The sequence below is a fragment of the Kogia breviceps genome, chromosome 9, assembly GCF_026419965.1.
Source record: "Kogia breviceps isolate mKogBre1 chromosome 9, mKogBre1 haplotype 1, whole genome shotgun sequence".
In the NCBI taxonomy this organism is placed as follows: Eukaryota; Metazoa; Chordata; class Mammalia; order Artiodactyla; family Physeteridae; genus Kogia; species Kogia breviceps.
This window is the reverse complement of record NC_081318.1, coordinates 6,741,155-6,877,552: the sequence shown is the minus strand read 5'-3', so window position 1 is coordinate 6,877,552 and position 136,398 is coordinate 6,741,155. Positions and strand designations below refer to the sequence as shown.

Genomic DNA, 136,398 nt, shown 5'->3' with positions numbered 1-136,398 from the left:
GGGTGCGGGGCTCCTGGGGCCCCTGGGAGGACGGCATGTTTCTCCTGTGGAGGAGGGAAGCAGCTGTGCTCCTGGCGCTGCGCCCGGCCGCCCTGCCCCAGGCCCGCCCGCCAGAGCTGCATCCGCTGCACCCAGGTCCGCAGAGGTGAGCCCCAGCCCAGGCTCTGCCCTGGACACTCCGACTGAGCTGATGCCCACTTTGGCCTTTGACCCTGACTCACAGGTGCCTTTTGACCTCTCCCACGCCATCGCCCCAGGCTGCCCCTTACCCAGGCCAGTGACGGGTGAGTGAAGGAGGCAGAGTCGGGCTGTGCCGAGGGGTGGGGAGACCGCAGGAGCGGGCGTGGCAGGGGCCCTGAGGGGCAGGCCCGGGAGGGTGGTTTTGGCCTGTCTGGGGGTGGGCGCCGGGGTGAGTAGAGGCAGGCGGCGGGGTGGGCACGGGAGGCAGCGAGGGCGGCGGGGCCGGAGCTGGGCACTGACGCAGGTGCTGCCTCAGAGGCAGGCTGCCCGGCCGGGCGTCTGTATCGGGAGTGCCAGCGCGGCGAGGGCTGCTCCTGCGCCCACATCGCCCGGCGGGTGGGCTGCTTCTGGCTGGCTGCGAGGAGGGCTGCCGCTGCCCCGAGGGCACCTTCCTGCACCGTTTGGCCCGTGTGCGGGTTAGAAGTCACCCTGCCTGGAACCCACGCCCCTCGCCTTCTCTGTCAGCTCTCACCTCTGCAGACCCTGTGGCCTCTGGCAGCCTCTAAGCCTCCTGACTTAGAGCTGGTGACACTGAAGCCCAGGGAGGGGAAGGGACGCACCGAGTCAGGAGACAGTTACTGGCAGAGCTAGACTCAGACTCAGGTGTCCTGGTTCCTGGCTGAGGCCCTTTCCTCCTCCCTCGCTCCCCGCTCCCTCGTCACACCCCAGAAGGGCCTTGGTTCACCCTGCCGTGTCCTGGCTGAGTGCTCTGTGCAGGAAGGTGCCTGGCGTCTCTGGTCAAGCCCACAGCCTTGCGTCGCTCACGTTCGTACCTCTCACACGGATGAACAGTCTCACTTGCCGCCGGCAATGCTCTCCTAGGGCCCCGGGGCCTCAGCCCTGCCCCCTACCATCCCCCCCACCCTCTTCCTTCCCCCCAGCCGCCCGAGGATGCGCACAGATGCAGAGAGCTGGCACCCGGCAGGTGGCCGCAGCCTGTGCCACTACGCGTCCTCCCGTGCTCCCCGCATGAGCGCTCCTGTGTGCCGACTGCTGCGGGGGCTGGGCACTGCCGGCGCTGACCTGGGGGCTCAGCTGTCCATTCTGGGAGATTGGGGTCAGCCCCTTGGGCCTGGAGATGAGTTGGGCTCAGGTCAGACCCTCCATACAGGCTGCAGCAACCGGTGAGGGGGACGATGAGGGTTGGGGAGATATGGGGGCGAGGGAGGGGGTGAGAGGGTGAGAGGATGTGGGTGGGAGAGCGCTGCCCCCCTCCCGGAACCGGGCTCCCCCTGGCTCCGTCTCCTTGCCCTCTGGGATCGAAATACCTGTCCACGCTCGTTTCTCCCGGGGTCCATGCCGCCGTCCCCTCATCGCCACACCCTCTTGCCAGCTCTTGTGCACACGGGAAGCTGTCCTGCTCCAAGGCTGGGCTTGGCTTCGGCCCCTGGGGCCCGTGGGGCCCCTGCTTCTGCTCCTGTGGCGGGCTGGGCACCCGCACCTGCACCTGCCACTGTGCACGCCCCACACCCACTCCCGGTGGCCAGGACTGCCATGGGCCCCGCCAGGACCTCGAGTACCGTACCGCCTCCGCCCGGACTGCCCAGGTGAGGGGAGAGGGACTGGGTAGGCACAGGCTGGATGGCCGAATCCACTCCACTGGCCCTTTGTCCCTTCCTGTTTCTGTCCATCCCTGGCGCCAGCTCTTGGTCTCTCTTCCTCTTACTGTCTAGCTCTGTGTTTCTCTTCTATTCAGGTACATTCAGCCAAATTTCTGGAGCTCTTGACACGGGCACCACAGTGTGCATGGGGGATGTCTTGGGGGATGGGGGAGTGAGGACCCCAATCTTGGAATCCAGGGGCTCAGATAACCCGTTTCAGCATGTGGTGAGCCCTGTGGGAGGTTGCGTGTGCTGAGGAATATGGGAGAGGTTGAGAATTCTCCTAGAGGGACAACCTAGGAGGGCTTCCTGGAGGAGGCAGCACCTGAGGGGGTCTGAGTGATGGAGAGGACTTTGACAAGCACTGGAGAAGGATGCCAGGAATCAGGAACAAAGGCTTTGCTATGGCAGCAAGGCTACTGTGAGCGAGTGCTGTGCTTGGGGCCTGGGGTGTCTGGACTGAACCAGACAGGTTTGGAACTTGACCACCAGCCTCGGGCTTGGTCCTGGTGCACTGCAGCCTGGGAAACACTTCTGAGCAGGGCTTTCCTTTGGCACAGGGACTGCAGGGTCCACGGCGTACTTTCTTGGTTTTGGTCTATTATGCATAAAGCTGCTATAAACATTCATATACAAGTCTTTGTGTGGTCATGTTTTCGTTTCTCTTGGGTATATACCTAGGAGTGGAAATTGTTAGGTCATATAGTAAATTTATGTTTAACTTTTTAAGAAACTTTCAAACCGTTTCCCCAAGGGGTTGCACCACTTTACATCTTCCTCTTCCCATCCCTGCCCCTGCCCTGAAATGTACCAGGGTTCGTTTCTCTACATCCTCTCCAAGGCTTGTTACTATCTGTCCTTTTCAGTTTTTTTATTAGCCATTCAGTGGGCATGGAGTGGTGTCTCACTGTGGTTTTGATTTGTATTTCTTTAGTGACTAATGACGGCTGAGCGTTCTTTTTCATGTGCTGCTGTGCCATTCAATATTTTCTTTTCAATCTTCTTTGGCTTTCTGCCCCAGGGCTTTTCTGACCACAGAGAGTGTCCACTTGACCTTCGTACAAGCACAGCTAGAAGTACAAGTGTGAGGGTGGAATGCAGTTAATGCCTCTTGAGGCAACCCTCAGCTCCCGGGGGATGGGAGCGGCAGATGAATGCTCAGCTGCCCCCCCCCCCCGGCCACTGTTCAAATGGACTATTATTGGGGGGCATTCTGTATAATTCTTAGAAGTGGAATGAAGTCCCAAAGCCTACTCTAAAATGCACCCTTCCATCGGTTTTTTCTTCCCCCTGCTTCACTCTCCCACGCCCCAAGGTCTGCTCTCTGCAACCACTTTCCAGGACCAAGTCCTTGTCTCCAGCTCTGCTTCCAGGATGGGGTGGAGAGGGAGGAAGCCGTGCTGGATGCTTCGGCTCTAGTGCCCAGTGACTCTGTGTATTATTCTCGGTTCCTTCGTATCCCTCACCCCACCCCCACTCATGAGGGTCCCATCCAGCGACAGTTACTGGTAAAGGGGAGAGGGATATTTAGCTAATAAGGTGGGCCACAGGAAGGGGGACTCTGGCAGGAGCAGTGAGAGCATGAACTGTTCTGGGGGAGGCCCGAAGTGGGACCCCTAGAGCGCCAAGTAAGTGGGATTCCTGAAAGGGGCTGCCGACAAGCAGATGCAGGTTCTGTGTGTTTCCTAGAAACTGTTCCTTCTCCCAAATCCTACTGGTTTACTCTGACTTCCTTCTCCTGCCCTTCCAGCTCTCATGTGTTCACCCACAGCACTCCTGTGCCTCCTCCCCTGCTCCTCCGGGATCTGAGTCCTCCCACTTTCTAAATCTATCAGCCCCTGCTTAGCCCCTCTTTCTTTCTTGAACGGTGTGGATGACTTATCTTCAATTCCTTCATACCTTCTCCCATTCTCTAGAAAAGCTAATTCCTAGGTCAATACTAAAATCTATCTTCTCTCTCCTATACCTGGGTGTAATGCCCTGAAAGAGCGTTACCAGGGAATTCAGTGGTGTATCCCCCAGTGGGCGGGTGGAATGCCAGTGACGAGCCTGGCAGGTATCTGGCTGTGTTAGGGGAACTACTGACCGAAACCACCTGCCCCGGCCAGGCACGATAATAACAATTGGCATGAGTTATCTTACAACAGGAGGTCCCGGTAAGGGACTTGGAACTAACAAGCTACCACCAACCAGAAGAATTCTGGGAAGGTCAGAAAGACAGAGGAGACACCAGTCCATGTGTCCTACCAATCTCCCAGAATCCATCTTGGTTGAACGATGCACATGCCAACAGGAAGGACCCTGAGTCAGAATGATTGTCCAGGGACAACCCAGAAACTAAGCCCGTTACCATCAAACCTGAGACCGCGGGCCATGTGGCAGAGCAGTTCTCCCGGGTTCCCTGACCCTGCTGCTCTCCGCCTGGGCGCCCTTTCCCAATAAAGTCTCCTGCTTTGTCAGACAATTCATTTCTGAGTGTTAGACAAGAGCCCACTCTAGAGCCCTGGAAGGGGTCTCCTTTCCTGCAACAGGTGCACCAGGGATCAACCATGGCAGAAGTGGTGACAGACCCCTAACATGAGACAACAGAGACCCATAATGGGCATGGGCAACCCCATCAAAGCAGCGTCTCTGTTGTTTCAGTTAGCTCTCGCTGTGTAACAAATCACAGACTTAAAACAACCCCTGTTTGTTACCTCACAGTTCTCTGCTTAAGGTCTGACAAGGCCAAAATCAAGGTTTGGGCCAGGCAAAGCTCTAATTTGGAGGCTTTAGGGGAGAATCCACTTCCAAATTCATTCAGGTTGTTGGAAATTTGGTTTCTTGAGGTTGTCGGACTGAGGTCCCCATTGCCTTGCAGGCTGTCAGCTCTCTCTGTTCCTTCCCCTCCATTTTCAAGCCAGCTATAGCACATCAATTCCCCCTGATGCCTCAAATCGTTTTTACTTCTTTTCTGCCCCAAGACAGAGAAAACTCTCTGCTTGTCAAAGAGCTCAGGTGATTATATTGGGCTCACCCAGGTAGTTCAGGATAATCTTCCTATTTTAAGGTCAGTTGTGCTGTATAGTGTAACACAATCAAGGAAGTGATATTTCATCATATCCACAGGTCTGGGGAGTTAGGGTGGAATGTGTTTGCGGGAAGAGCATCTAGAAATCCCTTCTCCCATAGTAGGGCTGCATGGCTAGTCAGGGTCTCAGTTTGGTTTCAGAGGCCGTGGAGGGGGGGTGCAGTCCCTACTTCATACCAAGTGGCAACAGGCAACCAATGATAATCATTCTTTTTTTTTTTAAGATTTATTTATTATTTATTTTTGGCTGTGTCAGGTCTTAGTTGTGGTGCGTGGGCTCTTCCTCGTGGTGCGTGAGTTCCAGAGTGCATGGGCTCTGTAATTTGCAGCGCATGGGCTCTAGCTGAGGCACGCAAGCTCAGTAGTTGTGGCACACAGGCCTACTTGCCCCGTGGCATATGGGATCTTAGTTCCCTGACCAAGGATTGAACCCACATCCCCTGCATCAGAAGGCAGATTCTTTACCACTGAACCACCAGGGGAGTCCCAGTTATTCATTCTGAATCACATATATCCCTCAATGGGGAAGGACTGTCAGAAATATTGAGGAAAGGAAATGTGTAAAAGGATCGAAATGCCTGATAGTAAAGCAGCTATTATAATTTGATTGTCCACATGATTTCTGTCCTCGCAGATAGGTTACACTTGCTACGCACTTGTGCATTCAACTGCTGACTAGAACACCAATTTGCATATCACTTAGATACTTAAAATCATCATGTGCGAAACTGTGCTCATCATCTTCCCACAACTCCCCTCCTTCCAGTTACTCTACTTATGTAATCCCTGTTTTATCCACCCTCAAAGTCTGTGGAGCCAGAGAAAGCAGTTGGCCAGAAGCCACACTGCTGAGCTAAGCATTTGGGACAACACTTTTATTATTATTTTTTAACATCTTTATTGGAGTATAATTGCTTTACAGTGGTGTGTTAGTTTCTGCTGTATAAAAAAAGTGAACCAGCTATATGTATACATATATCCCCATATCCCCTCCCTCCTTCGCTAAACCACCCCTCTAGGTGGTCACAGAGCACCGAGCTGATCTCCTTGTCCTACGTGGCTGCTTCCCACTAGCTATCTATTTTACATTTGGTAGTGTATATATGTCAATGCCACTCTCTCACTTCTTCCCAGCTTCCCCTTCCCCTTCCCCGTGTCCTCAAGTCCATTCTCTAGGTCTGCGTCTTTATTCCTGTCCTGCCCCTAGGTTCTTCAGAACCATTTTTTTTTTTTTTAGATTCCATCTTTATGTTAGCATACGGCATTTGTTTTTCTCTTTCTGACTTACTTCACTCTGTATGGCAGATTCTAGGTCCATCCACCTCACGACAAATAACTCAATTTCGTTTCTTTTTACAGCTGAGTAATATTCCATTGTATATATGTGCCACATCTTCTTTATCCATTCATCTGATGATGGACATTTCGGTTGCTTCCATGTCCTGGCTATTGTAAACAGTGTTGCAATGAACATTGTGGTACATGACTCTTTTTGAGTTCTGGTTTTCTCAGGGTATATACCCAGTAGTGGGATTGCTGGGTCATATGGTAGTTCTAATTTTAGTTTTTTAAGGAACCTCCATACTGTTCTCCATGGTGGCTGTATCAATTTACATTCCCACCAACAGTGCAAGAGGGTTCCCTTTTCTCCACACCCTCTCCAGCATTTATTGTTTGTAGATTTTTTGATGATGGCCATTCTGACCTGTGTGAGGTGATACCTCATTGTAGTTTTGATGTGCATTTCTCTAATAATTAGTGATGTTGAGCATCCTTTCATGTGTTTGTTGGCCATCTGTATATCTTCTTTGGAGAAATGTCTATTTAGGTCTTCTGCCCATTTTTGGATTGGGTTGTTTGTTTTTTTGATATTGAGCTGCATGAGCTTCTTGTATATTTTGGAGATTAATCCTTTGTCAGTTGCTTCATTTGCAAATATTTTCTCCCATTCTGAGGGTTGTCTTTTCGTCTTGTTTATAGTTTCCTTTGCTGTGCAAAAGTGGGACAACACTTTTACGATAGTCATTTCCTTACTTTCTGTAGCTTTACCCCTTTGTATACATAATGGGAGGGCCACAAGGCAACTTTCTGGAGTACTGGGAATTTTTTATATTTGATCTGGGTGTTGACTATATGGTGCACATGTAAAAATACACTGAGCTGTACATTTGAGATTTCTGCACTTTACTGTCCATTATTTGTATTATTATTATACATATTACATCCATATATATTACAAGCGAAACAACACATTGTTACTATTACTTTATATAATTTTACAACTTTTAAAGAAGATGAGAGAAGAATGGAGAGTAAATATATGTATTTAGAGTTTGGTTTTCTCTCTTCTATCTTTTCCCCTTTATATTCACCTTCTACTCTGCAATAACTAAAGTGCAATTTGCCCACACCAGTCACCAGCTAAAAACTTACTTCCAGCCCTTAAAGGCAGCACACATCCATCCCTCGTGTCTGTCCAGCGTCATTTCCCACCACTTCCTGTCTTACATACCTTCCCTACACACACTGTTGCTCACCTCCCTGGCTTTGCTGAGGCTGTTTTTCATGCCCAATTGCTCTTCCTAGCCAACACTCCTCTTCTCCTCCCGACTTAGTTGGCTCAGGTTGCCATAACAAAATACCATAGACCAGGTGACTTAAACAACAGAAATTTATTTTCTCACTGTTCTGGAGGCTGGAAGTCCAAGATCAAGGTGCCAGTACGGTCGGGTTCTGGTGAGAACTTTCTTCCTGGCTTACAGACAGCTGCCTTCTCTCTGTGTCCTTACATGGCAGAGAGAGAGGGCAAGCTCTCCGGTGTCTCGTCTTAAAAGGACACTGATCCCATTATGAGAGCCCCACCCTCATGGTCTCATCTAAACCTAATTACCTCTCAAAGGCTCCACATCTAAACACCATCACATAGGTGTTAACACATGAATTTGGAGGGGACACCATAGCACCTTCTTTACGTGGCTAACTCCTACCTCTTGTTTTAATTCAACTCAGGCAGCACTTCCTCAGGAAATCCTTAACTACCCCATATCGTCCCACCACCTAACTCCAAGGTGACAAAGTGTGCTTTAATAGAGTCTTGTGTTTACCTCTTTCGTTGCACTGTCTCTTCATTTTGTAGTTACGTTTATGGTCTGTTTCCTCAATAGACTATGAATTCCTTGGAGGCAAAGTTTCTGTTTGACTCAACTGCGCATTCCCAAACCTTTGCACAGAGCCTGGCAACATGACAGGCAACCAATGATGTTTTTTGAAGGAATGTTACAAAAAGTATTTACCTCCTTGATTTGATACAGTCTGGAATCTTCAAGGTTGACATTGGCCCTAGAAATGCGAGGGAAGAGACGCAAGCACGAGCAATCTGATAGCCCAATCAGAGTACTTTGCCCTTCCTATAGGGCCTGGGAGAGCGTCGTGGGTACGCTACCTAGTAACCGTCGCCGGGGGAGGGAGGCGGGGAGGGCGGAGAGCTTAGCTGCTTCGTCCAGTCGGGACCCCGTATTCCCGGAGCAATAGCAGCTTTGGGAGGCGCTTACCGAGCCTGGACCGCGCTTCCCATGATGCCCCGCCGCCTCGGGCTAGGCTGCTGCCGTAAAGCGGCTCGCTCGGCGCGACGCAAGTACCAGCTGCGCGCCTCTCCTGGCTCCGCGAGCGCCAGCGCCCCCTCTGACCAGGGACAGCCGGTTCCGGCCGCACTCCCTCCACGCCGCACGCCCTCCCTTCCGGGGGTCCCGGTCCCCAAGGTGTCGCGGCTACGGCATCCTCAGGCCAGGCCGCGGGGGGAGGGGGCGGCCTGGAGGCCGTGGCGGGGTCAGCACGGGCCACCGAAAGCAGGGCCATGGAGCCCAGGGAGTCGGGGAAGGTAGGCCTGGAAGGGCCCTGGGGCCGCCCACTCCCCTGCCGTAGATCCCTGATCTGGGCGAGGCGGGCGGTACGGGCGGAGTCCTCGCGGATGAGCCAGCCTTGCAGGGAAGGACTCGCCCGCTCGCCCGCTGCTTCCTCTGCACTTGGGCGGCCGACTCCGGGCGAGTCCCGCGCAGCCTTCCGCTGCCTCCCCACGCGGCTGGCCTAGCAGCCCTCCGCCGAGCCGCCGCTCGGTTGACGTTGGGTGGGTGACCCGCTCAGTGTAGTAGTGCGAAAGTGCTTCCTGTTTTCCCACCCCACCACTGGCGTTTGGAAGAGGCCCAGCGTGTTTTAAGGCTTTGAGGCTGGATCGGGCCCCGCTGGGAGCCAGGCATAGGGATCACCGAGAGGCAGGATGAGGGCTAGGCCCTGCCTGTATCCCCCTTCCCAAGAAAGAGCTGAGAAGAAAAGGACAAGGCATCTGGCATATTTCTTGCCGATTTCTGTTTCTAGCTTATCTACTTCGTGGAGTTTCTGAGTATTGCTTAGAAGCATATTTCATAAACTTGCTTCAGGCTTTGGGCAAGAGACTGTGAATTGGAAGAAAAGGTGGGGAAAAGTGCTTGAAGGTAGAGTTAAGTGGGTTTGACAGGATTGCTAGAGCTCGGAGTCAGTGTCAGCAAAGACGAGCGTGGTCGCAGGCACTTGATTCGGAGACATTGGCAGCCTCTGGGGACCGAGATCTTTCTGGATATTATTTGATACCAGTTCTTGAGGATTGTTTCTTCTTTGGCACAAAGGGAATCTCCAACAAACGTTTCCGAGTGCATACTGAGTCTCTCCTTTTAAAAAAATTGCTCATGTTATAAACATTTGTGATCCGTGATTTAAGTTGATGGAGATGCTGGAAGTACAAGGATAAATATGAAATGATTACTTTTCTCCAGGAGCTTTCCTGCAGTTTTCACTTCAATAACATGGACAAGCCTGGAAGCGTTGTCCAACAGACAAAAGACAGAAAGGATAGTGAGGTTATTTTGATGCTGTACTTTTTCCTGGAAAGACTGGGAAGGACTCTGAATTACAAAAGAAGTTACTACTTGCTTAATCATCTCTTCCGTACTCCATCCTCTCCACAAGCTACAGTGATGCATTTTCCAGGTGAAACAACCTATAAACAGTCCAAGACAGTAAAGCTCAACAGAACCTAACCAGAGAAAGATTGAAGGTGAACTGGATGCCAGCCTCATGCTAAGCACTTTAGGGGACACCAAAAAAGTAAAGGAAGTGGCTCACACCCTCAGGTAATATCCTGAGGTGTCATTTAGACTGAACCTGAATTTGGACAGAGGGGGAGCAAAATGCAGTAGAAGAAGGGCTATAAACAATTGGCACTGAAAATTGGAATTAGTGATTTGAGGTTGATTTCAAGGTATCTGTTCAGTTGTAGGCTTTCTTAGCCTTTGGTGTGAGAAGAGTGAAATACAAATACTTTGGGAGGTGGAGGAGAAATTTTATGTCCTTTTCAGGCCCAACCACTAATTGAAAACACTGGGGACTGGAAATTTCACCCTTGATTCTAATCGTGATTGTAAGATGTCTCAAAAGGACACCCTTCCCAGGTACATCAGTTTTTTACCCTAGGGAGTGAGAATGTTATCCAAAGATGGAATAAAGTAATTGCAAAACAAACTAGCAGTGTAAGAGGTATTGCAGATGTGACAATAACTAGGGCCTGGGTGGAATGGCTGTGCTATTCTAAAGTTCCTTTCTGAATACCACTTTTTTCTCTCAAGGCTGGAAGACTGGGGGTCACGTGAGGTAGTAGCTTGGTGTATTATTAGAATCTTCCTTTGATGCTATTTTGTTATATTTATTAACTGAAAGCAGTCTTAGCCTATTGGATTAAGTGTGGGGTATCTTGCTTGCCATTGGCAGAATAATGGATAGAGGACAAAGACCTTTCCCCATCACTCTAACCCAGTATCCCGTTTTATTTTCTTCCCAGCCCACTCGCTATATAAAATTCTCACAGTTATTTGTTTGCTGACTCCACTCTGTGCTCTATCCCCAGCTAGACCGGTGGAGCAGTATCTGGCATGTAATAGGTTCTCAGTATTTTCTGAATGAATGACTCAAAATAGCATCTCTACAGGAGCCCTTTTGCTATAGGCGTGAGTGCTGTGAAGAACACTGCAGTCTGACACCTCATGTGCCCTCTGGGAGACTATTGTCCTTGCTGCCAGATAGGAGTGTTTACTGTGTATGTATTTATTGCCTCAACATCTCTGGTTCCTAGCCACCACTGGCACCCCACCCCCCTTAGAAGTGATCGCTCCCTTCTCCTTTGCCTCTTGACCCAGTTTTACTATTGCACTTATATCACAGTTATCTGTCACCTCCTGATGGGTTTTTCTCCTTGACAAATAGAGATAGAGTCTTTTATATCTTAGGAGCTCCAAGCACACAGAAACAAGTAGAATATGTTGAAGGAAAGAATGAATGAAATGCCTATGAAATGTTTTCTGTATAATGTGGTGGTGGGGAAAGGGGTGGTGATGGTGAAGGGGGTTGTAAGGTAAGATGATCAGCATAGCCTTCCTGTGGACCAGGCACCGGGAGGGGTATAAAGCCTTCCTTGCTCAGGGGAAGTAGAAGTGCTTGGGCTAGGTGGGCAGGAAGTCCCTTGCGAGAAAGAGCTGGAATGTGAGTAGGAACTTGATGAGTACATGGGAGGAAGTAGGCAGAGTCAGGGAATGTAAAGATTGGGTGTGAAGAGGGAAGAAAGGTACAAGGTATGTTGAATGGCTGCAATTTATTTTTTTAATTGTATTTTTGGCCGCGCCGGGTGTCAGTTGCAGCGCACGGAGGCTCTTCACTGAGACACGCGGGACCTTTCGTTGCGGTGCACCGGCTTCTCTCTAGTTGTGGCGTGAGGGTTTTCTCTCTCCAGTTGTGGCACGCGGGCTCCAGAGCGTGTGGGCTCTAGTTTTTGGCACACGGGCTCTCTGGTTGAGGCGCGCCAGCTCAGTAGTTGTGGCACGCTATCTTAGTTGCCCCTTGGCATGTGGAATCGTAACGTGCCGACCAGGGATCGAACCCGTGTCCCCTTTATTGGAAAGCGGATTCTTTACCACGGGACCACCAGGGAAGTCCCCGAGTGATTGCAATTATACTAATCTGGCTGTAGTAGAGATTCCAGGTGGGGCAGTACCTAGAGCTGAGGTTAGGAAGGTAAGTTAGCTTCAGATCCAGGGGACTTGGTGCTAGGCTGAGAACTCGGAGCTCTACCTTATAGACAGTGGGAATCAGTAAAATAGAACATCCAGAGATATTCCTTGCTTTCTGTGTAGGTAAGAAATTCCTCTTATTCAAGCAGATTTGTGTTTTCTTTACATTGCAGTCATCTGAAGGCTCTTGCCGTAATACTGGTTAAAAGAGAGGTGCAAGGGTTAGCGTAGTTACTCTTGGGAAGACATTTCTTTATTATGTAAACGTTCGGCGCTGGCCATCCTCTTCATCTTTGGGGCACTCACGAAGGGACGGGTCTGTTGGCTTTCAGTGCGCCCGCCTGTTCCCTCAGGAAGACGGGGTGGGTGGGAATGGATAGGGAACCCTGCTTGCCCCTGGTCACAAGCTCTAACCTGCCCTGATGGGAGCGGCCTGCCCCGTAGTCCTGGTGTACCGTCGTCCTGCTAGGATCTGCCTTCAGTATGACCTCGAGGGTTTTCTTCCCCCTCCCCCACATTGGCTCTCCTTAGGCCGTATGTTGTGTGCACCTCTTTCCTGTCCACCCGCCTGCTCTTAGTGGAGCCCATCCTGCAGCAGGTTTTTGGAATTATAATCACATTTTGCTTTGGAAGACACTCTGAGAGCAAATAGTTATTTAAAATACACATTGGCATACAACTGGCACATACACATTGGCAGTACAATTCCATGTTTGTTTGTAAGACTGTTCATTTATACATGTTCATAGACAAAAGACTGGAAGGTTACATACCAAATGTCAACTTGTTTTTCAGTCAGGAGACTGTGGGTGATCTTAAAACATCTTTTCTGCTTATTGTCTAAATTTTCTGCAGTAAACATATTGACTCATAAGAAAAATACTCAACTTATTTTAAAATATACAAATCGATAGTGACTGATAAGAATTATCTGTATTGTTTTTCTCAAGAAGCTTCTATGTTGAAGTTAAAGTAGATATTTCTTGTGCTTTAAGTTTGAGTATAAAATTACAGGCGATTTTAAACAAATGTACTAGAACTTGTTACAAATGGAAATGACTGTGTCCCCTTCAGAGCTGTCACTTTGGAAGGACTTATACTTACTCCAAGGATGCTATTTCCCAAAATGTTGTTTTTCTTTGGGGTTCAGGGATTTCCTTTTTGTTGATAGTTTTATTTTTTTTATTTCTTTGACTAGCCGATAAATGTTGGTGGTGTGAAATTTAAAAGGGTAAACAGCAACAGATTCTGTTTTCCGATTATTTCTTTCATAACTGCTTTTTTCATGGCTGCAGTATCTTACCCCTCTGAGGCTATTGATGATAGTTTTGTGTTTTAAAGGTTTTTTTCCTCCCTGTCCCACTTCCATTTCCTCAGTGCCTCCTCACCTCCCGTCTGTTTTGATCTCTGTCAGACCTGTTAGAGCCTTTCCTCAGATGTCAGTGGAAAACCAGAATTCTAACCGGAAGCTCTGAGCACGTGGAAGGGAGGGACTTGCCAACTTGGAGCCTGTGCAGGGGATCTGGGCAGGCATTTGTTCCGAACAGCTTCCCCCAGATTCTTATTATTTTAACCTCACTGCGTTCACTCCCAGGCCAGAGGTTCCTGGGGCTGCCAGATCCTGAGCCTTTTGAGGATTTAGCCATGTCAATTGGCTTGTTTCTCCATGTGCCCACTGCTGCGTGAGGGTATGATTTTCTTGGATCTGCTCGGTTATTACTTTTTCATCTGCTTTTCAGTTAACAAAATTGTATTGCTATTGCCCCCTTGTTGTGTTGTCCTTCCTAGAGGGTGTTTTTTTTTAAACAACTTTTAAAAACATTTATTTATTTATTGGCTGCATCGGGTCTTAGTTGCGGCACGCAGGATCTTTCCCTGTGGTGTGTGGGCTCTTCGCTGCGGTGCCCGGTTGTGGCGTGCAGGCCCAGTAGTTGTAGCTCACGGGCTTAGTTGCTGCGCGGCATGTGGGATCTTAGCTCCCCTATCAGGGATCGAACCGACATCCCCTGCATTGCAAGACGGATTCTCAACCAGTGGACCACCAGGGAAGTCCTTAGAGGGTGTTTGGTTTGGAGTTTTTCTCGGGGGAGAGTGTTTTTTTAAACTCACAGGAGGAAGCAAAATTCAGTGTACGTGTTCAATCTGCCGTTTTAATCCAGAACTCCCTGAAACATTTTCCGAATTTCCTCGCCCATTTTTGGTGGAACAGAGCTCCTTTATAAGCCCCATGGAATATAGTTCTCAGCTCTAAAGCTTTGCCCATCTTGATGATTGACCACATTCACAGACATAGTTCTCAGTGACAGTTGACTATTCCCAGAAATCAGATACATCTTCCTAAGTGAAGACTTACCACGTTGAAGATTCTGCAGAGGAAGTGCTGTTGGTTGTTGCTGATGCCCTGGCTGAGAAGTAATGGATCCTGTGGGGAGGCTGGTGGGGAGCATGGAGGGAGGAGTGTGGGAGCCCGGAGCTGGCCTTCATTGTGACACTGTGTCGCAGTGCGTGGCTCTTCCTACAAGAATGGGTCTCACTCCCACTGTGACTTGCTCCCAGGGGGTGAGAGGAACGTGGTGTAGGTCTCGTATGTAGATTGATAATGACCCCTCCCGCAGTCTGATCTGTCCCCAGAGTAGGGCTGTCCTCAGGTGGTTGTGAGCTCAGGTGTGTAAGACTAAGGAGGAAGTTGGTGCTTAGCTGGTGTCATGTTTCCTTGCAGGCTCCTGTGACGTTTGATGACATCACGGTGTACTTGCTTCAGGAGGAGTGGATGCTGTTGAGTCAGCAACAGAAGGAGATCTGCGGCTCTGACGAGCTGGTGGCACCACTGGGTACGGGCTCCTGTTCACTCCCCCACTGCCTGAACCTAGGTCACCATTCCCAACCATGTCTGACTATGTATGACATACTTGGGAATTTTCTGGAATCCGACCATTTTTTTTTCCAGGCCTCTTTATACTGTTTATCCACTCCGTCCCATATCTGACTTAACTGCACACGGATTCACACATCACCCTTTCTCTTTTCCACTTAAACTAGCCAAGAGAAGTGGGGAAGTGGGGCGTGTCAAGGCTAGACCTGGATGCTGTGGACTGTGGCACTGCGGGGTGGATTTCGTCTCAGTGCCCAGGGGACGTTGGAGGTGGTGGGAGGTGGTGGAGCGAGCATCAGACCTGTAGCCTGGAAATCTGGTCTCAGTCCTGGCTCTGCCACGTGGTACTGACCAAGTCCACTCGCCTTTTCAGGCCTCGGTTTCCTTCTTCACAGGCTTGTCATCGAGCTTCGATGAGATAAAACAACTTGACACTTTGTGCGCGTGTGGGTAGTTTTCGTCTTTTCTGTGTTCCGAATGTCCTTTCTCTGCTGCTATGGGTAGACTTCCTAGACCGTGGACAGAGAGGATTGTATTTCATCGTGTGTACACGCATATGTACTCTTCTCTGATTTCAATTTGATGACCATCTGCCATGCCTTTCTTTGCTTCTTTTCCTCTTGACCCCTCAGGGTTCTGGGGGCAACAGTCTCAGCTCTCTGTGGATGGAGGGGTTGTGCTCTTACTGTCGACTAAAAATGGTTTGAAAACCAATGATTCTTATAAACCAGCAGTTGCAGAGTAGCAGCTGTGGGCCAGATTTGGCCTACACCTTTTTTTTTTTTTTCTTTCTTTCTTTCATCTATTTTCTTTGGCTTCTTTAAAATATTCAAATACGTTGTCAGTATTTCGCCATGGGGGGTTTTCACACAGAAATACGATTTCTGACTTCTGTTGGAAACTGGGATGGTCTGGCCATGCTGACCCTGTATTCAGCTGGCGGCCCCTCCTGGAGTTGAGTAGCTACCCCACACCTGGGTTCAAATCCACAGCCTCCCACCCCTGCCTGGTTTCCTCAGATTACTGTCTGGTCCCACTCAGCATTTGAGTTTGAGCCTCTGTTCTGGACCGATAGTTTTCATACTTTTTTAGCCTGTGTGACCTGGATCCGACCTCATAGTGCATCTCTCTGTTCCTGACTCAGGACCAACTGTTGCCAACCCAGAGCTGTTCTATAAATTTGAGCGAGGGCCGGAGCCGTGGCTAGCCAATGTCCAGGGCCAGAGGAAGCTCTTGAGCCTCCACCGAGGTGAGTGCAGACCTGCCCCCCGGGAGGAGGGGTCCTTAGCTGGAGGGAGGGAGCAGGAAGCTGGGTCCCAAGGCTCCAGTCTCATCCTCTGCCTCTCCCTGTTCCCCACCAATTACACACGAATGCTGTTCTTCCCCCAACTGTCACCCCGTCTAAGATATACACACCTCCCCCAGTGTTATTCTCCAAACTCTCATCTCCCTTTATTTTATTTCTACCTGAGAGTAGATGTTTATGTATAATTATCTATTCTAAGTTCCACGAAGGCATGACTTGGTCTTACTTACTACTATAGTCCCAGTACCAAGAACAAAGCCTGGCACGTATTTGTGTAGTAGACGATCATGGAATGAAGGGGTGAACAAACAGATGGCTGCTAAATCCTAGGGATTGATGTTTGCTTTCCTCCTTTGGTAAGCATGTCCTGTTCAGGGATTGGCTAGCCCAGAGCCAGGCCAGATCGCCTCTGTCATCGTGTAAGATGACCGCATTAACCCAGACCCTTCTACAGGAGAAAAGGGAGGTGGAACAAGTTCCGCCGTGAACCGAATTGCGGAAGTTTGCTCTCCCTTGTGATTTATCTCAGATGGACCACAAGGAGCCCTAGACTTCACAGATACTAATTGTTTTCGTTTGCTTTTCCTGTGCTTGGCTCTTAACTTTGAGCCTATTGACTCTTTACTGGTAGCTCTGTGCTTCCGGGGTTGGCTACAGTTTCGTAGACTGACTGGTCCGCTGGCCTGGAGCAAATACTGTTGAGTCTTTGCCCACTGGGCATCTGAACTTGTTGGTGCATAATAAATGGCTCCAGAGGAGTCAGAGTTGTCTAAGCTGCATTTCAACCAAGGAGTGAATAAAGAAACTGCTGGTGTAGCTTAAAGAAGAAAAGTCTTAGTGACATCATGGGATTTTTCACTTCTTGGAAGGGTTGTGGTGTGGGAGAGGGCTGGGGTAGCACTCCTGAGGGGAAGGTACTCAAGGATGGGTTGCAGCTCAAGGAAAACTCCGGGGACCAAACAGTCTGCCCGGAAGGTAGTTTGCTCTCTTGCTCTAAAGGCACGTGAGCAAAGTGCAGATGCCTGTCTGGCAGGGGTGCCAAGGAGGGGGCTTCCTGCCAACTGTGGAGCTGCAGTGTTTGCTTTAACTACCTTCTTAACCCTACCTTCTCTTACTTCCGTGTTCTTATCCATAAATAAGTCTGCTCTCCTGAAGATTGTGCCACTGTTTTAGGTTGCAGAGATCAAATTACAGAGATCTCTCTTTGACCAGGTATATCTGTCCTTTATATTTTTAAAAAAACTGTTTTCTTAAAGCCCATTTAGTTTCTCTTGGGTTAGGCAAGGTGCGCCAGGGGGCTGGGGGCCGGAGAGAAGAGAACACAGGTGCAGACTGGCACTTTGTGGGTGTGGTTCCAGCTTTCATGGTCCATGGATCTAAACACCTCTGTGAGTTGCAGTGACTCGACCTATAGGATTTCAGAGAAAATTCCATTTGTTTCTTTTTTCTAAAGGAGAAAACAAGATGGGCTTCATGGAAGAAATGGACATGCAAAGTCCCGCCAGAGAAGCGGGACTCTACCTGCCTCCTCAGAAGAAAGCCTGTCCTTCCCATTTCAGCTCAGAGGGTGGCAGCATCCAGGGAGACTGCACGGGAAGAAGCAGAACACCGCTGAGACCGCGGTCCATCCAGAAGTCGTGGTTTGCGCAGTTCCCGTGGTTGGTCATGAATGGGGAGCGGACGGCTCTCTTTTGCTCTGCTTGCCGGGAGTACCCGTCCGTCAGAGACAGACGGTCAAGATTAATAGAAGGGTACACAGGACCGTTCAAGGTGGAGACTCTCAAATACCACGCCAAGAGCAAGGCCCACGTGCTCTGTGTCAAGGCCTTGGCGGCTCGGGACCCCAGCTGGGCAGCCCGTTTCCGGAGCATCCGCGATGTGTCTAGAGAGGTCCTGGCCAGTCCGGGGCACCTCTTCACTGCAGATTATCCCATATTTTACCCCCCAGGGCCTCTGGGGGTCTATGATAACATGGCCCAGCTCCTGCCCAGCTCAAGAGCTGCCCTGGAGGACCCTGGACGGAGTGGAGCAGTTCCTGCATTGTACCTAGACTGCATTCCTGATTTCAGGCAGAGAGAAATTGCTGGTGACACCCGCAGCTCCTCAGACGTTAACATTCTGTGTAATGACTCTGCTGAACCCTGTGGCCAGGTAAAATGTTTATAATGATTGCTCAAGGGGGAGGATTCTGTATAGTGTTACCATAGCTGACATGCTTATAATGTGCTAGGCGTTGTTTGAAGTGCTTTACGGGTATTAGCTCCTTTATTTACGGCAACGGCCCCCCTGTCATCGTCTCCTTTTGGCAGATAACAGAACATAATTAGCGGACCAGAATATTCTAACTTCTGATATAAAGAGAACACCTAAATTCAGAACAGTAATCTTTATCCAGAATCCAGGACGGCCACAGAACTCAAGAAATAGTCCACAGCCACGAGAGCTCTTAAATAGTCAACGTAAACAATTTTTTTCAACGTTAACTTCAAAATCATGCAGCACTTTTAAACACTGCGAAGTTTCCTCAGACCTGTTCTTTTATGTAATGTTTTTAATGCTGCAATGAGGTGGGTGGAGCAAACCTAGTTAAACTCATCTTGTTGGGGAACAACTAAGACTTAGGGGGGAGTGACGTAGCCAGAGAACAAAGGCTCTTGTGGCAGTGACCTCCCCCCAGAGCCCTTGACTGCCAGCCCAGTGCTTTCCTTCTACTCCCTGCAGCACTGGTGGATCCTCAAAGACTCTAGTTCTCACCTCAGGTTTATTTTGTAAAATGGGTTTATTTTCTAATTCTTTGGAAAATTGGCCTGCAAGGAAACTGTATTAATTGGAATCTTTGAGTAACCAGATCTGGCCCCTTTTCTCAGCTCTTCCATGAAGGCGGGATTTGGGTACAAGTCATTCTGAGCGACCCCTCTAGTCCGACGAGAAGAGCTCAGAGCTTCCTCGCGCCTAACGTCATATACGTAAAGTTAGTAAGCTCGAATTTTTACGGAATCCAGACAAGTGACAAAGCTCATTTCCCTTCCTGTTCACGTTCCTTCTAGTTTTTAGTATTAGAAGCTAATAAACAGGTCTGACCTTTTATAATCTGAATTCCTTTAGCAGTAAAGTGTGTGTTAACCTAGTCACTGAATATGGGCATCTTTAGTTCTTTTTCACTGCTTCTTGCTTCCCATCCTGGTGGGGAAGCTTAGCAGGGGCTTCTCGAGGCAGCTGGCTACCTTTGCAGTCGTGGATGCGTAGAAGACGCCCTTGGGGCTGTAAAGGTCAAGGTGCAGCCAAGAGGCTCTGCAAGACCCCAGTTCCTCCGTGCGTTTTCCTTTCCTTCCAGCAGAGAAGAGGAAGGATCAGTCCTTCCTTCTAGAGTAACACTGAGGTTCATTTGGTGTCTACCTGCTAATTCTGGGCCACACACATTTGCTTCTTTGGCTTTTGGTGGGTAAATGAGTTCCTCGGAGTGCATCGGGGCCTCTTGGCACGCTTCCCAGGAGAAAAAGGCCTTGAGCAGGACCCCGGGAGGATCGCGCTGGGTGTCTGACGTGAGAGGAGTATCGAGTGACTGCTGCTCTCTGTTGCAGGACCCTTCTGAAGAGGGGCTGTTTGAGGAGGTTCCCGTGGTGTTTGAGGACGTGGCGGTGTATTTCACCCGGGAGGAGTGGGCCGCGCTAGGCAAGCGGCAGAAGGAGCTGTACAGAGACGTGATGCGGACGAATTACGAGCTCTTGGCGTCGCTGGGTGAGGATCGTGTCGGCCGCCGTTGGCCGCCTGGCGTGGGGACCCCCGAGGGCAGCTGTGGCTGGTACTCGCCTCCCCGTTTCTGCCCTCACCGTGCGTAGGCAGAGGGTGCTTACACCTTTGCATCTCAGGACTCTCCCTGCTTTGGGATGCTGTGCTTTGTCTCCTCTACGCCCACCCACCCGTCACCCGTCTTCCACCAGACGTTTCTGAGTACCGACTGCGTGCTGGATGGGTGTGAACGAGTCACGGTCTCTGCTTTCAAGGGGCCGGCAGGTTCCTGGGAGAGACAGACACTTTCATAAGAACCTATGAAATAACACCAGCTCCATTCGAGATTCAGGAAAAGTGTCCTGGGGCTGCTGAAAAGAGTGACTTAACTTGGCCAGGCATCCAGGGGAGGGATAAGGACGGTCTTTAGAGAGTATGAAATACCTTAACTGAGCTGAAACCCAGGTGCACGGGGCCGGGCATCTAGGCGTGTCAGAGACAGGGGCGGCGAGGGCAAAGGCAGGGAGGCGAGACGGGGCCCCCGGGAGGACTCCTGGGTCCTGCCCTCTACTCGGTGCCAGGGCTGCCTCACCAGCGGCCGGCGTGGTGGGCGGCCTTGGCCTGGGAGTCGCTAGGCTGTAGGCACCGGAGAGTGAAGAACGGCATGTGCTGTTCATTTCCTTCCCACAAGAGGCTCCTCTCCTGCGTCTGCTGCCTGTTCCTGCCTTTGCCTCCTTTTTCCATCAGACACCCAGGATTTTCATGGGGCACCAAAAAGACAACTTTTCATCTTACACAGCTGTTATTTATTACTTTTTTACTAGCATATATTGTAACAGAAACCTTGCAGAACAGGCTGCTGTACGCAACTTAGGAATTCCGACGGTGACCTGTATCGTGACGTCTACAGAATAGGAAATTGGGGTATATGTGGCTTACCTGATGTCATATCCCCAGCTTACACGCTGCCCTTTCATGTGCAGCTGAGATATGGATTATCTCCTGAACATACTTGACCTATATACTACTTGTTTTCATCACTGTTCACAGTATTTAAATGGCTCCCCAAACATTCAGAAAGGCTGTGAACAACTGTTTCCTGTATGAGGAGAGAGGTGCTGTAATCGTGTTCTGGGCCAGGGCACCTGTACCAAGCGCACCTTCAAAGAGCATCACTAGCACTGACAGTGTTTAAAAGAGAGAGAGGGACGGCCGTGGTGGCCCAGCGGTTACAACTCCACACCTGCAACACAGGGGGCCCGGCCTTGATCCCTGGCTGGGGAACTAGGATCACACTCGCTCTGTGGCCAAAAATAAATAGATGAATAAAAAGAAACATAGAGAGCGGGAGGGAGATTCGTTTTTGAGAAATACATACCCACTTACAAGAAGCTGGTTTTCCTTTGAAGGAGTGAGCAGCAGTGATGCCCTTTGCCCTTTGGAGCCCTGTGGACAGTCATGGGGACAGTGGCGGGTGACCAGTGGCGTAACGAGTGTGTCTCCCACAACCTGGGCCTGACCTGGGTTGTTCAGCCAGACAGCAGCGTTTTCTTTTTCACTTCTGTATGTTAGGAAGTGGGGAAACCTTAACTAACTGGGGAAATTAAGGCACAGTTCAGCCTCAGTTAAGTGTCGTTTGGATGAACAGTAAGTATTGATCACGGGAGGGGTAATTAATTTTGCTTGAGGCTTGAGGGCAGGAATCGGGGAAGGCTTTATAGAGGTTGGGGCTGTCCTCTTCAGCTGTCTGTGGAATTAAAATGGGTGCAGGGGTCTAGAAACAGAATTGCATGTGTGTGAGTCCTCCTCGCCAGTTTAATTAGGTCTCCAGCTTTTGTCCTTTAACTGTCCTCCAGTTGAGATGATTTTTCATGCTTGAGATATAAAAGCATTTTAAGGAGCCTTGAGGATATAACTGGGGCCAAACGTAAATGATTTGTATGTTTAAAAATAATCTTTTAAAGGGCCTCAAGCTGATAATTGGGATGTAAAACAGTGTTGAAATATAGTGGACCTGTCTAATGATTATTTTTGCTTTGACAAGGCTTTTTTCCTCCAATACTTCATCCTCCTGTGACAAGTATTTTAAAAATTGAAAACCTAATATTATTTGGCATTATCTTTTAATTAATTTTTGTAAATAGAACTTCTCCTTGGAGTGAACTCAATTTTTGAAAAAGAAACCTCATCATAATTCTTGCAGCCAAGGAAAGTTCTATTAGCCTTTTAAAAAAAAAAATCTCCCGGGCTTCCCTGGTGGCGCAGTGGTTGAGAGTCCGCCTGCCGATGCAGGGGACGCGGGTTCGTGCCCCGGTCCGGGAGGATCCCACATGCCGCGGAGCGGCTGGGCCCGTGAGCCATGGCCGCTGAGCCTGCGCGTCCGGAGCCTGCGCTCCGCAATGGGAGAGGCCACAACAGTGAGAGGCCCAATCTCCCATCCATTTTTAAATCTTCTTTTGTTTGTTGGTTTGGTTTGTTTGTTTTTTTTAATTTCCTTCCTATTTATTTATTTATTTATTTTGGCTGCGGCGGGTCTTTGTTGCAGCACATGGGTCTTTCGTTGTGGCAGGCGAGCTCTGCAGCACACAGGCTTCTCTCTAATTGTGGCGGCACAAGCTCAGTAGTTGCAGCGCACAGGCTCTCTAGTTGTGGCGCACGGGCTCCAGAGCGCGCGGGTTCAGTAGTTGCGGTGTGTGGGCCCTCTAGTCGTGGCTGTGGGCTCCAGAGCGCGTGGGCTGTGTAGTTGTGGCACGCAGCTCTCTAGTTGTGGCACGTGGGCTCAGTAGTTGAGGTGCGCAGGCTTAGTTGCCCTGCGGTACGTGGGATCTTAGTTCCCCGACCAGGGATCGAACCTGCATCCCCTGCACTGGAAGGCGGAGTCTTAACCAATGGAACATCAGGGAAGTCTACTCCCATCCATTTTTAACGTTTATTATCTTTTAATTGAAGTACTGTGATCTGCTTATATTGGGTGTTACAGGAAGCCTTTATGTTTTCTTTTATTCTTATGTCTGGAAATAATAATAGGCACTTTTGCTGTTGACTGGACACCTACCAAAGGCTATGTTGAGTGTCTTGGGTATCTGCTCTCTAATCCTTAAACCTAACCTGTAAAGCAGGTAGTAGTAGTATTTTCAGGTGAGAGAACAGCCCAACGGCTTTGAGAATCCAACCCATTTAGCTGGAAACTGGCTAAACTGAAATTCTTACTATTCCACCCATTGCATGGGCATTAGACTTGGCTAAAGTTCCTACTTCATATATGTTTATTGCCAATTGGACTCCAGTTCTTTTAGTTTCCAGATTTGTGCTAATCATGTTGTTAATATTAAAATGACAATAGCACCAAGGATAATATAAGATTATTTTAAAAGTCAAGCAGTATTAGAATTTTTTAGAAGTCTCCCCTCCTCTCCCCAGTCCCCCTAGCAAGAGGGTTAGTAGTTTGGTCTGGCTGCCTCAGACCTTCTCTGTAGGTCACTGTTAAGTGCTCTTGCCTCCGCCTCCATGAGAACTGAGGTGCAGAAAGGGGCTGATGCCCTGGAGTGAGAGGCTGTGGTTGCTTCAGCCCGGCTCAGGTCAGGTCATGGGTCTTTGTGGTCTGGTGGTCATCACGCTACACTGCAGCACATTCATGCCATTGATTTCCTTTTGCTCTTATCATTTGAGGAGACCCCGCTAATTCTTCCATTGCTCTTAATTAGGATTTACAACTAGTAGATTTGTTCTTTTAGGTTTTATAATTATTGTGCCTGTTTTTAAAAAGACAGTCTCAATTTGATGCAGTCACATTTAATATTAATTTGTCGGTTGTGTGGCAGTTAAATTGCATCGACTAAAGCTTTTCAGCTGATGGTAGTTTCCAGGTTAGGTCCACTCACCTGTCAACAGCCTCCTTGGCCTCACCATCTCTCTTATCAACAGGACTGAACTTGCAGAGGACAGTCATTTTGATTATGGAGAAAGGAAGAGGTTTATGTTGTTTTTAATGCTTTCCTGTGTCAACCTCTACTTTTGTGGACTTGCTTTTGCTTAGAACTATTTATCACTCTGTAGAGTTCCAACTGTTCTTTTATTTCTGTACTTTAAATTCTGGTTTCAAACTTTGGCCATATTTGGTGATGTCTCTTGCTTCCCCTGCCAAAAATGAAACCTCAGTTACATTCCACTGTTAACTAATATGTGTCAGTAACAGAAACAGAAAAGCCAACATAGGGACTATGTGGTGACCCTCGTTTTTACTAGGAAAGGTGTCATCATATGCTGAGTGGCAGGTCACCCGCTTCAGGTGGGCAGTGTCTTTTCCCCATGTGAGGTCATCAACTACAGCTAGACCTCACATAGCTGGGGGAAGAAGTCCTGTCACTAAGTGGAAGGCAAAACTAAGGGGGAGAGCCCTCAATGAGATGAGCAGGAGTTAGAATGGCTCATACCATGTCCAGGAGGCCCGCTGCTGTATGGTGGGCCGTATACGGCCTCCAAATGGTGGCGTGCTGAGCTGGAGAGAGAAGAACCAAGGCAAGGTGCCAGAGTGGCCGTCTCCAAACCGACTCGTTGGCAGGCCTGCCAACCGTGGGCTGAAGTTAGCCTGGAAGGATCAGAATCTGTCTTTGTCGGCCACGCCATTTTTATGGGCTTTTATGGAGTGTGTGTGTGTGTGTGTGTGTGTGTGTGTGTGTGTGTGTGTGTGTCCGTACTATAGTTATGTCTTCTTAGTCACTTTTCCATTACGAAGACATAGGAAAATCTGTTTGAAAATTCCCTTGTTTCACTTGTTCTGAAGAGAACAAAAGGAAAAGGTTTCTGGCAACATCCCAGCCGTAGCTTCAGAGCGGCGAGATTGGGTGCAGCGCTTCTGGGGCCAGTGTGGTGGTGCTAGGGGCAGTCAAAGGTGACCCATCCACAGGGTCATATAATTTAGGCAAACATGGCCAGGGATACGCAGGATCATGTATGTTTTCAGTAAATCTGTAAAATATGTCTTCATAATTATGTTTCTTTAATCAAAGTAGTTCTCATAAGACGTATAACAAAAAAATGACAGTTCCCTGTCCTACCATTCTCTGTTGCCAAGTCCTCCTCCCCCCAATTTTTTAGCTGTTTCTTCCAGTAACTTGTTTCATTATTTCTGAGTAACCCATGTAGACCTTATTTTCTAAAAGCATGGACTTCAGTAGGGTGCACTCGTAAAACAGCTTCATTCTTTTCCATCGCCACTTGTTTGGATCAGCTCTTTGGGGCTTTTCTTTCTCACCCTTTGGGTTGCCAAAAGAAAATTCAAAGAGCTTTACTTGATAAGAATATTTTATTGAGCAAGAAACAAACTGTTCATGAACTGGGAGACTTCAAACCCGAAGTGGCTGAAAACTTGGCTCTCGGCAGATAAAGCTCAATGTGTAAAGCATGACTGAAGAAGTACATTGTTTTTTAATTGTGATTATATTCTCTTCAGGGTCGTAGCACTGTGTACCTTTTCTTGTGTGTAGCTGATTGGCTTGGAAGCTGTAAGGTCACACTGACATGAAGGAAACTTAAATTTTGTTTAAGACCAGAGTCAGCATTTTGAGGAAATCAGGACAGCTTAAGATCTGGTTATGTGATTATGAGTGTTTGGTCCAGGGGTCTGTTCAAATTGTGGCCTCCATTTTGGTTTCTCTTTACAGGGTGAAACCTGGGGCAGGGCGCATGACTTGTCACACTCAGGTAAACAGAAAGTCCTCCAGTCACTTTTTAGTCACGTTAATGATCTAATTTCAATTAATAAAATGTCCAGTACAGTTCTCTTCAAAAATTTCCTGATTAGGAGGAGGACTCTGGAAGATGGTGGAGCACCAGGAGCCTGTCTCCTCACATAGACAACGATTGCACTGGTGGAGTCTGTCTGATGTAACTATTTGGGAACTCTGAAGCCTGTCAAAGGCTCACAACTTACAGAAGAAGAGTTGGAAAGTAAATTGTGGTTAAGTTTGGTCAACTTCAGCTCTTAGCACTTTAGCAGCTGCCCATCTCCCACCCCTACCATGGTGCAGGCAGCTGTGCCATGTTCCTGGAGCAGCTTGCACACAGATTGCAGGAATTAGGGTGGGCAAAGGGGATGCTGCCCTCTAAGTATCAGGGATCAGTGCTCTGATCACCGATCGCTGCTTCTCATCACAGAGGTGCAGACAGAGAAGGAAGCGGCCCGTGTTGTTGCACCTCCCCCATTTTTGCAGGTTCCTCCCCCTCCTCTTAATTTTTCTCTTTTCCCTCTTTTGAAAACCAGACATTAAAGACTAGGACATTCAAAAACATATAGGAGGAAAATTAGAAAGTGATTTTGCATACCCAGGGAAAGACTCCAGAAGACCTGAGAAGACTTTAAGTTTACACCTCAGGCTGATCCTTGGCACAGAGATAGCCTATAATGATTAAAAATTTTAAAATAATAACAATAATCGAAAACAATAAAAACAGCAAACCTTGGGGATCGGGGAGAATCTGATTTCCAGAGTTACCACATTATTAGATTCAAATGTCCAGTGTTCAACAAAAAATCACAGGGCACACAAAGAAATAGGAGAGTATGACCCATTCAAAGGAAGATCAACACAGTTGACAAACCGTTAGCTAGATGGCTAAGAGGCACAGGCAAGAAAGGAAAAAATCGACAATTTGGGCTTTATGAAAATTGTAAAATTTTGTGCATCGAAAGACATACGTAGGGCTTCCCTGGTGGCACAGTGGTTGGGAATCTGCGTGCAGATGCAGGGGACACGGGTTCGTGCCCCGGTCCGGGAAGATCCCACATGCCGCGGAGCGGCTGGGCCCGTGAGCCATGGCCGCTGAGCCTGCGCGTCCGGAGCCTGTGCTCCGCGGCGGGAGAGGCCACAGCAGTGAGAGGCCCGCATACCGCAAAAAAAAAAAAAAAAAAAAAAAAAAAAAAAAATGTACAAAGGACTTGAATAGGCATTTCTTCAAAGAAGATGTACAAATGGCCAATAAGCATATGAAAAGATACTCTATCACAGTCATTAGGGAAACGTAAATCAATACTACAATAAGATACCACCTCACACCCATAAGGATGCCTACTAAAATAGAAAACAGCAACTATTGCTGAGGATAGAACCTTTATGCCCTGTTGGTGGGAATATAAAATGGTAAGTCACTGTGGAAAACAGTATGGTGGATTAAATTATAGTGTTATATCAATATTAAATTTTCTGATTTCGATCATTTTACTTTGACTGTATAAGACATATTAGTTTTTAGTTGCCACATAACAAATTATCACAAATTTAGTGGCTAAAAGACACCCATTTATTATCTCACAGTTCTGGAGTTCAGAAGTCCCAGGTGGGCTTAGGTGGGTTCTTTGCTTAGGGTCTAACATGGCTGAAATTAAGTGTGCCAGACTGGCCTCTTATCAGGAGGCTCTGGGAAGAATCACTGGGTTGTTGAGTTGTTGGAAGAATGAAGTTCCTTGTGGTTGTAGGACTGAGGTCCCCGTTTTCTTTCTGGCTGCCGACCATTCTCAGCTCCTAGGGCCTGCTGCCAGGTCCTTTCCACATGGCCTTCTCCATCCTTAGGCCAGCAATAATACATTGAATTTTTTGGGTGTTTTGATTCTCTGACTTCCTGTGCTTTTAAGCGGCTAGTGTGATTACATTGTTACCCAGACAACGTCTCTTTAGCTATGTAACATAATTACGAGTGATATCAGTTCACACATTTAAGTCACATTCCAAGGGGCAGGGATTAGGCAAGGGTTGGGGTCATGGAGCTCATTTTGCAAACCCGATAAGAGAATGTCTTTTTTCTTGAGTAATACACACAGAAGTATTTAGGGATAAAGGGAGGAATGAAAACAATTTAGCCTCAAATGGTCCAGAAAAATATTATATATATATATTACTTACATATTTTAAAGCTTCCCAGGTAACTCTAGTGTGCAGCCTGCACATATACATATATATGTATTTATATATTATACATATAGAGAGAGGAAAAGGAGGGAGGGAGAGAGGGCACATGGGCATGATAAAGCAAATGGAACAAAATGCGAATGATTGGAGTTCCTTGTTTTATTATTAAAACTTTTCTATAGGTTTTAAATGATATAAAAATTGACCCAGGGCTTCCCTGGTGGCGCAGTGGTTGAGAATCCGCCTGCCGATGCAGGAGACACGGGTTTGTGCCCCGGTCCGGGAGGATCCCACGTGCCGCGGAGCAACTAAGCCTGTGAGCCGTGGCCGCTAGGCCTGCGCGTTCGGAGCCTGTGCTCCGCAACGGGACAGGCCACAACAGTGAGAGACCCGCATACCGCAAAAAAAAAAATAATAATAAAATTGACCCCAAAAAATTTAGGAAAGAAAAGTCCAGTCCTTGTGTAATGGTGAAAAATCTGGACTTCATTTAAAGCTGAAGTTTCTTGCCTCTCCCACCTCAACCTGCTTTAGGTCTAGAATCCGGAAGGAATCTTGTGATAGGAAGAAAGAAGTTCTCCCCCTACCCCCCAAGCTTGTTCCAGGATTTCTGCTGCATCCTGGCTGGGAATGGTGGTGTGTAGGTGGGGAGGAGAGGTACAAGAATTACATCCATGTAATCTGATACCAGTTACATGTAACTGGGATAATTGAAAGCTGATTCTCCAAGTGTGTGGGTTCTGCACTCCCCCAAACCCCTGTTTCTGGAGATCTCTCGCTACAGTGGGTAATGTCTGCTTTGGCAGTCTGCCCCATAGGGGCTCCTTAGGGGAGCATCACCAATAGGCAGACAGGGGCAGCCCCTTTAAGTGGCTCTGGGCCTCTTCTCTTTCCCTCTGAGGCCCACAGCTGGACCATGGAAAACACGTATATATCCTTCGCTTTGACAAGCCCTGTGAATGTAGGCTCCTTCCAACGTGGCCACCACCAAGGAACCATTGGTCAGTTTATGCCTTTAGTCTTTTCCAGGCCTGGATTCCTGAGAAGCCCCACAGCTCCAGGAAATACAGGTCAGGATGTCATTCCCATCAGGCTTAAGGTCAGAGGAAAGTAGCCCAGTCCACCCCATCCCTCCCCATGGTAGTGTGGAGGGCTCACAGCACACTTGACAGCTCTTTCCAAAGCATCTCTAATATCCAACTTCCTGACCTCCTCACTCCCAGTGCCTTGACTCCCTCTTAGTGGCAAGTGCTTGGGTTACAGCCCAGTGTTTCAGCCACTCTTTCCAAGTTGGCTTTGGTGGTCTAGCTTTGGAATGGGGGAGAGTTGGCTCCTATTTTGGGGGGGCCTTCAGCCAAAACAGGCAGACAGAATCACACTTTAATATCCTGTTGCATATGTTTATTGCTATTCCTGATTTATTGATTTTAGATATTATCTATTGATTCCTACTGTGGAGGATGAAGATATGGCCCTCTTACATCACCCCAGGCCCCCACTTCTCTTCCCTCCATCCTCTCAGAACAGGTATATCATACTTTTTTGGTTAATTCAATGTAAATTATTTGCCTGATTATGATTATGTATTATTTACTTCTAATCAAAGTGACATATTATGATGATGTTTCCTTTGTTGTAGGATTTTCTTCCCCCTAGGAATTGAATTTTTTTCTTATTTTTTTTACTTTGCTAGTTTTCTGTACTATCACCAATTCTTCTCAAACTCTCCATGGAATTATATAACTCCTTTGAAGAGTCTTTTCCACATGATCAAACATCCTGTGACCTATCGGTTTCACTTTTTTTTCTGGAAACTTCTGTCACTGGGTCTTCCATTCCTCTGCTCTATCTAAACTAGTTATACTTTAGGCCTGCTGCACAGCTGTGGGCTTAGACTTTCCATCGTCTCTCTCCTATTTCCTGGATCTATTGCTTCTTTTAGGTTTATGTCTTCATTTTGTTGGAGCACATCCTTCAGTAACTTCCTAAGAAAGGGTTCATGGGAGGAAATTTTTTAAAGACTCTGTGTATCTGAAAATGCCCTTATTCTGCTCTCACAATTGATAATTTGGTTTGGGTATAGAATTCCAGGTTGGAAATGATTTTCCTCAGCATTTTGAAAGCATTGCTTTTAGGTTTTACAGGTGCTGTTGAGAAGTCTGAATACCTTTTTATTCCTAAATCTTTGAACGCAGCCTGTTTTTCCACTCTGAAAAGTTTTAAGACCTATTCCAGTGTTTTGAAGTATTTAGTGCTTAATGATACGGACGTTTTTTTCATCTTTTGTTCTGGATATCTGGTGCTTCCCTTCCATGTGGAAACTCACAGTTTCCATTTTGGGGAAACATTCTTGTATTATTTCTTCCTTTGTATTTTCTCTTTTCTTTCTCCCCCAAAATCCTATTAGTTAGATATTAGACCTCTTAAATTAAGCCTCTGGTTTTGTTTCATTTTTTTCTTTTTCTCCTATTTCCTGCTTCTGTCTTTTTTGTTCTACTTTTCTGGAGATTTCCTCCATTTTATTTTCTAACAATTCTATTTACTTTAAAACATTTTTTTCTATCATATTTTAAACTAAGAGTCCTTATTGCTCTTTTCATGGATAACTATCGTGACTTTTCTCTGTGGGAATGTTCTAGTTTTGAGGGGAGGGGGTTGAAATTTTGTTTTGCTTCCTGCAGTATCTCTAGTTCCTTCAATCCTTTTTCCTACTTGTTAGCAGTTTGTCTTAAATAAATATCTTTAGGTTCATTCACATTTAAGAGTAAAGCCTTAAAAACTGGCTGGAAGCTCTGTGTGCGTGGCTGGGACTCAAGGGGTAGGTTACATTGTAGGGTGACCAGCTGTGAACCCGGATGTTTCATTGCAGAGCCCAGCAGAGTCTGGATCCGTAGGTCTTTGGGGGAGGAGGGTTGGGGAGGGGCGATTCATTTCTCCAAAGAAAACTTCCAGTCTCCTGCGTGGCTGTACACCAAGCTGGTGTTCTCAGAGCCGGGTAACGCAGCTTCTGGTCTGTAGACTGTCTTCATATGTTTGCATCGCAGCTCTTCTCCTTCATCTTTCACTCACCCCACCATCCCAGGGCCCGGAACCTTTCTGGTTAAGTTTTTCTGTAGACCAACCTCTCTCTCCTCCTTGGGGGAGGGTGGTGGTATTTTCTGGCTTCCTGGAATAGGTGAGCAGACCTGGCCTTGAACCAGTCTCTCCTTAGCCACCACTTCTGCTGCACCTGGTGCCTCCAGGTCCTGGCTTTTTGGGGGATTCTGGGGTCAAGTTCACTTCTTTCTCCTTATTACCCGCCCTGCTGGCATTTGGTGTCTAGCTCTGTTAGTTTTTCTCTTTTATCTCCTTTCCTTCTTCTAAAAATGTATTAACATGTCTAGTACAGTGTTTCTCTTGGGCTTACGCTTCTTTTTATTATTATCCCTTTGCCCTCATTTTACAGACGTTTGAAGATGAATTAGTGTTCAATCTACCACAGATTAATAATGTATTGTATTTTCATTAGTAGTAAACATGTGGATACATACACACACATGAACATATAAATATATTTGAATGATCCAAAGATGAATAGTGAAAATAATCTCCCTTTTACCTTGTCCTTCAGTCCCTCCACAGAAGTACCCGCAGTTACCAGTGGCTTGTACATGTCTTTCCAAAGAAAGGTTATACGCCCAATTCACATAGATACATAAAAAGCATGTAAGTGGAGATGAATGGATTTTCCTTTAAATCAAGAAAGCAATTTCTCTGCATAGCCTCGAAGAATATTCATATTTTCAGTAAAGGGCAGTGCTTAACCCAAAGACACGAGTCTCTTCTAGTTGGATTTCAGGCTCCGCTGCAGGTGGCAGACGGCGTTAGGGGGCTTTTCAGGTGCCCCGTGTACTTAGCTGCCTGCACCAAGGCCAGCTGTGGGTGCTGCTGAGGGGCACACGCATGGGACACTTGTTGATGGCCCTCTCCCACTCCTCGCGTGGCTTTCTTTATCATCCCTGCCCTCTCTCCTTCTATTCTGTCCTCTGTGTTTCCTCCTGTTTTCACCCTTTCCCCTCTAGATTCATCTAGCTGCCTCACGCTCCCATGGAAGAGCCATGGAGCTAAGGGATACACCCTAATTGGGTGCCTCTTTGGGTTTTAAGAATAAATCGGCACCCTAGATGGGTGTGCTTTCCTCGCGCCCCTGGTTGGAAAGATTTTTTTTCGGAAATGCACCCAGAGGCCTCCCTGGATCTTTCAGATGGGCTGCTTGACTTGACAGTCCAGAGCTGTGATGTTGCTATGACTCTTCGTCCCTGCAACAGGGCCTGCTGCCGCCAAACCAGACTTGATCTCAAAACTGGAGCGGAGAGCTGCACCCTGGATCAAGGACCCAGACGGACCAAAGTGGGGGAAAGGCCGTCCTCCAGGTGGGTCTTGGCCTGCTGGGTTCCGAAGGGTGTGTCCAGGGGCCCAGGCAGCTGTGGCAAGTCACACAGTGTTAGTTCCGCCGTCCTCGTGCTGAACCTGTTGTGCACCGGGCCCTGTATTGGTAGAAAAACGTGAATAAGAAACTAACTGTGTGCAGAAGAATCTGAGAAACTGGGACAGTTTGGGAAAAATAAGGAGCTTTGATGAGCAGAAGTGAAACGGGGCGACCGTGGTAGAGCTGACGGGGGAGGCGCGTGCTGGACGCCGGTCACGTGCAGCCACGTGACCCACGGCCGTGGGCCTCTGCTGCCTTCTGCCCCGCCCCCCGGGTGTTCAGTGACAGCACTGCTGGTCTGTGAGAGTGAGCAGTTCGTGCACCTCTGTCAGTAACGTACTGGCTGATAGCCGCTGTGTATACTTCTATGCCTCCCTTGTTTCCAAGGCTCGTAAGAAGACTTTTGGATGTTTAACCTCATTTCTTTGTGGTGCCTCGAAAGAGGATTAAAACCATCCAATAGCATCTGTGGCCAAGGCGCTAGTTAAGCTTATTAGCCTCTGGTGTCACATGATCTCAGGGTAGGTACGTGGGTAGGGAGAGGGAGGCTGGCTAACGAAGCCACAAGGATTAGCAGACAACTCCTGGGGAGACAGACTGGCTTTCAGAGAAAATAATGGGAAAGGGTTTAAATAGAAGCCACTGCTGATTTCTAGAAAGGTGGATCACATTCATCTTCTCTGCTTTGCATAAGGGGTACTTACTGAATTGGGGCGTCTTAGCTGACAGGAGGCTGCAGAGTTCTGGGCAGCAAAACCGAGCACAGTTTGATTTGCTCCAAAGGGAAGAAGACGACGGTGGCCATTAGAGAGGCACACACACAGGCCTCAGCCGTAGACTCTACACTGCTTCCTGCTCCTGCCATGGGGACGTGCACCTCCTACTGCAGTCCCAGCCTTTGTGCAGCAGAAGCAGATGGACGGGGGAAAATCAAGAGGACTTACAGACCCCGCTCGATTCAGAGGTCGTGGTTTGGGCAGTTCCCGTGGCTAGTAATTGACCCCAAAGAGGCCAAACTCTTCTGCTCAGCTTGCAAAGACAGACCTAGTCTTCACGACAGATCATCCCGGTTAGTCCGAGGTTACACGGGTCCTTTTAAAGTGGAGACTTTAAAGTACCATGAAGTCAGCAAAGCACACAAGCTCTGTGTCAACACCCTGGATGTCAAGGAAGACAGCCCGCAGGCCGCCCTCGTCCCCGAGATCTCCAGTGACCTGATGGCCGGCATGGAGCACTTTTTCAATGCCGCCTATTCCATCGCGTACCACTCGAGGCCCCTGAACGACTTTGAGAAGATCCTGCAACTCCTCCAAAGCACCGGGACCGTGATTCTGGGCAAGTACCGCAATCGCACCGCCTGCACTCAGTTCATCAAATACATCGCCGAGACCCTGAGGAAGGAGATCCTCGAGGATGTCCGGAGCTCCCCGTGCGTGGGCGTGTTGCTGGACGGCGCCACGGACACCTCCGGCCAGTCCTGTGTGGGCATTTACATCCGCTACTTTAAGGGGACGGAGGTGAAGGAGTCTTACATCACTCTGGCCCCACTCTACAGCGAGACGGTGGATGGGTACTTTGAGACCATCATCTCTGCCCTGGACGAACTGGACATCCCCTTCCGGAAGCCTGGCTGGGTGGTGGGCCTGGGGATGGACGGCTCCAGCAGGCTGAGCTGCAGAGGGGGTCTGGTGGCGAAGCTCCAGGACATCGTCCCCCGGCTGCTGCCCGTGCATTGTGTGGCCCACCGGCTACACGTGGCCGTGCTTGACGCCTGCGGAGGCATCGACCTGGTCAAGAAGTGTGAGCGGCACGTCCGCACCGTCTTCAAGTTCTACCAGTCCTCCGGCAAAAGGCTGCATGAGCTGCAGGAAGGCGCGGGCCCGCTGGGGCAGGAAATCATCCGCCTGAGGGACCTGCACGCCGTCAGGTGGGTGGCCAGCAAGAGGCGCACGCTGGACGCGCTCATCGTGAGCTGGCCCGCCCTGGCCAGGCACCTCCAGAGCGTGGCGGAAGCAGGTGGCCAGGCCGGGCACAGGGCCAAAGGCGTGCTGAAGCTGATGAAGGGCTTCCATTTCGTCAAGTTCTGCCACTTCCTCTTGGACTTCCTGAGCATCTACAGGCCTGTGTCCGAAGTGTGCCAGAAGGAGATCGTGCCGATTACGGAGGTGAACTCCACGCTCGGACGGGCCTACGTAGCCCTGGAGACCCTCCGCCACCAGGCAGGACCCAAAGAGGAAGAGTTCAATGCTGGCTTCAGGGATGGGCGGCTCCACGGCATCTTCTTGGACAGAATGGAGACGGCAGAACAGCGGTTCCAGGCGGACAGGGAGAGAACGATCCTGACTGGGATCGAATACCTCCAGCAAAGGTTTGACGTGGACCGTCCCCCGCAGCTCAAGAACATGGAGGTGTTTGACGCCATGGCTTGGCCAAGCGGCATGGAACTGGCCGGTTTCGGGAATGATGATATTCTTGCCCTGGCCAGATACTTTGAACGCTCACTGCCCCCAGGATACAGTGAGGAAGCACTGCTGGAGGAGTGGCTGGGCCTGAAAGCCGTCGCCGAGAACCTGCCGTTCTCCACGCTGTGCAGGAGCGCCCTGGCCCAGCACCGCCGCTTCCCCCTGCTCAGCAGGCTCGTGGCGGTGGTGGTCTGTGTGCCCGTCTCCACCTCCTGCTGTGAGCGCGGATTCAGTGCCATGAACCGGATCCGGACCGACGAGAGGACCAAGCTCTCCAGCGAGGTGCTGAACATGCTCCTGATGACAGCGGTGAACGGCGTGGCGGTCACAGAGTACAACCCCCAGCCCGCCATCCAGCACTGGTACCTGACCTCCTCGGGCCGCCGTTTCAGCCACGTCTACACCTGTGCCCGGGTGCCAGCCCGCTCCCACACAAGTAAGTATGCGTGGCAGAGCTCCTGGACGTGGGGAAGCAAAGGGAGAGAATCTCAGCTTCCCAGCCCCGTGCTGAGCTCACGGCCTGGCAGAGTCTGCTCACGTCAGCCGTCACAGTAGGCTTGCTCTAAGGTGTCGCGTGGCCATCCATTTGCCAGACCACTGGGTGCTCAAGACGGGACACCTCCCCTCCGGGAGATTATGATCCAGCTAGAAGGCAGGTCACCCACGCCGCAGGGCACAGGGCACAGAGCCAAGAGCAGGAATTTCCAGAGCAAGGCTGCGCGGGTTCAAATTCTCATCCTGCCGCTGCCTGGCACGTGACCTCTGGCAACTTAATCTCTCTGTGCTGTGGTTTTGCATCTGTGAAGCGAATTAATAGGTGTGAAGGGCTTAGAACAGCATCTGGCGAGTGGTGCCCACGGCGCTCTTTAAAGGATCAGACTCTGCCAGAAATCGCTCGGGCACTGGACCAGCGAGGGCAGAGACACCACATGCCCGTGGGGCTGTGCGGACCCCGCTTGCAGAGGGAAGAGGTCGGTGCAGGTCCCAGGGGCCGTGAGGAGGAGAATGTTGGGGGTTTCAGGCAGGGGAGGGGTCCGTGAGGAAAGCCTCCCACCTAGCCTGGACGGCCAGCTGGGGACTGGGCTTGAGGGGGAAGTGACATGATCCTGGAGGCCAAGTTACCGGAAGTCTTAGGTAAGAAATTTCCCTCGTTTCAAGTAGTCACTGAACGCCAAAGAAAACCAGAGCCTCTCCAGGCTGCTCCCGTGTCACTGAGCAGTGACGGAGCCGAGCTTTTTCTCTCTTGGCGTCTTCCTACAGCGGGTCCCCGTCCTCTTGCTTCTGCTGTCGTCTTACCTCAGGGTCTGTGATCCTCAGCAGTGGGCTGGCCTCGGGGTTGACGGACGCTCTGTAGGAGGCATGGTGGCCCTGGACCTGCAGCTGCGCGGTGGGTGCAGGGCGGGGGCAGCAGAGGTGGAGAGAAGGAAAGAGGGTGACCCCAACACGGGAGCCCTTCTCCCACGCGTTTGGTGAGTGAGGTGCTGTCAGTGCCCGCCCCGTGAGGGTGAAGGAGGAGAAGACGCCATCAGCTGTGCGCTTCTGCAACTTGTAATCGTAGCGCGATGGGACTGGTACGTCTGAAGCAAACAGAGAACACGGCCAGAGTGTATATGATAAAGCCTTCTTTCCCAGGCAGTTTCTCAGCCTCAGCACTGCTGACGTTTGGGGCCAGGTGGTTCTTTGCTGCGGGAGCCTGTCCTGCGCCTGGCCACCCCTGGCCTTTCCCACTACTCGCCCGCTGGCTACCCTCCCGTTGTAGCAATCAGAAAGGTGTCCGGACTCTGCCAAATGTCCCCCGGGAGCAAAGTCGCCGCCCCGCGCCATGAGCTCCGCTGCCCCGGGGTGAAAGCAGCGGAGTGGGGCTCCGGCAGGCTGGCACAGGGCGGTCCTTGTCCGCCTCCAGCCTGTTCTGCTAGGGCTTCTGCACCGAGCATACCTTGGCGCGCGGTCGGTTGTGGGGAGGGGATCGTCATCTGATCTGTTTTCTCTGTCTGACCGTACCCTCCCTTTCCTCCCGCACGAGGGGCGGGGCTCAGGAAGGAGAAGATGGGAGCGCTCCGCCTGGAGGAGGCCGTGACCCGGAAGCCGCCCATCCCGTCCTATGGGGAACCCATGGAGGTCCTGACGGACTGCATCCTAGAGCCGCGCCACGGACTCCTGTGTCCCCACCCCAGCCAAGAGTCCCTGGGCTGTCCTGATAAAGCGCTCCTGTAAGAGCAGGACCCCGAGGGGCTGCCTTGGAGACCCCCTGCTTCCCTGGCCCTCGTGATCCTGGTGACAGGCCGTGGGAGTCTTCGCTTGGTGGGGGCTCTCCACACACTGGGAAGCGGCAGTGACAAGATAGCTAAGCCCACATCCCAGGGAGGCGGGGGGATCAGGAGGCGCACAGCCTGCTTACCAAGGGCCTCCTCTGAGCTGAGCGGCGACCCCACAGCACTTAAACATGCAGGAGGGTTCGTGTCCCAAGCTCATTTTAAGGTGCTTCAGGAGTTAATTCCATCATGAAAGATTTCACCCCATGTTTTGGTGGCAGGAGGACTTTTCTGAAGTGGGAGAGACGGTTGGGGGCAGGGGGCTTAAAGGAGCACTCCAGCGCCTGGGTAGCCGGGGAGCGTCCCAGCGGGCTGCCCACAGCCTGAGTGGCGTGGGCTAGACCCGCGGTAAGGGGCCTGGGATGAGCAGGTCTAGGGACAGCTGGCCTGGCTCTGGGATCTATCCCCCTGGCTCCGTGGCAGAAGCAGGGAAGCCTCAACTTCAAATGGGAGACTCGCATCAGAGACTTTCTCTCTCTCCTCCCAGGGCCTTCCTTTAGGATGAGGCAAGCTGAACCCCTTGGCACAGAGCAATCAAGAAAGGTTATGCTCCTGCAGCTCCCAGACAGGGGAGGAGTGTTTCCCTGGAGGGGGCCTGGCGATTTCCACCAGTCGCAGCCCTTGTGTTGTGCTGAGCCCGGGTTTTCTACGGAGCAGAGCGGACAGGACAAGTTGGCACTCGGGGGGCTCGGGATCCTGTCCCAGCTCTGCTGCAGGCAGTGGTTCGACCATGATTAATCCCTTCCTCTTTTCTGTGCCTTGGTGTCCCTCTCCATGAAGTGGCAGTAGAGAATCCAAGTGCCCGCTGGTGCCCCAGCTGCCACAGGACTGATGGATGACAGCGCCTCCAGCTCTGAAAGGCGGCCCTCAGGCTGCAGAGTGGACTTGGCTGCCTTCAGCCCTCGTCCTTGTCCCTTGCCACCAACGTCCTTATTATGGGAAGAGGTGCTCTCTCAACATGCCCTCGGCATAATGGTCTAGTCCACTCTTCCCAAAGTTGCCCTGGGGACCAGCCTGGGGATCACTAGGGGTGTCTGTTTGAATCTGTTTCACCCCAGACCCACCTGATCAGGTCCCCGGGAGTGTTTCCAGCAAGGCCCCCCGGAACTTCGTGGGCTCACTCAAGTGTGAGAACCACCACCCTGGCGGCGCAGAAGGGTGCCCCACACTCTTTGGTTCCCGTTGTCCTCTCCCCATCACCCCACCTCTTCCACCCTGAAGTAAAGCACTTTTCCTTCCCGGCCAGCGGCTTTGGGCAGAGGCTCCTAGGCTGCTCGTCTGGCTGAGGATGATGTAGTGTCTGGGTCCCGCCTTCCTGACCACAGGTGGGAAACGAGGGCAGGTTAGAGGGAAGGGCTTCTTTGCCGCTGCCTTTCTCTTGTTTCAGACGGGCAGGAAGTAGTGCTCTGTCCTGGCCATGCTGCCTGGCTCTAGGTGGGGTCCCTGCTCTGTGATGCAGGTCCAAGTGGCCTGGCCCTCAAGCAGCCATCTGTCCACTTCCCACTCCTAGAAGGTGCCGAGAGCCCCTGAGATGCTGGTACCGAGTGTCTCACTGTCTGGCAGAACCCCTGGTTCCCAGTGTCTCTGACTCTCCCTTCCCAGCACCCCACCCTTAGCACTTAGCCTTAGCGCCATCGCCTTCCTGTCTTCTTCAGCTTCGAGCCAGGAATTCCGTTTTCGCTTTCTGCCTTTTCACCTGTGGCACCGTCTCCCTGACAGCCCCGTGTTCTGGGGGCTGAGGTGTACCACGGGCCCTTGGAGCTTGAACCCTGGTGGTGTTACTGTCCACGTGGCCAGGATGGAGCCCAGGCCTCCCTCCCTCATTCGCACCGGTCACTGTGGGGAGTTCAGGAATCTGCACCAGGCCAGGCGCTGCGGGTATGAGTTGGGATGGAAGAGAGGAGGGCCCTTTAAAGTGGGGGTTATAGTCCCCCCCCATCCATGGCGATTCAAATTGAGGTGACTTTCTCGCAGGCATCCTCCCCACGGCACCGTCCGTCCTTTAAGAATCCTCAGGGCAAGAGGCTAGTCCTGGGAGCAGCGCCGTGCGTGAGTGCCACACGCACGATTGCCTGTGCGAGGCTAGGCGTGGAGGTGGAGGCCAGCGAGGGACGCCCCTGCCTCTCCACATCTGTGCTCTGAGGGAGCCTCCGACGCCAGCTCGTGAGACATTTGGGCCCCTCGGGGCGGGGGGCGACTGAGAATGCTGCTTGTCACAGGGATTTGCACTGCCCACTTCCTCGAGGGGCGCAGGCATGCCCTGGGTCCCCTCCGTTCGCTAATGGCAGAGAGGACGCTGACCGTTTTGTGCAGGACCCCAGGCTGAGGCGTGGTGAGACCCCTTGCCCAAGCTGACGTCTCATTTTGTTTCAAGAGACTTGCAGCACTTCAGACCCCAGGGCCTGGAGACCCTGTTGTTGGAGAGCCTTCCTATTTTTGCCTCACAAAAAAACAAGCTGAAGGGCATTGGGGATGGAAGGAGCAAGCTCTCTGCCTTTGGCCAGAGCCCTAGCCACGCCTCCACCCTCGTTCCCTACCTGTGATCTCCACAGGCTGATGCCCACAGGGCTGACGTTCTGAGTGACCAGCATTTTAACTGACAGTTTGAGTTCAGTAGCCATGGAGAGCAGGCGGGAAGGAGGGGCCCCGACCCCCTGTTCTAGCCAGACACGTTGGGAGTGTAATCTACTCCAGACCCTTTGCTTCCCTCGAAGCCCAGGTTCAATTCCTAGGGTGCCAGGTATTTAGCAGGACAGTGCGAAGATGGGCCGTTTCCCTCATCCAAGCGTCTGTCAGCCGAGGTCACCTCCTCCTCTGGTTTCAAAGATGTGCAAAACGTGGTTCTAAAAGCCAGGTCTGATTCTCAACCTTTTGCTATTTGAATAAAGCAGAGTTTATTTCGACACATGCCTCTGTCCTGTTAATCCCGTAACCAAAACTAGCAAACTGGAGGAGATGCTCAAAGCTAATTATCTCTGGCTCAGAGCAAAGCCCGCCCCCGCCCCCGCCCCCGCCCCGAGTGACGCGCTGGAGCGCCTGCGCGGGTCGGGCTCGCTGAAGGCTCTCTTAGGCGGCCGGGCCCTGCTGCGCATGCTCGGCGCCCACTGCCCGGGGGGGACCTCCGCGCACCGGAGCATCTGCAATTCTGACTCGCATCCCGGCCTGGGCAACCCGCGCCGGGCCATGACGGCGCACTCCTTCGCCCTCCCGGTCATCATCTTCACCACGTTCTGGGGCCTCATCGGCATCGCCGGGCCCTGGTTCGTGCCGAAAGGACCCAACCGCGGGTAAGGATCGCGCGCGGCCCAGCCTCCCAGTGGACACCTTCGCGGCCGCGCCCACCCCCTCCCCCCGGCGGCTGCGCGGGCGGCGGCGGCGGCGGCCCGTGGTGCAGCGAGCACTGTCCAGGCGCGCGCACGGCGCCCCACTCCTCCTCCCAGATCTGTGCTGGGCCGCGTTCAGCAGGGAACAGGCAGGCGGTCGGGGCCAAAGGGCAGAGACGGTCGTGCTTTAGAAAGGTGGAGACAGTTACGGGTCACCCCCTCCAGCCTGTAAAGGTAAAGGCTATGGCTAGACACTGACTGCAGTTTGTCCCCTCCTGCCCAGCTGTGTCCTTGAGCGTCTGTCACGCCTTCAAGCCTTATATCTTCTTAGGTAATAGGGGGTGATGATGATACCTGCCTTTAAAGGCTGCTGTGAGGATTATATACACGAAATAATGTATATAAGACTCTTAGTGCATGGCACATATTGTATTGAATAATTTTTAGCCACTATCATTATTTTTTGAAGGTCCCCTAGCAGGTTTCTCTACCTCTTGCACCATTTACCAGTTTCTGCTTCATATCATCTTCAGCTGTAAAGCGCTCTCTCCCCTTGATTACAAGTTCCTCGAGGTGGAAGATTGTCTTGTTCACCACTGTAGACCCCATTGCCTAGTACAGGACTGGCCCACGGTACTTGGTAATGTTGAAAGAATGGATAAAATGCTAAATGCTCTGGCACCAACTTCAAGTACTTTAGATCAGAGGTCCTAGGGCCTGGTTTGGGTTAGATTTAGCTTTGGCTGGAGGCTGCATTTGGCTGTTGCCTCTGTTCTTAAAGATCTGCAGGGCTAGGGACTTCCCTGGTGGTCCAGTGGTTAGTACTCCAGGCTTCCATTGCAGGAGGCAAGGGCTCGATCCCTGGTTGGGGGACTAAGATCCTTCATGCTGCACGGAGTGGCAAAAAAAAAAAAAAAAAAAAAAAAAAAGGGACCTGCAGGGCTGAGGTCCCATGGCCTCACTTTGTAAACCATTTTAGCGCCTCTCCTCCCCTGCAAACCTTGGTGAGTTCTTCCTTCTGAAGTTTTCCTCCTGCGTTTAAAGCCTCTGTCTCCAGCGTTTGGGTAGATTCAAGGTGGCCGGTTGCGATTCTCATTATAACTGCTCCTTGTGCCTCAGACGTGGCTCACGGTCTCCTTGCTTCTTGCCCCGTCTCCTGTTCTTCTGTCTTCCTTCCCTTTGCCCAATGAACTTTGGATTCCAGAGGCCACTCCATGGTGGGTGGCTGCAAATGCAGCTCTGTGCAGTGTCTTTTCCCAACATGTTTGCATTAAGATGGAGAAATAGTGGGTGATAGAGAAGGCAGATAGGTGAAGGGAAACATTCATAATGTAACTTGGATGTGATTAAGGTTGGCCTCCCCAAGAGGTGACACTTGGCGTTTTTATTTTCCATCTAGCAATTCTTTTTTTTTTTTTTTTTTGCGGTACGCGGGCCTCTCACTGTTGTGGCCTCTCCCGTTGCGGAGCACAGGCTCCGGACGCGCAGGCGCAGCGGCCATGGCTCACGGGCCCAGCCGCTCCGCGGCACGTGGGATCTTCCCGGACCGGGGCTCGAACCCGCGTCCCCTGCATCGGCAGGCAGGCTCTCAACCACTGCGCCACCAGGGAAGCCCCCCCATCTAGCAATTCTTACCCTGAGTGGAACTCAGCCTCCCTGTGTTCAGGTGGCATCAGGCGGGAAGGGGGCTGGCACCAGGAGCTCTTTCTCTGGCCTCAGCCAGGCCTCCTGAGGACACGCTTCCACCCATCCTGACCTGACGTCCTCTCCCATTGCAGAGTGCTCATCACCATGCTGGTGGCCACCGCCGTCTGCTGTTACCTCTTGTAAGTACTGCTCTCCCAGCCCAAAGTCAGCTGGGGCCTCTGTGCTCCCTTCTTTCCTCCTTCGCCAGCCCTGCTCTCCCCTCCGTCCTGATACTGGCACATTCAGCTCTCGAAAGGCTGAGGCTGTAAAACACAGAAGAGGAGGCAGTTGGAGAGGCAAAGAGAGCGATGGGCTGGAAGTCATGAACTCTGGGTTCTGGTTCTGAATGTAGCACCTGGACAAGCTCTGTCATGTTCATAGGCTACAGTTTTCTCATCTACAAAATGAGTGAGTTGGGCCAGCTCAGTGCCTTTTGTACCTGATGGGACATCAGAATCACTTGGAGAGATTGTAAAAACACAGCTTTTAGGGCTCCACCCTGGACCCACTAAATCACAATTCCCATGATCTGCACTTGGGAATCCATTTTTTAAAAAAATTTTTATTATTATTATTTTTTTGCGGTACGCGGGCCTCTCACCGTTGTGGCCTCTCCCCTTGCGGAGCACAGGCTCAGCGGCCATGGCTCACGGGCCCAGCCGCTCCGCGGCACGTGGGATCCTCCCGGACCGGGGCACGAACCCGCGTCCCCTGCATCGGCAGGCGGACTCTCAAGCACCGCGCCACCAGGGAAGCCCGGGAATCCATATTTTTAATGCATGCCCCTGGGTGATTGTGATGCAGCCAGTTTAGAACCACTGGATGAGCAGTAGTCTTCAAACTTGGAAAAGGTCCCTGGGATATAGAAAACATTCCAAGAGATGCAAGTACCTGGACAGTGTGAGGGAATCAATTGCCTGGTCCTGCATGTCTGGATGTTCTCTTTCTAAAACTGCCATTCATGGTAACCCCTCCCCTTTTACAAGAAAGGCACTCTGCCACGCCTCCCCAATCCGCCTATGTTAGGTTGCTCCATGTTAGATCACCCTGGCTGCCAAACTGAGGGATAAATCCAAGCTCCGGTTTTGAGGGAGGCCTCTGTCATGCTCAGTTAAGCCGGAAGGCCGTCTTACCTCTTTGTGCCCCCGGAGGCCGTCTTACCTCTTCCCTAATCCCAGGGTCCAGCCCCAGTGCAGGGATCTTATAAACCTACAAAACATCAGATCAAACCAAACCTAAACCCAGACCCACGCACCCCAGACTGAGCCCCCGTGCCGGCCGCAGTGTGGATGGCTCCATGAGACCCTTCCCTCCAGAACCCAGACCCTGCTGCTGGGCCGGTCATGTGATCAAAGGCGTGGCGTGAGGTGTGCGGGCAGAGTCCCTTGTGTCTGGGCTCCACCCTCACTGTGCTGTCCCTGGCAGCTGGCTCATCGCCATCCTGGCTCAGCTGAACCCCCTGTTCGGGCCCCAGCTGAAGAATGAGACGATCTGGTATGTGCACTTCCTGTGGGAGTGACCACTGCCGCCGCCTCGGCCCCAGGTACGGCTGGGCAGCGGGCAGGGGTGGGGAAGGGCCCGGGGCGGGGGGGAGGACAAGGTCGGGCAGGGTTGCAAGACTTCGCATGTGGATTCAGGCGTTCGTTTATTGAGAAAAAAAAAATGCTGAGCACCTGCTCCCTTCCCGCCCAGTGCTGCACTGGGCGGCGGGGAGGGACGGAAGACCCAGGGTCCTGGGGGGAGCATGTGGGCCCCGCCTTGTTTGTGGGTTTGCACGCCCCCAGAGGAGGCGGCCGGCTGCAGAATCTGTTCTGAGTGAGGGGAGGGCGGGGGCAGGGGGCTGTCTGCGGTGAGCTGGCTGACGGGCACAGGCTGTCCAGGGCGGGGCTGGGGGAGAAGGGTCTCCACAGCGAGGCCGTGACTTGTTCTGTGATGTGCTTTGCAGGTGCCCCAGCTCTCTGGATGACCTTGGCTCCACTGTCCCCGATGACCCTTTTGTCACCCCTACAACTGTGTCCCAGTCCCTCCAAGTGCTCCCTCCCCCAAGGCCTGCCTGGTTCTGGAAAGTACCGCCCTCCCCAGCCAGTCTGGGCCTCAGGAAGCCCCGAGCTCAGAGCCAGGCTGGAGCAGATGTCCAGCCCCCGGGTTCCCACCGTCCGCTCCCGAGTAGGTCCAGGCCAGGGGCTGACAAGGGTGGGGCTGCGCCTTTTGCTCAAGCCTCGGGTGGGCCAGGCCAGGGAGGAAGCCCTGGGGCAAGAGGCAGGGCCCTGCCACTGTCTGCCCGTGTGGGCCTCCTCGCCTGTGAGATGGAGGGGCTCGGTCAGGTGTGGCAAAGGCCGTTCTTGGAGTTCTCCTTTAATTTTTGACACGTGTCGATGTGAAATTTCTGGACTTGTTGACGAAATGGAAAACAGTCCCACAAAACATTACGAGCCAGAGCATCATCGTAATTTGGATCAGGATTGAAACATGTATGTTTAGCATCCTTTCTAGTCACGAAGTCACTTACACTGGCTTGCTCAGGAAGTGGTATCTCCTCAATATCCTCTTCCCCCGTCCTACCCACCTGGATCACCTCCCTCCCCTCCCGGAGGTTCAGCCTGAGCTCTGCAGGAGCTGAAGAAACTGAAGGCAGCTCCTGCTGAGGCCAGGCCTAGACCCTGGCAGCGGTGAGGGTGGATCTCAGAGCCCCTCACAGCAGCACGTAGGTCGTCTGGAGCGAGGGAGGGCGAAGAGGGACAGGTGTGGGCGAGGTGTGGGCTGGGCTCTGCTGAGATGCTGCAGGGCGGGGGAGCCCCTGGCCCGGTGACGCCTGGAGAGCGTGCGGGCCTCGGAGCAGAGGGAACCCGGGGCCCCAGCCGTGCCTCACTTCTCCTAGGAGAGTTGGGGTGGAGACCTCAGGCACTCGCCCACGGCCCCAGAGCTAATTGGAGTCCCCCCGCTCTGCTGTGCCACGTTGCCTCCCTGGGGAAGAAGCCAGTCTCTTGTGTTTGTTGACTGTTGAGTTGATTGGCATTCTGTTGAGTAGGCATCGTTTTTGGAGTGGTGGTAGAACGCGGTATGTCTCACCCGGATTTCTTGGTTCTGGGCTTGGCCTGTTGCTCAGATCGGGGCCTCCCTTTAACATCCCACGCACCCCCTTTCCAACTCCCTTCCTGTGCTGACCTCTGTGGCCCCCCTGGAGTGGGGCTGTTGAGTCTCGATTGGCGGCTAGAAGCCTGACCCGTGTCTAGTGACTAACGAGTGGTGAGGAAATTCCTGTTTGGTGGCCAAGTCCCGGCCGAGGCCAAGTTTGCTGGCTGCCGCTCCCCTGCCCGTCTGATTCCCATTTCCTCGGTGGGTGGATTTGGGGCACAGGAAAAGGGACGGGCAGCTGCCGGAGCTGCAGCTCTGGGATGTGGACACCGAGACTACATCTGCCTGAGACCTGAGCGAGAATACCGCTGTCCTGGATGTTGCCCAGAGCCAGGCCAGGCAGGAGGAGGAAGACGGAGGACGCGTTCCAGTGCAACTTTGCCCACCACCCATCTGTGCCCCAGATTACAGAGTGCATGGCCCCCGGGGCTCTGCAATAAAGCCGGTCCCCAACATTCCAGAGCGTGGCCTGCATCGTTCCTAATACCCCTACCTAGCCCGCTACATACCCGGGAGCCTGCTGGCTCCGTGCTTGGCCTGGGCGGGCGTGAGCTTCCTGCCTGGGCAGGGGCATGGAGCGAGCTGAGGGAGAGCTCCTGGAGGAGCTGCAGGAAGCTGGCGCTGGAAGGTGCTTGGAGGAGAGACCCGGAGCCCTGAGGAGCGCATCCGGAGAGAATGCGGAGCCACAGAAGGGTTGAAGCAGGGCAGTGATGTGACCCAACCTGGTTTCCGGAATGATCTCTACAGGTGCATGATGGGCCTCGGCTGAGAGTGGTGGTGAGGACAGGACGAGTGGGCGAACGGAAGGTCTAGTTAGGAGCTGAAGGGGACCAGCGCCTTGGCCGTGGGGGGAGAGGGGAGGCGGGGTGGACCCTGTGGTGAGGAGGGGGCAAGTGCGGTGCCCAGTACCTGGCGGCTGGAACCCCTCAGTGACAGGCCCCAGAGGGCACGTGATGACCTGGGGTTTCCTGTGTGTCCTGGTGAGCTGGGTGCGTCCGGGGCATCCCCGTGGAGACGCCCAGCTACTGGTAGGATACGTGGGTTTGGTCTTCAGGAGGAAGATATGGCCTGAAGACATGGGGTGTATATGTCTGTCCCTGAGTTCTCATGGAACCGCTCGGTGGTGGCCTCTGGTCCCCGGGTCCCAGGGTGCAGCCCCTGCTCTCTGGGCCGCTTCTGCAGCTCAGGGCTGGCAGACCCCCTCCCAGCACACTGTCTTCCAACCCTCCCTTTCTGCCTGTGCAGCCGTTCAGGGAGGGGGAGCTCGGGACACCCTCGCAGGATCTGTGCCCGCCCGCTTCGCGTGGAGGGTGAGGGGGCCTGCAGGGTGAGCGGGTTTTGTCCAAAATACACACAACCGGACGTGAGTTACAGTCGGGTTTTATTCCGAAACGCCTGACAGTAGGGAGATGGGAGCTCAGTGGGGTCCGCGCCCCTGCAGGGTGACTGGGCCTTTACCAGGAGAAGGAGAGCGGAGGGGAGGGGTGAGCGGGGCCGAGTAGAGCCAGGAGAGTGAAAAGCCACAAAGGATGGGTTGGCGAAAGTGCGAGTAGGCCACAGAGACTGGGGGACAGAGGCCCAGGCCTTCCTGCTTTCATCTCCGAGGGAGGGTCCCTGGGAGCCACTCCGGGGTTGCAGGAGATACACCTACATCCCAGAGGGACAGAGCAAAGACCCACCGTGGTAAATGCTCTCAGAAAGGGGGGGGGTGGCTAGGCGGCAGAGGCCTATGGCCAGGCATTGACTAGAACAAACAGTAAATTCTTCTGACGGCCCAGAGCTTGGTCAGACAGGAACTCCATGGGGCCAGGTCGTCCCAGGGTTACGGCCTTAGGCGGCCAGAAGCCAGGCCAGGCTGGTCAAGTCTCTTCGTGCCTGGTGGGGACGGACTCGTTGCTTGTTTCAGGCAAGAAGCATCTCCCGCCCTCCTTCCCCTGCCAAGTGGGAGGCGCATCAGTAAATGTCAGCCTCTGACATAGGTGCTCAGGGCAACTACAAGTAGCAAAAGATCCCTGAAGACTGGGCAGTGGCCGGAGCTGGGATACCCCTGCACCAGCCCTCGTGGCGGAGCGGGGAGCGAGCAGCCTGGGGGACGGTCCTGGGACTGACCCCACAAGCCTGTGGAGAAGACAAGGCCGCTGAGCTTAGCTCAGCTGCACGTACAGAAGGTGGCCGACAGAGGGCGGTGCCGCCCAAGGGACGGAGACCTCCGGGCCAGCTTGCGCCGCCCCCGGGGAGTGCAACGCCCTGCGCTGATGTGAGAGGTTGTGGCCTCAGAGCGTGGCCCTTACTGGGAACGGGGATGATTCTCCAGGTGGTACCAGAGCCTGGATGAAACCTCCCTGAAGGATGTGTAATGACAACAGCAAGGTGCCAGGTATTGCTCGGGGAATCCAAAGGGCAAAGAACTAAGGGGCCTTGCCGACTGGATGCTGCTCTGAAGCCAGGCTTCCCAACCATCCTCCGTGACGTTTTCCCACCTCAACATCCTGAGACCTGGTACATTCCAGTCTGTAGTAGGGACACCCATCAGCCCAGATGCTCAATGGAGAGGAAAAGTTACCTACAGAAGATGGCTGTTACTGCAGACCGCGGGGTCACCCCTCCCTGATAAAGCACCTATAGCAAGGCCCTTGATGAGGGCCTCTGGGTTGCTTTGTACAAAAGTCGGTTCGCTTGATAACACTGGAAACGCGAGGAGCAGAGAAATAAAGTGGCGTTGCTTGCTGCTGTTCCTGAGAATCTCCAAGTCCGTGTGCTGGACGCGACGTTTGTTTACAAACCTTGGGGTTTCCAGGAATGAAGTCACTTGGCAGCCACCGCAGTTTTGCTTGACTTGGAACCGGAAGAGTGAGGGCAGGTGACCAAAGTCTATGCTAATTCAGCCCACACTCCATGTAACGAACCTGCGTAAGAACCACTCGGAACCAACCAAACCATGGAATGCTGGGAGCAAAGCCACGTCTGTCAGGACAGGGGCTCCCTACCTCGGCACTGCTGACAGTTGGGGCTGCATAGTTCTCTGCCGGGGACCATTGGGGGCGGGGCTGTCCTGTGCATTGTAGGATGTTGAGCAGCACCCCTGACCTCTGCCCAGTGGGTGCCAGCAGAACCAGTCTCCCTGCCCTTGGCTCTGACAATCACACATCTCCAGCCATTCTGAAATGTTCTCTGGGGGTCCAAGTCCCTCTCCCCCACCCCTACGTTGGGAATCACTACTCTAGAATCTCAACCCCTCAAGTGACTGATAAAAATTTAATCAGTTTATCAACCCAGACAGGAGGTTGGGGAACCTTGAGGGAAGCTGGTATCCTAGCCATTCCCAGCAGGACCTGGAGCTTCTGATCTGGAGACCATGCCCTGGGGAGAAGGAAGCACCGAAGCTTTAGGGGATTATTGGGGCCTGAGCGGACTCTAATCCCAGCGCCATGTGGTCCAGCAGAGGCCAGATGGGGGTGGGGGGCTCGGCGGTGGCGGGGGAGGGGGGGGAGAATCGCGCAAGCCCAGTAGAACTTTGGCTCACCCTGCAGGCATCTGCCCGGAAAAGGGCTGGGACAGATATTCTCAGAAACCAACAGAAGCCCCACCTCAGCTTCTTAACCTCAGGATTAAGGGCCGGGATTGTAGCATGGCTTCCCCCCTGCTGCAAAGGTCAGCCCTTCTTCCCCTGACAAAGCCCAGCAGACGTTAGGGAGATGATTCTCTGCGGCCACCCACTCTCCGTCTCTAAGCAGGAATACGCGAGGCCGGAAGGGTTACTGCAGAGGCTGCAGCCTTGATCCGTCGTGATCCTAGGTGCAACGGCCGTGCCCTTGGTCTGCAGCAATTGATTTGGCAAACATATTTTTCTCTTTTTTCTTTCTGCCCGGCCTTCCAGGGGCTGTCGACTGAACAGCCTCAGCTCAGCTTCGAGGTCGAGATAGAGAATCGAGACCTGGGCTTCCTGGGTTCAAAGTCCAGCTCGTCCCGATTATTAGTTGAGTGAAAGTTAGTCTTTCCGAGCTTCAGTTTTATAATAGCACTAGTGCCTGTTTCGTAGAGGTTTTGACTGTGAGCTGAGAGAATGGATTAAAGTGCCTGCCTTGTCAGAAAATGCCATCAATAAATCGCACCACTTTTACATAGTAACTCTTTACTTCTATGGCACCTTTCATTCTGCCAGGATCTCAGCTTCCTTCACCTTTGCTTGTTCCCACCGTGGACACCACACTGATCCACCCTGTGGGAAAGGAAGTGGCAAAGCCCCCTGAGTACTTTGACGTGTGAGATAGGACCTGGGAAATAAGTGCCATGAAAAATAACCTGGGGCCTGTGTATGCATCTGTATTTCTATGCTTCATGGCAAATGTCCTTAATGCGATCTATAAATGTAGTGTCCTCTCGATGAAAACAATGCTTTGGGGGAGTGAGGGGAGAAGAGAGAAAGGGTACTAGACCAGATCTGCTGAATTCTAAAGTTCTCAGGGAAAATGAACATGGAAGAAATAACCAGGGGGACTTCCCTGGCGGTCCAGTGGTTAGGACTCCAAGCTTTCACTGCCGAGGACCTAGGTTCAAAAAAAGAAGAAGAGGGCTTCCCTGGTGGCGCAGTGGTTGAGAGTCCGCCTGCCGATGCAGGGGACGCGGGTTCGTGCCCCGGTCCGGGAAGATCCCACACGCCGCGGAGCGGCTGGGCCCGTGAGCCGTGGCCGCTGAGCCTGCACGTTGGGAGCCTGTGCTCCGCAATGGGAGAGGCCACAACAGTGAGAGGCCCGCGTACCGCAAAAAAAAAAAAAAAAGAGGAAGAAAAAGAAAGAAAGAAACAGGAAATTTCGGAAAAAAGCAGAGTATTTACAGGGACATTAGCCCTCCCAGATATTTAAAAGTACTATAACGTCACAATAGGAAAGGCGACAGAATAGACACATCAATGGAAGAAAACGAGTCCAGAAGTAAACTCAAATTGATAAACATGGCAAAGCAAATCCACGAGGAAAAGATGAATAAAGGCAATGAACAGTGTCGGGACTCTCCCTCCCGGCAGCAAAATAAATGCCAGCTGGATCAGAGGTTTAACAAGTGTAAATGAAACTATAAATGTACCAGAAGAAAACATGGGGGAATTAAAAAGGAATGCTCTTGGGGCTCGCGCCTGCGCGGTCTGCGCCAACCCGCGGGCTGCTCAGAGGCACGCGCCCCCTGGGAATCCTCGGGACCAGCGTGTGGCGAGGTAACCCCCCCTCCCCGCCCCGCCCAGCAGCGAATGAGGGATTACCATACCCCAAAGCTCATTTTTTTTCTCGAGGTGTTCGGAGTTAGTCCCACACCACAGATTTTTAACTGTTTATTTTTATTTCGAAGCAAGCCTGTCCTCCTGATCAACTGTTAGCATAATTGCTAATAACCCTTATACGCTGCATGATTTATGGTGATGAGGGTGGAGGAAAGGGTGAACATTATGGTGAGAGCAAGGCGACCGCGTACACTAATGTGATTAACAAGTACGTTAAAGTTTGCATTTTGTTTGTTTGTTGTTTGAGTCGAAGATACTGGGACAGATTGGAGCCCTGAATTTTCAATCATCTAAACTGAGTAGGATACATGCGCTTTGGAGTCGGGTAAAATCTTCAATCCACACCCTCCAACTTGCTAACTGTGACTCTGGGTCACAGTTAAATAACTGCTCTGAGCCTGTTCCTCCTTTGCTTAAAAAAAGGAAGAAAAAGAAAAGAAGTTATCTTGTAATGGGGAAGATCTAACTAAGAGGGGGGAAACAAGAAATCCAGCAGTGATGAAGTTTGATACATTTACATTAAAATTTAGATTTCCTGCAAGGCAAAAAGAAAAAAATTAAATAAAAAAGATAAATGACAAACGGGAAACGATTTACAACTCATGACAGACACAGAGGTCATCAACAAGATAAAAAGGACAGAGTAGGTAAATAGAAAAGGAGTCAAGCAGACAGATCACAGAAGAAGTGGTAGAAATGACTTGAGCATGAAAAGATGCTTCCCATCATTTATAATCAAGGAAAGCAAATTGAAACAACAACGTAACCCCACCAGTACCTATTATATTAGCAAAGATCAAAACTGATAATAGACTAGAGTAGACACATCTATTAGTAGCCATAGTCAACGTCCCCTGCATCTCCCCACGCTCCGAATACTCCCATGCATACCAGCCAACTTCCAGCTGCCAGCCCCGTCTTCACGTCCTGTGCCGAAGGCTGGAAGTGCTGTCAGGAAATTACTGCCATCAGCACACTCCTCAGCCAGACTGATGGGACTTGTACGTACATGCTCCCAGGGGTTCTCCAGCTCCAGGCGCCCGCAGAGCAGATGGCTTGCGCTTCTGCCTTCACCATGAGAAATGCATGCCCTGGGCAGCCTACCGACTCCAGAGAAGAAACATGGGAAGCAGACTAATCACACGGTGACCTGGAGCCAAGTCTGGCCAAACCTCAGCAGAAGCAGAGCCAAGTGAGCAACAAGATAAATGCTTGTTGCTCCAAGTCAGGGTTTTCAGGTGTTTATTATGCAGGATTATGGTGACATAGCTGACTGACGCAGTGTTATGACAGATAGATCTAGCCCAGGGTGATACACGTTATGTTTCTACTCCCTTGCTGATGACACTTGCATTACTCTAGGTCCTCCTGGTATAAACAATCAGCATCCCTATATATGTCTGTGCAAATGTGCTGGAACTTCTTTAGGATGTATGTCTCCATGTAAAGAGCGGAGTTCTGGGTGATGTTTACTTTCAACATCACAAGATATGGCCCAATGGCCCTCCAAAGAGATTGTTTACACTCCTACTAACATTATATGAACTCCTGGACTTCATCTGTTATTCAGCCTTTTTTATTTTTTCAATCAGATAATGTGTGTGAAATGGTATCTTGTTTTAACTTGCACTTCCCTAATAATCACTGGTGAGCCTCTCTTTTCATCTGTTTGTTGACCATTTGGGTTTCCAATTGTCTAATTTGCCTGTTCATATTGTTTGATTGCTTTTCTATTAGTTTTTTTGGGGGGTATTTTTCCTATTGGTTTATAGAAGTTCTTTATGTATTTTAGCTACAAGTCCCCCTAATCCTAGAGAATCTAGTGCCAGAAAGAGAGAGGGAAGAGGACGGTGTGTTTGGAGGGGATGGTGGTGAGATCAGACAGCCCCATCTTTTCTACTGCTCTTTGAAACCATCGTTAAAAAAATGAAAAGCTAATCACAAATTAAGAAAAAATATTTGCAACGCACATATTTGTCAAAGGACTTGTATCCTGAATATATAAAGGACTGAACAGAAAATAAGTATATAAAGAATATAGGGCTTCCCTGGTGGCACAGTGGTTGAGAACCCACCTGCCAGTGCAGGGGACACGGGTTCGGGCCCTGGTCTGGGAGGATCCCACATGCCACGGAGCAGCTGGGCCTGTGCACCACAACTACTGAAGCCCGCATACCTAGAGCCCCGTGCTCCACAACAAGAGAAGCCACCACAATGAGAAGCCCATGCACCACAACAAAGACCCAATGGAACCAAAAATAATAAATAAATTTTTTAAAAAAGAATATAAAGAATTCAACAATAAGACAAACCCAGTTTTTAAAAGTGGGCAAATAATTTGAACCCACACTTCACAACAGTTTTTTCAGTTTATTATTTGTATCTCCCAGTTTTACAATCAAGTCATCCTTGCTTCTAGAGCGCCTCTGGGTTAACACTGCAAAGGGACCAGCTGAGCCCATTTTATACGGACCCTCATGCAACAGTACAACTGTGAAATCATCTGTGGCTCCCTCCATCTCTTACTTTACCTCTCCGTGTGACTGAGTCTCGTTTCCTCATCTGTATAATGGAGAAACCAATACCTCTATGTCTGAGGCGTGGAGAGAATCAAATAAGACTAAAAATAACTTTTATAAAGGTCAAAGATATATACCCTCATTGCAGGGGTCCTAGTTTTAGCTCAAGCTGGAGGACTGCACCAGCCTGGAGTTGATGGGCCCAGGGTGGGGGCGCTGGAAGACGGAAAGAACTGAGATCAGCCCTGGGAAGGTGAGCAGGGAGGACTGCCCGAGGCCCGGTGGTGCCCAAGCCTAGGCCCTTGGATTTGTCTGACTCTGGCGGTGGAAGGAAGCTCAAGGTAGCCTATGTAACAAGAGTTGGGTACTTTTGGTGCCCAGGTGGGACCAGGTGAGGAGAGGCATTCTCCGCTCAGCCCAGGAAACGCGGCCTTTTTGGCCCCGGGAAAATTCAGTTTGAGGAGCTGGCAGAGCACCTCAGTGGAGGAGGAAGACTAGGCCAACGTCGGCCCAGAGAGCCTGCAAGTGCTTCCTCCCAGGCCACACAGCTAAACTAGCACTATTAAACACAAACAAAAAAATAAAGTCCCACCCCCACCGCCACTCCCCACAAAAACACAAACAACAAAAAACACAGCGCTGTTAAACGAGTACGAACGAGTCCCGGTCAGGTGAGAAAAGCGCGCGGCTTCCGGCGAAGGAGGCGGTGTAACACGACTGTCTCCGTCCGCTGCGCCTGCGCACTGGGAACTGCGCCTGCGCACTGCGCCTGCGCACTCGGTGCTGGCTGCCTGCTGGAGGAACGTAGCAACCGCTGGAGAGGAGTGGGCACGGAGGGCCCGCCTACTGTCGCTCCCGGAGGTCGCCCCGGAACCTGGACCGCCCACCAAGCTCTGGAGGGCCCTTGGCGCCTCATGGTAGGTCCCGCTGCGGCGCGGGGGTGGGAGCGAGCGGGGCGGCGGATGGCGTGTTCCTACTACCCGCCGCGGGGGCGCGTTCGGCCGCCGTGGGAGCTGCGCCGGCTTCACACCTTCGCCAGCCCCACTAGCCAGCCAGACCTTTGGCCGTAGGTAAGCCGGGGAGAGGGCGTTGTGGTCACAGACGTAGACTTGGGGGCGAGGCGGCTTTCCCTGCCCTGCCCTGCCCATCGGGCGGCCCAGGTGTTCCCCTCCCAGCTTTCCTCCCCTTCCCAGTGCCCCGCACCTGAAACACCCGGTGAGGCCAGAACTGGACAGCGGCTCGTATCTGCCGCCAGCCGCGGCGGGTACTCAAAGTGTAGCAACAATCGACGAGAGGGGGTAGGGAACTGAACGCACCGAGGTATGGGATCAGAAGGGCACAAGCAACTGATGGTTGCAAGGCAAGTTTAATAACAAAGCATAGTCATCTATATCCCCCTAAAGTAGGGAATTTGCTTAGTCATTCCTTATCGGCATCAGCTGGTTGATTGGCTTCTCGGCTTAGTCACGCCTTATCGGCATCAGCTGGTTGATTGGCTTCTCGGCTTCTCCCTCAAAAGCACCAATTTCCCCTCCAGGGTTGCTTTTCCTAGCTTTAGGGAACAACCAGGGACTCCCAGTAACTGAGCAGGTCCCTGGAGCGATTTGGCCAAAGGCCATCTCCTTTTTTACGTTCATACCATAAAGTCCAGGATGCATACCAAGGAGAGTACAATCGGGCCCTGAGGCTTATGAGGGTCTTAATGGCGCCTTCCTCAGAGGGCAATGCTCGCCACATTTCCCCCTCTTTTATTTTTTAAAGCTTGATAATGCAATTTCAACCCATACACCTCCTGACGAAGAGCAGCGAGACGGCCAACAATAAAGCGTAATAAACAAGGTAATGCAATTAACATCAACAATACACATGACCCCACGGTAATCAATCCTGTGAGTCCATTTTGAAACCAATGCATTGGGTTTAACCATTGAAGCTGATCCAAGAGTCCTTGAATTAATTGTTGGGGCCCGTCTTCTTGTAGATGAGCTTCTTGAATTGCTTGTATTTCCGCATTAAGTTTTTGTATGTCCAAACTAATGTGTCCATCAGTCCATACACTTAAAAAGTGCATTTTTACTTTGTTCCAATCTCAGTCAGTTTCTTTATAAGCGTGTTGAGTCACACAAATCCAAGTATATTTAGCACGGCAAATCAAACGCATTTTCAATTTTAAAGCCATAATTTGGTCTCCTAAACCTATGAGAGCATTTTTTAACTCATCAACCTCAGTTTTTAGTTGAGTATCAATATGACTTTGTAATGCTAATGCAATACTGGTATTTTTAGACAATTGATTAACATAATATGCTTGTTGTACAGTTTTACTTAATGCTAAACCGGCGGTAGCGGCTGTGGCTGTTAAAGCGGCTAAGGCTAATATGCTACATGTTAATATTCCAATGAATCATTTAGGTCTTTTTAAAACTTCAGATAATTCTAGCCAAGCTTGCATGCTAGTACTATGATACTATGGTTCAGAAATATTTACAGGCAGCATTACATAGGAAGGTTGTTTTAACATCATAACAGAAAAAGTTCCTTTTATAGGCAGAATGCAAGTCCTAAAAATACAATTCTGACAAGTTATATTATATCCTAAGGAACCAGAAGTAAACTCAATCTGTAAATCTCCTATTAGCAAGGCATATGAGGGTGTAACACAAGTAATAACCGGTTGATAAGAATAAGACAATGCAAACTTCCCAAAATCCCAATGCTTATAAAAACCAAACTATTATTAGTAACAGAAACTGAAGAAATTAAAATGGTACCATTATTATAATTTAAGGTGCACCAGATTTGAGAATTCAAAATCAGATTGGGGAAAATCAGAAGGAAAAAAGGAGGGAAACTTCAAACTTGTAACAGCTTTAACTAGCTTTAAACTATGGCCGGCCAGTAAAGTCCCTTGTCCTCCTACATATACTTCAACACAAAAATAGTATCTTTGACTTTGCAGCTTCTATGAGAGCTCCACTTTCAGCTTTATGATTAGACCCATCTTTGTTGCTGTAATTACCAGTCTCATTCTTTGCATTTTTGTTACTGTTGCCCTGTGAAATCATTTTTTCTAGAAGAGCAAGAAGATGTAAAGCTCTCTCAGCTTGGTAGGTTAATATATACAGGTCTAAGAACAAAATCACACTGCTTGGGCAAATTTTTCTTCAAAAGGTTCTATGAACTGATAAAGTTTTTCACCAACGGATATGGCTTCTGTATACTGTCGGACATGATACAGGATGACTGCTTGATTGTAATACAACATACTGTTTTCAAGATCATCTAGTCCATCCATTTCTTCAACAGCCGAGTGCACCTGATTCTTCAATTGGTTAAGTGTCTGTCTTAAACTATCTGTTGTTGTCTGGTTACTTTTGAAAAACTCAGCTACTGCCGTATTCAAAATTATTTTATAATCGTCTTTGTTTATATCTTGTAGGCAGGCAAGATGTTGCAGACAGACATCATAATTTCCAGCTGTAAAAGCCTGGAAAGCACTGGTGGACAACTCCTTCTCTTGATCAGTGATCTCTGGTCGCTTCTTGGATACTTCTTGTCCCATATTTTTTTACTTCTGACTATTGCCCCGAGTTACTATCAACTTTACTATGTGGCCACACTTTCACTCTTCACTCCGGGGATTCACCTACCGAGATTCAGATGTCCCTCTCGTCCGGTCCAGGGACTCCCAGTAACTGAGCAGGTCCCTGGAGCGATTTGGCCAAAGGCCATCTCCTTTTTTACGTTCATACCATAAAGTCCAGGATGCATACCAAGGAGAGTACAATCGGGCCCTGAGGCTTATGAGGGTCTTAATGGCGCCTTCCTCAGAGGGCAATGCTCGCCACACGTATCCATCACTCACTCTGTGCCAAGAAGTGCCCTTAAACAGTGCCATATGTGTACATTAGCTCCGTTAATCTTTCACAAGCCAGAGAGGTGGATACTGTTATCCCTGTTACGTAGTCTCGGAAACCGAGGCACGTAGCAGCCGAACACAGCTGGTGGGTAGCAGCCAGAATTTAAACCCCCATGGACCGGCTCTGGACTTCATGCTCTCAATCCATTGTGGAGAGCAAACTCGCAGAAAAGAGCAAAGGGTTCTGCTGGTGTGTAGTTTAAAACATCTCATTTTATGTCACTTTTGCGTGTTTTGAAATCTAATGAAGCTTGGTTATTTAAAATCTCTCCCTTAGGGTTTAAAATAAAAATAGCCAAATTTGCATGTGAGACAAAACTCCAAAATGTGTAGTGGTTTGCTCTACTTTTTACCTTCCACGCATTCCTCTGGTCCCATGCTTTTCTTCATCTTGCATCTCCTCATAGGTGAGCGGGTGGTGGGGGGATGAGAAGCCGAGCACTTGTAGGCTCACCAAGTGCTTTGAAGTCTCCTGGGGTCTGGTGGATAGACAGGCACCACCTCCTCCTCCCCCAGTGCAGGGGGTGAGTGAAGAGGGGGCTGGTGGGACTGGGCAGAGTGAAAACTCGGAGAAAGGTCTGGCATAGGTATCGAATGCCCAGGGTGGACTGAGCTCTGCGTGAGGCCCTAGGGTGAGGCAGGCCCAGGAGAAATAGAAAAGTGACCACTGTGCTTCTGGGCATGCGTGTGGGAAAAGGCCTGGTGAGTGTAGTAAGGAGGAAATCTCTAACCCACGGAGCCAGCACACGTGTAAGTGCTGAGGCACTTCCTGTCTCAGGCTCAGCCAGCAGGTTGCTAACCCCTCGGGAATCTATAGGCTCTTGGGCGTAACTGCCTTGGGCCCTCCCCCTGCCCACACTCAAGGACCTGCCTGCCACCACAGTCGTCCTTCTTTGCTGTGTCAGGAAAAAAAAAAAAAAAGCTGCTTTCTCATCTGCAAGGATAAACCCACCCACCTGTGCCTTGAGTCCCTCTCCCTCAGGAACTCCTGCCATCAGTCCTCCCTTTTTTCCCACTGTACCTTTTCTCTCTGTTGAGACAGAGCCAAGCCTTTTCCCTCCCACCCCACGCGTGACTCTTCGACATTGCAAGTGCCTGCGTCCCCTGCTTCTCGTTGCGTAGTCCCGGGGCTCCACCTGCTTCATCCGCTGAAGGGACCCTGTCTGTCCTTTCTGGAAAGTCTTCCCTTGGCTTCCCTAACATCACTTAGGTTTTTCCGTGTCTCTGTCCTCTGCCTGTCAGGCATCTTGGGAGTCTGCTCATCCTCTACCCTCCCCACAGTGTCAGTGTTGCCTGGGCAACCACCCTCCACTCTCTTCTCCCACCGGTGTTTTCCCTCAGTTTCTACGGAGACTTACACGGATCTGTATCTTTAGCTCAGACTTCTATCCCCTGACCCTGTATCTGTCACATCTACTCCTGAAGGTTTTTCCAGAAGAACCTCAAAATCACTATATCTGTAACTGAAGTGTATTTAGCAGGGACTGGGGTGTCCCTCTGTATCCCCTCCTCCTCGACACCACAACCCAAGTATCATCTGCCCCCTGCATGGCTCTCCAGACTGCCCCTTCCCCTCCAGTCCCGCCTCCGTTACCTGCTCCTCCCCTCCTCCCCGTCTGCTTCCCAGGGCTGCACCTGCCGCCTGCCTCTTGTGGTCCCACCAGATGCGGCCCTGGAGTCTCCACCTTGTCGCTGTATCAGGTGCGTGTATCAGTTGTTACGAGAAGTGTCACAAACAACTTCTTACTAATAACGAAAGTCCTGGAGTCTGTGGGTGATTTTCTTTTTAAATGTTACGTTTTAGATTCGTGTAGACTCCAGGCTGGCTCTCCACAGCATCCAGCCCGCTGTCATCCTGGTGTGCTTCAGTGAAGAGAAAGGGGTGCCAGTCATTGCCCAAGATCCTGGAGCTGCCCCGGGGACTGTCAGGCAGTGAGGCTCCTCAAGCAGTAGCCTGAGGTAAGCGACCCTGCCAAGACAGAATCGAAACTCCCGTGCCATAGACTCGGTTTGCCTCTCAGTCGGCCCGTGGCCTGGCTCCACGGCGCTTACACCCTGCTTGCCTTGCCCTGGTGCCGGTAGCCGTTTCCAAGGTGTCTTCTTGTCCTGAGCCCCACGTGCCAGCCGGGCAGTGACTGTCCTGTGTTTGCATGTTTAGGGCACGGTGCTGGCTCGTGGTAGATATTTGACGAATTATTGTGAAATGGTCAAGTGGCTCAAGGGTATCTGCAGAATACAGGTGGACTGGTGGGACCGGGCTGGTCGGGGGACAGAACCGGGTTGGTCCCCTGGGTTCAATTAGCGCGTCTTCAGGCGAAGGCTTTGGGGTGTAGCCCAGGCTGCAGCCTACCTCACAGGAATTTTCTTTTTCTCTGCCCTCACCAGTGAGAGCAGGTGGGACACAGGCCTGGTTTCAGCACCCTGTTCTGTGTTCTTGGGAGCAGCGAAGCCCATGGACTGCTCTGGGCCTCCGCGCTGCCTCTGAGCATCACGCTGCTGCTCTGGGTTTCTGTTTCTTCAGTGAAAATAAGAGCGAAGCTTAGTCCCCTCTGGCTCTGACACCCAGAGCCCTTCCCCTGGGCCACGACAGTGTCTTGTACTTCATTTACACCTTGATTCAGCCCCTCCGCCACGTCACCTCCCGTGAGCTTCAGACCCCTGGTTTGGTGGTGGCTGAGTGGGTCGTTGACTGATGGGCTTGGGTGGTTGCCTCTCGGTTCTTCCAAGGCCCCTGTGGCTGGAAGGGGCTCCTCGGTGTTGCGTCGTCCACCCTGGCTCACGGCCGAGTCTCGCTTGAGCCGCCCAGCGGGCTTGTCCCCAGTAAAGGCCGTCCTGCCATCCCTGGTGATCCTTCAGAATGTTCTGGTTTAAATCTCCTCATTTAACCTGCATCTCGCTCTGCTCTGAAGAGACGCACACTCCTCACTCTCAGCTGTTTGGGGCGGGATCTGCGCCATCTTACTCTGAATCTTCTCTTTCCCAAGGAGACACAGCCTCACTCACTGGGCTTTTCCTTTCCTCTCATTTTCTTTTCTTCTTTCCGCATGTTTCTTCTCTGACTTCTTCATGTATCTTTTCTTTTGAGGGCCCTGAATTTGACCTCATCTGCAGGAAAATGAACGGGGGTGGAAAGGAGTCGAGGATTGTGCTGAGGTTTGCGGTCTGAGCATCTGGGTAAACGGGAGTCCTGTTTACTGAGCTCGAGTTGACTGTGGGCCAAGCAGGTGAGGGGAAGCCTGCGAGGGAGTCGTGAGCCGAGAGGGGCTGGCAGAGCTCAGCCAGTAAAGGTGGCCCTGGTCAGGGAGAGGGTGTGGAAGGAGAGACGAGGAAGCCGGGGAAACACCATTAAGGGGCGGGCAGAGGAAGAGGGACTAGAACAGAGACTGAAAAAGAGTCGCAGGTGACAGGAAAGCCAAGGAGGTGTGCTGTCCCATAGCTGCGGGCAGCAGCGTTCCAGGTGGAGGATGTGGGCAGGTGCTGCTAGTGCGGAGAAGCCCGCTGAGGCGGGGCGCCGTCAGGAAGCAGCAGGGGCTGGAACCAGAGAGGAGTGGGCTTCGAGGGGAGGGGGCACCGGGGGCTGCGTCGCCGGCATCAGGAGCTGCCCCGTACCACGTGCTGTGACAGGCTTGGGGAGCCTCGGGCCGCGTTGCTCCCCAGTACCGAGCGATGTTGCCTGTTAATGAGGCCCTGCGGGTGCCAGGCACGGCCCGGGTGCCCAGGACGCAGAGACCGGCCTCCATACCCCCGTGGCCTGTGCTGACAGCGCCGGCGTCCGCAGCTCTTCCCGGGAAGCCTGCCTGACGTCTCGGTGAGGTCCTTCCCACCGGGGTCCCACAGCCCTGCAGCGCTCCTACACACCCTGCACCTCGGCTCTCGTCTCCCCCGCCGTGTGTGTGGGAGCATTTTATTCTCATCTGCCCCCCGCCAGCCTGGGGGCCACGTGCACACAGGGGCCTGGCCTACCTTATACTGTATCCATCGCACAGGAAGACTGCCGAGTGCCTGCTAGGCTCTGGACAAACATTGAAGGGAAAAAGAGACGTGAGTTAACGTGGCAAAGAAGATAGACACAGAAGCCTCTCCTGTGCAGAGGGCTGGGGGCCGGGAGAGGGACTCTGAGAGGGAAGGGAGGGGTAGAGGCACCAAGGCCTAACTTGCAGGAAGAATTCACCGTAATCCTTTCACTCAGCCTCTGTGAAAACTTTGACATATTTCCTTTTTTACCTTGAGACCATACCCTCTGTGCTAGCTGTAGTTTCACTTCAGCAGTGTAACATGGCATTTTCTTGAATAAGGCGTTACACAGATTGTGTTCCGTGGTTGGAGCACCATGATAGGAAGTGAAGTCTCACCTCCCCACTGCTCAGGTCGAGGCTTCTTCCCCGGCTGCTGGAGGGCATGTCTGCACAGGCTCCCTGTGAGGAGAGGCCAGCGCCCCTGGGGGAGAGGCTGGGACCAGGGCTGCGCTCCCTTAACATCTGGACTCTGCATCCAGTGCATTTGGGTGGTGAGATCAGGGCCCCGCCCTGGACTCCTCCCTGCCTCCCTGCCTCCCTTCCTTAAATTGCACGTGCGTCTCAGACTTCAACGAGAAGCATCTGAGAGCATCTTAAAAGTGAGGTGTCCTGTCCCTCCCTCGCAGATTTGGGTGCAGTCGGTCAGGTGGGGACAGGGATGTCACGTGCCCCAACTGAAGCTGTCCTGGGGGCCGTGTACTGCGGCCTCCCCTCAGCGGCTCTCCTTGTTCTCGGGGAGGGGAGGCCTGGACCGGCGAGGCACCGGGGTGGGGAGTGAGGAAATCGAGGGCAGTGAAAGGGAGGAGATGAGAAGCTGACGGCCCCGAGCTCGGGGGCTCGGGCTCTGGAGCGGTGGTTCTCAGCCGGGGGCACTTTTGTCCCCCGGGGCCATTGGGCAACGCCTGGAGACGTTTTGGTTGTCACAGCTTGTGGGGGGATGGCTAGTGTCCCCTCGTGGGTGGAAGACGGATGCGCAGAGCAGCCTCCGCAGCAGAGACTTACCCCGGCCCCCGATGGCGGCAGTGCCGGGTCCACGAGCCCCGCGCCAGGTCGCGGCCGGGAGGGAATGGGGCGGAGGAAGGGGCCCCGGCTCAGCGAGGCGGCCAGGTGACTGTCCACCTGAGGCTGCTCCGAGCTGAACCATTTACTCCCCAGACTTAGCTCTGCCCCGGCGACTCACAGCGTCGTCCTCTGGCCCGCTCCCCGCGCAGGTAAACTGAGACTCAGAGCGGCCGCCTCGGAGCAAGGCGAGATGGGCCTCTCCCCGGAGCTCCGGAGCCGCCTGTTTCAGTCGTAGCGTTGCCCCTGTGACCGAGGCCTTTTCACAGACGCACGTTGGGCCGGCGGCCTCTGGTCCCTCATTTCCGGAAGAGGACCAGGACGATCCTGGTTTTTTAGAGGAACGTTGATGCTGTTGGATGCGGACGAGCCGTTCTCGCATCGCGCGGAGCCTGCTCTCCGCCGCCGGCCTCTGCGTTGGCTGGGTTTGCACAGGCGTGTGGGCCCCTGCCTGGTTGAAGTGTGCAGATTTGAGGTAAGATGGGGCCCAGGAGCGGAGCAGAGGTCATGGACACGCTGGAGAATCATGTTTTGAGTGCAGTGCTGTTCATCTAACTGCAGACAAGGGCGTGGGACCCAGGCCGAGGGCACAGAGCCAGGTGCTGGAGGGGCACGTGTTTCCTGCCAGACGGGACCTCGGGGGCACAGGAGGCCTGATGTCCAGTCCCACTGTGACGTTCCCGCTCCCCTTTCCTCTTGCGCAGGGCGTGGGCACGCGCACACCGTTCTCTGCCCGCCCCCTTGTTCTTTCCTCCCTTTTGTGCACCACCTCCATCCCCTTCGCCGCCGCCGACAGGGTTCCTCGGGGCATCGCTTCCCCCGCCTGTCTCCCGGCAGCAGCGGGGCGTTTGAACACAGGGGCTGGTGGCTCTCCCTGGAGGCCTGGCGTGTGTCCTCCCCGCCCCCGGTTGCTCATCAGTACCCTCCGTTCAGCCTCAGGCATGTGGGTGTTCGCCCGACTTCAGCCCCCGACTGTACACCAGGGCTTCCTGGCCGCTTTCACCCCCAGAGCAGTGGCTGGGAGGGTGTGCGTACCCCTGGAGAGAGGCCCGCAGACGCTTAGAGGTGGTGTCCTCCGAGGCTGGCCCGTCGCGCATCTCTCTCACAGACGGTGCCTGGACCCCGTCATCCTGGACTCACCACTGCCTCCTGAGGCCGGTGCCACAGGACACCCCAAGCGCGAGGCAGGAGCCTGGCCTCCAGTCACGTGGCCAGGTTCCGGGCACAAGTTCTCCTCCCTCCTCCCTCCTCTCTTTGCTCCTTGCCCTCGGGCGGGGCGGGGCGGGGCGGGGTCCTCCGTCTCTGGCTAGTGCTTTTATGGCCCGTCTCCTCTTCGGTGAGGGTGCCCTGTGGGCCAGAGCACAAACCCAGCAGATGCTTCCGCAGAGTGACCAGGTTTCTTAGCAGGTGCCTCCATGCCTTTTGGACGGAAACGTTGGTAGAAGTGGAGAAGGAGCTGGGCTGCTGCAGACTGGAGGGGGGCTGGGGAAAGAGGTAGGGCCCCCTTCTCAGAGATGGGGTGGGGCTCACATGTGTTAGCAGCCTCTCCAGCTCCCTGGGGCATGTGGGAGGAGCTCTGGTTGTGATTTCCTTGGAGGGGGCCTGAGGAGTGGCCGTTGCTATGGAAACGCAGCCTCGGGGCCTGGCGGAGTCTCTGGAGCCCCAGGTTTTGTAAACAGCAGGAGTGAATGGCTCCGTGTTTCTCTGCAGGCCTCCCCCTGCCTGGCCTGGGCCGGGTCAGAGTCTTTGGGGTTGGGGAGCTGCCACTTGGAGTAGCGTCTGCTTGTTTTCCTCTCTTCTTAGACCGTGACCCTCCTGCACTTGACCGGCATCGCCGGTGTCCCTCCGCCGGCCTCCTGCCTCATGCTCTGGTCTTGCACTGACACCTGGGTTTCTGCCACCCCACGGCCACTGGCGACTAGAAAGTACCCTCCCTCCGCTTTTCTGGATCCAACATAGGTGCCGCCCTGCCCCTCCCTCCAAGACGGCTTCCTTGACTGCCTGGCCTCCCCTCCCCAACCCCCCTTTGCCCGTGTTTGCGGCTGGAACCGTGCTATCTGGCTGGCAGCGATGGGCGCTGTTCTGCTGGTGCCATAGTGAAGAGCTGGTCTTGACAGGCCGGGGTCGGGGGAGCAAAGGTGAGGGCCCTGGAGTGCTGCCCCTTCCTCCCTGTGCCTCCGCTGTCCCTTCCCTCCCTCGACCTCAGTTTCCTCATCAAGGACTGAAGGCTGAGCCCTCAGGCCCCACAGCTGCCACCAGAGGTCACAAGTTGGCCCAGGGAACGCGGAAACCTCTGAATTCATTGCTGATTTTTAAAAAAATGGTCAAGAAGGCCCAGGTGCCCTCATTTGTGTTTGCCAATGCATGGTGGCTCTCCCAGGAAGGAAACAAAAGGGATTGGCGATGATGGTGACCTGTTACCACTTCAAAAATAAATGTAAATGGTTAAAAGGAAACACCTCAGAATAAATACAGGTAATCGTGAGCAGTTACCGAGAAAGGAAAGTAATGAGATTGTGTCTCCAGAGCAGATTTGGGAGACGGAAGAATTGGTAGCGTCGGGCCTGAATCCCACGCAGCATGGCCATAACCGCCAGGGCCGAGTAGGGACCCGCTTAGGCAAGGGCCGGTGCCTCGGAGGGGCTCTTCACCCTCCGGCGCCCTGGACTCGCGTGCTCAGGTCCCACCGGGCCATCTAGGTTTCCGGCCCTGGCGGCGGAGGCCGGGCCGTCACTGAGGTGCTCAGAGGCCCGCTTACTCTTTGTTTCTCCTCAGGGACCTGCTGGCCCTTGAGCGGGGGTGTCAGAGACAGGCACCCAGCGCAGGCCGAGCGGACGGGGCGTCCTTTGGGGCGAGCAGCCCGCTGACTGCCAGTGGCACCTGCGTCACCGTGACGGAGCTGCCGGGGCCCCGGCCACCTGGACCCACTTTGTCTCATGGAGCCTCGGGGTGAGAAGTCGGGAGAGGCCGACGGGGTGTGCGTCACCCCTCAGCTGCTCAAGGCGCGCTCAGGAGAGTTCGCCCTGGAGTCCATCCTGCTGCTGAAGCTGCAGGGCCTGGGGCTGGTGGACCTGGGCTGCCTGGGGGAGTGCCTGGGCCTCGAGTGGCTGGATCTTTCGGGCAACGCGCTCACCCAGCTGGGCCCGCTGGCCTCCCTGCGCCAGCTGGCCGTGCTCAACGTGGCCAACAACCGGCTGACGGGGCTGGAGCCCCTGGCCGCCTGCGAGAACCTGCAGAGTCTCAACGCCGCGGGCAACCTGCTGGCCGGCCCCGGGCAGCTGCAGTGTCTGGCGGCGCTGCGGGGCCTCGAGCGCCTGCGGCTCCGCGACCCCTTGGCCCGGCTCAGCAACCCGCTGTGCGCCAGCCCCTCCTACTGGGCCTCGGTCCGAGAGCTGCTGCCCGGCCTGAAGGTCATCGACGGCGAGCGCGTGAGCGGGCGCGGCAGTGACTTCTACCAGCTGTGCCGGGACCTGGACAGCTCCTTGCGCCCCAGCTCCGGCTCCGGCCCGCGAGCCGTGGAGGCCCAGCCGTGGGTGGAGCCCGGCTACTGGGAGTCCTGGCCGACGCGCAGCGGCGCCGTCCTGGAGGAGGCCTGCCGCCAGTTCCAGGACATGCTGCGGGAGTGCCACGACCTGGACCGCCAGGCCAGGGACAGCCTGGCCCAGGCCGAGCAGGCGCTCAGCCCCGCCCGCGCCACCTCCTTTGTCTTTTGAATGCGCCCCGTGGCCACGGCCCGTGGGGTTGGCACGCTGCGGCCTCCCTGCTTGTCTTCGTGGTTTCATCATGCTGGCCACTGGCCCTGCACTCGGGCCTCTAATGGGCCCCCTTCCCTAAGAGCAGGCCCCCTCCCTCTCACACCTCCCTCAAGGAAAATTCCCCACCCATCCGTCAGGGACACACCTCCCTTGGGCCCTCCTCAGGCAGCTGGCACCGTGTGGGGCTGTCCTGCAGCTGCGCTGTGCTCCTGGGAGGAGGCCCGGCCTTCTCGTGTCCATCGCTGCTGCCACTCGTGGCTGCCTGAGGCTGAGGCTTAGTGGGATAAAGTTGCTCGGTCCTAAGGCTAAAGGTGAGAGGCAGCGAACCTCCTGCCCAGCCCGTCCTGGGAGAGGACGCAGGAGAGCGCGGAGCGTGGAAGCCGCATCTTCCAGGTTGGCCTGTCCAAGTGACCCTCTGCTGTGCCCCCCCAGTCCCAGGTCTCCCGGAAGCCTCCGCTGCCACGCCCACCCGTGCCAATCCCCATTAAATACTCGTGTTTTAATTTGCATCGCCGCGTGTCATTGCGCGTGGGCGTGCTTCGTTTTCCCCAGTGTGGGCCCCTGAAAACGAGCCTGGGTCCCTGCTGCCTCGGGTCTACTCCTGGGGAAGGAGGAGGAGCACACGGCTTTCTGGGTGTCCTGCTGGGGGGCGTCCTGCTCCCCCTCGGGCCTTTGCTTCCTCCCTGCGAGGCTGGAGCGCTGGGGCCTTTTCCTCCCGCTGTTCTGCAGGAGGGAGGGAGGGCACGCAACGGGAGGAGAGAACGCAGCTCTGGAGCACTTTTATTAGGGGCAATGGGACAGTCCTCCCTGAGCGCAGAGAAGGGAGGGCGGGCTTTCACGCTGCTCCCAGGAAGCCGGGTGAAATGCTAGAGGGAAGGGAAGAGAAACTAAGACTGGGCGTGACGGAGGCTGTTGGGGCCCCGTCGCAGCTGTGTTCCAGGCCCCCAGCCCCTGGCCTGCCTCCCGCGGCCCAGCCGCAGCTCCAGCGCCCTCTCCATCCCTGCCCCACCTGGCCGTCCGGCTCGTCTCGTCCTACCTCCGGGCCACCACCTACCAGTCAGGCCTCAGCTGGGGGACAAGGATTTGAAGAAGGCGAACTGCCCGGGGAAGTAGTAGCTGTGAGGGTCCTCGCCGGCTCGCTCCACCCTGGTGCACTGGGCCTCCTGGCGCTCCTCCAGCTCCTGCCGGTGGCCGCGCTAATCAGGCCGTGCCGGAAGGGGCGCTGCTGGTGGCCCCTCCACGTCCCCATCCCCCAGGGGACGTCTGGGCCAGGCCCAGATGCCCCTCCTTGCCCCTCCATCCAGGCTTCCGCCTCCACGTCTCCCACAGGCCCAGTTTCTACCAGCCCCTCCCCAGCCTCTGCTTCCTCCTCCGCCCACTCTTACCCGTTGAACCTGTGTCTCTATGGGGCAGTGGACCATCCGGCCCAGGACTTTATCTTCAGAGTCCAACTTGATGCAGGCCAGGCATTTCCGCTTTCTCTGGGGAGGGGGGCATAGAGCCCAGAGAGGAAAGGGGTGAGGGGAGGCCTGTGGCCCCAAGGGTGGGAACTGGGGGGGCAGCTACAATGGCGGTTCCCCTGGCAGGCCGGGTGGTTCCAGGCTCAGCCCCCGGTCAGACCGGGAAATTTGGGAAGTCGAACCATCCTGCAGTTTTCAAACCGTGAACCCTGAGTGCGTGTGCGTGCGTGCGTGCGCGCGTGTGCGTACGCGTGCGTGCAGGTGGGACTCCTCGTCCAGGTGGGTTCTCCCCACCTGACTTCCACCTGAGCCGCTCTGCTGCCATCTGTTATATTTATTTGTATCTTCTTGTGAGATTTGAATTGCACACAACGGTCCTGGTATAAAAGTCTAGAAAACCGCTAGTATAATCCAGTCCCTCCCTTGACAGATGGAGGAAGCTGAGGCCTTCAAAGAACCTGGGAAGTAACAGGGCTGGTGGTTGGCGGAGCCGAGACTGGACGCCAGATGGTTGCTCTCCCGGCCCCAGGATCGCCCCCATGGCAGTGACTTTGCCCCCAAGGTGGCTGGTGACAGTCAAGCCCTGTTATGAATCAGCCCGGGCTGGGCCATCTCCCCTTGAAAACACACAGGAAATGGGGAATTCACCAGGCCTAGGGTGGGGGCCACCCGAAGGCCATACCGTGGCCGCCTTCCACCGGTGACTCGAAGCCCGAGAGAGGAACCTGGATGGCATGGAAGGTGGACGAACTCCGAAGAGCACGTGTCCTCGGCGTAGCCCAGCCGTCCCTCCTCCTGCCTGTCCAGGCCCCCAGCCCACTTGCAACCATCACAACCACCAGCCGAGACAGGCAAGTCAGGTACCAGGGAGGCTGCTCCGCCCTGGGGTCTCCAACCCGAGGCTTCTCGCGGGATCTCCTGCTGAGCCCCAGTCGCACACGCCCGCACTGAGCGCACGCCCCGTCACACACGTGCCTTCACTCACCCCGCTGGGCTTGACCTTGCACTCGGCCTTCTTCCAGTCCTTCTTCCGGCAGTTCGTCTGCTGGAGCTTAAACTCCAGCCTCACAAAGGTCCCGGCCGGGAAGGGCTACCCACAGACAGAGGAAGGCCAGCAGCCAGCTGAGCAGGCAGCGCCCTTCCTGGACGTGACCTGTCCCACCCCCCCACCCCCATGAGACAGCACGTCCCAGGAGACGGCTGGGCTGGCCGGCCCTTGTCTGGAGAGCTGGGTGCCGCCGGGGCCCAAGCGCCTTTGTACCTCCTCCCTGGGAACGTGCGGGCCATCCCCCTCCCCTCCCTGGGGTGCCGCGCACCGTGTCCATGGCGCTGTCCACACTGGTCTCCCGGAAGGCCCACTGCACGGGCGGATGCTTGTGGAACTCCTCCAGGGCCACCTGCAGGCCCCGGTGCTGGGCCGCGGTGAGCTCAGCCCTGCCCAAGCCCGTCACGCCCGGCCACAGGGCCAGTGGGAGCAACAGCTGCCACATGGCTTCACCTTCGTCGCCCTGACCCTGCGGAGGGTTATGTGTGGATCCTCGGCTCGTGTGCCAGCCCGCGGAGCCACCAACTCCCGGGCCCTGGGGCTTGGGGACCACATCTGGTGGAGCTCGGGGCAGAGGTGGAGGGCCAGGGAGTGGCGCTTTGCAGAGATTCCCGTGGTCCTCCCCCTCCTCCTCCCCTGCCCCCACCGTTCCCAGGTCCAGCTCAGGGCGCGTCGCCCTGTCCAGGTAGGTGCTGAGCTGGCTCTAGTCCTCAGGCCAGCAGCTTGAGGAGCAGCACTGTGGCCCCCTCCAGCCCGCCCCTGCTTTCCTGGCCCATCTTCTCCCCGGTTCTCTCTGACCCCGTCCCCTGCGTGAAGTGCCCAGACGGCTGGCTCTGTGGGGTCCCGGGCCCTGACCCTCCCCGCAGCATCCGGTGCCCCCCCAGCTGGAGGTGGGGAGGGGCAGGCCCAGAACGGAGGCCAGCTGGAGGCTGAGTATTTTGGGGAGGACGTGACATGAGGGAGGGGCCCAGAGCGGGTGGGGAGTCAAAGTGGGGGGATGCTTAGCCCTCCCTGTGCTGAAACGGCCCGGTGCCCTCGGCCCTGCTAGCCCCCACCCCAGAGATGGGGGCCTCTCCCCGGCCCCACCACGGCTTGCTTTCCAGAGCAGACCCTCCCTCCCTGGCTGTTGTTTCTGGAGCCTTCACCACCACGCCTCTCCCAGCCCTCTGATCCCGCCCCCCCTCAATCCATGACTGGGGTCTCCTGAGGGCTGGACCCTCCCCGGGAACTCTGCCCGTACCGTCTTCTTGGGACCAGAAAGCCGCACATGTGGAAACTGAGACCCCCGCAGTGAAAAGCTACCAGGGTCTTGCCGTGAAGAGAGGGCTCACAGAAGAGTTGCCAAATCCTGCCCTTTGGAGCTGCGCCCTTTGCCCGCCCCGTCCTCCCGTCCAGCTGTCCTGCCCTTCTCCCCTCCTCACCTCCTTTCTGGCGCCTTGGGGTCTCTCCTAGGCTTCCCCTCCCGAGGCCAAGGCCGAGGCCGACTCCTGGCCAGGCTGGCAGCCTCTTCCCGGCACCCCCTCCTGCGTCTCTCGGGTCGGCCCCCATCTCCTCCCACTCCCACCTCCTGGGCCCCCTCCAGCTCCCAGCAGCCAAGGCTCCTCCCCCCCCCCCGCCCCCGCCGGGACGGGCCTCTGGCCGCCCGCCCGCCCTCCCTCCCCGGACTGCCCTCCCGGCAGAGGAGCCCCAGCTGTTGGCCTTCTGGGCGCGGCTCGGCTGGCCAGGCCTCTTCGCAGCCGGATGTGGGACTGCCCTGCCCCCCAGGTAGGGCGACCAGTCCCTAGCGTCCCCGAGCCACTGATTTCAGGGAATTTTTGCCAGAAGCACAGACATCCTCAAAAGCACATGAGACCTTGAGGGGTCATTTGATCCCTCCCCCCGCTTCCCCCGCCCTCGAGCCGCTCTGACAGGGACGGGGTCTCCTTTAGAGATGACTGGTGTCCGACCACCACCAACACCAGCTAACACGTCCAGTCGTGAAGGATCACGCCCCCCCCCCCCCCCCCACAGTGGCAACAGACTGCAGCGTCTCCTGTGGGTGAAGGGTGAGGTGCGATTCCTAAGGCTGATGGAGAGTCAGGGAAGACAGGCGTTCTACTCCCGCTGGTCCTGAGCAAATAAGAACAAGCTCTGGGACTTGCTGTGTCCGTCACCAGGGCGGATCTCCCCCAGAGAGGACCTCGTTGAACTGCCCAGATCCCTGGAGCTTCTGCGCCCTTCTCTGTCGGGGGGCTCAGAGACCCTACCGTTAGGGGTCGTTTTGAGGATTAAACGAGCAAAGTGGAAAGTGGAAAGTGACAGATGACCCAGTGTTTGACATAAGTTTTTCTTCCCTTCCCTACGTACCCCTGCCAGGATTCTCCGCGTGCAGCCGAAAGCTTCCTTTGCGATGTGCTCTGGGGGCGCCAGAAAGATCCTTGGCTTCAGTTAGCCAGTTCTGGTGGCTGAAATCCTCCCATCGACATTTCGGTCCCATCTGTGAGTTGTCGACAATCATGAAGCAGATATGAGAGCTGGGGTCTTTGTTCTCCAGGAGCTTCCGGGGTGAGGGCTAGAGAGCCAATAGACAATGCAGGAGACATTTCCCAGCCCAGGCCCGTGCTGGGGGACGTCCCGGGGGTGGGTGACCAGAGAAAACTTTGAGCTGAGGACCACCTGGGACAGAAGTCCTCCTGCCTCTGGTAGGGGCCGTATGAGGCCTGAGCAGGGGGCGAGGGAGGCTGGTGCAGCGGGGGTGGCAGCCGGCAAGGAAGGAGGCTGGGGGCTGGGTGCAAATACAGTGTGGGTCACGCAGCGAGACAGAGTTCCCTTTGGGTGAAAGGAATGTGCGGGGCGGGCGACCTCACTGCAGGGCAGTCACGGGTGGGGACATGTGAAGGGGCTACTTAGCCCACGTTCACGAGCTCAGCACCAGGTGACACGTCCCAACCCAGGGGAGCGGTGACAGCACTTAGCTACTCAGTAGTGGTTAATGATCTTCCCGGGCATCACAGTTGAAAGTGGAGATTCACATATCCGAGTCGTTCTGGCAAAGTTTTCCTATAACCGAACTGAGTACCCAAAACATTTTCCTTTAATATTTGCTACCACAGGGACAAACTAGTATATGTTTTTTCAGAGAATCAATTTGACCTTGAAGCCAAAGCATATCAGTTTCAAAACTACACCTGTCTGAGTTAGGTACATTCACTACTTTTTGTATCAACTCAGTATAATTGACATAAATTCAAAAGAATATTGCATAAATTCAAAAGCAACTATACATGTATCGAATCGACAAACTATTCTTCCAATTTTTCTTGTAAATTTTGCAGCCACTTTACATCATGCTGTCTCCTGTAATTAAAATCCTTTACACATTGATTCCTGTGAGAAAAGTATGCAAAGTCATAATTATTAATCTCTAGTAGTAAAAGATTTAATTTGAAATTCTTCTATTTATCTGGACAGGTCACAAATGAACTTTTCCTTTCTTTGGAGCTTCAGATGTACCTTGATCATACATCTTTGATTGCTGAATATTTGGTTAACATTCATTTTTGTTTCAAGAAAATCTTGGAGTTAAAAAAAGAGAAAAAAAAAGAAAATCTTGGCGTTAACAGTGCAGTAAATCTTAGTACAACCCTTCCATGACTCAACCAATGAGTGTTGGCAACGAAAAGCTTCTTAAATTCATGGTCTCCTACTTCTTTCAATAGTCCCCTAAACTGCTGATGTTTCATAGTATTTGCACTTAAATACCGAACAATTTTTTTTTTTTGCGTTGTGCGGGCCTCTCACTGTTGTGGCCTCTCCGGTTGCGGAGCACAGGCTCCGGACGCGCAGGCTCAGCGGCCACGGCTCACGGGCCCAGCAGCTCTGCGGCACGTGGGATCTTCCCGGACCGGGGCACGAACCCGCGTCCCCCGCATCGGCAGGCGGACTCTCAACCACTGCGCCACCGGGGAAGCCCAATACCAAACAATTTGAACAACTGTGTCCATGACACTTGCACAGAGTCCGTTCAGAAAAGTGAGCCCAAATATTTTCAATATTCAGAGGCATGAAGCCATGTGGGAAACATGGGTCTCTTGTTTGAAAATTCCAACGCCTCAGTCACACTGGCCACATGTCAAGTGCTCATGATGAACCGTGGGGGCTATATATGTTCATAAATGCATGGGCTATTTCTAGAAGGAAAAACCAAAAAACGTGTAGCAGTGGTTGCATCTGAGGAGAGGAACTGTCTGGCCGAGGTGAAGGGGAGAGAGGAAACTACAGGCCCTTCGTATTTTTACAATTTCATACCGTCTGGGTAATTTGTTGCTTAAAGTGTAAAATTCGTTTTTAGAAGTTTAAAAATCACAAAACAAACAGCATTTTTGAAAACTCACCCTGGCAAGTGTGTAGAGAGTGGATGAGAGGGGACACGTCCAGGTGTAGGACGCCCTCGGTAGGAGACAAAGGCAGTTGTCAATGAACGTGCCAGAAATGGGGGCAAAACAGGCGGATAGGAGGAGCGCCTGGGAAGGAAAAGGGTTTGATGATAAACCAAACGTGGGCTCCACGGAGAGGGGTATCAGGAGTGAATTCCAGGTTTCCGCCTGAAGAATTACTCTAAAGAATTCTGAGTTCACACTCTTCTTTTTATTTATTTATTTTTTAATTTTTTGATGTGGACCATTTTTTAAAAGTCTTTATTGAATTTGTTACAATATGGCTTCTGTTTTCTGTTTTTTCGGCCGCGGGGCATATAGGGTCTTAGCTCCCCGACCAAGGATCGAACCGGCACCCCCTGCATTGGAAGGCGAAGTCTTGACCACTGGACCACAGGGAAGTTCCACACACTCTTGTTTTTAAAACCTGGGAAACTCTCTGAATTATGCCTTATAATTCCTTATAGTTCCTTTCCCACATTCTCCCTAATATTTCCTTCTGAAATTTTGATCAGATGCGTGTTAGACCCTCTCACTCTAGCTTCCTTATCTCCTAATCCCTTTTGTATTTTTTAATTTTTCATCTCTTTATTCTACGTGCTGCATTCTGGTTAAATCCTTCATTCATTATTTACCAGGTGTACTAATTTCTGCTTCAGTTATGTGTAATCTGCTTTTAATCATTCTATTAAACTTTAGGTTCCATTAAAAATTTTCTAGACATTCTATTTGCTTCTTTTTCAAATCTTCCTGTTCCTCTTGGATACTCTTTTGTGCTCTTTGGCCATTTGGTATATCTTCTTTGGAGAAATGACTATGAAACTCCTTTGACCATGTTTTAACTTGTTTGTTTGTTGTTGAGTTGTAGGAGTTCTTTATATATTCTGGATGTTAATTCCTATCAGATATAGGATTTGCAAATACTCTCTCCCATTCTATGGGTTGCTTTTTCACTCTGTTCATAGTGTACTTTGATGCACAAAAGTTTTCGGTTTTCTTGAAGTTCAGCTTATCTGCTTATTGCTTCTGTTGTCCAGTTGCTCTGTCTAGAACGTCCAGTACTTTGTTGAATAGAAATGGTAAAAACAGACAGCCGTGCCTAGTTCCTGATCTTAGAGGAGGAGCTTTCAGTTTTTTGCCATTTGAGTATGATGTTCGCCATGGGTTTCTCATATATGGCTTTTATTAAGTTGAGATCGTTTCCCTCTATTACTGGTTTGTTGAGTGGTTTTATCATGAAAGGGTATTGAATTTTGTCAAATGCTTTTTCTGCTTCAATTGAGATGATCCTGTGGTTGTGGTTTTGTTTTGTTTGTTTTCTGGCCACGCTGCTTGTGGGATCTTAGTTCCCTGACCAGGGATTGAACCCGAGCCCTCCACAATGAAAGCACAGAGTCCTAACCATTGGACCGCCTGGGAATTCCCCATGTATTGTTTTTCTTCATTCTGTTATTGTGGTTTATTAAATTGGTGGGTTTTTATATGTTGAAATACCTTGAAAATACCAAGAATAAATCTCACTTGGTCATAGTTTATAATCCTTTTAATAGCCGCTGAATTTTGTTTGCTAATATTTTGTTGAGGTTTTTTCTTTTGCATCAATGTTCATAAGAGATATTGGTCTATAGTTTTCTTGCAGGTTTTTTTTTTTTTTTTTTTTGGCTTTGGTATCAGGGCAATGCTGGCTTCATAGAGTTATTTAGGAAGTGTTCCCTCCTCTTCAATATTTTGGAAAAGTTTGAGAATAATTCACATTACTTCTTTAAAATGTTTGATAAAATTCACCAGTGAAGCCATCTGGTCCTGGGTTTTTCTTCGTTGGGATATTTTTGATTTCTGACTCAATCTCCTTGCCAGTTATAGGTTTATTCAGATTTTCTATTTCTTTGTGATTTACTCTTGGTAGGTTTTATGTTTCTAGAAATTTGTCCATTTCATCTGTTATCCAATTTGTTGGCATACAATTGTTCGTGGTACTCTCATAATACTTTTTATTTCTGTCGGATCAGTAGTAATGTCTCCACTTTCATTTCTGATTTTAGTAATGTGATATTCTTGAACTTATCTTTCATACCTTTTATTGAACTTTTAAATTAAAATTTCAGTTGTGTTTTTTAGTGTCAAAAGCTCTTTCCTATTTAAAAATACCATGCTGTAATGATGGGATTTCTTTTAAAAAGTTCTATCTGCTCCTTATTTCAGTTCAGGGTTTTGGTCCTTCATGTCAGAAGCATTCCTCAAATGCCCAGTTGAAAGTTTTGTGGGAAGCTTGGGGCCCCGTCACCTGGTGGGCTGCACTGTCGTGTGATCAGGTAGTGAGCCTGATTTTTGGTTATTGTTTGAATGATTCCCAGTGTTGCTATTACCCACAGGTCTTTTCTTTGTAGCTGTCCCATTTTCCCAAGAGTCCTGTGAGCTTTGGCTTGTGAGTAGTGCTAGGCTGGTTGTGTTCTGGGTGCCAGGTGGGGTCAGGGGGCTGAAAGCCATCATTAGCGTGGCGACTTTGACTTTGCCCTTCTGCACTCATTTGGGCCGTTGCCCTCACCTGATTCCATTTTTACAGAGCAAAGCCTCGGGTCTCCAGCAGAGTCCAAGTCCTAAGACTTGGTGCTATGTACTCAACCTGATTATTTGAGAGGCAAGTTTTTGTCTGTGACACGATAATAGGGTGCTTTGTGATCAAAAGAACAAAGCTAGGATGGCTAGTGCTAAGCTGAAAAACTAAAAATTGCCTTCTTGAGAATAAACATATGAATCTTATCTAGCTCCGAGGAAAGGATAAGAAATCAGGATGCTGTTTTTAACGTTTTAACGTGGCCGGAAATGAAACTTGGATTTTAATCAGTGGATGCATTTTACCATTAACGTAACATACCATTATGATGAGTCTTTAAAGGAAATTCAGCAAACTAATAAAAGGAACTTGCACCTTTATCAAATACATTTAAAAAGACGCTTCATGAGTGCAAAATATTTTCCTAAATCGAAGTGGTCAGAAGGCAAATATCAAGCTGAATGTCCAACAGATGCCAAGGAGCCCATTAGACGTCACTCCATGATCTACCACTAGATGGCGATGGCAAGCACAAGCTAGGTCTTTGCCCTTAACAATTCCCTATTTTTTAAAATAACAAGGCTGTGGAACTATTTTTCTTACATATTTGCGGTAGCCTATCATCACTTTTTGGTCCCTGATTTAACCCTAAGAACTTCTCTTAACTCCATCTGACCCATAAATCACGCCAATTTGTTGCAGTGGTTTTGTATTCATATATCATATGCATGTTTGTTATGACCGTAAACCAGCACACAGCAGGGATAATAAGCGGCGTCTCAGCCAGTGGAAGGCACGTAGGGTAGTTTAGATACTACGGAATTAAAGGTTTTTTTGTTTGTTTGTTTGTTTTTTGGCCGCGCCGCGTGGCTTGTGGGATCTTAATCCCGCCCACCCCCCCCCCACCAGGGGTTGAACCTGGGACCCCGGCAGTGGAAGCGCGGAGCCCTAACCACTGAACCGCCAGGGAATCCCTGAAATTAAATACTTTTCAGGTGTTCTTTTTTAAAATGAATTTGACTTGGTATATTATTTGTTGGATGTAGTAATTTAATAGAATGTTACTGGGCAGGAGTTAAACATGCTATATTGCTTTAATTTCTAATAACACCCCCAAAATAAACCTGAAATCCTGGTAAGGGGAAACTCTCTTCTCATGTGTTAAGACAGCGAAGGCAAACCAGTTCTGAGAGCATCAGAGACTTCACCGACCAGCTCCGGAGGCCCCAAATCTAATAACTGTGACCCAGATTTGATCCTGGAGCCGATCAGAAGGTATCGAGTTGAAGCCAGGTGTACACTCTGCTTCCTCCAACTACCTCGAGTGGTTGCTTTCAAGAGGCTTCTGGGTAGGAATGAGCTACGCTTAGAGGCAGCATTTCTGTTATTTGGTAAACAGGTACAGATGGAGTTCACAAACAGCGGCCCGTGGTACTCACAGGAAACAAAACACACTTGAAAATACACCCGCTTCTGCTAAATCACAGGCTTCGCCGAGATTCTGTTTAGAATTGTCCTGTGTTCCAAATCAAGCATGGCTTTTAGCAGATTTTAAACCAAGAACGGGATACACACTGGCCTCTAAATCCATCTTTTGAATTTAGTTGAAGAAGAGACAGCCTGATGCCAGCCTGGGTACAAAAGACATAGATGAGACTTGACCTTGAAAGGGTGAACATGTTGATTTCTAGGGGAAAGCGAGTACTTTCTCTCTCGGCTGAGACACCAGGATGATTTGTGGCAGCTTCTCCTGGCAATGTGTGCACCTAAGACCAAATCCCTAACTGGTGGTAATGGTGGTCTCCAGAGCACGGAGCACACTCCCCGCTGCTGAACGTGTGACTGGCCGTGTCAGCCCCGCTCAGAGCCAGAGGCTCCCTAAGGATTCCCGCCCTGCAGTTATTCTGGAATAATGGTCCAGATAAAGGAATACGTTCAAGGCCCTCCTGCCTCCAGTCAGAGCCCTTCCAGTGGGAGAGCTACGGACTGAAGTTTTCTCCCAGCTTCCTTGTCTCACTCACATACTGATTGGATTTTCTGTAAGAAAGTGTTTTTTTCTGTCTCACTAAAAGTTCTGTCCGACTCCATCGCCTGCTTAACGAGCAGTAGCCAAGGGAGGAGGTCTGAAGTTCACTGGTTGGTAATTGGCTGGGGCTGCTGTTTTGGCTGCGCCAAGTGGTCTAACCCAACTCGCTTCACCATGGGATGAAGAGCTCATATTTCCTCTTTCATTTGGTCCACAAACACTCATGGAGTTCCTGCCAGGGGCTGGCACCTTTCTAGGGGCTGGCTATGCGGTGGTTAAAAAAGACAGTTCAGGGCTTCCCTGGTGGCGCGGTGGTTGAGAATCCGCCTGCCGATGCAGGGGACGCGGGTTCGTGACCCGGTCCGGGAGGATCCCACGTGCCGCGGAGCGGCTGGGCCCGTGAGCCGTGGCCGCTGCGCCTGCACGTCCGGAGCCTGTGCTCCGCAGCGGGAGAGGCCACGACGGTGAGAGGCCCGCGTACCGCAAAAAAAAAAAAAAAAGACAGTTCAGTCCCTGCCTTCATGTGGCTCATATTGTGCTGGGTGACTAGACAAAAACTATCTAACTGAATACATATCCAAATAATTTCAGGTAGGTGATAAGACTTATGAAGAGCAATAAAGTTGAGAAGGGGGGCTAGAAGGTGATGGGGTAGGAGTGGGTGGTGGGCTGACTAATGGCTCTAATCCCTGTCCAGGCCTTAGTCTCTGCTCGGGCCCTAATCCCTAGAACCTGTGAATGTTCCCTTATATGGCAAAAAGGACTGCAGATGTGATTAACCTAAGAATTTTGAGGGCTTCCCTGGTGGCGCAGTGGTTGAGAATTCGCCTGCCGATGCACGGGACGCGGGTTCGTGCCCCGGTCCGGGAGGATCCCACGTGCCGCAGAGCGGCTGGGCCCGTGAGCCGTGGCCGCTGAGCCTGCGCGTCCGGAGCCTGTGCTCCGCAACGGGAGAGGCCACAGCAGTGAGAGGCCCGTGTACCGCAAAAAAAAAAAAAAAAAAATTATTTTGAGATGAGGAGATTATGTCGGGGAAATAAAATTGAAAAGAAAATCTCCTGCCTGCCCAGAAAAGCCCTGCACAAAGGTAGAAGAGAAAGAAAACAGTTTTATAATTGGACAAGCATCGTGCCAGAAAGAGATACACGTCACAGGCAATGAACTAAGAAACGGCAAAGAAAGAAAGAAATTTCACCCTAATTTTTTGGGGGGCTGCGTCGGGTCTTCGTTGTTGCGCGTGGGCTTTTCTCTAGTTGCGGCGAGCATGGGCTACTCTTTGCTGCGGTGCACGGGCTTCTCATTGCAGTGTCTTCTCTTGTTGCGGAGCGTGGGCTCTAGGTGTGCAGGCTTCAGTAGTTGTGGCATGTGGGCTCAGCAGTTGTGGCTCCTGGGCCCTGGAGCGTAGGCTCGGTAGTTGTGGCGCACGGGCTTAGTTGCTCCGCGGCCTGTGGTGTCTTCCCCAACCAGGGCTCGAACCCGTGTCCCCTGCATCGGCAGGCGGGTTCTTAACCACTTCGGACATTTTGGGGACTGCAGAAGGAGGAGCGCTTTGATCTCTTCCTGAAGAGTTTCCACAGGACCCAGCAAGGCTCCTTTCACCCAGGGTGCCGGCCTTGGACAGTCGGGCTTTCTCTCCAGGTGGGCAGCTGGGAGGGCTCCCGGGGTCGAGGCTGCGTGAGCACCTACGGGTGACAGCACCCGCGCGAGGCGCTCCCTGCAGACGTGGCCCCGCCAAGGTCGCGTGCGTGTGCTTCCTGCCCCCTCCCCACGCCGTCCCCCACCGCTGGGAATGACTCTGTGCGAGTTTCCAAACCCGCCTTGGGGATGCCCTCTGAAGCCGGAGTGAGTAATACAGCGGATGCCACTGGAGGGACGATTGCCTCTCTTCCCTCTCACCCCCCTAGTCATCCATTCAGAAATTAGCAACAAGCATTTGGTTTTGTTTCATACGCAGTACTAACCCAAGAGATACCTCCATCGCTCAACCAGCTCCTCGCAATCCCCTCCCACACTGTGGTGAAACAGCAGCAGCATTTCTGTCGGGCTCGCGGTCAGGCCAGCAGCCGGCACAGCAGCAGAGGGTGGGCACTGATTAACTATTTGTTGGTGTTATGAGTGAGGCCTGCGGGGAGGACAGGCACAGGGTATCCGTGAGACAGATGCAGCTTTCCCTCTTGTAGATACAGGGCCGCTGCTAAGCAATGCCTGGGTGCTTGGGAAGCGAGCAGGACCCTATGGGGCCTTCCCGGGACAGACCCCTCCCCCATATCCTGTGCTGTAGCTCCTCTCTGAAGTACCCAGATAACAGTATCTGATGCACATTTCCTGAGTTGCTTTATAGATGCTAAAATCCCCACCAAATGCAAGCATTTGACTGCTTGATGACCACGAGCACGTAGCCCCCAGACCTACCGGGGCATGACGTTAACCCCTGTGACACCGTCCTGTTATCCACCGTCAACCAGACACTTGTCCACAGCTGATCACACATCCTGCGAGGCCGCTCCCTCACCTGGCCTCTAAAAATGCTTCGCTGGCAGTCCGGTGCTTAAGAATCTGTGCTTCCACTGCAGGGGCCGCGGGTTTGACCCCCGGTCAGGAAAGTTCCACATGCCCCGAGATGCGGCCAAAATTTAAAAAAAAAAAAAAAGCTTTGCTGAACCCCATCGGGGAGTTTGGGTTTTTTGAGCAGGCGAGTGGACCCAAGTCTGGTTCCGTAACATCTTCACAGAGGGTTTCTGGAGACATCGTTCCCCTCATCCCCTGGCAAGCCCACCTACTTTGCCGTCTAATCCAGTAGTGGGGGGGGGTGGTGGTCAGGCACTGCTGGAGGGGAAGACGGACCCTCCCAGGGCCCCTCTCAAGTTTCTCTGTCCAGCGGGCCCCTGACCCCGTACAGCCCTGTCTTTTTTTTGCAGGCGCCTCAAAGCTGAGGCAGTCTCCATCGGGCTCGGCCGTTTGGACCGTCACGGCACCATCCCCCGCCACATCGCTCTCTAAGGCACATTGAGGGGTGAAGTCCTGAATACCCAGGCCTAGAATTTCTGACTCGCATGAACGCTCAAGAATCCCTCACCCCTCCTTTGCATTTTCTCTCTGCTGAGTGAAGGCCCCGTCGTTCTATACTTAGCGTCCTTTGTCTTTGCCAAAAGAGCAAAGTACAGCTGGTGGATAATTCCTAACTGGACATGAGACACTTCTAGTGGGGGCTGGGGACTGGGGAGCGGTTAACGCGTTGTTGAAGGGAAGAGCCTTTCTGCTCAGAGAGCTCGAGGACAGACAGATGAAGGCACTTTGTGAGTCTGTGCAGGAATTCCCCTGGAGCGTTCTTGCCGGAATGTATTATACCCAGGAGCATTCATGTGCCACATTTACCCATGAACTAAGAGGTATTTCACAATTACTCTGTGCTGGCCTCAGCACTTGGTGCTTTTCCCAGACACGCAACTTTCGTGGTGAAAAGTGAGGCCAGGTTCCTATCAGCCATGATCCAGCTGTGTGGCGTTGGGCCAATTCCTTAACATCTCTGAGTCTCAGTTGTTCGATTTGTAAAATGAGGACTAGAAGAAGAGTATGTTTCTAGGGTTGTTAAGTGGATTAAATGAGATACATATGTGAAAAGTTTATCACCATGTCTGATAGAAAATAAGGACTCCCTAAATATTAACTATTATTACTAAGTATTTAGGTAAAAACTCGAATATCTTCTGATTGCATTCATAGAAAAATCCATTCTTCTGTAACCACCAAACTTGGCCTACATGCTACAATATACAATCTACCATATTTTCTGAACCTTAAAACTCTGACAAAGATTTTTTCATATTTGTAAATTTTATTATAGGAAAAGTACAAAAGTTAGATTATTTAATCTACAAATAGGAAAACTTGACTGTGAGAGGTAAAATAAGACCCGAACAAATGGAGGGACATGAATCTTAAATCTCTTCAAGTGGATATTTAAAATAATGACAAACATTTTAAAATATTGACAAGAAATTCTAAAGTTCATTTGGAAGATTAATGAGTGATTTTAGTTTTTATTTTTTAGGTAAGAAGTGGATTTATTTGGAGAGAAACATACCCCACAGACAGAGTGTGGGCCGTATCAGAAGGCAAGAGGCAATAAAAGAGTGATTTTAGCCAAGAAAGTTGTGGGGAAAAAGACGCATCTGTGTATAGGGGGAGTACTTACACTACTAGATATTACAACTTACTTTCTGTGACAAAAATACAAACATAAAATTTAATTTGGGGAGGGAAGGTGTGGCCACTCTAAACATAACACCAAAGGCAAAAACCATAAAAGGCTTTTTACTGTATAAGGAGTGCCCCCCAAACAATGTGAAATATTGTAAAACCAATTTCCCGACTCTTTTTGAGGTATTGTTGATTTACAATATCATATTAGTTTCAAGTGTACAGCATAGTGATTCAAAATTTTTATAGATTATACTCCATTTATAGTTATTATAAAATATTGGCTATATTCTCTGTGCTGTACAATGTATCCTTGTAGCTAATCTATTTTATACCTCTTGTAGTTTATACCTCTTAACCCCCTACTCCTATCTTGCCCTCCCTCCTTCCCTCTCCCTGCTGGTAACCACTAGTTTGTTTTCTATATCTGTGAGTCTGTTTCTTTTTTGTTATATTCACTAGTTTGTTTTATTTTTTTAGATTTGACATATAAGTGATAACATACAGTATTTGTCTTTCTCTGTTTGATTTATTTCACTAAGCATAATACCCTCCAGGTCCATTCACAGTGTTGCAAAGGGCAACATTTCATTCTTTTATGGCTGCCTAGTATTCCACCGTGGATGTACACCACAACTTCTTTATCCATTTGTCTGCTGATGGACACTTAGGATGCTTCCGTATCTTGGCTATTGTAAATAACGCTGCTATGAACACTGGGGTGCATGTATCTGTTTGAATTAACGTTTTCGTTTTCTTCAGATATATACGCAGGAGTCAACTTCCCAACTTTTAAAAATGGACAAATAGGGCTTCCCTGGTGGCGCAGTGGTTGAGAGTCCGCCTGCCGATGCAGGGGACACGGGTTCGTGCCCCGGTCCGGGAAGATCCCACGTGCCGCGGAGCTGCTGGGCCCGTGAGCCATGGCCGCTGAGCCTGCGCGGCTGGAGCCTGCGCTCCCCAACGGGAGAGGCCGCGACAGTGAGAGGCCCGCGTACCGCAAAAATAAATAAATAAATAAATAAATAAATAAATAAAAATAAAAATGGACAAATAGAAAAGTGGGCCAAGGGACAAAAGCAAATTCACAAAAGAGAAAATACAAACAGTTAATAAATAACGACGTGAAAAAACAAGCCGGTTAACTAGTAATTAAAGAAACAACATGCAAAACAATGAGAAATAACAACTTTAGATTAAATTAGAAAAAATAGCCTGTGTTTTCAAGAATATGGAAAAAGGGGCATTTCTCAAAAGAAAACCAATAAATTCTCCTCGAAGATAGTTTAGAAAACATTTGAAAACTATACTTTTATGTGCAATAAAAGCATATGCCGACTGACCCTCGGCCGCTCCTGTATCATGAATCCACAATGATACAGAAAAGTAGAAAATTTATGTGCATTTATGCTGCGATTAAGAATCATGCTATAGGGCTTCCCTGGTGGTGCAGTGACTGAGAGTCCGCCTGCCGATGCAGGGGACGCGGGTTCGTGCCCCGGTCCGGGAAGATCCCACGTGCCGCGGAGCGGCTGGGCCCGTGAGCCGTGGCCGCTGAGCCTTGCGCGTCCGGAGCCTGTGCTCCGCAACGGGAGAGGCCACAACAGTGAGAGACTCGCGTACCGCAAAAAAAAAAAAAAGAAAAAAAAATCGTGCTATAAAAGAATATCTAATAAAACGGCAGAAAATTCACAATATTGTTCAGTGAAAAAGGCAGAATACATCTTTGTAAGGCATTATCCCAATAACGTCAAACAAGCATAGATAAGCATTTAAAAAAAAGCCCGATAATACATACTAAGATATTAAATGTAATTGACTCCAGGAGGTAAAGTATGAGAGATTTTTGTATTTCATTTCCTATTAATGCAACAGATTTTGTGTTTTAAAAATAACTGTATAATTAGAAAGTTGCCTGTGTTGAAAAACATAAAATACGTGAAACTGTACAAGCCTGGAAAATCCAGGAAGTGTTTCGTGCGGAAAGCCAAGGCCACCTGCTAGCCGGTGAGTCACGAACTCAAGACTCGCACCAGACTCCGCACTCACCAACCGGCTGCGGTGCGTTTCCAAGCGAAACGCCCCGGGGACGAGGACCGCCCTGCGCCCCGGCCCCGGCCCCGCGCCCCTCGGCCGCGGAAGCCGGGACGCCTGCGCTCCGCTAATTTCTGGAAGCGAGAGCATTCCCGTTTCAAAGTTCACCCGATCGGGCCTTTCCTTTCTCCAGCTCTGAACAACCCAGAAGGCAGACTTTCGGGTCAGCCGCGCCCCTCGCCAGGCTCAGCCCCTGCGGTATCAGGTTCCGCGGCGCAGCCAAAGGTCGAGGTGGCTGGAGAAGAGGAGGGGGCGGCCCGGGGGCGGGGGGCGCCCTCTCGAAGCCTCGGGCCAGCTAGGAGCGCTTAGGCCAGCGAAGCCGGGTCTAGCCGAGTGACCGCAGGCTGACCACGCGGTCGCCCAGGGACGTGCGTCCTCCGTTGGGACAAAGGGTCGGGAAACTGGAGCCGGGCTCATCCCGGAAAATCCGGGCTGTGGTCGCCACGGCAACGGAGTCGGGCCCGCGGCGGCCGCCCCCGGCCCCGGCCCGGGCCGCGAGGGGGCGCTGGGGGCGGGGGAGGGATCCCGCGCGGCCGGCCCCGCTGCCCGCCCCGCCCTCCGGCCGCGACCGCCGGCCCGAGCCCGCGACTGACCCTCGGCAGCTCCTGTAGTCACGTGGCGCTGGGAACCGGCGGGGGGGCTGGGTACGGGCCTGGCAGTGGTGAACTCGAACCTGCTGCTGTCGCCGCGGCGGGGTGGGGAGCGCGGCCGCCGGCGCCGGCTTTCCGGCCTCATGGACGCGCGACGCGCCTCCGCGCTCCCCGCCAGAGAGGTTCGACCCGGGCAAGACGCGGGGTTTCACGCGGGCCCGTGGCGGGGCGGCCCTACCTGCCGGGCGCGTGACCGAGTGCGCGCTGTTTGGGGGGGGGCACACTGCTGGACCGAATGGGGGGGCGAGTCCGCGCACCTGCGCACAGGCTCCGCGAGCTGCGCTCTGCGTGGGGACCGGAAAGGGCCCCCTCGGGGAGCGCGGAGCCGTGTGTCCGCGAACGTGGACGGGGGGAACACGCGCGAATACAGAAGGGGGGTGTGGGGTCTCCACGGCCCTTTGCCACCCAGCACGCGCCAGGGGATTCTGACCGAGTCCTGGTCACACGAGCTCGCCTGCGCAGCCCCCTGGGAAACAGACCTGGAATTCCTGCTGGGAGGAGGGTGGGGGGAGGGGAGCCAGCAGGGATTTCAGAGTTCCTGCCATAGGCCGGCCTTTTCGCCATCGGCCTGGACAATTCATGCTGTGACCTTAGCAGTGGAGGAAGTGACCCCCAAACGCGGCCCTGTGCTTCCTTGGTGAAGGGGGCACGTTCATTTATTAATCCAGTATCCATTAAGGTCACTCTGCCAGGCGGGGTGTGGGGCAGAGGTGGGGGAGGGGTGGCTGGCGAGGACACAAAGATGACCGCCCTCGGGGAGCTCACAGCCTCACGCACGTTTTCTCTCCCCTCCCCGCAGGTAAGGCTGGCCTCTCTGCCCTCAGAGGTCTGAGCTCTGCCATGGGGGTAGGGGTGTCTTTACTGCTGCAGTTTTCTCTGATGTCTGGGGACTACCAGAGTGTAGGCGGAAGCAGGCGCTCCAGCCGCAGGAACATCCCCGGGAGGAGCTGGAAGAAGCCTCATCTCCAGCTCCACAGCCTCCAGGGTAGAGTGTGGCCTTCTTTGTTGGGTTCTCGAACCATTCCATGGCCCCCGTGCCCAGGCCTCCCATCCTGGTGGAAGGAGGGCGCCTGCGGGGAAGGGGTCACGTTCTCACATCCTGGGAGTCTTCCCTGGGCACATTCTGACCGCTGGGAATGAGTCATGTCTGTGCTGCTGGAGAGGAGTACAGGCTCTGCGGAAACGAGGAGGATGTGTGTGGAACTTGTGAGCAGGCAGTGGAGGTCCCAGCAGTCTAACCGTCACTCCACCCTGCAGGAATCTGCGCTCCCAGGCTCTAGAAGAGCTGAATGTGGGGCAGCCCCTGGCGGGGTAGGGGCAGGACCGGTAGGGGCCAGAGATTACAGTCTCTTCGTTCCACCCCTTTTCTTGCCCCAATAATCCCTATCACCCGAGGGAGGCAGAGACAGGAGCGCCCCCGAGGGCAGCAGGCTGCGGGCGTTCAAGAGCAGAGCGCTCTCCTTCCTGCAACGGCCTCATTGTGTGTGTGGGGGGGTGGGGTGGAGGAGGGCAGGCGGGGAGGATGTGGGCACAGTCTGGGCAAGCAGTGGCCGGGCATCATGCTGGGCCGGCAGTAGCATCCGGTGCTCCCCTCCCGGTCCTGAGAAGGGCCGTTTTCACTGGCGCTCCAGGCTGCTCCGGTTAGAGACCCGAGGTTAGGGAGGCCAAAGTGCCTTCCCCAAGATTGGATTAGATTAGAGCCCAGGAGAGGATCATAGGAATAAGAGGCCACAGGAATTTCTTTCTGTGAGATATTTAGAAACTCAGGTATTTTAGAGGAAAGAACACTGGCCTGGGAGTTTAGAAGACTTGCCCCCTAGTCTTGCTTCTGCTGTTGGTTTACTCTGTGCCCTTGGCCAAGTCCCATCATCCTGTTATGCCTCACCATTGCTCCATCTATGAAACAAGGAGCTTAATATCTCTGGTCCAGCCTCACTGAGTTGCTGTGAAGCTCCCATACGGCAACAGGAAATAGAATCCAGGAGAGGGCAGAAGGGAAATACTTGGAAAAGCGTAAAGCGCTGTAGGGAGAGGTGACTGCGTTTTCTGGTCCGTCCTAAGGTAAAAATGTTCATACAGCCAGCACTGGAGTGTCTACTCCTTGCCAGACACGGGCTGAGGGGGATTCCAAGGAGTGTCAGGGTTCTTCCTTCTGGTAGTTTCCAGGGTCAGTAAAGACTTAATTAACGACAGATATACTTGAAATGGTATCTGGAAGCCCAAGATTTAAATCATATAATACAAGGAAACAGAAGAGTAGTCCAGTAGTCTAGATTCCAGGGCTCCAGGAGTGGAGAGGGGCGAGCTCCTCTTGGGCCTGGGGTCTGCAGGGGAGGAGCTGGGGGCAGGCTGTGTGGCTCTGTAGAGTGACTGTGCCTTTCCACCCCCAGCAGAGGAAGAACCAATGCTGGAACGTCGCTGCAGGGGCCCCGTGGCTATGGGCCCTGCCCAGCCCCGACTCCTTTCTGGGCCCTCCCAGGAGTCGCCCCAGACCCTGGAGAAGAAGCCCCAAGGGCTGAGGTCACAAGGCACTGCCGTGGCCCAGTCAGGCAGCCAGGCCCATCGTTGTGCCCACTGCCGAAGGCACTTCCCGGGCTGGGTGGCCCTCTGGCTTCATGCCCGGCGCTGCCAGGCTCGGCTGCCCCTGCCCTGTCCCGAGTGTGGCCGTCGCTTCCGCCACGCCCCTTTCTTGGCACTGCACTGCCAGGTCCATGCCGCCGCCACCCCAGACCTGGGCTTTGCCTGCCACCTCTGCGGGCAGAGCTTCCGAGGCTGGGTGGCCCTGGCTCTGCACCTGCTGGCCCACTCGGCGGCAAAGCGGCCCATCGCCTGTCCCGACTGCGAGAGACGCTTCTGGCGGAGAAAGCAGCTGCGGGCCCATTTGCGGCGCTGCCACCCCCCGGCGCCCGAGGCGCGGCCCTTCATATGCGGCAACTGTGGCCGCAGCTTCGCCCAGTGGGACCAGCTGGTTACTCACAAGCGGGTTCACGTGGCCGAAGCCCTGGAGGAAGCGGCGGCCAAGGCCCTCGGGCCTCGGCCTCGGGGCCGTCCTGCGGTGACCGCGCCCCGGCCCGGTGGAGACGCCGTCGACCGCCCCTTCCAGTGTACCTGCTGCGGGAAGCGCTTCCGCCACAAGCCCAACCTGATCGCCCACCGCCGCGTGCACACAGGCGAGAGGCCCCACCAGTGCCCCGAGTGCGGGAAGCGCTTCACCAATAAGCCCTACCTGACCTCGCACCGGCGCATCCACACGGGCGAGAAGCCCTACCCGTGCACCGAGTGCGGCCGCCGCTTCCGCCACAAACCCAACCTGCTGTCGCACAGCAAGATCCACAAGCGCTCCGAAGGGTCTGCCCAGGGTGCCCCCCACTCGGGGAGCCCCCAGCTTCCCGCCGGCCCCCCGGAGCCCTCGTCAGAGCCCGCCCCGGAGCCCCCGCTGAAGCCGGCCCCAGAGCGTGCGGAGGCCCCAGGGGAGCCTCCCGGCCACCAGGCGGAGGCCCCGCCCTCTCTCTACAGCTGCGAGGACTGTGGGCGGAGCTTCCGGCTGGAGCGCTTCCTGCGCGCCCATCAGCGGCAGCACACAGGCGAGCGGCCCTTCACCTGTGCCGAGTGCGGGAAGAACTTCGGCAAGAAGACCCACCTGGTGGCCCACTCCCGGGTCCACTCGGGCGAGCGGCCCTTTGCCTGTGAGGAGTGCGGGCGCCGCTTCTCCCAGGGGAGCCACCTGGCCGCCCACCGGCGCGACCACGCGCCGGAGCGGCCCTTCGTCTGCCCGGACTGCGGGAAGGCTTTCCGCCACAAGCCCTACCTGGCCGCCCACCGGCGCATCCACACGGGCGAGAAGCCCTACGTCTGCCCCGACTGCGGCAAAGCCTTCAGCCAGAAGTCCAACCTGGTGTCGCATCGGCGCATCCACACGGGCGAGCGCCCCTACGCCTGCCCCGACTGCGACCGCAGCTTCAGTCAGAAGTCCAACCTCATCACCCACCGCAAGAGCCACATCCGGGACGGCGCCTTCTGCTGCGCCATCTGTGGCCAGACCTTTGACGACGAGGAGAAGCTCCTGGCCCATCAGAAGAAGCATGATGTCTGAGGGGGGCAGGGGCGTCATTCATACTGTGCCCTGTGCTACTGCTTGTAGGCAGGGAGGGGAGACGAGGGGTGAGCCTGCCCCGTTAGAGAGGGGGGTCCTCTGCCCCTGCAGTCAGGGAGTCCACTTGCAGAGCAGGGACCCCGGCCTCCAGCTGGTGTTTGCTAAGGTTCAGTCCTGACTGCCCTGCACCCTGGAAAAGTAGCAATAGCAGCTCCACCCACCCCTTAGAGCCCTCCGGCCGGAGGGGCCACCAGTGGACAGGAAGACCTCTCTCTGGTGTTAACGCCTTAATGTCTCTGTCTCTTGTTATGAGTTCCTTCAGCTCGTTTTTTTGGAAGTAGGTGTGGTTCAATTCTTAGTGAGTGAGCGCCCGGGAGGAAAAGTGGACCGGATGGATATACCTGGGAGAAGCTGCCGGCCTCGGGCGGCACCTGGGCCTTTTCCAGTGCTGGGAGGCGAAGCCGAGCTGCTCCAGCCTGCCTCACCGCATCCCCTCCGTCCTGCCCCTTGCACAGGCACCCAGATTTGGAGAGACCCATCTACTGTTAGTGATTGGCTCACCTTCCCCCAAGAAGATCCAGCCCCCGCCCCGGGCATTTCCCCATCTGTCTGACTTGCTTTGCCCACCAGCCTCCCAGTGCTTAGGGCATCCCCTGGCTGTCAGCCGCCCTGCGTCAGGGCTTTTGTCTGAACACCGCAGCCTGCCTTCACTCCCTTCAGAACTCAGCATGTAGTGGGGAGGACTGCCCCGTTGATAACGGAGGGCAAGCTGATGGGAAATGGGGGTGAGTTTCCCCTTCAGCATTTCTAGTGTCTGGATGCCCAGCCTCTGCTTGAATACTTAGGTGACAGGGAGTTTTCCCCCACCCCCCCAGGCCCTGGTTCTATTGTAGGATAATTCTGATTGTTAGAAATTCTTCCTTATAATGAATGAAGTCTGCTTCCCTGTAATTTCTACTGTTGGGCCTTGTTCTCTGGAACTAAACACAACCACTTATCCTCCTTTTCAAACTAGAGAATAAAGATCTGGTTTTAGAACCGGTTGCTGAGAAGTGTTCCTTTGTCCTGGGGAGCTGTGGAGTTGGAGGGAGGGGCAGCAGCTCTGCTCCGACGGGGTTGGGCCTTGGGGTGGGTGGGTGACAAGGCCGAGTGGCCGGCTTGTCAAGCTTCTCTGCACCCTGCCCGTACTTCCCCGGGGTGGGGTCAGGCACACTAAGCAAATGGGGTTTCCTCTCTAGGGGTCAAGTCAGCCTTGCTGGGTGTCAGTTGTCAGGGAGAAAACGTCTGACTTCTGTCCTGCTGTGCCTCCCTGGCTGGCCTGCTACAGTTCCCGTATCTGTAGCAGACATGTACGCTTCCCTGCACTGGTTGCTTCATATACATTGGAGTGCCTGTTTTTGACAGGTATCAATAGGCCCTTTTCCTGTCTGTCTTAGTAGTTTCTGCATAGATTTCCAGCACCTAGCACAGAGCCTGGTGCAACCACAATTTGTTAATATGATGGCACCTTGCAAAGAAGTTTACCTAAATTATCTAACAAGTTAGAGTTCGGCAGTTACTCTTTTTTTTTTTTTTTACGGATGAAAACATTTGCTCAAGGTCATATAACTGGTAATCACCAGAGGCAATACGAACCCTGGGGGTGTTCAACCCCAAACCCATGCTCTTGACCACTACTGCATGTTTATTGGGCGATTGCAGTGCTGCTGCTTTTGGTGAAGACAAGTACTAAATGTCTACTGTGTGCTTGATGTGATGGAAACTGCGGGTTTACAAAAATAAGACTCAGTCTTACGCCTAAGAGGCCTAAGTCTGGGGGGACATACCTATACACAGATCGTGAGTGGAGAGAGATGGATGAGGGTTTGGTGGGGTTCCAAGTGTGTAGGATGGAAGCAGACAGCTTCAAAGCTTTATGTTGCTTTATGGGGTTAGGAGGCCACTTCAAAACCTGTGTAGTTGATGGCAAATTCTCTCTCAGGGCCTGGGAGCATTGTCTCCAGAAAGCCTCACTTAAATATGTGTCTCTGGGCTTCCCTGGTGGCACAGTGGTTGAGAGTCCGCCTGCCGATGCAGGGGACACGGGTTCATGCCCTGGTCCGGGAAGATCTCACATGCCGCGGAGCGGCTGGGCCCGTGAGCCATGGCCGCTGAGCCTGCGCGTCTGGAGCCTGTGCTCTGCAACGGGAGAGGCCACAACAGTGAGAGGCCTGCGTACTGCAAAAAAAAAAAAAAAAGTCTCTCTAAGGGAGCTCAGGGCTTCAACTGACAGGAGCAGTGCTTTTTGCGGGGTGACGAGGAAAGTAGCTAGATGTCTGGGGATTATGGGCAGGGAACAGGGGACAGGTCCTCAGGTATCTAGGGTTAGGATGGGGGAGGGGAAGGGTGAAGGAGAGGGAATCGGATCAGGGTTCCTGACTTTTTGAAAAATCATTACTTGTAAAGAAAATGCCCGGCATCGTGTCCTCTAATGCTATACTGCCCACTGCTTTTGGGCAGAGATGGTGAGAAGAGGACCAAGTTCAGGGAAAGCCATGGAAGTGGCCTTGAAGGGGCTGGTAAAGCAAGAACAGAGTGAACTTGCCCATGGTTCCTCCCCAAGTCTCTCAGGGGGCCAAGTGGGTCCCAAGTCCTTGCTCAGCAGGGCACATGCTGACAGCAGTCTTGAAGGAGGGACTGCCCCGTTGGAGGGGTCAGCCCTTTGCTGACGGGAGCTGCCCTCTTCTAAAGAGTCCAGGTTTGGTTTCTGTTTTTATTTCTCCTTTTTTTTTTTTTTTTTTTTGCGGTATGCGGGCCTCTCACTGTTGTGGCCTCTCCCATTGCAGAGCACAGGCTCCGGACGCGCAGGTTCAGCGGCCATGGCTCACAGGCCCAGCTGCTCCGCGGCATGTGGGATCTTCCCAGACCGGGGCATGAACCTGTGTCCCCTGCTTCGGCAGGCGGACTCTCAACCACTGCGCCACCAGGGAAGCCCTCTCCTTCTTTTATAATCACAAAAGTATTAAATTATCTTGTCAAAATTAAACAATGCAGACATAATTTAGATTTATTTTTTAGTGTAAAAGTTCTTTATTTCCCCCACTCCCCCGACCCCATGGCTCTTCTCTTTGCATCCTGTAAAGAGTTTGAGGGTGTCCTTCCAGACATTTTTCCTGGGCATTTGCAAACACACAGGTGCAGCCTCCCCTTTTTTCGCTTAATGGAAATAGGATCCTAGGTGTGCTTCATTTTTTCCACCCTTGAAGTACCCTTGGTCATGCAAGGTCAATCTAGAGGAAGTCTTTCACTCTGTGGAAGGAAGAAACAGGCCCAGAGAGTGGAAATGACTTTCCCACTCATAGCCAGTGGCAGATGTGGAACTACAATGCTGGAATTCCACAAGTCTTGGTTGAACCCCCACTAGGTACTCAGAAAATAAGATGAATGAGAGTCTTTATTTAAAGAGTTGATGGCCTAGTGATTTCTGGCCTCTGGGCAGGGTTTTACACTTTACAAATGCTTCTGTAGAGGATAGAACCAATTAGGGTCCTGCAAAAACCCAGTTGTCCCTCAGTATCCTCTGGGGATTGTTTCCAGGAACCCCCCAACCCCCCGTGGATAACAAAATCTTTGGATTCTGGAGTCCCTTATATATAAAATGGCATTGTATTTGCATATAACCTACACACTCATGTCCTCTTGTATACTTTAAATCACCTCTAGATTACTTATAATACTTAATACAGTGTAACTGCTATGTACATAGTTCCCTGTGCCTGGGAAAATTCAAATTTTGCTTTTTTGGAACTTTCTGGAGTTTTTTTCCCCCCTGAATATTTTCAGTCTGCTGTTGATTGAAATCACAGACGTGGAACCTGTGGCTACGGAAGGCCGACTGTAAGTAGAAAATTATTAACTCTTACAGATGAATAAGTCAAAGTCCAGGGACAGAAAGTATCTTTTGTAAAAACTGCACAAGAAGACTGTGGTAAAACTGATAGAATTGGGTCCCCCGTTTCTGTTGTGTTATGAGGCTTAACGGCAGCTGGGCCCATGGCAAACGCGTAGTAGGCAGCTGCTGACTGATTAGAATAAGGTCCATAGGCTTAACAGTAAGGTTTGTAGCAAGTCTCAGGGTGAGGCCAGCTTCTCTTGATATCAACCTCCTGTCCCAAAGGCGGTTTCTGGGCAGCTCCGGAGAGAATCTGCCAGTGGGAGTTGCCCTGGCTGGCCGGCCCCGTTTGAGGTAGCAGTGTGCGCAATTTTATTAACATAAAGGAGTATTTCCTTCCGATCTGGATGATGTGAAAATTCTCTTTCCTGAAGGTCTCTGGGAACAAAAAACCCTCCTTGGCCATCTGGACCCTGCCTCTAAATCAGCAGTAACACACGACCTAGGAACGTTGGTCGCTCTTTCCTCAACAAAAAGGAAGGGGTTGGATTTAATTATGTCTAAGTCTCTTCTGGAGACCCCAGGATCATTTATCACGCGGCTACGACGTGCCTAGGGGCCGCGTGAGTGCGGAGGGCGATTTCTCTGCCGTCGCACGAGACTCGCACATTCTCACTCTAACACCTGGTGTGCCGTAGTGTCAAGTGCAAAAGTGCATGTCACATGCACACTCGAGTGTGATCGTCGGATCGGGGTTCGTGCGACTTGTTCCCCCGGATCCCGGCACCAAGGGCGGTGCGGGCGCGTCGCAGGCGTCGGACGGAGAGTTGCCGAGAGACTGGATCGGCTTCAGGGCGCGCGTCTGCGCGGCCTGGACGGGGAGGGAGAGCTCCACGGAGAGAAGGAGAGGGTGCTGCCGTGCCGTCGGGTCACCAGCTTTCCGGCCTCGCCCCCGCCCCTCCTCCCCTGGGAGACCGGGCCCAGCGCCCCACGGCCAACGCTTTAATGCCTGGCGGGGCCGCGGCTGGCCCCTCGGGAGGCGAGGTCAGCCCGCCCACGCAGGCCATTGGCTCCGGAGAACAAAGGAGCCGCCCCGCAGGCTTCTCCTATAGGGCTGAGCTGGTCATCTGAGAGGTTCAGCCAATCAAGTGGCGGGGCGGCCCAGGGGATGGCCTGTCCCGCCAGCCAATCAGGGGCGTGGGCCTGCCCCGCCTGCCCCGGGACTGGCGGGGCCGGGGAGCTCAGTGCCCAAGTCGCCCCGGGGTGGCAGTTCCCGTTAACCTTAGCCACAAAGTCAAAGGTATTTATTCCCGTCCCCTCCCTCCGAGTCCCTCTGAATCCGGGCGGGGAGGGGCGTGCGGAGGGACGGACCGTGCCGCGGGGCCAGCGTCCGGCCCCGCTCCTCCCGCGCTGTCTCCACCCAGACTCGGGCTGGAGGCGGCCTCGGGGCCCCCTGAGCCCCCCGCGCTCTCAGCCCCGAACTTTCCCCACCTCCGCACAGCTCACGGGGAAAGGGGCCCGGGTCGTGCGTGGGAAGGGGCTGCAGGCCGGGTGAGAGCTGGAGGGAGGCGGGAGTGGCGCGGAGGTGAGCGCGGGGACTGCCCCCTCGGCTCCTCCGGGCGCGCTCTGCCAGAGCCTGTCCCGATATTCGGGAGCGGTGTCAGCCTCCCCCAAAGATCGAGTTCCTGCAGGGCGGGAACCCCAGTGCTCGCCGCAGAGTGACACATAGTAGGTGCTTAATAAAAGATTAAATGAGTGGGCCTGAGGATCGGGGGCGAGAACAATGAGAGCGAAGCACCACAGAAATTGGAGGTGTGTGTGTAGGGGTCTCCCCGAAACCTCCATTCTAGGAAGACAGGCATAGGAACCAAGATCTCAGTGGGGCTGGGGGTAGGCTCTGGGGGTTTCTTCCCTCGTGAAGGTGGAGGGTATAGAGATGCCGCCCCCTCCAGCCCTTTGGGAGGATGGAGCCTGGTGTGTGTCTTGGTCCACCAGACCTGGGGTGGGGTGTGGTCAAAGCCCCGACGCGAGGCCGGCTATGTCCAGGCTCCACTATTAGGTGTGCATTTTGGGTCCAGATGTTCATCTGTAAAATGAAAATATTAGAGGGTATTAGTCTCCTTTCAACGCTAAGGTTCCATGATTCTGTGCTTCTCATCTGTTTGGGACTTAAATTTCTTTTATCTAAATGTTCCTTTGTTAAAATTTTTATTAATGGTTTACAGCATGCTGGACCTCGTGCTGGGTGTTGGGGAGAGAGAAACACTCCCTGTGTTAAGATGTTTACAGTCGTCTTGTGGAGACAAATTATTATTATACTATGTAGATGGTACTGGGTTGGGTGGGTGCACAGGTTAAACAGAAGGGCCCCTAACTGAGCCTGGTGTTATCCACAAAGGCTTCCTGGTGAAAAGTGATCCTGGATCTGGGCTGGGCAGAGAAGAGTTGGGCAAGGGTATTCCAAGACTGATGACAGGTGTCCCTAGACACGGCAAGGTCAGGGAGTTGCATCTGGGGACAATGGGGTAGGTTGGTGGTACAGTGAGAGGTGAGCAGAGGCCAGATTTTAAATGGTCTTGCCAGGAAATTTTTAGCAGTACCTGAAAGTGCTGGGGACCCACTGAAGTGTTTTAAGCAAAGTACTAACATGTCTAAGGTGTAATTTTCGGAAAGTCGCTTTGAGTCTGGGTGGTGGATGGATTGGAGGCGCAAGATGAACTGTGATAGCAGTGCAGCCTCCAGGTGAGCAGTGCTGAGGCCTGAACTAAGGCAGCAGCGGTGGCAGATGCTGGAGGTATTAAAACAGCGCTGGTACGATTTAGTGACCTGTGGATTGTGAGGGCTGCGCTCTGCGGTAGTGAAAGGTGGTGGCAGTTTTGAGAGGCCTGGTGAGTCCCACCCGGAGGGGCAAAGGATGCCCAGGGCCAAGTGCAGAGCTGGTCCAGGTACCTGCTCCCCTGGCGAGGGTTAAGCTGAGGAGTCTAAGGTTTCCTAGGATGGGGCTGGCCTGCAGGGGAGAGTGGGCCAGGTGGGCAGGAGACCTGAGTTCTAACTTTCTCTGAGGCAGGGAGTGTCCCCTCTGGGCCTTGCTTTCCTCATCCAAAAAGGGGGAAACACTCCTTATCCTTGCCAAGCTCCTCTGAACGCAGTAAGGGTGAAAAGTGTTTATAAATCAAAATGTGACAACTGTCCAAAGTGTTGTTAGCAGGTGGTTTCATCCCTTGCCTTCGATCAGGTAATGGGAGTCCCCAGGCCCTGGCAGGCTCCTGAGTCTTAGATTTGGGGCAGAGGAATATGGGTGACGTTCTGTCCTCTAAAGGGAGACAGGTGAGCAGAGACTGGGGGTAGGGATGCCATGGCTGGGGGACAGGCCTGGGGGCGGGGAGGTGGGGGAGTGACAGTCCCAGCAAAGGGGTGAATGTTGGGCAGGGCAGGTGGGGCAGGGGTCCTGGAAGGAGGTGCCCTGGGGACTGGCATGGCGTTGAATCTGGGACCCCTGGGAGGCGGGCGGGCATGATGGGATAAGGCAGCCGCCCTGGCCGCCCTGGACCTGGTTCCCAGGGAACACTGGCGGAAGCAAACTGATGTCACTGAACTGGGCTCTTCCTGTCAGTTCTGACAACTGGGTGGTGGGGAGGGGGTGATGGCAATGCCGTGACCTAAAACGAATTCGTCTTGCACCGTGTGAACATTTTCCAGAGTCCTTTCGCAAGGTTTCCCTCCCACTGCTTGATATAACAGTTCTATACAGAGGACCAGGCATTATTTCCATTGACAGATGGGGAAACTGAGGCCTAGGGAAGGAAAGTGGCTGGCCCGGGGTCACGTGACTAGCCAGAAGCAAACCCGGCCCCAAGGTCTCTGGCCTCCCTGTCCTGGGCTCCTTCTGCTACGTGTGGTCTTTTCTGTGGGACGATGGCCTGCCCCGCCCTCTTCCTCCTCACCGCTGTCCCCTCTCCTGGGACTGAGGACCGCAGCGTTTGGGAGGCTGAGGTCTGAAGATGCTGGAGTAGGAAGGGGGAATGGGGAGAAGGGGGAGGACGGGGGCAGGGCTTGGAAGAGGTAACAGTGAGGGTGCATGGGGACACCTGATCGGTAGTGAGTAGATCCGGGAAGTCGGAGAGGAACGAGGGAGGAGCAGGGAGGTTGATGGAGAGGAGGACGGGGTGGGGGCCCTGGAGGGGCTCGGGGGTTGTTCTGGGAGTTGTAGAAGGGTGCCGGGCATGCCTTATGCTGGGATGTGGGGCGGAGGCGGGCTCCTAGGCGGTGGATGGAGGTGGTGCTCACCTGGTCCGGGCTAGGACCTCGGCCAGCCTGTCTGTCCTTGGGCCCCGGGCCATAGAAGGTGGGAACAGCAGTTGCCCTGCCTTTCCGATACCATTTTAAAGCCACTTGTTGGGGATGGTTTGCGTGTCCTCGGTCAGCAACGCTGGAGGAGAGGAAGGTGAAGTGGGTGCAGGCTTGGGGGACCGATGCCTGGAGAGAGCGCTGATTATCCAGAGGTCAGCCAGAGCCCGGGCCCAGGGACCAGGCCTCGCGCAGGAGTGGCCTGCGTTGCAGGGACTGGCTTTGGGAGAGAGGGCCTGGGGGCCGTGCGATCAGTCCTGGGAGACAGAGGCTACACCAGCTCCTCCCCGCCACAAAGTCGGGCTGTGAGGCCGTGGGGCTCGCCTGAGCTGAGCCGGCACAAGCGTCCGCGGCTCTCTTTAGTCCAGCCCCCCGCCTGGCGCTCAGGGCCCAGACCCGGCCCTGCTCTCCTTACCCCTGCCGTGCGCAGCCTGGCCCGGAGGAGGCCCTCCTCCCCACCCAGTCTCCATCTCCCGGGAGAGGCGGTACCTGGGGCTGCTCTGTCAGCACAGCTCTGCAGGTAGCCTTGACCGTGAAAGCTGTCCACGCCCGGTTCCTCTGCGAGGCCAGCTCCCCGCCGCTGTGCAGAGCTTGGGGTTGCCCTGTGGGCGCCGGGGGCCGCCAGAGATTCTGAAGCAGCTTGAAGGGTAGCGGTTTAGGGAGGGTGAGCTGGCCGTGGGGTGCTGGGAGAGAGGGCTCAGAACCTTCGGGTGCGGACTGTTCTCAGGCCATGAGAAAGAAGAGACCATTTAGGAAGTCTGGTGTTTCCCCCAACCTGCTGCTCACAGCAAAGCCCCCGGAGCGGGCGCTTTCAGTCACCTTCGCCACTGGGGACCTAGGCCTAGCGGTGAAGCGATTCGCCGAGGACACTTGGGCTAGAAGTCAGGGCCCCTGCTCCCGGGCCCAGGCGTGCGTGGGTGTGAGGAGAGGCGCGGCCAACGCGAGTGGACGGCGAAGGAGTCGGGGCTCGGGCTCCCAGGGGAGCGGGGAACGGCCCGCCGCCGCCTCCTGGCCAGACCCCTGCAGCGTGGCCCTGGGGCTCGGGCTGCACCGGCCGGCGGGGCAGAGCCTTGTCCTCTTTCTAGGGCTTTCTGTGCCCCTCCAGCTTCTCCCCTCCGGCTGCAGCGCTGCTGCCCCACGCCGCCCCGCTCCCCTCAGCTTCCGCCACGGGTACCCCAACAGGTGACTGTTCCGTGTCACCAGCTGTCGCTTCCTCTCCCGGTGGCTGCATCGTCCTGAGTTCCGCTCCTTGGAGCAGTGGGCCTGGGGGGACGGTCATGGGTCGTGAGGAGACTTGGGTCAGCAGGGAGTCACATTGCTGTTTTCTCCAGCGTGAAAGGCGAGTGACTTGTGCCCGTGCGGTTCACGTTGGCACACTCGTGTCTCTGGATCTGTAGATCCAGCTGTGCGGGCTCTGTCCTGGACCCTGGCACTCGGCAGCGAGCCTGGGAAGTCCTGTCCTCTGGGGGGATTTCTTAATATTTCAGTCTCTCTGTACTCTGCATATGCAATTTTGCAGGTATTCTCACGTGTATGAGTGTCTCTGTATTTTTGCATCTTTGAACGTTTGTGTACTTACCGCCTTGGATGTTAGAAATGATCGTCTCTGGATATGTTTGTGTGCAGATCAGTTTCTTCTCGTATGACTGTATTTTATCAATATTTTTTATTGAAGTAGAGTTGATTCACAATGTTGTGTTAATTTCTGCTGTACAACAAAGTGATTCAGTTATACACGAACACATTATTTTTTTAAATATTCTTTTCCATTATGGTTTATCACAGGATATTGAATGTAGCTCCCTGTGCTCTACAGTAGGACCTTGTTGTTTATCCATTTATATATAAAAGCCTACATCTGCAAACCCTGACCTCCCACTCCATCCCTCCCCCGACCCCCTCCCCCTCGGCAACCACCTCTGATTATATATTTTAAATGAAACATCCACTGATATTAACTGAAATCCATTTCCCAGGCCAGGGACATCATTAACCTGTCCTGAGGTATTTGTTGTTGTTGATGAAACGCTGGGGCCAGAGGGGCCCCGTCTTCAGTCTTTCCATTTCTCTCATTCGTTCATTCATCTATTCATTCATCCAGTATAAACTGAGCACCTTCTGCGTCCCAGGCCTGGGCAGGCAGGGCCACCGCCATCCTGGAGCTTTCTATCTAGTGCAATGTCGCCCAGCAGAACCTCGTGAACCTGGAAATCTTCTTTTCTGCTGGATGTTATGGTGGCTCTAGCCACGTGTGACTGCTGAACCCTGGAAGCGTGGCCAGTGTGAATGAGAAACTGAATTTTAAACATAATTTGTACACACTTAAATACCAACACGTAGGTCTAGAGGCCAGACTCCTGAAAATGAGGCCCTGGTGGCTTAAGGTTTGGTACACTCTGCGCCTTCCCTTAGAGGCGACATCCAGGCGCGGGAGCTCTGGCCGGGGCAGGCCCACCCCGGTTCCTTCGGTCCTGGCTCCAGCATTTACTGGCTGTGTGACCTTGAGCAAACCGCTGAACGTCTCAGAGCCCCGGCTCCTTAGGACGAAGTGGGCGTTGCTTGCTGAGCGCCTGGTACCCAGTCGGTCTCCCTGTCCCTACCGAGTCTTGTCTGGTCACCCCCTTTTCTTCCCAGAGCCAGGTCAATACCGAGGTGACCAGGGAAGCCCCCGCCCTCTCAGTGAATGGGGGAAGGACAGACAGAGTCTCCGTCCCTCCGGAGGACTCCGAGAGCACACCCTCAGGGTGAGGGCTAGCTGGGGCCTGCGGGCCCTCGCCCATCCCCTTCCAAACGCTGGCCTGGGCTGCTCCCCCGGGGGACTTGACCTACTGGTGTGAGGGCGGTAGCTTGATGGGGAGGGCACCTTGGGAAGACCGCCTCCTGTGCGTGGTTTCCTGTGGGGAGGGGCTGTGCCTCGGTGAACCGGGGGGGGGGCAGATGGTGTCGTCCTGGGTGGGGCTCCTAGCTGAGCAGGGCCTGTGAGCTGGGCCTTCGGCTGGAGTTTGGGAGATGCATCTGCCGAAGCCTGAGCTACTGGTGGAGGGCACGTGACCGGTCCCCACTCCACTGGTGACAGAGGACACATGAGGTGCCATTTCTTTCTTCCCCATGTGGGGCCTGAGTCTGTGAAGAGAGAGGTACTTGGCTGGTGGAAAAGGTCCAGGGCCCTGAGATCTGGAGGATGTGGAGTGACCCAGACGTGTCCCTGCACCGCCCGCCTCTCCAGGCCCGTGGCCTTTGTCCACCCCCAGCTGCCGTCTGCCTTCCCCCCAGATTTCTGCTGAGATCGAAGCCCCTTCCCTGCCCCCAGACCTCAGCACCTGCCCCGGGCCACAGGTAGTTGTCACGGCAGCTGTCCCGCCAAGCCTCCCCGTCAAGGGGCTCTCATCCCCAAAGCCGCCTGACCCAGAGCCAGGGGCTGGGAAGGAGGAGGTGACTGGTGCCCTGTCCCGAGGCCCACCCCCCGCGTGTGTCCCGCCCTCCGCGGGACCTGCTGGGCAGGGAGGGGAAAGGTCATCGGAGGTCGGGGTCGCGGAGCTGGGTGATAGACCAGGTGGCCAGTAGGGACTCGGTGTGGGCACTGGTGGATGGGGACCGGCCCGCGTTGCCTCCTGTTTTCTGGCCAGAGTCTTCTGCTGGGCGGCCTGCTCGCCGTGTCCCTGGGCATCTCTCTCTCCAGTCAGCTGAGTGACGCGTCTGGTGGGGCGAGAAGAGGTGTGCAGTGCGGTGCCTCAGGGTGGGGTGCGCGGGGGCCTGGCCGGCCTGGAAAGATGCTGCCACATGCAGGGACCTTCTGCCGTTCGGCTTGTCTCAGGGGTTTGTCTGAGGACACCTGTTGGCCTGTTTTCCAGACACATCCCACCTGAGCACACAGGGGGAGATGGGCCCCCAGGACATAGCCCCTGTCCCCTGTTCCTGTCCCCTGCCCTCTCCTTTCTTCCTTCTTCTCCTCGGGCCCATGAGGGTCCTTTCCTTCTATTTCCACTTCTGTTCTTTCTCGGACCATGAGCTCTGGTGCAGCCCAGTGACTCCCTGTGAATTGGTCGCCAAGAATTGAAGCCCTTCTGCCACCTGAGGCGATTTTGAGTTGGTAATACCTCTTAAGACAGAATGGATCAAGGAGGACTGATTTGATTTGGCTTAAGGGGCCTCAGTTGTGTTGTGCAGGGGTTTTGTGAATGAGCCCAAGTCCCACCCTGTGTCCTGGCCCCGAATGGTGGCCCGAGCCTCCACCCCCCTGCCTGAGATCCCCCACGTCAAAGTGGCCTCTTTGTCCTCCAGTGCTCTGAGTCTCCTTAGGCAGACATGAAATCTCCAGCTGGTGAGAGGCTACCCCGTGGCCTGGGATGCAGGGTGACCTGGAAGGAAAATGTGGTGCTAAGTCAGGAGCACTGGCTTAGGACCCCCAAGGGGGGCCTTCTCCTGCCCCCATTGTGGCCCCCTTCTCTCTGCACCACGGGCGGGTTTCAGTGTCTCTCGTAACCCACGGCAGGAGTGCGTAACAGACCCCTTTGGGGGAAACAGAATTAAAAACCAAATCTGGGCTTCCCTGATGGCGCAGTGGTTGAGAACCCGCCCGCCGATGCAGGGGACACGGGTTCGTGCCCCGGTCCGGGAAGATCCCACGTGCCGCGGAGCGGCTGGGCCTGTGAGCCACGGCGGCTGCGCCTGCGCGTCTGGAGCCTGCGCTCCGCAACGGGAGAGGCCACAACAGTGAGAAGCCCGCGTAACGCAAAAAAAAAAAAAAAAAAAAACCAAATCTCCTGCCAACTCAGAGAAACTCCCCGCAAAAGTAGGAGAGAAAGAAAACAGGTCTTTAACTGAATAAGCATTAGACTAGAATGTGGTGCATATCACACGCAATTTGCTAAGAGACTATAGACGGAAATCTCACCTGTTACACAGCCCAGCAGGGGCGAGCGCACTGACACGTGCTCTCCAGGGAAAGCGTAGCCAGGCCTCGGGTAAGAGGACTTGACGGCGCCGTTTGTCACACGGAGTTCACCCTAAATTCGCCTGGAGTTGGGTGGCCACCCGCGATGGCTAATTGCCTTTATGCAAAGGAAACATCCACTTCTTGTATCTTGGTGATGGCAGGAGGTTTGCAGCCCGGAGCCCGGTGCTGCTGGAGAGTTAGGCTCCCACCTCCCACGGGCAGGGGACACTGGCCGCTGTTTCCTTGATGTTTGCATTTAGGAGAGATGGCTCCCGGGTCCTCGAGAAAGAGGGTCCTGGGTTGTAAAGCCGGCAAGAGGCTTAGTGAGCTTTAAAAAGATTTATATACACCTCAAAGGGGCAGAGAAAGAACTTCCAATCAGAAGTTTTCTAAAGAAAGTACTCTGAAAGAAAGGGGAGGGTTCTCTTTCCCTTTCTGCACCAGGGAGGGTGAGTTTTCTGTTTCTCAGATTCATATCTCCCTGATAGCCCTGCCCCCCGCCTCTCCAGGCAGGGTCCACATCTCCAGCCTGGGTCCCTGTTCCCGGAGTAGCCGCTGGAAGGGGACCTGGGAGAAGGAAGCGGGGAGACCCTTAGAACGGGGTTTCTGGGAGGCTCTCCGGGGCCTGAGGTGTGGAGCAAGGGGAGGCTGGGTTCCCCGAGCCCAAGTGGTGGCCGAGGAGAGGTTCCCGGCCCTGCAGCGGCTGGGGCCTGTTGGGAGTGCAGGGCGTCCGGGGGTGCAGGCGTAGGAGACGAGATCCCCGTCCTCGGGGGGCCCGCCCACAGCACCACGTGCAGCGGCCACGTCTCTGAGCGCACGTAACGGGCAGCATGTCGGTGCCCCACACGGCTGTTCGGTGCCCTCCACGTGCGGGCTCTGTCCCGGGCCCTGGCACTCGGCAGCGAGCCCGGGAAGTCCTGTCCTCGATTCCTGTCGGGGAATAAGCAGAAAAGTAAATATCCTGTCCGGTGGCGAAAAGTGTCCGGGAGGAATGGGAGGTGGGGTTAGGGTTGTGACTTGACCCAGGGTTGCCAGGGAAGGCCACTCAGAGGAGGTGACGTTTAGGCTGGGGCCCGGAAGGGGCAGGGGCCGCGCCGAGGGGTCAGAGCAGCCGGGCCCGTCCCGATCACATTCCAGGCGCCAAATGAGCCAGTCGGGAGGTGTTCAAGAGACTGAAGAGCAAGAAAAGATGAGCCCCAGATTGGTGGGCGAGGGATCAGGTCCCTAGGACCCAGGTTGGTCACGTGTGTTCTTGCTCGGGGTTGGGGGCGCCGTGAGGCCCCAGAAGGGTTTGCGCTGGAACCTGGACGGGGGCTTTGAGAGACGGGGGGGCTGGCGATTTTGGAGGGACGGTTCTTCCCTCCAAGGTGTCCTCGTGACCACGTTGCAGGGTAGGGGGTGTCTCTAAACTTATTTGAGGTTCCTGGTTCTCTCCTGTGGCATCCTTCACACCCCGCCCCGCAGGCGATGAGAGAGTGGGCGTGAGAATCTGGTCTGGGCGTTAGAAGCCCAGGGACCTTGCCCAGCTCTGCCGTTCGGCCACCTCTGTGACTTGGGGCATGTCAGCGGCCCTCTCTGGCCTCCGTTTATTCTTCATAAGATGGGAATTATACACATTTTACCTGCCTAGCAGGTATATGTGCTTTTAAAATAAATCCTGCTCATTCTGACAGAGGTCATAGAAGAGCTTTTGAAAAAGAGGGACTGCCTCCTGTGGGTGGCATTCGTCCTTGTCCCACAGGCCAACTCTCTTTCCTTTGCTCCCAGCTCACCCACAGACGGCCGGGCAGGGAGCCGCGGTGCTGATGCCGAGGGGCCTCCGGGGATGGAGAGTGGCCTGGCTGGCGACAGCAGCACAGGTAAGAGAAGAGGGGCAGGTGGGAGCCCACCACGGCCCCCTCCCCAGCCCCGTCTTCCCCGTCCCTCTGTAGCTGAGCAGGAGTTGCTGGTGGCCTGTAGAACCACCTGGTGGGACCAGGACGCTGAGGTCACGTCCAAGGATGGAGCAAACACAGACGAGGGGGCTAAGAGCTGACAAAGCCCAGCGTGTGCTTGCCAGGCAGGGACACACAGACACACACAGACACACACACGCAGACACACACACACACAGAGACACACACACACACAGAGACACACACACACACAGACACACACAGACACACAGACACACAGACACACAGACACACAGACACACACACAGACACACACAGACACACAGACACACACACACAGACACACACAGACACACACACACAGACACACACACACAGACACACACACACAGAGACACACACAGACACACACAGACACACACACACACACACACACACACACACACACACACCATGCAGAAATCTGCTGCGGGAAGATCAGGTTAGATCAGGGAGTGCTTGGTGTTGGAGCTGATCACACACCGAAAGGCAGCGCTCTGGGGAGGACACGTGGTCGCAACAAGCCCTGCTGTTGGTTGGGTGAGAGAGTGTCTTCAGTTCAGTCCATTAAGCTTCCCGGGGTCACACAGTTCACGGTCTGTGTCAGCTGATGCTCTCGGAGCCGGTGGTGAGGAAACACAGCAGTTAGTCCTGGTGTCTCCCGGGCAGGGGGCAGGCGCCGCTGAGAGTGGGAAGTGCCCTGTGGAGACCCCTCCCCAGCCGCCCGCTGCCCGCTTCTGGGATGGAGCAGCCCCTGGTCTGAGACCCGCTCTCAGCCTCTGTGGCAGGCCCTGTTCTGCGTGTAGCTGGGCTGCACGGTGGCTCTGGCCCCGGGAGAGGGGACCGGCCCAGGCCTGGGAACTCGGCCCCTCGCTCAGCACAGTGACCAGGTCTCTTTACCTCCCACCCCTTCCAGGGGAGTTGCCCCATAGACCCCAGAGCCCCCGCCCTCCCAGGACAGTCACTGCAGTGGGCCTAAGATGAGACAAAAACCAGGCAGTTGGATAAAAAAGAAAGAAAACAGCAGCTCGAAGGAGGCAGTATGATATATGGACAGCACACTGTTCTGGGGCTGGGCCCTGACACACACGGCAGTGAGTTCGGCCACCCCACTTCCCAGTCCCCCACAACCCCGGCCCCGGGCTGTCGCTCTGAACGCTGAGAGCACTCGAGGGGTGTGTGTGTGTGTCTGTGTGTCTGTGTGTGTGTGTGTGTGAGGCTCACATTACAGTAATGACAGGAAGTCCTGGGGCAGACAGTTCCAAACATTTCAGCTGAAGGACCCTTTTGCCCACGTAAACTCATAAGGGAGATCCTAATTCAGACGTGAGAGATGGGCTCCACCAGGGCCTTCTCTGCCCCGTACGGCAGCTGCAGCTTCGGGAAGAGGTAGAAAAACACCGGCCTGGACCTTGGAGCCACTGGGGCCTGGGGCCCCCCGTGAGCTCAGCCTCCACAGGCTGCCACGCCTGCTGGCCAGGCTGAGGCAATGACTCTTCCGGAAGGCCAGAGCTTTCAGATAATTGCGAGCTTACCTCTTTCAGGTACCTTTTACTTTATGTGTTTTTTTTTTAATCGTGGGGAAATATATGATACATAACATGAAGTTTACCATTTTAACTATTTTTAAGGGTACAATTCAGTGGCATGAAGTGCATTCACGTTGTGGTACAGCCATCACCACTATCCATTTCTCGAATTTTCCCATAATGTCAGAAACTACCCATTAAGCAATAGCTCACCATTTAGCAGCTTTTTATTTTATCTGAGCCATTTAGATAAAAACTGATGCTTTTTATGCTGACTGAGGACCAGTACCTTTGGAACAAGCAGGCGGAAGCCGGTTTTCCTCTGTATCAGTGCCTGATCCCTACGGGAAGGTGCCCGTGACGACTGAACTCCCAGCAACACACGTCACGGGTCTACACGCGCCACCCCTGGGCTCCAGGGCCTCTTCACGCACCCCAGCCACCGTGCTGGATATCAAGGCCAGGTTTAATCAGGAAAAGGCAGTGGCTTTTGTGGGGCTCTGGGGCATGAATGGGTGCCCTGCCACTTGGGGACAGTGGCGCCCCTCTGACTGGAATATATTTTGGATTCACTGCATGACCACCAATTTGGACAGCTATGGCCCTGTTAAATACTTCCGCCAGCCAACAATTCAGGGCATCTGAGGAAACATTCTTAGAATCAGTGAAGCTCATTACACACGGGTTTTCGATTCCTGCCAGCACACAATTTAAGTCACCACTTTCATTTTCAAATGATTACTCCTGATAAAATGACCTCTCACAACCGAGCGTCTGGGGAGGCCTCACAGCGTCATTTCACCAGGGGGAAAGCTGGCCCCTTGCAGGTGCTTTCTGCGACACTCCCACCCTCCCACCTCCGCCTCCATGGGCGCCACATCGGTTTCTTTGCCCCCATTGGCCAGTGAGGCTGTGGGATGGAGCAGAGCTCTTTGGCCTCAAAACTAAAGACCACCAGATTAGAGGGGAGGTTTTCTCTGTATTTCCTCAGGTATTTTAAAGACTTAAAAATTGTAAGGTTTGAATTTTTATGCGAATATTCAAATAACACATATACAGTGTAAGTCCCCTTTGACTTCTCCATCTAGTCCTGCTATGGTCCATATCACCTGCAGGGTGGCCACCGTCTTGGGTATGGTGGGAACCGTCCCGGATCGGGCATGTGTGTGTACGCAGAGAGGTATGGTTTTATTTTCCATAAGTTGGATGAGACGACTGATACTGATTTTCAGTTTTGTTTTTTTCTCTTCAAATGTTTTCGAAATCTTTTCACATGAGCATCTGTAGCTCTTGTCAGTTGCTGCACAGTAATCCACATTGTGAAGGGAGTGACAATTTTATTAGACTATTATCGATGGGTAATTAGGTTGTTCCCCCCTTTTTCCTAATTACAGATAGCACTTCAGTGAATATACCAAGACGTTCCTCTTTGGACTCATATGTATGTCTTGGGATAAACACCTAGAGTGAAATTGCTGGGTGGAAGAGGTGGAAGATTGCACACATTTATAATTTTAATAAGCACTGTCAGGCCGTCCTCAAAGAGTCTGAATTCGTTTCGGCCCCCAGCATATCCATGTTGTACTTATCCTCCTATGTAATTTCCGTGTGTATTGTGAAGTCGGGATATTGTCAGCGTATTCAATATTTGCTGCCGTGATCGGTGAAAAGATGCTACACTGTTATTTTGCACTTTGCTGAGTACTAGCGAGGGTGCACCTCTTTTCATCCTCTCTATAGGAGTCCTTTATATACTCTGGATATTAGTATACTCTGGATATTAGTCCTTTATATATTCTGGATATTAATACTCTGGATATTAAGCGCCCTTTATATACTCTGGATATTAGTCCTTTATATACGCTGGATATTAATACTCTGGATATTAAGAGTCCTTTATATACTCTGGATATTAAGAGTGCTTTATATACTCTGGATATTAAAAGTCCTTGAATACTCTGGATATTAGTCCTTTATATACTCTGGATATTAATACTCTGGGTATTAAAAGTCCTTTATATACTCTGGATATTTATTATTAGTCCTTGATATACTCTGGATATTAGTCCTTGATATACTCTGGATATTAATACTCTGGATATTATTAGTCCTTTATATACTCTGGATATTAAGAGTCCTTTATATACTCTGGATATTAAGAGTCCTTTATATACTCTGGATATTAAGAGTCCTTGATATACTCTGGATATTAGTCCTTGATATACTCTGGATAGACGTATGCTGTCCAGTAGGTGGCCAATAGCCACAGATGGTTATTTAAATTTAAATTTAGATTTAAATTAATTTAAATTTTAAAAAGTACGTTCAGTTCCTCGGTAGTACTAGCCACATTCCAAGTGCTCTATAACCACCTGTGGCTAGAGGCGCCATGTATCAGACAGCTAGGATGTAAAATGTTTTCACTCTGTGGAAAGCTCTGTTGGAAGAGGCTGCCCCCCGCACGTTCATTTCTAGTTCTCTCGTATGCAGTATCCTTTGTCATACAGGGGTTTTAAATTTAGTTTTCATGTTTTGCATCTTGTTTAAGAAGATTATCAATTACCTCTAGATTCTAAACAAATTCTCCTGATTCTTTGAATACTGTATTTGCTTCTTTTTTTTTTTTTTTTGCGGTACGCGGGCCTCTCACGGTCGTGGCCTCTCCCGTTGCGGAGCACAGGCTCCGGACGCACAGGCTCAGCGGCCATGGTTCGCGGGCCCAGCCGCTCCACGGCACGTGGGATCTTCGCGGACCGGGGCACGAACCCGTGTTCCCTGCATCGGCAGGCGGACTCTCAACCATTGCGCCACCAGGGAAGCCCTGTATTTGCTTCTTTTAAACCATCTGGAACTGATTTTTATAAACAGTATGAACTACAAATCTAACTTGAATATTTTTCCCAAATGGAGAGTTAGTTGGTCCTAAATTGATGAATAGGCCAGCCTTTCACTGTTGACTTGGAATGCTACCTTGTACCGCATATCAAACTTTTCTGTTCTTTTGATGTATCCGTCATTTATGTGTATGCTACACTTTTAATGATTGTTTTTAGCTTCTTTTTTTTTTGGGTGGGAGGGACTCTCACTCACAGCCTCACCTCACCTGGCTCACTATGGAGCAGCCGTGTCAATACAACTGCATCAGTCAAGACTTCTATCAAATGGACTTTATTTTTTAGAGCAGTATTAGGTTTACAGAGAAAACGTGCAGAAAGGACAAACAGCGCCCTATACCCTTCTCTACAGTTTCTCCTGTTATTAACGTTTTGCATTAGAATGGTGCAGTTTTTACAATAGATGAACCTTTATTAACACATTTGTATTAAATAAAGTCCATAGTTTGCCTTAGGGTTCACTCTTTGTGTTGTACATTCTGTGGACAGATGCTTAATGTCCTGGACCTACCATTACAGTATCATGCAGAGGAGTTTCACTGCCCTAAAGATCCTCTGTGCTCTGCCTGTTCATCCCTTCCCCCCCCGCCCCCGACCCTTCAACCCCTGGCAACCACTGATCTTTTTACTGTCTCCACAGTTTTGCCTTTTCCAGAATGTCCTATAGTTGGAATCATACAGTGTGTAGCCTTTTCAGATTGGCTTCTTTCACTTAGTCATGTGCATTTAAGTTTCCTCCATGTCATTTCATGACTTGAGATCTCATTTCTTCGTATCACTGAGTAGTACTCCATTGTATGGTGTACCACTGTTTATCCACCCACCCAATGAAGGACATCTCTTGGATGCTTCCACGTTTTGACTGTTATCAATAAAGCTGCTGTAAACATCCGTGTGCAGGTTTTTGTGTGGACGTAAGTTTTCAACTCCTTTGGGTGAATACCTAGGACAGCGATTGGTTGGATCGTATGCGAAGAGTATCGTTAGTTTTGTAAGAAACGGACAAACTGTCTTCCAAAGTGGCCTTAACACTTTGCATTCCCACCAGCAGTGAATGACATTTCCTGTTGCTGCACATCCCTGTCAGCGTTTGGTGGTGTCGGTGTTTTGGATTTTAGCCATTCTGATGGGTGTGTGGTGATAGCATTTTAGCTTTCAATGTTGCATAAGCCAAATCCTTCCTTGCTCATTTTTAGAATTTCTGGGTGATTTACACACATAGTCAATGTTATAATTTACTTAATTAGGATTACACTGAATTTAAACATTTTGGAATGGAGAGCTTCTTATCTAGGAATATGATGTACCTGTTCTTTTATTTACATTTTATCCCTTCAATAAAGTTTAATAGTTTTCTTTATGTTTTGCTTGTATATTAGGTATACTTACAGTTACTTTATCGCCATTTTAAAAAAGTTATGAATTCTGACGTTTTTTATCTGGCAGTTTTGTTGAAACTTTTATCTCTAAAACTTCATCAGTGGATTCTCATGCACATTCTAGGTTAATAATTATCAGCAAATGACAGTTCTCTCCTCCTTTCCAATATTTATATATATCTTTCTTTTTTCACCTTGTTCCTAACTTGAATAGGCTTCTAATCTTTTGCCTTCGGTTATAACATTTGCTGCAATTTCTAATACAGCTCCTTTGTCGACCTAAGAAAGTTTCCTTATGTTCCTAGTTTGCTAAGAGCTTCCTTCCTTCCTTTTCTCTTCACCCCTCCCTCTCTTCCTCCTCCCTCCTTTCCGTTTTCCTTCTCTCCCTCCAGAAATGATGTTGAATTTTATCATGGGACTTTTTCACATCTATCGAGCTACCATAAGGTTTTTAACGTTTAAAAGGTTAATGTCATGAACTGTGTCGGGTCGTCTTCTCTTTCCTGGAGAAGATACAGCAAAGCCATGATAGAATGCTCTCTTAACACGGCCAAACTTGCTTTGCCGGTGTTTCTGCTTGTTTGCTTTTTGCATCTACTTTCAAAGAACGATAAACCTATAATTTCCTGCCTACCCCACCCTTGTCTTATTCTGGGTCATGTTAATATGTAAGCTTCCCCCCTCCCCCTGCCCTAGTCATGGTCACAGTTTATGTAAGCTGGGAATACTCCTTCCCGTGAAGTTTTAGTAGAACCTCTTTGTACGGTTCAGTGGCTTGTTACCCATTTTCGAGGTTGAACTTTAGCTTTCTTTTCAGTCTCTTCTAATTGTTTCTATAGACGTGGTTTCTACCTTTTCTTTTATTTTTAATTTTAATTTTTATTTATTAATTTTTTTGCAGTACGCGGGCCTCTCACTGCTGTGGCCTCTCCCGTTGCGGAGCACAGGCTCCGGACGCGCAGGCTCAGCGGCCACGGCTCACGGGCCCAGCCGCTCCGCGGCATGTGGGATCTTCCCGGACCGGGGCGCGAACCCGTGTCCCCTGCATCGGCAGGCGGACTCTCAACCACTGCGCCACCAGGGAAGCCCTCTACCTTTTCTTGAGTCAGTTTTGTTAATTTACTTTTCCTCGCAAAATCATCCATTTTACATAGATTTTTCAAATTGATATAATGTTTATACATGGTATTTGGGGATTTATCAGAATCCTTTTTATATCTTTATGTTCCCTTTATCCTACCATCTCTGCTTTTGTCTTTATTAATTCCTTCCTCTTACTTCCTTGGGGTTTACTTTGTTGTCTTTTAAAAACTGGCAGCGGTTTTGTTTTGTTTTGTTTTTTCTGGCTGCGTTGGGTCTTGTTGCTGCACACGGGCTTTCTCTAGTTGCGGCCAGTGGGGGCTACTCTTTGTTGCAGTGTGCGGGCTTCTCATTGCGGTGGCTTCTCTTGTTGAGGAGCACGGGCTCTACGCGCTCCAGCTTCAGTAGTTGTGGCCTGCGGGCTCAGTAGTTGTGGCTCGCAGGCTCTAGAGCACAGGCTCAGCAGTTGTGGTGCGTGGGCTTAGCTGCTCTGCGGCGTGTGGACTCGTCCCGGACCAGGGATCGAACCCGTGTCCCCTGCATTGGCAGGTGGATTGGCAACTGTTGTTTAGAGCTTCTCTTCTTTGTTCACAACTGTTTCATTTATTTTTTATTGAACATAAACATACAGGTCGTGGGCTGTAAATTCTCCAACTGAACACACCCATGTAACCAGCACCGAGATCCAGAAGGAGAACACTGCCAGAGCCCCAGAAGTGCCCCAGGCCCCCTTCCAACCATAGCGCCCTCTACCGGGGGGCCATTACCCTTCTAACTCATCCATTAGCTGCCAGGTTTTGACCTACGTATAAACGGAATCAGACAGTCTGTATGCAGTGTCTATAGCAAACCTGTTCCATCATGGCTTATGTCCATGAGCCCAGAAGCAAAGCACCCTTCTGACCCGAGCACAGTGTAAGAGGTGGGTTAGCAGCAGAGTGCGCTGCTGGCGTGTAGGATTCGTTTAGTACAAGGACGAGGCAACACCTGTTCTGGGTGCTGAGACCTTTCTGGCCTCCTTTCTTGTTCATGGTTTTGTTGAAGAAAGATGAGGTTGCCAAGAAGGTAAGGTGCTCACGCACCACGGCCGCCGCCCTGGAGAGACCTGGCGGTGATGCGGGGCGTGGCTGCCCAACCCCGGGGGGGACTGGGCGCGCCCTCGTCCAGCAAGTGTCCAGCACATCCACCCCCTTAGGAAGAGAAGGAGGTGGTTTGAAACTTGGCCGCTTTCTGCTTGCTTCCTGGGTCGGAAGACTTCCCTGGATTCGCTTCTGTACCTTCTCTGCATCCCCTGGCCCTCGGGGTGGAGGAGGCGGGCAGCGGGGTCGCTCACCTGTGTTTCTTTCTTGCCTTTTTTCTTTGCCTTCCTGCACACCCCAATCTCCCCTTTATTGTCCTTTCCACCCTCCCTCCTCTCTTCTTCCTTCTGCATCCTTTTCTCCCGCCCTATTTTCCGCCAAGCTCTGCCCTCCTGACGCTTCTTCCCTCCCTCCTGCCCTTCCCTCCACCCCGCCGAGCACCGGATGACTCTCCCCGTCTCTCCCCCTTTGCCTCCGGCAGGAGATGCGCTGGTCATGAAGATCAAGCAAGAGAAGCCAGAATGGCTGCTGCAGACGCTGGGGCCACAGGCCGCGCTCTCCCAGAAGGATAAGGAGAACATTTTCCAGCAGCGTCGCAGCCTCCCGCCATGCCAGAGCGTGGGGAAGCCTCGAGCCTGGGGGGGACAGGAGGAGACTGGGGGTCCAAAGTGGGTCCTTCCCCTCGAGCCGGACGGCGGGCCGGCAGGCCGGGCTCCGGGGGTGACCCCCAGCCCCCTGAGCCCCGCTCTTTCTGCCGGCGAGGGTCACTTCGCGTGCCCGGACTGCGGGAAGAGGTTCAGCTGGTGGTCGTCCTTGAAGATCCACCAGCGCACCCACACCGGCGAGAAGCCGTACCCGTGCAGCAAGTGCGGCAAGAGCTTCAGCCAGAAGCCCAACCTGGCGCGCCACCAGCGGCACCACACGGGCGAGCGGCCCTACCTGTGTGCGTCCTGCGGCCGCGGCTTCAGCCAGAAGCAGCACCTGCTCAAGCACCAGAAGACCCACTCCCGGCCCGCCACCCTCCCGTGCCCCGAGTGCGAGCGCTGCTTCCGCCACCAGCTGGGCCTCCGCATCCACCAGCGCGCGCACGCCCGGGACCGCCAGGGCGCCCGCGCCGGGCTGCAGGCGCTGCTCCGGGACGCCACGGCCCACCGGGGCTGCCGCCCGCGGCCGGGGCCCCGGCGGGGGCGCCCCGACTGGGCCTGGCTGGGGCTCTGCCAGAGCTGGTGGCGCCAGCCCGGGGCCCGGACCGCCGCCCCCGCCGAGCCGCGCCAGTTCATCTGCAACGAGTGCGGCAAGAGCTTCTCGTGGTGGTCGTCGCTGAACATCCACCAGCGCATCCACACGGGCGAGCGGCCCTACCCGTGCCCCGAGTGCGGGCGCCGCTTCAGCCAGAAGCCCAACCTGACGCGCCACCTGCGCAACCACACGGGCGAGCGGCCACACCCCTGCGCGCACTGCGGCCGCAGCTTCCGCCAGAAGCAGCACCTGCTCAAGCACCAGCGCACGCACCTGCCCGGCGCCCCGGCCGCGCCACGCCCCAGTCGCGCCGCGCTGCGGGCCCACCAGCAGGCCCACGCCGCCGCCGCCGCCGCCGCTGAGCCGCCCGCCCAGGGCGCCCCCGGCCTGTTGCAGCCGCCGCCGCCGCCGCCGGCCCGGGGGCCCGGGGACGTGCCGTGGGGCCGGGCGCGGGCGGGCGGGCCGGGCGAGCCGCGCCAGTTCATCTGCAACGAGTGCGGCAAGAGCTTCTCGTGGTGGTCGGCGCTCACCATCCACCAGCGCATCCACACGGGCGAGCGGCCCTACCCGTGCCCCGAGTGCGGGCGCCGCTTCAGCCAGAAACCCAACCTGACGCGCCACCGGCGCAACCACACGGGCGAGCGGCCCTACCTGTGTGCGTCCTGCGGCCGCAGCTTCAGCCAGAAGCAGCACCTGCTCAAGCACCAGCGCGTTCACCGGGGCGCCCTGGCGCCCACCCCCAGCGCCAAGGGCGCGGCGCTCTAGGGGGCCTGGACCCAAGCAGACCCATGGGCGGGGTGGGATGCTTGCGTGGTGCGTGTGGGGAACGACCAGGAATGGTGGCTTTTAGGACCCCAGGGGGCGAGACCCTATCAAAAGGTGCTTTCTTCAAGGCTCTCAGACCTGAGAACAGAATTCCACAAGCATCCCAGAACGGGGACCGGGAAAAGTCCCGGGAAGGGCTGCGGGAGGAGGTAAGCTCAGACATCCTCACCCTGGAGCCTGGATGTGTCTGTGATGGTTGAGGCCCGTCTGTGTCCTTCCTCGGAGGCTGGGACCGCAGCCCTCGGGCACTGGGTGCGGGGGGCTGTCGGCGGCCCTGGGCGAGGCTCCCTGGGTGAGATGGCGCAGGTCTGGGCTGGTCAGCTGTGGCACCAGCCAGCGGTGCTCAGCTGCCAGAGAGCCCGGGGGCGCCCCTGTGGGGGAGTCTCAACACACTGAGTGATGCCCAGGTGGGGGCCGGGGCTGGGGAGGGGCACGCCTATGCCCGTGCGGGGCCAGCGCCCAGCACTTAATGGCGACTCGAGACATATTTTTGGAAGGAGGGAATGGCTTGATGGTCTTCAACACCGAGTGCCCCTCTGCCCAGGGTGCTGTGGTGGCCGGCTTGACCCTAGGACTGGTGTGCGTGTGTGTGTGTGTGTGTGTGTGTGTGTGTGTGTGTGTGTGTGATGGTCAGGGGCGGGGACTCGGGGCGGGGGTGGTCTCAGCTGGGATTTGGTACCTTGGGGAGGGACCTGCGACAGGAGAGCAGCAAATGTGCTGCTCTGACTCGGTGGGCACTGCCCGGGGTCATTATCAACGCCAGTGTTGCAGAAGAGAGAAATGAAGGATTGACTGTCTCATGTGGTCTCGTTTCTAAGCCACCCTTCCTGTTCTCTGGGTCCTTGTGTGCTTGGAGGGATCCACTTGACCCAGGACGAGGGCAGACAGCTTTGGCCATGAGCGTAGCCAGTCCCCATGGCCGGTTCTTGCTGGGGGTGGAGGGCAGTATTCTCTTCCCCTGTTCCCCCTCCAAGACAATTTGATCACTTCCCACATACCCCCCTTGAGCTCTAGCCCCTCAGAAGTCACCCCTCATACCCTTCCAAAAGCAGGGTCGGCTGGGGCTCTAGTGCTGGCAGAAGAGCCCAGGGCTACAGCCGGGCTGTAGCCCTGGACCATGTCTTCCCACAGGAGGGGAGCGGGTTGCAGAGGGGGTGGGTATTGGGGTACCAGGGTTGGATAGCTGGGGAGTGGGAGGAAAAGGGAACCCTAGAGTGATTCTGTAGGAGGAGAAACTGTGCCTTCCTGCCTCCAGGGGCCCGCCTGGTTCTCCCTTGAACTCAGAGAAGTGTTATCTGCTCCAGGAGCTGTGCGGTCACCCTGGCTTCCGGTCACCCGTCTTCTCAGGTTTTGTTTAATCCCTTTCATCTGGCAGGAGCTCGAAGTGTTGTAGCATCACAAAAAGACATCTGGAGGTGATCCAGGTTACCTGGGTAACACGATTCTGGTGATGGTTAATGTTCAGCCAGGGCCGCTGAGTCGTGGCCCAGGCCTTTGATCACATACCATGCCGTGTGGAACCTCACGAATGGGTGAGGTGTGCCCATCTGGGAGTTCAGCTCTGAGGACCAGCCGGGGGCCAGATCAGAAGGGTTTTCGTCAGCGCGCCCTCTGACCCAGCCGGAGGTGCTCCCCTGTCTCCCTGAAATGCCCTGCCCCTCTCCTGCAGCTCCTCCCCCATCCTGCCCTGCTCAGGGAAGCAAAACGCTGGGAATCTCATCAAAACCCACTGTAATGATGGGGTACGTGCTTCCTCCAATTCTGAGGCCAACTCAAGCAAGCCCTGCTCCTCCAGGAAGCATCCCAGAGCTACCATGTCCGCATCAGAGCCCTGTTGAACCAGGTTCCTGAGGGGCAGGGCAGGCAGGTACTGAAGAGATCAGTTGCGCAGGAGTTTCCATACAATAGAATGTGTTCTCGTTCACAAATGGCCTGTGTTTAATGATCAGATCAATCAGACAGCGGCACTGGTAAGACTTGGGGTTCATGAGGTCTGATTGCAGCACCCCTCTCCCACCAAAGTCGTGAGAAGGAATGCCTGTTCACTGACCCCAGGTGACCTACCTCGTCAAAAAATGGGTGCTTTGGGTCACAGTGGGGACAAGGCCAAGTCCATCAGAGTGAAGAATTACCGAGGTGCACGTCCCATTGACCAGGTTGGGATGGCAGGGTGGCACAGCAGTGATTTACTAAACAAGCCTCCGGTGTGCCAGGCGCCGTCAGACCTCAGGGATGCTGTGATAAATAAGCCATTGTCTTAGTCGGCTCGGGCCAGCATAACACCACCACAGGCTGGGAGCTTTAATGACAGACGTGCATTTCTCACAGTCCAGGAGGCTGGCAATCCAAGATCAGGGTGCTGGCAGATTCTTTTCCTGGTGAGGGCACGGTTCCTGGCTTGCAGACGACCGCCTCTTCTAGGTGTTTTCACATGGTGGGAGGGTGGGAAGGAGTGGGGGAGAAGTGAAAGAGAGAGAGAGAAAGGACCTGGTCTCTCTCTTCCTCTTCTTAGACACTAACCTCACCAGGCAAACCTCACTCTCACGACTTTGTTTAAACCTAATTCTTAATTGCCTCCCAAAGGCTCCATCTCCACATGCCACCACATTGAGGGTAGGGCTTCAACATATGAATTTGCAGGGACACGATGCAGTCCATAGCAGTCACAGACCCCGCCCTTGAGCTCCTGGGCCTTCGTGGAAACTCATTTTGATACACAGCTTGGAACAATCTACACGGTGAACTCTTCAACAGATCGTTCCCAGCCCCAGCTCTGTCAGCAAGGCGTTCTTATTCACCATCTCACCGCGAGCTATGACCTGGGCAGGGCAGTGATATAGGGGAGGGGGAGGGGGACGGTGGGATTAGTACAGGGGGTCACTTTGCAAGTGGATGGCAGGTCCCAGGTCTCCTGTTAGCCTAGACCTCTTCCGCTGTCACGATGGCAGTCTTCTCCGAGGGAGGCCTGGCATTGTCAACTTCAATTTTAATTCCCTTTCATTGAAAAATAAACCAGGTTAGAGAAAACTTAGGAAAAGACACGCCATAAAAATCAAAGACCAGAAGGTCAGACCTATCCTCGTGGTTTACAGTTCAAAATGTTCTGAAGCATGCTGAGATTAAAGGCTTGCATGGGGGAACAGAAAACAACATGAGTAAATAAACCAAGATCTTAAAAGACTTATTTATAGCCTGTCCACAGCCAGGTAAGTGCCTGTCTGCGATGGGGACCCAGGACCAAGCTTGCAACACACCAGATGAGCCTGGTGGGGCTGGAGTTCCAGAAACTGCCCTCATCACCCTTGTGTCCTTTGTTAGGAGCAGCCTGGCAGCTGAGACAAATGACTTAGGTACCGGGAAAATGCTCCTCCTTTGCAAGGACCGTGAGCTTTGAGTCAGCTGGCCAGGCGGTAGCCTGCTTGGGAGGGTGTGGTTCCTGGCTGCCCAGCCCCAGGGAGCTGCAGGGAGAGGTGCCCCGACCAGGGGAGAGAGCAGGGCCAGCAGGGACTTCGTAGAGAGCGCCTGGCAGGAGTAGGGGCTGCTTCTGAGGCCTTTGGTTTTTCTTTTTAAAGTAATTTGGGTTTGGTAAAGAACTAGCCTTGACCTTTGGCAAGAGGAGGAGTGTTGTGGCTGAAGATAGTATGTTTTCACATATCACTGCTCTTGCTAGATCCTAGCGGAGGGAGGGAAACGAATGGGTCCCCATGGTCTGACCTCTGGATTTAAAAGAGAATGGTGTCTCCCGGGTCACTCAGATCTGGAGGGGGAGCTACCCTAGAGCAGCACCGTCCAGGAGAACTTTCTGTGATGATGAAATGTTCTGTATCTGTGCTGCCCCAAACCATGGCCACCAGCCACGTGTGGCCGTCGAGACCTTAACTGTGGCGGATGAGGCTGAGGACCTGAAATTTCAATTTTGTTTGATTTTAATTAATTTAAATTTTAAAAGTCACACGCGGGCTTCCCTGGTGGCGCAGTGGTTGGGAGTCCGCCTGCCGATGCAGGGGACGCGGGTTCGTGCCCCGGTCCGGGAGGATCCCGCGTGCCGTGGAGCGGCTGGGCCCGTGAGCCATGGCCGCTGCGTCTGCGCTTCCGGAGCCTGTGCTCCGCAATGGGAGAGGCCCCAGCAGTGAGAGGCCCGCATACCGCAAAAAAAAAAAAAAAAAAAAGTCACATGTGGCTATTGGACAGTACAGCCCTGGGAATAATGCTCCTATTGAGAAGAAGTAGAAATGTTTTCTCTCACCCCTGCCCCTCACCCCAATCTAGAAGGAGCTTTCTTTCGAAGTTGGGAATAGTGGGTAGAGTCAGTTCTGGGGCTAAATTCTGGCTTTACCGTGTAAGCTGCGGGACCTTGGGCAAGAGACCTATGTAAGGCATGTAGTGTAGTACCCGGCGCACAGCAGGCAATAAATGATAGCTGTGGTCATTTTAAAAATAACCTCCCCGTGTGGCTACTTGCACGGCATTTGTGGCAATGGAAGTTGTACCATGGAAGGAGAAGAAAAGGATTTTCCCCAAACAGAGCTCAGTCGCCATAGAAATTAACTGGTATCAAGCACACTGCAAGCTTAGAGGCTGAACTGATGTCCTAGGTCACATCTTGGGTTTTAACTTCAAGGAAAAAGAACTTTGAAGCAGATGTGAACTCGTGCCCAGAGCCCCACATCACCATTCAGGTCTCGCGGTGCCTCCCAGCCCTCAGAGCCATGTCCGGGGCCCCTCATCCCTTACATTACGTCAGCACACCTGCTGGCCGACGGGCCACCTTTTCCCTCCACCACTCTTAGGTGGAATCTGCAGACGTGCATTACATTCATTCAGCAGACATTGACCAGGGGCCTATGATATGCTGGCCACTTGGGATACAGAGATGCTGAAAACACAGTCGCTGCCCTTTGAAGCTCAGGACCCGGTGGGAAAACAGAAGTGAGCTAAATCCCTATTTGAAGTCAGCACAGGTGCCTTAGGGAGGGATGTTAGGGATCGCTGTCCAATCTGGGGAGACAGGAGGAGCTGGTGGGGGACAGCACGGTCACCTAGCTGAGTGCAGAAGCCCTGGGGATGCAGCCCAGGGCCGGGGGAGCCAGAGGACGGCAGGCTGATCTCTGCGAGGGACCACGCGGGTCCAGAAGAGTACCTGGGGATCGTTTGTCCAGCCGGTGTACCCTGGGGGTGGGGGAGGGGATACAGTGCCCTGGGCAGGACTCCAGCGCTTGCCTCTTCCCAGAATGAGGTCACGGGCCAGCTGTTCTTGGCTGTGAGAAGCCCAGGCCTTTGTTAGGGGCCAGAGAGCAGCTGTCACATGAGCCTTGTGGAGCGGTGGGGATCTCCATGGTGGCCTCTGGCCCTGCCTGTGCGAAGAAGCATGGCTGCCTTTGCAGAATGTTTCCGCGCTTCTGTTCTATTGGGCTCAGCACAGCACGTGAAAACGGAAGGGGAGATGCGTGTGGGAGTGTATGTGCATGAAACCAGAGAAACGAAGTGACTCAGCTTAAGTCACACACACAGAGGCAGAGCAGGGGATGGAGGCCTCCCAGAGCCCTTGGCGTTCCCACCGAGAGAGATGAGTTATAGGTGGTGGTGTCTGCTTCCCCTCCCCCTGTCCCCAGCTGTGTTCCTTTCTATGTTGGCACAGGTTACCTAGAAAACGCTGCTAAAAATATAGGTGACATCCTCAGGTATATTATTGATTTTGCCTTTGAAAAAAATCTGGTCATTTACTAAGTGTCCCCATTTCTCCTGCAGCCTGCGGGAGGGATGAAAGCTGGTGCTTCTGGCAGGTGACAACTTTTGCAACAGGAGCTGGAGAGCTGGGAGGCATGGCTGTTCCATGAACCGAGCTCCACAGGCCCTGGGGCGGAGTGTGGGTATGGGTTATTATCAGTGGTTAGGGGGTCCTTTTGTCAATGCCAGGGGAGCGCCCTGGGGTAAACGTCTATACTGGTGGATTTGTTTCCTTGGGCTTCCCAGAATTCCCTCCCTGTTGCCTCTATTTGAAATACCAATCTCCTTGGGATGTCTCACTTGTGAAGCTCCACATACCTCGGTGAGGGGCTACAGGAGCAGCATGGATGGGGGTAGGGGTGGGGGTGGGTCCTTGAGAGGCTGAGAGTGACCCAGGGTGGACCTGCTGGGATGGACTGGTCCACGGGATGAGCTGTGAAAGCTGGCAGGCCTGACCTTCAGGTCTGGTGTCGGGAGAAAGGGATTGGTTTTACTCCCAGGGTTGGACCCCACCTGGAATTCATTTCCCAGGCTCTGAAAGGCACACTGGGCGCCTGCCAAGTTGCAGGAGGGACCTCCTGAGGCTGGGAGGCCTGTGTCTTCCAGAGCCCCTCATCAGGGATAATGCCGCCCTAACAGCCATATCCACCGTGTGCTGTAAGGAGCCCTGCCTGGACCTTCCGGAATTCCAGCTGCTTCATCCACCCGGCTGCTACAGAGGGCCCGGGAAGAAAAGGCTAGCTGGTGTTCCTCTAGCACTTTTAATTTAAAAAATCATTTTCCTTCTCCAGCTTCAGTTTCTTTGTCTATAAAATGTAAATTTGGAGGCATTTTCTCACTCTGGATGAGATGATTACTTCTCATCCCGGTTGGCACACTGTTTCTGTTTGCAGGTCGAGATACCAGAGTGCTGCCAGGGAGAGTGAGCTGGGCCTCCCTTTCCACTGAGCTCTGCCACTTAGAGCTGTGGGTCGCAGGGGAGTAGGGAGGGTGGGGGAGCTGCTCTGCGTTTCAATTTTATTTTACTTTCCCATCTATGAAATGGGATAATAATACCTGTATAACTTAGACGGCACACGATTACTGGAAGGCTCCCGCGAGATAATATATGACAAAGGACATTGTAATAAGAGAAGTAATATATAAGTAAGGGGTATTATTAAAAGGCATTTGGAAACGAATTCAGCCCCGCCCTGTCCACGCCAGCTGGTTCCCCTGGGTGTTATAAATGGCTCTTTCACAGGATATCTTTGTCTTGACTATAATGGGCTCACTTCCGAAGAGGACTGGACCGTAGGGGTATAAGTGTCTCCTCTATTCCGCCATTCATCCTAATAGCATAACCCGAGCCATATGGTAGGGTGGGCTCTATCTCCCACCCATGAAACCCCCGCTCAGAAAGGCTCTGCCGGCGGCGTTCCTGCGTTCACTCCCTTCTCTCTCTTGCAAGGAAAGGCTCTGTCCCTCCAGCGCCCCCAGACCCACTTTCCTAGGCGCTGGGGTCCGTCTGCGGACCTGACCAGGCTAGCCCTGCCGTAGGATGAGGGAGGTGAGAATGAGGCTCTAACTGCTGAACTGGGGCCTCGGGGAATCCTGAACCGGGAATGGCTGGGGCAGGGGGCCCCGGGGGGAGTTGGGGCGGCCCGGCCCTTGGGGCGTTCTGCCCCCCGGACCGGCCCCCGCCTGGTTCCCTCTCCTGTCCCGGCGGGCGCTGGGCTCGCAGCCCTCCTCGTTCCGCCAGCCAGGTTGTTGGCGAGTTAGACCTCCCAGCCTCATGGGGCTGCTGTGCGGCTGCGGCGACGTCGGCGACTGCGGCGCTGCAGAGGAGACGGAGGGCTGGGGAGGCGGCGCCACGTGAGTCCCGGGCCAGGCCAGGGCTGGGGCCTCGGCGGGAGATTACCGTATTTACCGAGGCCAGTGCCGGCCCCTGGGGGCGGGTCACTGCAGGCGCGCTACCGTATTTGCCGGGAGCCGCGCAGACCCTTTCCGGGAGTGGCGAGCGCGGCGACTTAATTATGTATTTATCGAGGGTTGCGTGGTTCCCCCCGGGCGCTGCGGGAGCGGGAGGGCCTGGGTTGCATGAATTCCCTAAGGGAGCCGGGGCTTGCAGCGGAATGGGGTGGGTTGCTGCAGCAGAGTGGGAGGCCTACATATTTTAGTGGGGGTGGGGTTGCGACGCAGAGTTTACCATATTTCTCCAGGATCGCTCCGGCCCCAGGAATTGGCAAGGCTGTGCGCGGGGGGGTCGGGTGGGTGGGGTCAGCTCTTTCGATTAATGCCGCTATTTGCAAAGAACAGCGGTGCGGGAGGCTGGCCGTCTTTATGAGGGTGAGGGAGAAGGGGCGCGGGAGGCGCTGCGGAGAGTTACCGTATTTGCCTTGGGCAGCGCAGACTCGAGGAAAGAGCCACTGCTGGAGGCCGGAGGAACTGGGGCGCAGCCTGGTCTGTGAGTGTGGGATGGGATGGAGGAACCTGGGGGAGACAGGGGGGCCATGGCCTTGGACCCTCTCGCGGGCGGGGCCCTTGGTCAGGGGTATAGCTGGGAGAGTGGGGAGGCTGCCCAGAGACAAGGCCGGGCCGAGATTGGCCAAGGGGACGGTGATGATCTGTCTTTGCAAATGTCCATGCAGCTGCCTGGGGAAAGACTTGTGGGTGGGGTCTATTGCAAGTAGTGCTTGTCCCCTTCCCCTGGGTGAGTGGTGTTCCACCCCAGCCTGAGGGTAGGGGGAGACAGGGGGGGTGCCTCTGGGACCCCGCTCTGCCGACAGGTCCACTGAGGTTGTGGTTAGCAGAGAGATCTGGAAGTGTGGAGAAGGTCTGCATGGAGGGCCAGGGGAAGGGCCAGCAAGCTTCCCCGTTGGGGGTGGGGGAATGCAGGGGAGCGGCCAGCTCATTCCCTCCGAGCAGGCCTGAGCGCGCTCTGCGGGAGCAGGAGCCTAGGGTTTTGGGGAGGCATGAGGGTGGTGGCCGCAGACAGTGCCCCAGAAGCAGTGGTCCTTTGGGTATGGATGGCTCTGTGACGGTGGCCAGGAGGGTGGTGTGTGTGTGTGTGTGTGTGTGTGTGTGTGTGTGTGTGTGTGTTTTGAGGGGAGCTTAGCTGGTGAGCAGCTACTATGTTGAAAAGAGCTTTTGACAGTGAGGAAACTTAAGGCCTAGTCCTGGTTCACCTTGCTGTGTGACCCTGGGCAAGTAAGTGGGCCTCACTGAGCCTCAGTTTCCCCATCTATAAAATGGGGTTCAATAAGCCTGCCCCTTCCTGAGGGCCGTTGTGAGGACAGTGGGAAACAATTTAAGAGGAACACGGTGCCCTGGGAAAGAGGATCCTTAGGAGAAGCAGCGTGAACTGGATGGAACTGAACTTGGGGGTGTCTGTTGAACTTTGAGTGTTCCTCAGCCTTGGGCCAGGCTTTGCTGGGGCACTGCCAGATGCCAAGAGGAATCAAGCTGAGACCCGCCCTCTGGGAACTCACACTGTGTTTCAGTGACTTGCAAACCTTTTACAGGCATGCCTCATTTTGATAAACAAAGAGCTGCTGCCTTAATGTTTAACTGAGGTTACTTTCACGTGAACAGGGCTTTTGTTTCTTTTTTGAAGCTTTGCAAAAATATCTTTGAACCACTGTTGACCCACCCTTCCCTCCACATTGGGGGTGCATCTCCCTATCCCCCTTCTTGAGAATCTGGTTGGAGAGATAAGACGCATCCAGGTTCGGTATAACTTACGATACTAGGAGTCCCTGAATGTTACTTATCAGCATTTATTCAATGCCTCGTGTGGCAGGCACAGTGTTTGATGCGGGGCATAAAGGGAAGCAGCTCTGTCCTTAAGGTGCTCACAGGGCAGGGAGACAGAGGTGGCCTGACCGACCAGCATGCTGTGTGATGAGTGAGGGTCATAGAGTAGGGTCAGGTGGCTCAGGAGGGGCTGGAGAGGTCAAGGAAGGATTCTAGCAGGAAGTGTCCTTTTAGAAAGGCCTGAAGGAGGGGTAGGATGTGATTAGGGGTAGAGGAGAACGAGGGGCATCCCAGCAGGGGGACACAGGCTCGAACAGGATTGGAGAGCGGCGGGTTCTGGAAGCCGTGGGATCCCAGGGGAGTGTCCTCCCTGAGGCTGGGGCCCGGGTGATCCTCGGGTGCCCCTTGACTACTCTCTCTGCTTCTGCCTCCCCAGGGGCCGGTGATTGTAGCCGGAAGTGCCCATGACCGAACTGGCGTCGTCCGGGGACAGGTCCCCTGCGGGGGACGGGGAGGAGGGCCTGGGGGACGATCGAGGCCTGGTCATCCACCACCCTGCGGAGGAGCAGCCGCACCGCTGCCCCCTGTGCGGCCAGACCTTCTCGCAGCAGCCCAGCCTGGTGCGGCACCAGAAAGCGCATGCGGGAGTGGGCCGCGCGGCTGCCTTCGTGTGCCCCGAGTGCGGCAAGGCCTTCAGCGTCAAGCACAACCTCGAGGTGCATCAGCGCACCCACACGGGCGAGCGGCCCTTCGCCTGCCCCGAGTGCGGGCGCTGCTTCAGCCTCAAGCAGAACCTGCTCACGCACCAGCGCATCCACAGCGGCGAGAAGCCGCACCAATGCGCGCAGTGCGGCCGCTGCTTCCGCGAGCCGCGCTTCCTGCTCAACCACCAGCGCACCCACGCGCGCATGCCCGCGCCGCACCCGCGCCGCCCCGGCGTCTTCGGGGAGCGGAGGCCCTACTTCTGCGCCCGCTGCGGCAAGAGCTTCGCGCGCGAGGGCTCGCTCAAGACCCACCAGCGCAGCCACGGCCACGGGCCCGAGGGCCAGGCGGCCCATTTAGGCCGCGTGCTCTGATGCGCGCCGGACCTGCTGCCTCCGGCTGTTTTCTGTCCCGGAGCCGCATCCGTGCCCTCTGGAGATGGCGCTGGCCTTCGGCCCCCTCTCTGGCTGGCATCCCGCGAGACTGGGAGGGCTGGCTTGGGGTCTCAAAGGAGTGGGCCGCCTCCTTCCGCTCCCTCCCCAGGACCCTCCGGCTGGCTGCACGCGGCTGCTTTGGACCCCCGCGTTGGTTTTCCTCCGCAGGCTCACCCGGCTTAGAGCAGGTGAGACCCTGCGCTGGCCAGAGCCCGTCTCAGGCTTGTTCGGGGTCAGGTGGGGACAGGTGAGGGAGGTGGGGCGTACTGAGCTCCTAGGTCTACGACTAGCTTCTTACTAGATCTTCTTTGCCCGAATGTCAATTGAAAGCGACCTGGAGAGGATACTCTCCACAAGCCTCAGGCCCACCCCCAGCCCCTAGGGTCTCCTGGCACCAGCACTTACTATTTGGTACACGAGGGCTCCTCCTCCCTGGGATATTGTGAGGGTTGTAATTGCTGTTAGCGAACGAGAGAGGTGACATTGATTGAGTGCCCCAGTGCCTGCCGCAGGGCTCTTGGGAGGAGCACAGCCACAGGCCCTGTCCCCTGGGGTGCTCGCGCATACAGGGTGACGCTGACTATTGGCTGTCGTGGGGAGAGACTGCAAAGTGCCCTGGGAGGCGAGGTGAATGGTGTCGCCCAAGGCAGTTTGATGGTTTGAACTGGGTCCTGGGGAGGAATCGGGAGAGCAAGGGTGTGGAAGGTTTCCAAGGCAGGGCTCCTACCTTGGAGGCTCACATTTGCTCTACAAAGGACTTTGGGGCAGGGAGAGGGGACACTGAGATGTTTAATGGGAAGAGCCCAGTGATCTCAGGGGCAGTTCAGGGACACCTGGAAGCGCTGAGGAAGAGACGGAAGTGGGACGGACAGGAGCCTCGAGGGTCCTGGGGTCATCCGGGCAAAAGAAAGCGAGGCCCCCCAAGAGGCTTGGCCAAGGTCATGCAGTGAGAAAGGGGAGAGGCAGGACCTGTCCCCCGGGCCTCAGATTCCAAGTTGGTTCTCGGAGGCATGGTCTTCTCAGCCATTTGGCAGACAAGGACACTGAGGCTCACCCAGGCTGGCCCTAAATCACACGTAGGAGCTAGCGGTGCTGCGGGGGAAGCCTGGACCTCATTTTGGGTCCTGGACCCCAAGACCCTTCATTTCTACTGCATCATGGTTAAGAGAGGCTATTACAGGTGGGAAAGCGGGGCTTTGGGGATGTGGGAATGTGAGCCTGGGCAGGGGGATCGCTAAGGGCTGTGGGTGTCTGAAGGGGACATGGCATCCTGGGTAGTGGGTTGGGAGGAAGGAGGCTGGGGGCTGGCAGAGGACCTGCTCTCGCAGAGCCCTTGTTCCACGTCCAGTCCCGCGCTCAGCGCTGGAGACCCATCCCTGCCCTCTACCCTTCCTCAGAGCCACGGGGCTTCTCAGCCATCAGTTGTCCTCTGCCTGCCGCCCCTAGGTGGCTGTTGCACGGTGGCCTCGTACTTAGTGGTGGAGATTAAGAGATTAAATCGGGACCCAGGACATCTGGAACCCGTCACCAAGTGCCCTGAACCCACGTTGTCTCATCGGTGCATGGGATTAGTAATCCTCGGGTGCTTGGTGGGGGCTAAGAGGACTCAAAGCCCCGGATGGGTGCAGGGGGCCCATGACTGAGTGCTCCGTCCTAGCCCTGGAGAGATGGCCGACGGGGGGCTGGGCAGGGCCGCGTCCCACCCCAGACCTGACCCTGGTCTCTTTGTCTTTGTGAACAGATGTGGAGTGCACAGGACCTCTGGGCTGTGTGCGAGACACAGCTGACACAGTGACTAGGAGTGGGGCCCTGAGCCTGGGCCCCGGCATGAGGACACGTCCCCTAAGAAGACCTACCTCGGGAGGTGACAGCAGAGGGACCGATGGAGCCTGGCATTGGAGGCAGGTTCTGCGCCCTGGTGGAAAAACTCCCCGGACGTGCTGGGAGTCACAGCCGAAGAAGAGCTCGTGCTGGCTGCCTGGCTGTAAACCTCCACTCTCCCGTGGCAGCAGGGACGGTGCCTGTGTGGGGAGCCTGCTTCTCTGCTCGCGCCTGGCCCACCAGAGACGGCAGGTGAATTGCCTAGGAGAACACAGCACGTTGGTAGCAGACTCGGCTCCAGAGGCAAGACCTTCCCCCAGGTGTGCACGTACCTGCAGGCTTCACTCTCCTTTCAGAGCAACGTGCTTAACACTTTTGGGGCCGTGAAGCACTCTGACAAGATGGCAAAGGTTATGAACCTTCTCCCCACGAAGACACGGATAGTCACGCAGACGCAAGAATCTACGAGCAATCCCAGGAGCTCCGGGACTCCAGGCTGAGATCCTTGGCCCCGGGACTAACCCGCCGCTCCCTCCTTACCTGACACAGAGCCCCGGGTCAGGGCCTACATTCGAATAGCATTTCATCCGCTGCCCTCCCGAACCCCTGCCCTTTCTTCCCTTGTTCAGGAATAAAGAATTCTGCGGAGGGCCCTCTTTTAGTCACTCTCTTCTCCCAGACCTAACAAACAGCGCATCAGGTTTCTGGAGCCTCACTTCCCTTCCCCAGATGTTGCTGGAAGCTCGCTGGGTTTGGCTGGTCTTCTCCGGTTTGCGTTTGCTTGCTCTGGCTGTACCTGGCAGCCGCTCGCTCGGGAAGGCTGGGGAGGAAGTGGAGCCTCCCTGCTGGGGCCCGCTGGCTCCGGGCAGGGAGAGAGGCTGCTAGACAAGCTTCTGGGTGTCCGGACTTCACAGCGGAGTACGAGGAGGGTGGTACCGGGCCAGCAGCAGGGTGAGGGCTCCTCTGGGCTTCCCACCTGAGCAGGTTGGCCTGGAGCTCCCCCAGCCTCCCCAGACTGGACCACCCATCAGAAAAGGTGGGACTGACTAGGGCCGGGCTGGGTTTTGTTGACAACCAGAGTTCATGGGGTAGGTTATAGTTAGTGAAACCCTTGGAGGTGGGGAGAGGCCTTTCGTCATGAAATGTAGGTCAAATCCCAGGCACGTGAGTGCTGGGGGGCGTGGGGGAGTTGTGTTGAGGTGAGAGGTCCCAGGGCTGAGCTGAGGTTTGGTCAGGGCTGCCAGGAGGCCCCCATGGCTTCCTGTCTCCAGTGCAGTTTGCATGTAGGTTCTTACTGACCGTCTGCCATATGCCTGGCTCTGGGATAACAGGCCGCTCTGGGGGAGGTCAGAGAAGTGAGGCCCTGTGCTTCTGGAACTTCCTTCTCTCTGATCCTTGGCCTAACCCGGGGGACCCTCACAGATGCCCCTTCTCCTCCCATCTCCCTCCTCGGTCCTGCCTCTCTTTCCCCTGCTGTTGCTCTGGCCTGTGCCCCACCCCCCGCCCCCGGCTAAGCCCTCTTCTCCACCAGGCTGCGTCCCCAACAACCGCCAAGCCCACATTCCGCCCTCCTCTGAACAGTCCCTGTGTCAACACACTATCACACGCCTGACAGTTGCGTGGAGTCTTATGCAGTAAGTCCCCTCCACATGAACCTTCAAACTGCGAACTTGCAGAGACGGGAGCGTGCATTCCATCAGCGTCAGGCGTGAGTGAAATTGCCGCTTGCCCTCCGGTTGTGTTAGTTGGGTACCTAAGCTAACTTTGCTGGACTTACGAACAAATGGGACTTAGGAACAGGCTCTTGGATCAGAACCCGTTCGTACGTCGGGGACTTAACGGTACTCCCGTTTCCCGAGTGTGTGTGTGTGTGTGTGTGTGTGTGTGTGCACGCACGTGTGCGTGTGAAACCTCCACCGAGACTGGGAGGTCCCTGAAGGCAAGGACTTTGTCATGCCTTCTTGAACCCCAGCAGGGTCCAGCACAGGGCTGGGCTCATAGCACTCAGGAAGCAGTGGCCGACTGGCTGGTGGGTCCAGTGCTGGAGGCTGTGCGGTGGGAGGTGATGGGAGGTGCGTTGGGGAGAGGAACGTGAGTCCTCTGGTGAGTGCATCTTATTGGCTGTGGGCTGGCTTCCCTGGACAATAACAGCCGCGGGAGGCCTTGGGTTCTCCCCTCCTTGGGGCAGTGGATCGGGAGAGACCCCCCCACCCCACCCCATGGACGCCGCAGGAGTGTGTGTCAATGGATATGTCCAGGCTGGACTTCTCCATAGGCAGCTGACGGCCGCTGGAGCTGACCAAGGGGAACCAGTGTTCCCTCAACATCAGCTCATGTGAGGAGTGTTCGTTTGGAGCTCAGCTGGGAGCAGGGAGGTGGCCTCCAGCTCCACCTCCATCGTTTCTTGAGTTGTTGCGTTCAAGGTCACGTAGCTCAAAAGCCACAGCAGTGAGTCAGCTCGGGGCCCCCCCATATGGATAACGACCACTATTCGGAGGTGGGAAATGGATAGCGGGGCTCCTTGGGGTAGCCCCCCCGGCAGCTTGCTCAACGCACAGTGAGCCAGACCTGCTGAGGACCTCCGAGGTGGTTCCCTCAGCCCCCGAGGGCGGGGCCACTCGGGGGCTGGCCCATCCCCACCCAGAGGCCCTGGCTGGTGGCACCTCTCTCCTGGCTCTGGTCTCCTCATGTGCTCCTCTTGCCTCGTGGCTTGCGAGAATCGGATGGATGTGTCTATACGCTGTGCGCGCTGCAAAGCCCCACGTAGGGGCAGGGGCTGCCGTCGCTGTCCTGCTGCTGTCTCCTGCCGCAGGCGGGCCTGGCCGCCGACACGTCACTTCACAGCCCCGGAGTCTCCTGCGGCAGGAGGCCCTGGAGAGCGGAGCCACGCCAGGCCCGCCACCGCGTTGCCGAGACTTGGATGAGCGATTTCCCTCCTGTTCCCGGTGAGGGGCTGGGCCTGGTCACGGGCCAAGGCTCACTCCAGAACCTTCCTTCCGTGCCTTGCTCTTTGATTCAGATTTGGGGCTGCATCAACGGTCTCTATCAGCCAAAGAGGGTCCTGAGTGGTAGTAACTCAACGACAGGGCCTTTGAGACCTGGGGCTGATGGGGGCGAATCAGGCGGGATCCTTGTTCAACTCAAATCCACGAACGCCATAAAGGGGAACCGCAGGCTCCGTGACCGAGAAGGGCAGGGACTTGACCGTGACGCTGGGTCTGCTCTCCTTCATATCAGCTGCCTCCCCACCTCGCGGGACAGGGAGGGGCGGGCGGTAGCTGGGCCCTCCGCCGGCCCAGGCTCAGCTCCTTCCCTGGTGGGCTGAACCCCGTGCAGGGCTGACTCTCATCGGCTGGGATCGGTCGATGCTTGTTGCCAGGGCAGTGGCTGCACCAGGCCTGGGGAACGCCACGCGCCAGATGGCCAGGCCTGGGCACACACCGCCTGGAGAGGGTCAGCTCCGCCTGGAGCCCGTGGTCTGCGCGTGGGGAAGGGACGGTTCACCAGGGAGACCCAGGGGCGAGAAGGCGGGGGAGTGGACTCCAGGTGTCTGCACAGCAACCTGGTGGCTTGTTATAACCGCAAGATCGCAGCCCCCCCTCCCGACTCTAATCAGAAAGAAACGGCATTTAAATATATATATACAAAAACACCAATGGGTTTATTATTATTATTTTAAAATATTTATTTATTTTGGCTGCGCCGGGTCTTAGCTGGGGACACAGACTCTTTAGTTGGTGGCATGCATGCGGACTCTAGTTCCCCGGCCAGGCATCGAACCCGGGTCCCCTGTGTTGGGAGTGCAGACTCTTATGCACTGGACCCCCAGGGAAGCCCCAGAAACTGCCTTTTAACAAGATGCTCAGGGGGCTTCCCTGGTGGCGCAGTGGTTGAGAGTCCGCCTGCCGATGCAGGAGACACGGGTTCGTGCCCTGGTCCGGGAAGATCCCACATGCCGCGGAGTAACTAAGCCCGTGAGCCATGGCCGCTGAGCCTGCGCGTCCAGAGCCTGTGCTCCGCAACGGGAGAGGCCACAACAGTGAGAGGCCCGCATACCGCAAAAAAAAAAAAAAAAAAAAAACAAGATGCTCAGGCCGTCGTCATGTGTGCAGGTGGTCTGCCCTACCTCACTTCCCCCCTCTTTGAGGGGGACCTTTTGACTCCGACATGCCATCGAACTTACTGTCCAAAGGGAACAGACTGAAGGGTGTTTTTTTCGTAGGCAGCCTGTGGGGTGTAGAGACGAGACGCTGCCTCCGCCAGGGTCCAGGAGCCCATCCACGGTCACCCCCCCCCTCCCCTGGGGACCAGAGCATTCATCAGCCGTGCCCATCCTGACCTGGCCGGCCCAGCCTGGCTTTATGAGGATTTTCCATCAGCACAGAGCACAGCACAGGAGAGAAAAGCCCAGGAAAAGGCCAGCCCCGAGAAAGCAGAGCAGTTCCTCCACCTGGACTCTGCACCCACATCGTGACCCCCCTTCAAAACGTCCCGAAGCCTCACTTTCCTCACCCTAATAACGCCCAAGCGAGAGGAAGTGTGCCATGGCCGCTGTGTGCCCCGCTGGATCCCCTTTCCAAGCTGTTGTGGGCATCGGCTGGCAATGGTTCACAGCTGCCTGGCCCAGGGGGCTGCCCCCAGTCCACCCCGACCACTGCGAGTGACTGCTGACCCCAGAGGGGCCAGCTCCAAGGGCAGCCTCTGCTCGGGGCTCCCGAGGGAACAGGCGACACTGGGCTCCTGCTGAGACCACATCCCTGGCTCCTTCCCCCACCTGAGCCTACTTCCCACTTCTCTTCTCCAGAGAGCACCTTCCAACAGTTCTCGTTCCCCTTGAACAGAATCCTTGACTCAGGCTTCGCTTCCAAGGACCCCAACCTAAGGCAGCGTCTCAGAGGGATACACGCTCCAAGGATCTTGCACAGACAAGAGGTCATGACTAGTATCTTTGTTTAGTTCTGCGAGGTGCTGTAGGCGTTCATCAAAGAGCTGCTGGTAGACGGACGGATTGGAGGTGGCCATGTGCTTTGTGAGATGGTGAAACTCCCGTAGAACAAATACCCACTGCTTTTCTCGACCTAGCTTTAGACTTGGGTAGCATTTCAAACGCAGATGCTTCAGACCAGCATGTTAGCTGTTGTGTTTAATAATAATCGTTTAAAAAAGGCTGTTGTTGGTCAGAACACCTGGGGACAGGGGCCTCTGAGATGTGGGAAAGACCCGAGGGGCTGAGCTGGTCCTTCCCCAGCCTGTGGAAATCTGCTAGGAGACAAGCAGCAGCTCCTGAGATCAGGTTTCAAGCACGTGGGTTCCAGAGAGCCTTCGTTTATAGGAGCAGCTTGAACTGTGTCCGTGTGGGGGGCAAGAGGCGTTCCGGAGCCAGGTGGCATGATGGTGCATGTGGATCCTGAGAGGTGGCAGAGACAGTGGCTGAGGGGACAGAGGACACAGGCAGCCTCCACCGCATGCAAGCGCTCCCAGAAACTCCTGGGGGTGTGTGCGTTGCGGTCTCCTGCAGGAGGAGTGGACGCCATAGTGTTCCGGGGGCTGGGGAGCGCTCAATCTTTATTTGCACGTAAGAAGCAGCATGTTTCAGGCTGGTGGAGCGGGACAGCATGGCCGTCGCTTTCCCACCTCGTCTCCGCGCTAGCTCATGGCGCCTGCTCCCTCGAGGTTAATGCTTGTTCTCTCTGCTACTGCCCTTGGCATCTCCGCCCTCTGCCCTGTGTGGCCCTCTCTGTCCCCCCCACAGAATCCCAGAGACAGATTTGGTGTGACTTGTCACCATCCCTTGGACAGAGTTCACTCTCCCCACGCTTCGAGGTGGCTTGTGAGCCTCGAGCTGGCATCCCGGGGGCAGGTGCACTCCAGACCCAGTAGCTCCGGCCAGGGTGATGGCAAAATATGAGTCCCGGGAACTCTGAGGGATGCCTGAGCACATGGTCCCAGGACGGGGCTGACAGGGTCCGGGACTGTCTGGCTTGTCCAGCCGGTGCTCTGGTTTCTCTCTCACTCTTTGTGCAAATCTCTCTGCAGCCCCCCAGTGACCAGGTAGATGGCCTTGTTGCAGGAATGTTGGTTCTGATTGGATTCATGCTCTGGGTAGGATGCTGGAGTTGGAACAAAAATATCCCTTTTGGGGGCTTCTCTGGTGGCTCAGTGGTTGAGAGTCCGCCTGCCGATGCAGGGGACATGGGTTCGTGCCCCGGTCCGGGAGGATCCCACATGCCTCGGAGAGGCTGGGCCGGTGAGCCTTGGCCACTGAGCCTGCGCGTCTGGAGCCTGTGCTCCGCAGCGGGAGAGGCCGCGACAGTGAGAGGCCCGCGTACCGCAAAAAAAAAAAAAAAAAAAAAAAAAAAAATTCCCTTTTGGATCTTCTTTCTGTTCCTGTTGCCTCTCCCTGGTTGGTATATGTTTACAGTGACTTCTCCCTAATGCCTGGAGAGGGTTCTATAAAATGGGACTTCTCTCTTGGCCACCACTGGAGCATATTCAGGAAATCTTGCAATATGAGAAAATCAAGAAACAGAGCCAGTGAATACAGCAGTCCCATTTATTGGACAACGTTCAAAAAACCCAGATATCACTGATAGATCGTATTCTGTGAATACAATCTGTGAATATTCGGTGAATGCAATAAAATTAGAAATACAGGCACAGCTCTGAGATATTTCTGGTTCGGTTTCAGACCCCTGCAATAAAGCAAATATCACAACGAAGCAAGTCATGAGAGTTTCTTTTGTTTCCCAGTGTATATAAAAGTCCTGTTTACACTGTACAGTAGTCTGTTAAGTGTGCAGTAGCATTATGTCTTTAAAAAAACAGTGTACACACCTTAGTCTCAAAACACTTTATTGCTAAAAAATTCTAACTACCACCTGAGCCTACAGTAAGTCGCAGTAGTAACATCAAAGATCACTGATCGGGCTTCCTTGGTGGCGCGGTGGTTGAGAGCCCGCCTGCCGATGCAGGGGACATGGGTTCGTGCCCCGGTCTGGGAAGATCCCACGTGCCGCGGAGCGGCTGGGCCCGTGAGCCGTGGCCGCTGAGCCTGCGCGTCCGGAGCCTGTGCTCCGCAACAGGAGAGGCCACAACAGTGAGAGGCCCGCGTACCGAAAGAAAAAAAAAAAAAAAAAAGATCACTGTAACATAAGTATTAACAAATTATTTCATATTATAATAATGAAAATGTTTGAAATATTGCGAGAATTACTAAAATGTGGCACAGAGACATGATGTGAGCAAAGGCTGTTGGAAAAATGACACAGATAGACTTGCTTGACACGGGGCTGCCATAAATCCTCAATTTGTAAAAAATGCATTATCTGTGAAGCGCAATAAAACGATATGTACCTATAATTAACAAAAAAACCCACAAAAACTTCTGTACATTCAGGAATGTATGTGTTTATGTAAAAACACACTTATTAATAATTTTCAGGTTACAGAAGAAATTGTAATGGAAATGATAAAATATTTATGAATGAATGACTATGAAAACACTATGTTTCAAACCTTGTGTCATGCAAGAGGAAATTTTTACTCTTAAATATATTCATCAGAAGAGAGGACATTTGAAAATCAAAAACTCAAGAGTTTAACCTAAGAAGTTAGGAAATGAACAACAGAATATGCCCAAAGAAGGAGAAAAATAATAAGAAAGATAAAAGTAAATTAAGATAGGAGCCCAGATAGCTTTAGCTGGGAAGGCTTGTCAACCTCTAATGATGAGATAATTCTTCATATACAAACAGTTCCAGAGAATAGGGTGAAAAATACTCCCAAACTCTTTTAATGAGGCTGGTACAACCTTGACAATGAAACCAGACAAGGATAGGACAACGAGGGAAAATTTTCAGCCAATCTCACCCATGACTAGAATCGCAAAAATCAAAATAAGATATTGGCAAAGAAAATCCAGAAAGATATTTTAAAGTGCATCATGACCAAGAAGGCTTTATCAGACAAATATAAAGATGGTTCAACATCAGAAAATTCTATTAAACAAATATACCACTGCAGCAGGTAATGGAGAAAAAACATGAAAGTCTCAATAGATGTAGGAAAAGCATTTGCTAAAATTCAATTTATTTGCAATAAAAAAAAAATCCAAACCCCAAACAAGCAAACGAAACAAAACAAAAACCAAACAAAGCTTCTTTTTTTTTAAAAAAAAATTTATTTATTTTTGGCCGTATCGTGTCTTTGTTGCCGCGCGCGGGCTTTCTCTAGTTGCGGCGAGCGCGGGCTACTCTTCCGTGTGGTGCGCGGGCTTCTCATTGCGGTGGCTTCTCTTGTTGCGGAGCACGGGTTCTAGGAGCGCCGGCTTCAGTAGTTGTGGCTCGCGGACTCTAGAGCTCAGGTTCAGTGGTTGTGGCGCACTGGCTTAGTTGCTCCGCAGCATGTGGGATCTTCCCAGACCAGAGCTCGAACCTGTTTCCCCTACATTGACAGGCGGATTCTTAACCACTGCGCCACCAGGGAAGCCCTAACAGAGCTTCTTTCTATGGTCACCTCTGTTTGTTCTGTGCAATCCTCCCCCCTTCTCATTACACTATACCTTCCTCCTCTGCTGCTTTTTTTTTAATTAAAAAAAATTTTTTTAAAGTATAGTTGATTTACATCATATTGGTTTCACATGTACAACATAAGGATTCAAATTTTTATAAATTATACTTTAAGTTATTATAATAAAATATCGGCTATATTCCCTGTGCTGTACAATGTATCCTTGTAGCTTATTTATTTTATACCTCTTGTCCCCCTACCCCTGTCTTGCCTCTCCTCACTTCCCTTTTCCCACTGGTAACTATTATTTCTCTATATCTGTGAGTCTGTTTCTGTTTTGTTATATCATTCACGTGTTTTATTTTTTAGATTCCATGTATAAGTGATAACATGCAGTGTATTTCTTTCTCTGTCTGACTTATTTCACAGAGCATAATACCTCCAGGTCCATCCATGTTGCTGCAAATGGCAAAACTTGAGTCTTTTATATGGCTGCGTAGTATTCCATCGTATATATACATCACTTCTTCTTTATCCATTCATCTGTTGATGGACACTTAGGTTGCTTCCATATCTTGGCCATTGTAAATTGTGCTGCTATGAACATTGGGGTGCATGTATCTTTTTGAATGAATGTTTTCATTTTCTTCAGATATATACCCAGGACTGGGATTACTGGGTCAGATGGTAACCCTATTTTTATTTTTTGAGGATCCTCCATACTGTTCTCCATAGTGGCTGCACTAACTTACCTCCCCACCAGTAGTGCTGGAGAGTTCCCTTTTCTCCACACCCCCTCCAGCACTTGTTTGTTCTGGTCTTCCTACTCTTCTTTCTCACACTTGCATGGGTAGGCCTTTGCCCTTTTTTTTTCTTTAACATCTTTATTGGAGTATAATTGCTTTACAATGGTGTGTTAGTTTCTGCTGTATAACAAAGTGAATCAGCTATACATATACATATATCCACATATCTCCTCCCTTTTGCGTCTCCTCCTAGTAGGGCTTTGCCTTTGTTTCCTCTTCCTGGAATATTCTGGAATATTCTGCTCCCAGATATTCCCAGGGCTCTCTTGTCACTGAGGTATGAATATAGCTGTCATCTCATAGAGGCCTTTTCTAAACACTCTAGGTCAATAACTCCTCATCTATTCTTTGTCACGTCAACCAGCTCTATTTCCTCTCTTGCATTTATCACAAACATGACCTTGTTTATTTATCTGTTTGCTTGTTCATTATCTCCCCCTTCAGATGTAAGCACCAAGGACAGTACAATGCCTGGCACACGTCAGGTGCTATATAAATATTTGTTGTGTTAACTGACACGGGTTTTTGGGCCATTACTGGGGCATATTCAGGAAATTTTATAATATAGCAAATTAATAGCTTCAAATGTAATGAAATACTTTTGAGACTACATGTAACAGCAAAGGTGATATGTTGCTCTCTGTAGACATTTATCGATTTCGACTTTTCAGTTTTCTTTTGGTATTTTGCAATGAGAAAATAGTCTGCAACATTTTTATAATTTTGCAAAACCTGTAAGCCCTAGGCTTTCTGTCTGTGATGTCTAATGGAAAAATGGCCCTATTTGGGGGAATTATGCAATTTCTCTCTTTTTGTCTGTGCATCCAATAAATGGAATTTGTTTCGTTTTTAAGGATAAAGTTGTGTGAGATTCTTTATTTGGTTGACTATGTGGTGAGGTATTGAGAGCTTACGTAGGCTGCACAGTGAGTTGGTCTCGCCAAGTCTTTTCTAACAGATGCCAATGGGAGAGTGGCGCCCTCTAGCGCACATTTGGAGAACTGATGTTGAGTGAATTGGACTTTTGTTCCCTAAGACCAGCCTGGCCACGTTTTTGTTATAATGCACAAGTCAGGGACCATGTAGGCGGTCAGTAAATACTTGCTGAATGAATAAATAGAACCATGAGGCTTTTCAGAGCGCCCTATGGAAGTGGTTAAAAAAATAAATAAAAGCAGAGTTGTAAAGTTAACTCTCCCCTTAGAGATGAAGTGAAGGGTGATGGCTAATACAGGGGAGAAGAGAAAATTGGAGGTAATGAAATTCGACACATGTTTCT

General features: G+C 53.4%; 8 protein-coding genes across 42 annotated transcripts in view; 7 read left to right on the top strand and 1 right to left on the bottom strand.

Moving 5' to 3' along the window:
* The window catches only part of LOC131762941 (SCO-spondin-like), a 24,869-nt gene extending 23,059 nt beyond the window's left edge, over positions 1-1,810 (top strand). Inside the window, 7 exon segments of the mRNA XM_067041711.1 lie at positions 1-32; positions 34-145; positions 497-586; positions 589-725; positions 1,063-1,364; positions 1,574-1,772; positions 1,775-1,810. The exon segment at positions 1-32 is cut by the window's left edge and continues 57 nt beyond it. Of these exon segments, the coding sequence (XP_066897812.1) occupies positions 1-32; positions 34-145; positions 497-586; positions 589-725; positions 1,063-1,364; positions 1,574-1,772; positions 1,775-1,810 (908 nt within the window).
* A 6,714-nt stretch (positions 1,811-8,524) lies between these two features.
* ZNF862 (zinc finger protein 862) lies at positions 8,525-39,955 on the top strand. Of its 2 annotated transcripts, XM_067041877.1 has the most exons (9): positions 8,525-8,788; positions 14,719-14,830; positions 16,016-16,120; positions 17,631-18,328; positions 19,759-19,915; positions 32,118-32,222; positions 33,062-35,176; positions 36,764-36,950; positions 38,708-39,955. In XM_067041877.1, exons 1-9 carry the CDS (start codon positions 8,765-8,767, stop codon positions 38,766-38,768), a joined length of 3,564 nt encoding a protein of 1,187 aa, XP_066897978.1. In that variant the 5' UTR covers positions 8,525-8,764; the 3' UTR covers positions 38,769-39,955. The 2 variants fall into 2 exon arrangements, with proteins under 2 accessions (XP_066897978.1, XP_066897979.1); XM_067041878.1 differs by lacking the exon at positions 14,719-14,830 and having other exon boundaries at positions 8,607-8,788.
* ATP6V0E2 (ATPase H+ transporting V0 subunit e2) lies at positions 36,978-45,653 on the top strand. Its single transcript, XM_059073721.2, has 4 exons — positions 36,978-40,339; positions 42,154-42,201; positions 43,487-43,604; positions 44,007-45,653. The coding sequence occupies exons 1-3, from the start codon at positions 40,008-40,010 to the stop codon at positions 43,578-43,580; spliced, it is 474 nt and encodes a 157-aa protein (XP_058929704.2). The 5' UTR covers positions 36,978-40,007; the 3' UTR covers positions 43,581-43,604; positions 44,007-45,653.
* An 8,043-nt stretch (positions 45,654-53,696) lies between these two features.
* LRRC61 (leucine rich repeat containing 61) lies at positions 53,697-66,245 on the top strand. Of its 21 annotated transcripts, none has more exons than XM_067041920.1 (9): positions 53,697-53,904; positions 54,749-54,826; positions 58,534-58,607; positions 58,711-58,865; positions 62,251-62,456; positions 62,915-63,196; positions 63,389-63,475; positions 63,785-63,940; positions 64,757-66,245. In XM_067041920.1, the coding sequence occupies exon 9, from the start codon at positions 64,918-64,920 to the stop codon at positions 65,692-65,694; it is 777 nt and encodes a 258-aa protein (XP_066898021.1). In that variant the 5' UTR covers positions 53,697-53,904; positions 54,749-54,826; positions 58,534-58,607; positions 58,711-58,865; positions 62,251-62,456; positions 62,915-63,196; positions 63,389-63,475; positions 63,785-63,940; positions 64,757-64,917; the 3' UTR covers positions 65,695-66,245. The 21 variants fall into 21 exon arrangements, with proteins under 21 accessions (XP_066898021.1, XP_066898014.1, XP_066898022.1 ...); XM_067041913.1 differs by having other exon boundaries at positions 62,543-63,196; XM_067041921.1 differs by lacking the exon at positions 62,915-63,196 and adding an exon at positions 59,992-60,130 and having other exon boundaries at positions 63,785-64,119.
* Positions 66,246-66,499: 254 nt separating this feature from the next.
* On the bottom strand, positions 66,500-69,792 carry RARRES2 (retinoic acid receptor responder 2). Of its 2 annotated transcripts, XM_059074068.2 has the most exons (6): positions 69,663-69,792; positions 68,513-68,710; positions 68,182-68,286; positions 67,122-67,217; positions 66,791-66,917; positions 66,500-66,602 (listed from the first exon to the last, which is right to left on the bottom strand). In XM_059074068.2, exons 2-5 carry the CDS (start codon positions 68,684-68,686, stop codon positions 66,801-66,803), a joined length of 492 nt encoding a protein of 163 aa, XP_058930051.1. In that variant the 5' UTR covers positions 68,687-68,710; positions 69,663-69,792; the 3' UTR covers positions 66,500-66,602; positions 66,791-66,800. The 2 variants fall into 2 exon arrangements, with proteins under 2 accessions (XP_058930051.1, XP_066898028.1); XM_067041927.1 differs by lacking the exon at positions 67,122-67,217 and having other exon boundaries at positions 69,663-69,771.
* Positions 69,793-83,504: 13,712 nt separating this feature from the next.
* On the top strand, positions 83,505-89,315 carry REPIN1 (replication initiator 1). 13 transcript variants are annotated; one of them, XM_067041897.1, is made up of 3 exons: positions 83,505-83,693; positions 84,980-85,165; positions 86,574-89,315. In XM_067041897.1, exons 2-3 carry the CDS (start codon positions 85,021-85,023, stop codon positions 88,271-88,273), a joined length of 1,845 nt encoding a protein of 614 aa, XP_066897998.1. In that variant the 5' UTR covers positions 83,505-83,693; positions 84,980-85,020; the 3' UTR covers positions 88,274-89,315. The 13 variants fall into 13 exon arrangements, with proteins under 13 accessions (XP_066897998.1, XP_066897997.1, XP_066897996.1 ...); XM_067041896.1 differs by having other exon boundaries at positions 83,506-83,728; XM_067041895.1 differs by having other exon boundaries at positions 83,506-83,755.
* Positions 89,316-93,342: 4,027 nt separating this feature from the next.
* Positions 93,343-113,326, top strand: ZNF775 (zinc finger protein 775). The gene is made up of 3 exons (XM_067041903.1): positions 93,343-93,444; positions 103,195-103,286; positions 111,804-113,326. Exons 2-3 carry the CDS (start codon positions 103,253-103,255, stop codon positions 113,324-113,326), a joined length of 1,557 nt encoding a protein of 518 aa, XP_066898004.1. The 5' UTR covers positions 93,343-93,444; positions 103,195-103,252.
* A 7,868-nt stretch (positions 113,327-121,194) lies between these two features.
* LOC131762490 (gastrula zinc finger protein XlCGF7.1) lies at positions 121,195-126,454 on the top strand. The gene is made up of 3 exons (XM_059074054.2): positions 121,195-121,559; positions 123,285-124,172; positions 125,726-126,454. Exon 2 carries the CDS (start codon positions 123,313-123,315, stop codon positions 123,922-123,924), a length of 612 nt encoding a protein of 203 aa, XP_058930037.1. The 5' UTR covers positions 121,195-121,559; positions 123,285-123,312; the 3' UTR covers positions 123,925-124,172; positions 125,726-126,454.
* The last annotated feature ends 9,944 nt before the right edge of the window (positions 126,455-136,398 follow it).

Bases quoted from the DNA above. Each gene is read 5' to 3' on its own strand.
- ATP6V0E2 (XM_059073721.2), top strand. From the start codon at position 40,008: ATGCTCAAAGCTAATTATCTCTGGCTCAGAGCAAAGCCCGCCCCCGCC. The intron at 40,340-42,153 runs GTAAGGATCGCG...CTCCCATTGCAG, and splicing joins CCGAAAGGACCCAACCGCGG to AGTGCTCATCACCATGCTGG. The intron at 42,202-43,486 runs GTAAGTACTGCT...TGTCCCTGGCAG, and splicing joins GCCGTCTGCTGTTACCTCTT to CTGGCTCATCGCCATCCTGG.
- ZNF775 (XM_067041903.1), top strand. From the start codon at position 103,253: ATGGAGAGTGGCCTGGCTGGCGACAGCAGCACAG. The intron at 103,287-111,803 runs GTAAGAGAAGAG...TGCCTCCGGCAG, and splicing joins GGCTGGCGACAGCAGCACAG to GAGATGCGCTGGTCATGAAG.
- REPIN1 (XM_067041889.1), top strand. From the start codon at position 84,264: ATGGACGCGCGACGCGCCTCCGCGCTCCCCGCCAGAGAG. The intron at 84,303-85,050 runs GTTCGACCCGGG...TTACTGCTGCAG, and splicing joins CCGCGCTCCCCGCCAGAGAG to TTTTCTCTGATGTCTGGGGA. The intron at 85,166-86,570 runs GTAGAGTGTGGC...TTCCACCCCCAG, and splicing joins CCAGCTCCACAGCCTCCAGG to CAGAGGAAGAACCAATGCTG.
- RARRES2 (XM_059074068.2), bottom strand. From the start codon at position 68,686: ATGTGGCAGCTGTTGCTCCCACTGGCCCTGTGGCCGGGCGTGACGGGC. The intron at 68,287-68,512 runs GTGCGCGGCACC...GTCTGTGGGTAG, and splicing joins TGGACAGCGCCATGGACACG to CCCTTCCCGGCCGGGACCTT. The intron at 66,918-67,121 runs GTAAGAGTGGGC...GGCCACCGGCAG, and splicing joins TAGAGACACAGGTTCAACGG to GAGCTGGAGGAGCGCCAGGA.
- ZNF862 (XM_067041877.1), top strand. From the start codon at position 8,765: ATGGAGCCCAGGGAGTCGGGGAAG. The intron at 8,789-14,718 runs GTAGGCCTGGAA...GTTTCCTTGCAG, and splicing joins AGCCCAGGGAGTCGGGGAAG to GCTCCTGTGACGTTTGATGA. The intron at 35,177-36,763 runs GTAAGTATGCGT...CTCCCGCACGAG, and splicing joins GCCAGCCCGCTCCCACACAA to GGGCGGGGCTCAGGAAGGAG.
- LOC131762490 (XM_059074054.2), top strand. From the start codon at position 123,313: ATGACCGAACTGGCGTCGTCCGGGGACAGGTCCCCTGCGGGGGACGGG.
- LRRC61 (XM_067041925.1), top strand. From the start codon at position 64,918: ATGGAGCCTCGGGGTGAGAAGTCGGGAGAGGCCGACGGGGTGTGCGTC.